At 34.9% G+C, this 139,757-nt stretch overlaps 23 protein-coding genes and 2 long non-coding RNA genes across 42 annotated transcripts in view; 15 read left to right on the top strand and 10 right to left on the bottom strand.

The window, feature by feature from the left end:
• Positions 1-291, top strand: part of Soat1_0 (sterol O-acyltransferase 1) — a 5,116-nt gene extending 4,825 nt beyond the window's left edge. Inside the window, exon 4 of the mRNA XM_011187128.3 lies at positions 1-291. This exon is cut by the window's left edge and continues 1,019 nt beyond it. Within this exon, the coding sequence (XP_011185430.1) occupies positions 1-36 (36 nt within the window). The 3' untranslated portion in view covers positions 37-291.
• Positions 292-1,250: 959 nt separating this feature from the next.
• LOC105213988 (WD and tetratricopeptide repeats protein 1) lies at positions 1,251-5,360 on the top strand. 4 transcript variants are annotated; one of them, XM_011187125.3, is made up of 4 exons: positions 1,251-1,407; positions 1,498-1,641; positions 1,712-2,594; positions 2,659-5,360. In XM_011187125.3, exons 3-4 carry the CDS (start codon positions 1,829-1,831, stop codon positions 3,942-3,944), a joined length of 2,052 nt encoding a protein of 683 aa, XP_011185427.2. In that variant the 5' UTR covers positions 1,251-1,407; positions 1,498-1,641; positions 1,712-1,828; the 3' UTR covers positions 3,945-5,360. The 4 variants fall into 4 exon arrangements, with proteins under 4 accessions (XP_011185427.2, XP_011185429.2, XP_011185428.2 ...); XM_011187127.3 differs by having other exon boundaries at positions 1,263-1,407; positions 1,473-1,641; XM_011187126.3 differs by having other exon boundaries at positions 1,353-1,641; positions 1,727-2,594.
• Positions 5,361-8,074: 2,714 nt separating this feature from the next.
• LOC105213987 (longitudinals lacking protein-like) lies at positions 8,075-19,580 on the bottom strand. 5 transcript variants are annotated; one of them, XM_011187122.3, is made up of 5 exons: positions 19,423-19,580; positions 19,135-19,350; positions 10,929-11,821; positions 8,504-8,590; positions 8,075-8,431 (listed from the first exon to the last, which is right to left on the bottom strand). In XM_011187122.3, exons 3-5 carry the CDS (start codon positions 11,028-11,030, stop codon positions 8,237-8,239), a joined length of 384 nt encoding a protein of 127 aa, XP_011185424.1. In that variant the 5' UTR covers positions 11,031-11,821; positions 19,135-19,350; positions 19,423-19,580; the 3' UTR covers positions 8,075-8,236. The 5 variants fall into 5 exon arrangements, with proteins under 5 accessions (XP_011185424.1, XP_011185423.1, XP_028897300.1 ...); XM_011187121.3 differs by having other exon boundaries at positions 19,416-19,573; XM_029041467.2 differs by having other exon boundaries at positions 19,135-19,560.
• A 452-nt stretch (positions 19,581-20,032) lies between these two features.
• On the top strand, positions 20,033-22,236 carry LOC105213986 (nitric oxide-associated protein 1). The gene is made up of 2 exons (XM_011187119.3): positions 20,033-20,683; positions 20,745-22,236. Exons 1-2 carry the CDS (start codon positions 20,167-20,169, stop codon positions 22,217-22,219), a joined length of 1,992 nt encoding a protein of 663 aa, XP_011185421.2. The 5' UTR covers positions 20,033-20,166; the 3' UTR covers positions 22,220-22,236.
• Positions 22,237-22,565: 329 nt separating this feature from the next.
• Positions 22,566-25,831, top strand: LOC105213985 (CTTNBP2 N-terminal-like protein). The gene is made up of 5 exons (XM_011187118.3): positions 22,566-22,761; positions 22,845-23,673; positions 23,740-23,926; positions 23,995-24,137; positions 24,574-25,831. The coding sequence occupies exons 2-5, from the start codon at positions 22,860-22,862 to the stop codon at positions 25,272-25,274; spliced, it is 1,845 nt and encodes a 614-aa protein (XP_011185420.2). The 5' UTR covers positions 22,566-22,761; positions 22,845-22,859; the 3' UTR covers positions 25,275-25,831.
• Positions 25,832-26,552: 721 nt separating this feature from the next.
• On the bottom strand, positions 26,553-29,614 carry Nup85_1 (nuclear pore complex protein Nup75). Its single transcript, XM_011187117.3, has 9 exons — positions 29,479-29,614; positions 28,699-29,412; positions 28,166-28,638; positions 27,959-28,071; positions 27,722-27,826; positions 27,536-27,663; positions 27,284-27,474; positions 27,061-27,217; positions 26,553-26,994 (listed from the first exon to the last, which is right to left on the bottom strand). The coding sequence occupies exons 1-9, from the start codon at positions 29,503-29,505 to the stop codon at positions 26,869-26,871; spliced, it is 2,034 nt and encodes a 677-aa protein (XP_011185419.2). The 5' UTR covers positions 29,506-29,614; the 3' UTR covers positions 26,553-26,868.
• Positions 29,615-29,993: 379 nt separating this feature from the next.
• LOC105213982 (uncharacterized) lies at positions 29,994-34,287 on the bottom strand. Of its 2 annotated transcripts, none has more exons than XM_054233931.1 (2): positions 34,154-34,287; positions 29,994-32,373 (listed from the first exon to the last, which is right to left on the bottom strand). In XM_054233931.1, exon 2 carries the CDS (start codon positions 32,356-32,358, stop codon positions 30,358-30,360), a length of 2,001 nt encoding a protein of 666 aa, XP_054089906.1. In that variant the 5' UTR covers positions 32,359-32,373; positions 34,154-34,287; the 3' UTR covers positions 29,994-30,357. The 2 variants fall into 2 exon arrangements, with proteins under 2 accessions (XP_054089906.1, XP_011185418.2); XM_011187116.3 differs by lacking the exon at positions 34,154-34,287 and having other exon boundaries at positions 30,505-30,672; positions 30,732-32,561.
• Positions 34,288-35,378: 1,091 nt separating this feature from the next.
• On the bottom strand, positions 35,379-41,884 carry LOC105213981 (thyrotroph embryonic factor). Of its 2 annotated transcripts, XM_011187114.3 has the most exons (3): positions 41,650-41,880; positions 41,408-41,595; positions 35,379-36,236 (listed from the first exon to the last, which is right to left on the bottom strand). In XM_011187114.3, exons 2-3 carry the CDS (start codon positions 41,433-41,435, stop codon positions 35,473-35,475), a joined length of 792 nt encoding a protein of 263 aa, XP_011185416.1. In that variant the 5' UTR covers positions 41,436-41,595; positions 41,650-41,880; the 3' UTR covers positions 35,379-35,472. The 2 variants fall into 2 exon arrangements, with proteins under 2 accessions (XP_011185416.1, XP_054089893.1); XM_054233918.1 differs by lacking the exon at positions 41,408-41,595 and having other exon boundaries at positions 41,650-41,884.
• A 2,657-nt stretch (positions 41,885-44,541) lies between these two features.
• Positions 44,542-45,963, top strand: LOC128922671 (uncharacterized). Its single transcript, XM_054233916.1, has 2 exons — positions 44,542-44,889; positions 44,951-45,963. Exons 1-2 carry the CDS (start codon positions 44,691-44,693, stop codon positions 45,616-45,618), a joined length of 867 nt encoding a protein of 288 aa, XP_054089891.1. The 5' UTR covers positions 44,542-44,690; the 3' UTR covers positions 45,619-45,963.
• Positions 45,964-48,727: 2,764 nt separating this feature from the next.
• Positions 48,728-51,009, top strand: LOC105213980 (myb-like protein X). The gene is made up of 2 exons (XM_011187111.3): positions 48,728-49,101; positions 49,169-51,009. Exons 1-2 carry the CDS (start codon positions 48,888-48,890, stop codon positions 50,785-50,787), a joined length of 1,833 nt encoding a protein of 610 aa, XP_011185413.3. The 5' UTR covers positions 48,728-48,887; the 3' UTR covers positions 50,788-51,009.
• A 5,296-nt stretch (positions 51,010-56,305) lies between these two features.
• On the top strand, positions 56,306-57,126 carry LOC105213979 (uncharacterized). The gene is made up of 2 exons (XM_011187110.3): positions 56,306-56,680; positions 56,750-57,126. Exons 1-2 carry the CDS (start codon positions 56,505-56,507, stop codon positions 56,985-56,987), a joined length of 414 nt encoding a protein of 137 aa, XP_011185412.1. The 5' UTR covers positions 56,306-56,504; the 3' UTR covers positions 56,988-57,126.
• Positions 56,996-62,201, bottom strand: LOC128922522 (uncharacterized). Its single transcript, XR_008471740.1, has 2 exons — positions 59,851-62,201; positions 56,996-59,783 (listed from the first exon to the last, which is right to left on the bottom strand). It is a non-coding gene; the product is annotated as an uncharacterized LOC128922522 (long non-coding RNA).
• A 3,232-nt stretch (positions 62,202-65,433) lies between these two features.
• LOC105214031 (uncharacterized) lies at positions 65,434-71,133 on the bottom strand. Its single transcript, XM_029041497.2, has 3 exons — positions 70,997-71,133; positions 66,966-69,497; positions 65,434-66,904 (listed from the first exon to the last, which is right to left on the bottom strand). Exons 1-3 carry the CDS (start codon positions 71,033-71,035, stop codon positions 65,768-65,770), a joined length of 3,708 nt encoding a protein of 1,235 aa, XP_028897330.2. The 5' UTR covers positions 71,036-71,133; the 3' UTR covers positions 65,434-65,767.
• Mfsd6_6 (major facilitator superfamily domain-containing protein 6) lies at positions 70,377-92,288 on the top strand. Of its 7 annotated transcripts, none has more exons than XM_011187105.3 (6): positions 70,377-70,563; positions 72,417-72,468; positions 89,185-89,715; positions 89,793-89,938; positions 90,002-90,166; positions 90,848-92,288. In XM_011187105.3, exons 3-6 carry the CDS (start codon positions 89,655-89,657, stop codon positions 92,123-92,125), a joined length of 1,650 nt encoding a protein of 549 aa, XP_011185407.2. In that variant the 5' UTR covers positions 70,377-70,563; positions 72,417-72,468; positions 89,185-89,654; the 3' UTR covers positions 92,126-92,288. The 7 variants fall into 7 exon arrangements, with proteins under 7 accessions (XP_011185407.2, XP_028897333.2, XP_028897332.2 ...); XM_029041500.2 differs by lacking the exon at positions 70,377-70,563 and adding an exon at positions 70,677-70,764; XM_029041499.2 differs by lacking the exon at positions 70,377-70,563 and adding an exon at positions 70,834-70,917.
• On the bottom strand, positions 72,593-82,073 carry LOC105213976 (transferrin). Its single transcript, XM_011187103.3, has 4 exons — positions 81,360-82,073; positions 74,644-75,011; positions 74,274-74,576; positions 72,593-74,209 (listed from the first exon to the last, which is right to left on the bottom strand). Exons 1-4 carry the CDS (start codon positions 81,463-81,465, stop codon positions 72,839-72,841), a joined length of 2,148 nt encoding a protein of 715 aa, XP_011185405.1. The 5' UTR covers positions 81,466-82,073; the 3' UTR covers positions 72,593-72,838.
• Positions 84,979-88,742, bottom strand: LOC128922895 (uncharacterized). The gene is made up of 3 exons (XR_008472089.1): positions 87,989-88,742; positions 86,466-87,951; positions 84,979-86,406 (listed from the first exon to the last, which is right to left on the bottom strand). It is a non-coding gene; the product is annotated as an uncharacterized LOC128922895 (long non-coding RNA).
• LOC105213975 (lysozyme P-like) lies at positions 92,233-93,979 on the bottom strand. 2 transcript variants are annotated; one of them, XR_008472088.1, is made up of 3 exons: positions 93,490-93,979; positions 93,343-93,427; positions 92,233-93,214 (listed from the first exon to the last, which is right to left on the bottom strand). XR_008472088.1 is itself a non-coding variant. In XM_011187102.3 (2 exons), exon 1 carries the CDS (start codon positions 93,926-93,928, stop codon positions 93,494-93,496), a length of 435 nt encoding a protein of 144 aa, XP_011185404.1. In that variant the 5' UTR covers positions 93,929-93,979; the 3' UTR covers positions 92,233-93,427; positions 93,490-93,493. The 2 variants fall into 2 exon arrangements, 1 of the variants encoding a protein (XP_011185404.1); XM_011187102.3 differs by having other exon boundaries at positions 92,233-93,427.
• Positions 93,980-94,574: 595 nt separating this feature from the next.
• Positions 94,575-95,034, top strand: LOC105213974 (lysozyme P). The gene has a single exon (XM_011187101.3). The coding sequence runs from the start codon at positions 94,586-94,588 to the stop codon at positions 95,018-95,020; it is 435 nt and encodes a 144-aa protein (XP_011185403.1). The 5' UTR covers positions 94,575-94,585; the 3' UTR covers positions 95,021-95,034.
• A 1,046-nt stretch (positions 95,035-96,080) lies between these two features.
• Positions 96,081-96,791, top strand: LOC105213973 (lysozyme P). Its single transcript, XM_011187100.3, has one exon. It carries the CDS (start codon positions 96,196-96,198, stop codon positions 96,670-96,672), a length of 477 nt encoding a protein of 158 aa, XP_011185402.2. The 5' UTR covers positions 96,081-96,195; the 3' UTR covers positions 96,673-96,791.
• Positions 96,792-96,863: 72 nt separating this feature from the next.
• On the top strand, positions 96,864-98,432 carry LOC105213972 (BLOC-1-related complex subunit 7). Of its 2 annotated transcripts, none has more exons than XM_011187099.3 (3): positions 96,864-96,989; positions 97,376-97,513; positions 97,582-98,432. In XM_011187099.3, the coding sequence occupies exons 2-3, from the start codon at positions 97,376-97,378 to the stop codon at positions 97,759-97,761; spliced, it is 318 nt and encodes a 105-aa protein (XP_011185401.1). In that variant the 5' UTR covers positions 96,864-96,989; the 3' UTR covers positions 97,762-98,432. The 2 variants fall into 2 exon arrangements, with proteins under 2 accessions (XP_011185401.1, XP_054091262.1); XM_054235287.1 differs by having other exon boundaries at positions 96,952-97,023.
• Positions 98,433-98,699: 267 nt separating this feature from the next.
• Positions 98,700-100,266, top strand: LOC105213971 (trypsin 3A1). Its single transcript, XM_011187098.3, has 2 exons — positions 98,700-98,748; positions 99,013-100,266. Exon 2 carries the CDS (start codon positions 99,269-99,271, stop codon positions 100,115-100,117), a length of 849 nt encoding a protein of 282 aa, XP_011185400.1. The 5' UTR covers positions 98,700-98,748; positions 99,013-99,268; the 3' UTR covers positions 100,118-100,266.
• A 265-nt stretch (positions 100,267-100,531) lies between these two features.
• Positions 100,532-101,445, bottom strand: LOC105213970 (farnesol dehydrogenase). The gene is made up of 2 exons (XM_011187097.3): positions 100,840-101,445; positions 100,532-100,769 (listed from the first exon to the last, which is right to left on the bottom strand). The coding sequence occupies exons 1-2, from the start codon at positions 101,410-101,412 to the stop codon at positions 100,590-100,592; spliced, it is 753 nt and encodes a 250-aa protein (XP_011185399.1). The 5' UTR covers positions 101,413-101,445; the 3' UTR covers positions 100,532-100,589.
• An 8,408-nt stretch (positions 101,446-109,853) lies between these two features.
• LOC105213969 (cuticle protein 16.8) lies at positions 109,854-111,107 on the top strand. The gene is made up of 3 exons (XM_011187095.3): positions 109,854-110,048; positions 110,191-110,580; positions 110,739-111,107. The coding sequence occupies exons 1-3, from the start codon at positions 110,034-110,036 to the stop codon at positions 110,928-110,930; spliced, it is 597 nt and encodes a 198-aa protein (XP_011185397.2). The 5' UTR covers positions 109,854-110,033; the 3' UTR covers positions 110,931-111,107.
• Positions 111,108-114,580: 3,473 nt separating this feature from the next.
• On the top strand, positions 114,581-115,656 carry LOC105213968 (farnesol dehydrogenase). The gene is made up of 3 exons (XM_011187094.3): positions 114,581-115,239; positions 115,299-115,436; positions 115,509-115,656. The coding sequence occupies exons 1-3, from the start codon at positions 114,670-114,672 to the stop codon at positions 115,548-115,550; spliced, it is 750 nt and encodes a 249-aa protein (XP_011185396.1). The 5' UTR covers positions 114,581-114,669; the 3' UTR covers positions 115,551-115,656.
• Positions 115,657-115,800: 144 nt separating this feature from the next.
• On the top strand, positions 115,801-121,521 carry LOC105213965 (uncharacterized). The gene is made up of 6 exons (XM_054232735.1): positions 115,801-116,067; positions 116,138-117,286; positions 117,355-117,492; positions 120,461-121,126; positions 121,196-121,333; positions 121,410-121,521. Exons 2-6 carry the CDS (start codon positions 116,717-116,719, stop codon positions 121,449-121,451), a joined length of 1,554 nt encoding a protein of 517 aa, XP_054088710.1. The 5' UTR covers positions 115,801-116,067; positions 116,138-116,716; the 3' UTR covers positions 121,452-121,521.
• The last annotated feature ends 18,236 nt before the right edge of the window (positions 121,522-139,757 follow it).

Below are 139,757 nucleotides of genomic sequence, written 5' to 3'. Positions count from 1 at the left end.
TTTGTGCCCACAGTGTGGACTTGCTACAACAAATAATCGTACGATAAGTCGAACACATTTTATGTATATTTATAGCTTTAGAGGTTATAGTGAAGCGTGAGTCTAGATTTTTAATTAATTATGCATAGATGTTTAAATATTTAAGCGTCCTTAAAAGTTGTCTTCGGCGAGTTGTTACGAACAGAAACTTCGTAGTGATTCCGATGTAATGTAACTAAGAATTGTAGTTATGTAAGAATTATTGTGTACAAAATTATGTTAATTTTAAGTAAACTAAATCTTAATAAAGATACATATATTTTCTAACAAAAAAATAGCGTTTTGACTGATATATAGTTATCTTCGGGTTTCCAAAAAGGAAAACTCGACATAATCTGAAACAATTGGCTTCAACGGAGGTAAAGGAGGCCTCCTTCTGGATACTATTATTATACTGACTGTTTAGAATCAACATATATCCTGCATGACAATGAACATCTCTTGACATGTTTAAAGTGACGTTATCATCTCTTTGATCCAACCCTGTCGAAACATATCGTTTATTGGAGCTCCTGTTAAACGACTACGAGGAGAATAGATTAGTGCTTGCCAGTTCAAGCAGGATAACCGTTACAACAACAATATCAACAACAGTACAGGGCTTTAACTATCCTCACTTCAGTATTTAGGAACCCTTGTCATGACCCCAATATTATTTTGTCATTTAAAATCCAATTTCCGAGCTTTGAGTAAGCGTCAATGTAACTCTTAGTTTGAACCATTCTCGTAGCACCTGACAGCCCTGAGCTTGAGATCCAGATCCACCGCTTATTGGTGATATTTTTGTCAAACGAGTATTTATATAAATTGTTTGTCCATCCTTGTCCAGCCCCATCTTTCTATTTGGATCCTTTATCCATATTATTTAAAATAGTCGCATCTTTTAGTCGTTGGTCTATCTCTTGACGCAAAAATGTTCCCGTAATTTCCTTTAAAACATTTATTAAACAAGCAATAGGAAACATATCTAGAAACAATCTAGAAATTATATTCGTTATAAACAATATGTTTTCAATACATATATCTAAAAAAAATAAACATATAATAGACACGAGTACTTTATTTTTTGATGTCGACTGTTGTGCAATATCGTATTGCATTAAACACAAGGTGCCACTGATTTCAATAATATTTTTTTCAATGAAACAATCAAATAAACTTAGAATAAAATTATAATATTGTAGATTCTTACAAAGACAAATATCAAAATTGTATTTTAAATATAAAAACGCACAGATATATATGAAATGTTTAAATTGTTACGATCACACCATGATTAATAGATTGTAAGTTCAGCTGGCAACTACAGCAATAACAATCAAAATAAAACAATAAGAACGTCGTAGAGCAGAATTATTTTGAGTAAAGGTAAATTAAATTACAACTTTTCAAATTATAGAAAAAAATATAAGGGAAAATGATTTATACAACAGTTGAAAAATATCAAAACGTTTCTAGTTGGTGTTTGTCTACAACAATTTGAATGAAAAGAAAGCTATTTGTGAATACGTCGAGTTTTTAAAAGTTCGCACAACGGAGGAACTTGTAATTTGTGTTTTCCGACAGAAAGTCAAAGAATACGCATTGATACAACAACAAAAGGTAAATGAATCTTGAAAGTGATAACCAACTGTTGGAGATAACAGTATGATTTAAAAATTATTTAATATAGGTATTTGATTATTAGTGTCAACAGCATAGTCAGTAAACAAAAACAAGGAAACAGCTGGTACTTACTTTGGACTGAACATTCTACAAAGGAGTGCAAAACAAGTGACATTTTCAAAATATGTTTGGTTCGCGCTGGTCGCGTTTCCCAAACGAAATGGACGATTTGAGACGCTCAAATGCCACAGCATTAATCCAGGAACGTCAATATGGGAATATAGATAGATATGTACAACGGCGTTTGCAAGTGTCATCAGCTTATATTGATCGACTCGAACAGGAGGCTGTGCTACGTGGTCATCAAGGATGTGTAAATTGTCTGGAGTGGAGTAGTAATGGGCGCATATTAGCCTCGGGTTCTGATGATTTTTGCGTAATGCTGTGGGATCCATTTCGCAAGCGTTGTCTGCGCAGCATAACAACCAAACATTGCGGCAACATATTCTCTGTAAAGTTTTTACCACGTCATAATGATGCACTCATTGCCACTGCTGCTGCGGATAGATCCATCTACGTGTTTGATATAAATCGTCCAAATGATGCTATACTTAGTTGTATTTGCCATGTGGGGCGTGTTAAACGTTTAGCCACAGCACCAGATTCGCCTTTTGTATTTTGGTCAGCCGGTGAGGAGGGTTCGATTTTGCAATTAGACACACGAGAACAACATCGTTGCAACACTGAAGGTAATCGTGTACGTTTGATAAATCTTGATACACATGTGAATACACATGCTGAGGCCAAATGTTTGGCAATAAATCCACGTCGTACAGAGCTTTTAGCAGTTGGTGCCAATGATCCATATGCGCGCATATATGATAGACGCATGCTGCATCTAGTTTCGTCGCTGGTTAATGGAGGCAGTCAATTTCTTGTGAACGGTGCAGGTGACAAAAAAAATATATATTTTTTTAAATACCAATTTCATAATAATATTATCTTCATTGACAGATGACGCAAATGGCGTAATACCTAAAGACTGTGTTACATACTATTGTCCCGGTCATATAAGTAAAGATAATACTAAACTTATTGAGCACGATTCACGTGCTATCACGTACCTTACCTTCAATTCGACCGGTACTGAGTTGCTGGTAAACATGGGTGGTGAACACATATATCTATACGACTTACTGAACGCGGAACAACCGGTGTTTTTAAGCTTACCCGAGTACAAACCGCCACCAATAACTACAGAAACCGACATAGAGATGGCTGGCATGCATCCAAATTATAACTCCTCTTCTCCGAATGACACTAATGGTGGCAGTCAAGGCATTGAAGAGCATAATATTGTAACACAAAGTGCAATTAGTCCCGTCGATGCGCCACAAACGAGTAATCGACGAAAATTGCCCGAATACATTGAACGTTATAAGAAGATGGGAAACGATTTTCTGGAAAACGAAAAATACTTACGTGCAGTTGAAAAATATTCGGAAGCAATTGAAATGGCGCCCAACTGTTCGGTGCTATATCTAAATCGGGCAACCGCATATATGCGACGCCTTTGGTTCGGTGATGTATATGCTGCATTGCGTGATTGCCATCAGGCCTTGCGTCTCGATCCTTCCTACATTAAGGCACACTTCCGCTTAGCACGCGCGCTGCTCGTACTCGGTCGACCGCAGGAGGCAGACGAGTGCCTTAAAGAGTTAATCGCGCGTTTTCCCAGCTATGCGAATAATCATGGTATCATGATGCTGCATAAAGATATCAAAGAAAATCGACAAATGACACAATCACAACAGCAGCAACAACAACAGCAACAGCATATCAGTGATCAACAACACTATAACTGTTTGGAACTATCCGATGCTGAATATCAATGGCGCAGCAAAGCCAAAGACTACAGCAAACGATTTGTGGGGCATTGCAATACAACAACGGACATCAAAGAAGCCAATTATTTCGGCAGTGACGGTGATTTTATTGTCGCCGGTTCGGATAATGAGAGTTTCTTTATTTGGGAGCGCAACACAGGCAAAATACGTGCAATCTACAAGGCGGACGTATCGATTGTGAATTGTGTGCAACCGCATCCGGAAATTTGTTTACTCGCGACGAGCGGCATTGATCACGACATCAAAATATGGTCACCAATTGCACCGTCCGCCGAGGAACGACCAAATTTGGTGGAATATGTTGACAAGACGGTTGAGGACAACCAGCAAAAGATGAAAATGGACCCGTTTAATATGAATTCAGGCATGAATGGTTTCTGCCTGAATGGATAATGAGTGATAAATATCAAAATATTAATTAACTTAGAGTTTGCAAATTTTAAGAGGTTAGCTCAACTAAATTGTTTGCAATGGAATTCAAATACCATGAATTAAAATAAATTTAGGAAATAAACTAAACAAAAATTTAATGAAACTGTTAGTCGTACACGTATGTAGGACAAGCGCATGTTTTGTGGACGACACTAAACAATTTAGCAGCAACTGCTTAGCATTCAAGTGCCAGAAGTTTTGGTGTGCAATTCATTGTTTTCGCATTACATTTCTTATACTTTTTGTTGTTGCTGAAACTTATTTTAATATTTATTAAGCTTTAAATTGCGCTAAAATGTTTAAATATTTTTTTATTTATGTTGTCTCCGTTTAATTCTTTATAATATTTATATTTTTTGTTTTTAATGCGGCAGCTATGTAATAAATTTGTCACTAATTTAGACAACGTCGTCCACAAATGTCAGAATCTTAATAATATCATATATATATATATACGGAATGATTTAGAAATATATTATTATACTTAAACAGGGATGGTACTTCTTCGTTGAATCGATAACGCTTGAACATGTAAACAAACTAAAATAAGTTTAAGTTATTATATTTCGTTTTAAATGAACGTATAAAGAATTTAAATACATTGTTACTTTTTTAAAATAAAATTACTCGAAAAAAATAGGAAAGGAAATGAATGTTAAATCTTAACAACTAAAATGTTATCGATTCGACGTAGTTTAAACCTTATGTGTATACATAGATCTTAAGAAGGGCCATCTAAAATTAAGCAACTAGCAGTAGAATTTCGCTAATCAAATTTGAAAAAACATAAGCATCAAAATACGATGAGCTGGAGCTAATTACTTTAGATATGCGTTATCGCATCAAATATGAAACAAATCAAAATTTTTGTAGAGCGCAAAGAAGTGGGTACAACCTGATGTAAAAAAAAAAAACAATTATAAACAAAAAAAGCAATAATAGAACTAACTATATGTAAGCTATAGCTTCAACTTCACAAAAACACTTGACAGCTTGACTTCAAACTTTCAATACAGTACGTCTCATGGAGGTAAAAACTAATAGGATTATGCTGTATGTTTGACAATTGAGTGAGTTGAATTTTTGTTGTTTCTTAAATGCACATTTGTTGGGAACACAATTTCATTGTTTCTTAAAATGGTCACCTTCCCTCTACCTTCTAATAACAATGCACGTTTTTGTATCCTAATCAGTTTGTATCAGCCTGAAGCGCTTCGTAAAATCTATTCCTCAGACTGCGTGTGTGTATATATTATATAAAGCGAGAGAATTTGCCTTTATACAAAAAAGAACACACTGTGTAATCCTTATTAAAACGAACTACCAATGTGAATAGTATTAGTTGTTTTCATTAAAAAGTTATTTTCGAACTAAAAATCGAATATGTGTTTCATTATTCTGAGATCTTAGCGTAAGTATAGACCTTTTATTCCGTAAGTGAGTTGTTGTTGTTGTAGCGGTATAAAAAAATTCCCCAAATAAAATTGAAGAATATGGCGGGTTTGACGAGTCTACGGCCGTTTAAAAACCCGGGTCCGTTACGGCAATGTAGAACCGACTGTCGTGGGTACTATTACGTAAGTTAGTCTTAACGAACCGAGTTTGTTATGAAAGTTATGCTGTTACAATTACAACAATAAAAACAAAGTTCAGAAGCTCGGTATCTCTCTATTAAGTTTTAAGGGGCTTTACCAGTGTGACACTTTAAAAAATCGATTTTATTATTATTATTTTTTTTACCTTTGAAATCGGCAAGATAGTTTTTAAATGAAAACGTTCTAAAGAGATACCGCTCGCAAGTAAAATCCTCTATAGTTGAAACTTTAAACCCGTTTTTTCGAAACGACATTTTTTAAAATTGAATTTGTTTTAAATTGAAAAATATATACATATCATAACTGAAGGAGGAATTACGAGGAATTGACCGATCGAATTCAAATTGAAATTGAGTGTTCTCGAATATATGTATTTACTGTACAAAGACTTTCGATCTTTTTGATTGGTTGAATTGTTAATTTGGCTTTAAAAACCCTCCATTTTTACCTAAAAAAAAAAACTTTTTTCAGTACTACGCCATTTTATTATTTTTTTTCAAAAATCGTAGGTTGTATATAGTATAGGAAATACCTTCAACTTTAATAACCTTTTTGTATTTTTCTTGTTTCTGCAACTCTTTCGGCCGGAATCAGGTCAGCAACTGGGAAACTTCGGTAATTTTTCCAATATTTTTTGTAAAAATTCATAAAATATAGCTGAAAATAGACCTTACAAAGTCCAAAAAACTCCCAAACATTCGATCGAGTACTTTCTTTAAAAGAAATTTACGAAAATCGCCTAATTTTACGTGGGTTACATGGTATAGGCACTTAAATAATTCAAAATGAAAACCAACAAATTTCTGGCGTTTTAATTTATTTGTGTCATTTAAAAACTATATTTCACATGTATGTATGTATATATTTCTTATATTTTTCCATACTATTATAATTATTTGCAAGTATTATATAAATTTAAAATTTTGTTTTCTATCGCGCGATTTTCTTTATATAATATATATATATATTATTTTATTATAAACTAAAAGTTAATAGCGATTATAATTATGTTTGCAATTCCCAACTGTGTTTCATGAACTGAAATAAATTCTTTAAAGTGGTAATCATCATTAGTGTGTATTTATAAAAATTAAAAAATAAAAATTAATAACAAAAAAATCGTAATATTTGAGTTTAATTGAAAAACTGCAATGTAATTTATGCTGAAACCAATTGAAACGCAAACATAAATCGCTGAACACAAATCAAATTTATCAATTAATTTTTAAATTAAATGAGCTATTATGTTACAAAAGCTTTGGGGCCATTTACTTGATATTGTGTGTGTGAATGTGTAACAATAAACTATTTTGGAAGCAAGTCGTATTAGATAGAGCGTCATACTATAGCACTTTCAATAAGCTGTGGTGAATTCGAAATTTAAAAAATATTAAATTAGATGCAATAAAAAATATTTGTTTACAACAATTACAGCCTTACAGCTGCTGAGTTATAATAAAAAGTGTATAATCAAGAATTTTAAACAACCACAAGTTTCTTTTTAACCACAAAATGTTTAATTTCATGTGACGATCAGTAGTAATAAGCGCTTATCGAAAGTGTTATAGGTTAAGCTGGTTGAGTTATGAAAAAAAAGCTTACCACAGTACAGAAAATCTGATTTTTTCATGATTTTTTTTCTATTTTTTTGTAAGTGAAAATTAAGAAAGCAAAGTTGAGAAAAATCCGATTTTTTCATGATTTCTTTATATTTTTGTTGTATGTAAAATTAAAGCAAAGCAGTGAAGCTGTCGAAAACTGTATAATTACTATTTTACTGCCATGAAAAATGGGGGGAAAAATGTAGCACACGCCGCTTGTCTGTTTGTATGTATTTATAGTATAAATGTACGAATAATTGCAACTCTAAATGGGTAGCTTAGTATATCTTAGTGCTAAACAGGAGGTACAATCCCATTCTTAGTGTTTTCAACCCGTTCATTCGCCTTTTTACAAATTGTCAAATTTTACTTTATTTATTTAGCATTCTACAGTATCGTTTATATAGTTATATATATATATATAATTGTTTTTATCATTAATAATATTATATACTACAAAATTCTTTATACGCTCCAACTAGTGGCAATTAAGTTGTTGTTGTTTTTTTATTATACGCATTAAAGTGTGAAAATTATATAATTTTAGTAATAGTATATAAATAAGTCAGTATGTGAAACAGCTTTGTGTAAAAAATTACATAAAAATGTTTAACAAAAAGCAATAATTATGGAAATTGATATATTATGTTGAGTTTCTTTATGTTTCAGTTTTCAGTTTAAAATTTAACTGTAGGCATTTTTTGCCAATCAATAAATATTAAAACGATCTTGAGAGAATGCAGTAGTAAACATTTGGGTTCCAATAAATTCTTTCAATTAAATATTTTGTTCCACTATTTATGGTTGTAATAAGTAGTAGCGTTTATTTTTATGCAGTTTTAGTAGTTTACTAAATTTTTATCAGTTAATTACAAATAATTTTACGCATTTAAAATAAGTTTAATTCTGCTTTTTTATTTACTTTTATTTAAAATTATAATCATTCCTTATTTTTAGTTGTAGGTGTATATTTTGTTTTTTTTTTTTTATTTGTATTTATTATATATAGTCGTATCTTTTCATATTTTTTTTATTATATTTTAATTATTTACCACCATCAACCTTCCCGTTTTATAGAACTGGGAGTTTCTGCCAGACCTTTCACTTTGAGGCGATCAGCAGTTTTCAAGAAGGCCGGCAATTGTTCTTGCGACACATTTACTTCGCCGGCATACATAAACTCCAATATAGCTTGCAGATGTATATATGAGACATCTTTTAAAATAATTATGGGATGTTTCGAGGGATTTTCCTGTTATAAAAAATGTTTAAATTAAATTTATTTATTTACTTTAATGAAAAAAATTGCAATTTTTTTACGTACCTCCAAAAGAGCTTTGAAATACGGGCTACATGCGGATAGCACCATTTTGTGCGCTTTGCAAGTTTGTCCTTCGCAGGCAAGGGTTACCTGAAATGATTATGCATGAATTATTGTAGAAAAAAGACATTACAATTTTAAAATACTAAAAATATATTTCTACACAAAAAGTGTCTAGCTGGTTGCTAGCTGTGAACCCATCATAAAATTCTTACGGTGCATCTCTTTCACCTTCTTTATGCACCCAGAGTAACCATTTGTATATAAATATTAAATATCTGTTATGTATGTATGTTTGTAACTGCAGACGATAATTTACACCTCTTTACTCATGTATATCATCAACAAAGCAGTCTTCTAGTTTTGAAAACCTTTAAAACAACAACAACAAAATCTATGTATAACTCATTAAATACTAAATGCAATTTAACAGCACAAGCAGCAATAACCGCTGATGGCGAAACTTCCAAGAAAGCAATGGATAATAAAGAAGCGAAAAGTGAAACTCATGGCTCAATGACACAACAAAATAGCCAAAGAGTTTTTTCGTTAAATCGAAAACAAATTACAGCCAAGGTAAGATTCTTGTAGCTTTACACTTTTTGTTTTTTATTCTCGCCGACATTCATATTTGACTAACCAATTTTAATGAAGATCACACTACTATATGAAAATGGTTTTAAAAGCAAGAACTAAGTTCCGGTAAGTTTTAAATCGTTTTCTAATCGTTTAATTCAATATTATAATGGAAGAAATTGGGTTTCGATAATTATTACTATTATAAGCCTTATTTCTGTGGCAAGTGGTCCAGGGATCTATATTTCTTAAAAACGTAGGTTTTCTCGTTTCATTTAAGCCCACGTGTCTATTTATAGACTGGATTAATATCTTTCCATAACCAGTACTTCAGCTGAAATAGGATTACTAAGCTGTCTTCAATCCATAATATAAAATTTGTTATTTCTTTTTTTATAGCTGGTTATCTGAGAAAACTAACGTAATAATGACCTATAAACCCAACATAACAACAAGGTTTTGTGGTTTTACCAAATAATAATTTCAGCTTTAAAGCGAAATTAAAAAAGTCAATAGCCGGGAACTTTATATCAGAAGGGTTGGCGCGACATATGTATTTCAAGAAGTTAGTTAACAAATATTGTTAGTTAAAGACAACCAGGCGACCATAAATCTGGATATGTCAGGGTTTCCCATAATTTGAAGAACTGAGTTAACCTCACTTTATATATTTTCATAATTGAACAGCTGGGAACTGAAGGATTGTTAGCAAATATAATTACTTAAACGTATTAATATTTATTCCGGCAACCTTAAATCAGTATATTTTGGGGTTTCGCATAATTCGAAGAACTGAGAACTTTGTAAATTTTTTTCAATGGTTAATAATTCAATAGCTGTGAAATGTATATTAAAGAAGTTTGTTGGCAAATAAGTTAGTTAGTTAAACGCATTAATAGTGAAAAGGGCTAAATCCGGATATTTCGGGGTTTCGCAGAATTCATAGAACTGACCTAAACTCACTTTATAATTTGTTTAAGCAAATAGACCGTTTTAGAAGCTACCAATTAGCTACTAAGATTTGTTATTGACTAAAAGGAACTACAGTGGAACTTCCAAAACTCGAACTTCTATAAGTCTATAAGATCTCCATAATTCGAACTTTTAAATTTGGCAATAGCGTTTAGAAATCAAATTTCATACAAATTTCCTTCCATAACTCAAATTTCTATAACTCGAAGTTCTCCATAACTTGAACTCTTGAATTAGCAATAGATGTCAAATTTCATACAAATTTCCTTCCATAAATCGAACTTTTCGACAAGTGCAAAATAAAAAATTTAAAATTTTACTATCGATGCAGATTTTTAAAAGAGTCTCTCTATATTGTAAGGAGGCGAACAAAACATATAAACAAAACACTAATGGATTGCATAAATCATATAACAAAGGCATGGGATACAGACGTCAAGAGCCAAACAACTGCAAAATACAACAAACCAAATTACAGAATTTATGTTTTAATGTATTTAAATAAAACTTTTTGCGAAGTAAATAACTAAAACTGTGGGTAAATCTATATTTTACAGCTTTTTGAAAAAATTTATGTTTTAATGAAAATTTCTATAACTCGAAGTTTTTTTGTGGATTATGGTGATTCGAGTTAGAGAAGTTCCACTGTATTTTTATTTTTTTTTTTTATTTTGTTAACTTTTCAAAAGAACTCTTACTACATATCTTCAAGCATTTAATTTTTAGCAATATTTTAAACAAATATTTCACTTTAAAATTCTATTAAAAATATAATTTGTGATTCTTTAAGTTACCGTAATTTAACAAAAAGAAAATAGCAAAATCTTGTGAAAACTACACACTCTTTACATTTTCAAATAATTGCAAACGTAATACTTACATCTGTAAAACTTTTCTCGTCCCTCAGGTGCCGGAACGAGGTCACCATATTCGTTTGGAAATCGTTCCATTTTAGGAAAAACTGTTGATCAGACGACATCATTAAAGCGGCTTTGTTTTTATTTACGAACGCAGACAGGAAAATTTATAATAATTATATCGTACAGCACAGCGCCCTTATGACGTTGCTCGGGGTCAGTTATAATAATCGGTGAATTTAAGTTGTAAGAGTTTCCAAAAGCGTTTATTTCTTTTTTTTTCAATTTATTGAAATTCTAATTGTTTTATTGCCAAAGCTGCAACTCTGCTTTGTGAAATATATAGTCCAATATGGGTCAAGAGACGACAACAAGAGTTATACAAAATCACACAGTGCCTTTACTCCAATACAAACAACTACTTCACACTCATGGGCGCTCCACAAAATCGCAATGCAAACTATTATACTGTGTATCGGAAGTTTTGTTGGTATTTTCAGTTGCTAGTCTTGTGCTGTTACTGTTGCTGATGCTGCTGCTGCTCCACCGTTTTCAGATTTAATTCGCGTTACACGTATTTAGTTGTTGGTTTTCGACAAATAGTGCTGTTGATCTTTTCAGAGTTTAAATATTATTATTTTTTTTTGTTTTTCGTTTCTTATTTTTCTTTCACTTTTGAGCGCGCAGAGAATTCGCAATAGTCGCACTCAAATACAAAATAATCAAATACGAAAACCAAATTGCTCTCACGTTGGCTTTTCTTTCGGACTATTGCTTGCATATGCTGGTGTACAGGGCACAGTTGTGATCAGATCTGCATGCCGTCGTATTGCGCGATCAGTAATTCAACTCACGAGAGCGTTTCCGCTACTTCTATTTGATTATTGTTGCTTTAATGTGGAAACGTTGGGAATTTCTGTAAATAATAAAAACAACAAATGTAAATTCACATATTTACACATGTATAAGTAATGATAAGTAAATTTCCCTTTGCTAAATGAAAATTTAAATTATAATACAAGGGTGTACAGCGAAGAGTTTTTAATTCATTGGAGAGAGCGCGGTGTAAATTTAGCGATTATTAACAAAGGGTTAAATGGCAGTAACTCTAAATGAAAAACACATTAAAACATTAAACAAAAAATAAAAAAAAACTAGAAAACAAAAATAAAAAAAAAACTAGAAAACAAAAATAAAAAAAAAACTAGAAAACAAAAATAAAAAAATTAAAATAAAATTAAAAAAAAAAATTTTAAATTAAATAAACAATTTTATTTAAAAAAAAATAGGAAATTAAAATTAAAAAAAAAAAAATTAAGTATAAAATAAATATACATATAAAAAGTGTGGAGAAACCGCAAAAATGTAATGGGTTTTAATCAGTAAATAAAATGTTTAGAGAAAATAGTAGAGAAGTTGCTACATAGCTGCATCGTAATGTATGTAAGAAATAAATTCCAAAACAAATACCCACATACGAAAATCAGTAAAATGCAAAAATTTTTCGCTCAAGGAAATCCACTTTTAGTTCAGGAAAAAGCTACATTCCGCACCACACTCAAAGTACTCATTTATAGTTAAAACTTCTGCTGTTTGTATCAGTGTGTGCTGTGCTCTTTTGACGCCAAATCTTCGGTGTAATAATAAATGCATATTTTTTTGCAAATAAAAAAATTTAAAAATTAAAAGCAAATAAAAAATGCATATTGCAAGCGCAGAACAACAATTAAATAGGTCGCCAATCAATTAGATTCTATAAGAAATTGAAAACACCATAGGGTAATCAGTACATACGGATGTGTATGTGAATGATGTGTTTATTAATTTTCGAGATCTTTCATGATTACACTAGTTGGAATACAGCAATGCACTTTGTGTCTCTACAACAACAACAGCAACTAATTTTTCCTAAAATATGTATTAGAAAGTTGGGTTAAGTTGTAAAGTACTCTGAAGTATTAGAACGGTTAAAAAATAGTATATTGAGCCAGGTAGGGCGGAAAACTGAATTTAATGAAAACAACTTGGATTTCCTAGCATAAGACATTGAGAAACCTTAGACAAATAAAATAAAAATTTTACTTTTTTCCAAAGATTTTCTAAAAATTCTTAAATATTATAAAGATTCAAAATAAAATAATTAAAAAAATTATATTTTTTATAAAAATTATATTATATAATTAAAAAGTACATATTTTTTATAATAATTATATTATATAATTAAAAAATATATATTTTTTTATAGAAATTATATTTTTTTAATACAAATAATATTTTTTTAATAAAAAAATTAAATTTTTCATTTAACGAAAAAGTATCATTTTAATAAAAAAAATGAAATTTTTCTTTTTAACAAAAAAATGTCAAACGCTCACATATGCAAATATATGTAATTATTGAAAATGCAATTGCGCTAACCCCATGCATACAAAAGCAAGTAATATAAAATGTTGCTTCATACCACAAGTGCGCGACTGGAAGCTCCCACAAAACTTTAAAGACACACATAAGCTAAGCACACGTGCATACACAAATATCACTTTGTTGGCGCTCTTTAAAAACATCCGTATACATATATTACCGATGTGGAAATACATATTTACATATATACACGGTATACAGTATATGTGCAGGTATGAAAGCATTAAAAGTAAAAGGAGAAAAATAGCAAAGTAAAATGAGCCAAACGTAGTATGCAATAAGCAGTGGTGGAGAGCAAGCAAACGACGACAACGTTACCAATCCAAGCGAAAAAATACCTTTCACTTTTCAAGGCAATTTCTGCGCTGTTAACTACTTAGCTGTCCCACTGCACAACGCTGCACTGCATCATCTGCGTACAGATCGTCAACCGACATATAACTAACTGGTGATTCAGCGCGTTGGTAGAGACCAAAACATTGCCTCATACCAATAACGACAAACAAACACATGTGCAATGTAGGTTTTTATTACATACATATGTATGTACATGCATATGAGTATACCCGACAGTAAATTTAGACAAACAGCTTATTATTGTGTTGAGAACTGAATAAAAAAAACTGTGACATTACAGTTATCTGAAGGCTGGTTTTCAATTTTTATACTGTATAGTGAAACTATCAGCTATCGGCCGTCATATTATTTAAACTGTTTAACTTTAAAAAATTTTACTATACTAAAATCATTTACGAAATCATTCTCATAGAACTAGTGTTTTGTACAAACACAGTTATGTTTTACCACATGGTTTCAACGCAAAGGGTTTGCCATACAAATTCAGCACCCTCCCACCGCTATAATTTATACTTTACCAGTTGCATTGATCACTGCTGTTACGCCTGCGCACAGTTTCAGCGTTTTAATACGTGTGAAATGTGCCAATGTGTAGCAATGAAGAAAAAATAAAACAATTCAAAAACTAGGAGAAAGAGAGTGTAAAAAGTTAAAAAGCGAGCTAAATTTAGCTATGTGTTACTTTTCCATGAGCGTTTTATTTCACATTTTATTGTGCAATCGTAGCAGTTGTGTGTGTGTGTGTTTTTTTTTTTTTTTTCATTTCATTATCGTTCATGTTGTCTGGCTGCTCAGTAGAAATTCATCCAATGAGTTGTGTAAAAGCGCTAAGGCAGCATAAATAATGAGTTACTGTGCAGTCAAGTCAGTTACTATGTTTGTGTGACCAAAAAATAACTTGGCGACTTTTTCTTAACTTTATAATTTCATGAAAAAAATATGCGGAAATTAATATGTAAATATTACAGCTGCTTGTGTATAAATTTAATTTATAAAATAAAAATAACTAGTTTTAGGTATTTGTTCACATTACATTTAACATTCAAATATGTAGAACTTTCATTCAAATCAAATAGAAAACAATGGCGTTGGTATAAAATATTTCCACGATAAATTCATAAATAATCTCATTGTCCACACCATTTATGAGAAGTTTTATTTTTAACGGTATTTAAAATTACTTTTATATCATTCAAATACTTAACTTGAATATTCTTTAAACATACCGACTATGAAATATTTCATTGCAGTTGGTTTATGTCTACAGAAAAATTAATAATACGCACTAGTTATAGTAAGAAGATACCATAAATGAATATAGAAAAGAAAATTTACAAAACGTTAACCACTATTACTAATTATATGTGGCAATTGGTAGAACGGGATTTTTTGAGAAAAGGTAACGAACGATCTTTTTCTCTAACCAATCTACATATTTTGCTCCCAACACAGAAAACGCATGCTAACTCACAACTATTGGATCTACAATACTTTCGTCTCAATGTGTATAAGCTGCTTTATATTAGTAATGTATTCACCGGCAGTTACTTGATTCGAGAGTTGTTTTCCGTCACTCACAGTTCTTTCGCAACTTTACTTTGACAACAACAGCACTTTAATGTTTTTGCTGCTAACACTTAATACTGTTGTTGTTGGTAAAAAGTTGCAACATTCAACCAAGCAGCGAAAAGCGAAGAATTCAACGAGTCGACATTAGAAAATAGCAAGAAACTTGTATATACTTTGGTTATTGCAAAAAGTTTAAAAAATTATTATGATTATTAATGATTCTTACAGCTGTGAATAACGTGTATAGTGGTTAGAAATATGTAAAATGTAGATGCAGAATAAAATAATGAAAAATTATTATTGAAAGACATAGACCCACATATTAACTGATATTGCCGATCTCTATTTGATCGAATGTACAATTTGGCATGACTTTTTATTTGGCGGGAACGATAGATTTATTCAGACATATATAATATACTGTTGTATTCTGCGAAACAAATACAAATTTGTTAATAAGGATTCATATCATTAAATATGAAATTCGTGCAACAGCTGGACAAATAATGTTGTAAGCCGCTTGACATTCAATGTGCTACTGATTAATATTCTGCGGAAACACTTTTAAAATTATTGATTAATTGACCCAAAGTAAGCATTTAGATTATCTAATTAGCGTACTTATTAATAAATTCAAATAAATTTAGAAACTTCAAAATTTCATATGACAGCTGGAACTGCATTTATGCATGGAATGTACGTGAATTAATATACATAGTAACCATCACAGCATTTTAAAAATTAACTACAGATTATCTTTGGACCTACAAACGAGCATAGACATTAACAATCAATACAATTTTGTCATACAACAAAAAAGAGGTATGCCATTAATCTAGTTAAGAGAAGATGAAAAATTCTTCTATTAATTAATGCCACAATTTATTATTTAGTACGCAAATCGATAAGGCAAATACGTGGTAGTAATACAAAAAAATAAAGAAAAAATATTGTGTAATAAATGCACTTCTTGTTTGCCGACATCTTTACAGGCCTGCCTGCATGCATTGCCTCTTGAGTTTACTATTGCACTTGCACAACCAATACCAGCCGTCAAATTTACCAAACCAAACAACGGCTTGAACATGGTCATCAGACGGCGAATAGCAATACGAACAAAAGTGCACACACACAGAAATACAAATAGTCACGGCAGCACAGTAGTTTAGTAGCAACAACTGAACAATAAAAACCCAACTTACATTTCTAGAAAAACCACTTTTTCATAGAAATTGTTTTTTAGGTCGCCTTGGACTCATTTTTCGTTTTTTCAACTACGCCACGCTCACTTCACTTCTTTGCTTATTGCTTCTTCGCAATTGTCTGGCTACTCTTTCTCTCTCAATTTCTTAGCAGCTCTTTGCTTTTACTTCAACAAATCCACTGCAGAGAACGTATAATATAGAGAAGGTTCATGGTGTGCCGATTGTCAAAGTGGTCCTCTTTTCGCAGGGGTACTCGCCAAGATGAGCGTGTTTCACCACAGAAAATTATTAGCGTGTTTCACCACAGGTTTAACATCAGCGCACTCGAAAATAGCAGAATTGAGCGGTTTCAGTGTTAAATGAGAAAAATTGTGTTAATTTGAATGTTAATAACTGTACGCTTACAGATTCGCTTATATACAGTGCGCAAACGACTCGCTATATAATTTCATTTACATTTAATATCAAAATACATACGTATATATGCAAAACTTTATGATTTATTCCAGAAAATGCTTTGAAGTATATAATGAAATAATTATTTTATATACTTATGTTAAAATATAATATAATTATATACTGCATACATATGAATATTTATTTTCTTTGGTTATTAAAAGTTTCGATAATATACCAAAAGAATAAAAGTTGGCGCATAATTTGTAATTATGTGTGCATGTAAACAAAATCGAAAGAACCATACGCATAATGTTTGTAAATTTGTTTACATGCATATGTGCGTAAATATGAGCCTCATGGTTTGTTGTAAAATCTTCGTTGCCACGGACAACGAATGGCCGCAAATTGTGATTTTTTGTTCTCAAGTCAAAGCAGTGTCGCACGTTCGAAGGGAAGGGGTCCAGGTCCCCAACTCATGTTATCGTTTGAATTTTTATGTCTTGATTCTTACAGAAATCAGTCGTAGTACATTGAAATATGGCATAATACATTGGTAGAATATTTAAATACATTTAATTATTTGTATTTGCTAATTGTAGGTCAATACTATACAATACATAATTAGCGCATTTATAATTAGGGAGGGATCACTTGAAACGCCTCTGTAAAGCTCGATGTGTCGAAGGTTTGATGGCCGCCTGCGCGACGTCAAAACGACACAACATTGCGTTGTTGGTAGAAAATCGGCTTGTCGTAAATATGTATGAATATGTATGAGCATGCAAACATATCGACATAAATTTTTGCGATCCTCAAATCAGAATTTTTGCTGAAAAATATTTTAAATCGACTCAAGGGCTATGTTGGCATTTTTGTACCTAGGTTTTTGCGATGTTGTAAATTTTCCTTCTGGAGGGAACATTAGAAAAATCTTCAATTTATGATTTTTGTCATCGTCGCGAAAAGCCGTTTGTAGACATGGCATGCGCAGGGAGGTGTGTATGGCGTTGTTTTTATGAATGAAGCAACTTTGCCAAGTGAATGTGCGCTTGCGTTCATGAATGAAAATGGTTTTGTTGTATGTACCACAAAATTTGGCTTCGTTGATTGGCTGCCATATTGACTTGTGATGCTGCTTATGCGTTTGAGGCGCTTGTTGTTTTTGTAGAAAATACTTTTGATTTTTTGTGATGGTGACAAACTTACGTGTACGCGTATGCGAATGTAAGTTTGTGTATGCATTACTTGTTCGTCAATGACATACAAACATATTTATGTAAATGCATATGTAACAATGTGTGCATATGACCTTCACTGATAAGTGATAACGAGACAATACGAATTTTGGAAGATGTCCATACATATGCATCTACATATGTATGTATGTACGTAAGCGCTTTTGTATATATCTAGGTATACACATGTATGTATATACAAGTCTCATATAATGAAATATGTAGTTAATTTTAGTATTGTAAGAAATGCATTTAATATAAAAATAAAAGCATTTTTTATGAAAGTAGGTATATTATTTTAAAACATTACATTCATATGTAGGTCCGCTTAAACATGCCGACAAATATGCCTCTGAAATCGCATAATTTATTTGAATTGAATAAATTTTGCAAGCAGTCATAAATAAATATCATATTAGCACATAAGATTGCATATAAATGTATCAATATATAAGCAAACGGGCTAACATTCCGATATAATAGAAATGTAAATCTCTGAGCATATTTTTCATTTAATGCTCAGCAATGTTAACGTGACGCTGTTAAAATTTCTCCTTCCGAGCTGGCTGAGGTGAAACACGCTCATCGTGTTTTGTTAGATTTTGACAATTCACACGCTGGTCCGCAATTGGACCTTCTCTATATTTAACGTTCTCTGTCCACTGTCGATCAACGATGACTTTACTCCATTTACACAAACACACGCATTTGAAGTCAAAACACACAAACATATTCACTTATATTAACGCGTGCACTGTCTCATTTTCCTGCTTACAAGAAACTTCTTTCGCAATTTCCTCACATTTCATCAGCGTGAACGTTTACAACTATCACCCACTAGTTTTTGATGCACTACATATACTTAATACCTATGAATTACAACTGCATAAACTTACGTATAATTTTAATTGCACAAAGCACACAGTATCTTTCTATTCACAATATTTTGCTTTCCTTTGTTACTCACTAAATTTCATGTATGCATACATGGTCATTTCGTCATTCATTCTTGCTTTCACCGCACCGCTGTTTCCTAAGCTTACCTCTTTTTCAATACTTTTTTATTAAGCACACGCTGCTCTGCTCCTTTCTCTAGTACCAGTAGCTGGCTTGCTTTTTCTTTCGTCTTTCACGGCGTTCAACATAGAAATGCACACCGCACAATTTCTTCTTCTTCCGTTACTTTTCTCCAAGATTTCGCTTCGGCTATCTATTTCTTTCTTTTCCTCTTTCACTTTCAACTTCTACTTTTTCGCTTCCTTTATTAAAAGAAAATTAATCTTTCAATTTTCAACTTATTATTTTTTATGCATTTATTTTTTACACGTTACGTTTTCCGTAGTGTACACGCAATTGTATTTGAAAAAATTCCGCTTGTTTTGCACTATTCGATGCAACCGATGAAAAACAATACTTCACTCAATCACCGCCTTTCAGTTTCAGCGAGAAAAACAAAATGAAAGTCGTTCTTCTTTCCTTTCGATTATTTACTTTACAGCGAGTTTACATTGAGAACAGTTCGACAGAGTTGCTAATCGGATTATCGTAAAATGTTGTGCAATAATACCATAAGTGACATTTGAATGTATAAAACCTATGTTTTTAGAATTAGAATACCAATTAAAACTAAGAATTAAAATACCTTTTATGTCATTATACATTAAATTATGTACTAAATATATTTACATGACAATTATATTAATAATTATTAAATATATTAGTATGCTTGAAAAGCTCTTTGTGTAATTGAATTTGCTATTTTCACAAGTTTAAGCTAATATTTCGTTTGATTAATATATTTTTTATATATTTGAAGTGTTTAATAATTTGAATTATAAAATTTTTAATTTTCATTATACTTTGAATAAAAATATTAAAACGAACAAACCCAATTAGCCAATAACTGTTCCCACATCTAATTTATTCCCTATACCAAAATCAAAAAGTCAACAGCTGTTTTGTGTTATGATTTTACTGCACCTATTTTCTTATTTGCACGTGAATTTATATATTTGTTGTTGTTTAAATCTTACTTGATAGTTCCCGCATTATGCTAATTAAGAATATATTTTAAAATGCTTTCGTTACGACGATCAATAAAATATACTTTACAAAGTTATATTAAGTACAATGTGCGGTTTTGTAGCAACAATTTTTGTCAACATACGGCTAACGTAAATGAAAATGATCATAATCTTTCCGTGCGTCAATCGGAATGGAAACTTGCACAAGAGCGGTATGCAAAGCATCCGCTAATTCTATATAGTAACAAACTAGAAGAGCAAATAGAATTTATGAGCCCTCAACAACTCCGCGCTTATAAACATAAAGAAGTCGTAAAGGAAAAACTTAAATTACGCTATTTACAAAACCAACCACAAACCATAAGTGAAACAAAACGAAGTGTTAATGGAAACGATGATAAAGAAAACAATTTCCCAATCAGTTGGATGGAAGATTATGAATTTTATGAGGGCAATGACAGCGGTACACACTCCCCTTTTGGTACAGCCGATAGTAGTATACAACCTTCAACCGTGCCTTGTAGTGGTTGTGGAGCGCATTTGCATTGTACCCGGACTAATTTGCCAGGCTAGTACATTTGTGTTGCTAAATATTAATATACGTAATTATAATATTACACTTTATCTAGGTTACATTCCGGCAGAGATATTTAAAGGTCGTTCGAATAAAGAGCTGCAAACAATAACATGTCAGCGCTGTCATTTTCTAAAGCATTATGATATCGCGTTAGATATTGAGATAAGTCCGGAATCATATGTCGAAACCATATCTCGGATTAGAGATGAATATGCTTTAGCAATAGTAATTGTGGATCTATTGGATTTCCCATGCTCCATATGGCCAGGTATAGGCGATGTGCTTGGTCACAAACGCCCAGTATTTGTAGTTGGCAATAAAGTGGACTTACTACCGCGAGATCACAATAATTACTTGGATCATGCTAAAAGTTGTTTGAAAGACCAAATGGTGCAGTGTGGATTCGACACGCTCAACATTAAACACATTAGCTTAATTTCTGCTAAAACGGGTTACGGAATTGAAGAACTCATAACGCAGCTTCATAAAATTTGGGGTTACAAGGGAAATGTTTATTTAGTTGGTTGCACGAATGTTGGAAAAAGTTCACTTTTCAATATACTTTTAAATTCTGATTACTGCCGACCGGAGGCAACAGATTTAGTGCGCAAAGCAACGACATGCCCTTGGCCAGGCACAACTCTACAAATGTTGAAGTTCCCTATACACCGGCCTTCCGATATAAGAATATATCAACGTTTCCGTCGTTTAACTTCTGAACGTTCACAGAAATACGCTGAGAATGCAATGCGCCGCCGAAAAGCACAAAAGACTGGTGACATTAACGCAGCTCGTCTTGTTGGTAAAATTGGCAGAACTTTTGTTAATAATGAAGAAACTGTGGACTCATTCGCCGTAACATCCGGTACACAACCAATAGTAACTTTGAATGAAAAGGATCCGCGATATCGTCAAGCGAAATGGTGTTATGACACACCGGGTGTAATGCATCCAGAACAGTTTACCGAGTTGCTTACAACGCAAGAATTGCAACAACTGACGCCACATGATATGATTACACCTAGAGCTATACGTCTGAAACCGGGTATGAGTCTCTTCCTAGCCGGGTTGGCTCGTTTGGATTTCATTGAATGTAAATATGTTGAAATTGACTGGGTAAAAGTAATTGTATACAGTTCGTTACACCTACCACTGGTGATTGCGCACACAGAGAAAGCTGAAGAAATGTATAACGAATACTTGGGAACGGAGATACTAGGATTACCGTACGGCGATGAGACACGTCTAGCACGTTGGCCAGGATTGAAAAGTTGCAATGAAGTTATACAACTTGTGGGCAAGTACGAGGACGCAATAAGCTCTGAAATAGTCTTATCGTCAGCTGGTTGGGTTGGACTGAGAGTACCTTATGCCAGTGATTGTACATTTAAAGCATGGACGCCAGAAGCGCGTGGAATTTATGTGCGTACACCACCATTGGTGCCATACGCAGAACGTTTAGTGGGTAAACGTATACGCAACTCCTTAGCATATAATCTAGGAAAACCATTTACATTTAAAAAATAAAAGAATCATACAAAACATGTCTTTGTTGTTTAAATTTGAATGTGCTGATTAACGAATCCCTCTATTGGCGACGATGCCAACATTGTAACTGTCTTGCATACTTATAGGCGTGTAAGGGTTAAAAAAATTATATGGTATTCTTTATATATATTTTTCGATTTATAAGATTTTATATATCCAATGTTTCTATATTTAATATAAATAATTTATTGATATTAAAAATTTATAAACTATATGTATTAAAAATCTGATTTATTTATATTAAACAGTGTAGTAAAATTTTTGATTTGATTACAACATTAGCTATGCAACCCTGTTATACGTTCTCTGCTTCAGCATTAAATTTGACATTTTAAAACTTCATTGGGTACATAAGGAGATAAAAATGACAACAAAGAAAATTGGAAGAATTGGAAAATTTTAAGAGAAATTTAAAGATTCGAAGTGTTTTTTATTAATTGTGCATAAATTAAATTGATTTGTGTTAGTTTATTATGGAACATTAGTTTCTATTTGAGAGGCTATCTTAAGTACTGTAAAACGTATGTAAAAAAATCTTTTAGTTGTTTAGCTCGTTCGGTACATAATCAAATTTATAATATAACTTGTATTTATATATGTGAAGTAATAAAGCGACGAAATGGAACAGAATTCTGCAGATCCATTCGCCTCAGAAAACAGTGGAACCGCACGCTTTGTGGAAAAACTAGTCGATAATGGCTTAGCGGGTAGCGGCGGTGCATGCAGCAGTAATAGTGCAAGCATAAACGCCACGCATGAATTTCAAACCATGAAACCGGGCTTAGGACAAAAGCCTGGCCAAATTACCGGAAGAACCGAAATACCGCATAGTGAACTTGTAAAGATGCTGTATTTTTTGGAAGGTGAACTACAGGCACGCGACGTTGTAATTGCTGCATTACGGAATGAGCGTGTCAAACAATATATAACGCAACTGCGTTCAAAACGTGTGCAACCAAATGATCCATACGCGGCCATTTTCCGTGATAAAATTGCGCTAGCCGGCAATATGATATCACGCGAATCCTCCACACAAGCGGCTCAAGCAGAAATGGAGGTGCGACAAATTATCGAACAACAAATGGAGCAACAATATCAAATGGTTAGCAAGCAACGCGCTACACATTTGCGTATGGTCAATATACTTACTGAATCTTTGGAGAACAATCAACGCATGTTACAGGAATTAGAAGAGGAAAAGCGTAAGCACGAACATGATACAGCGCAGGGTGATGACATTACCTACGGCTTAGAACTGGAGCGAACTAAACTGCGTCAGGAGTTGGAAGAAGAACGTGCGCAATTGAAAAAAATGGAAAAAGAAATGAAAAAGCTACAAGAAACTTTAGATTACGAACGCAATCGTCAAAAGCAAATTGTGCTATTACTCATAGCTGAACGTAAAAAGATACTTATGAAATACATTGAAGAGGGTTAGTTAGTAAAACTACTTTGAATTATTACAATAAAGTAATTTCATATATAATTTAAAATTTTAGGAAAGCGCTCCGAAGACTTGGCGCAAATACTAGCAGAGGAGAAGCAACGTTCCGACACCATTGCGGAGGGTCTCGAAGAGGAGAGTAAAAAGTCATTACGCATGGAAGAGGATATGGAAAAGCAAACTGCTGCATTCGAGAATGAGCGAAAAACTCTCAAATTAACCGCTGCTAAGGAAGAGACGCGGTAATTAGTTTGACAAAACAATCAAAACTATAAAATATATAAACTATAATAATAAATAAATATTACAGAGTTAAAGAGCTCGAACAAGAGGTAGCATTGCTACGTGCTGAGAATGAGGCTTTAAAGAAATCACAGCAGATTTTACAACAAAGTGTGGCGGCTGGTGTGAGCGGTACACTTGTTGGCGGTGCCAAAGCTAGAACACTTAGTGGTGAGCGTGCAAACTAAGCATACAAATTATAGCATATTTACATAATTTTAATTGAAGAATTATTTTTATTTCAAGCGGAAAAATTTTGCTAAACTCTTCTAACATTATTTATTAAAGTCAAACCAAGTTACCCTCTTCTAACCCAATTTATAAAGGTGACTTTATTTGTTAGTATTTTATCAATTAATAAAAAATCGCAGCATTTTTTTCACTAACAATTTTGAAGGTAACGCACTGACTTACAACTTTTATGTTCGCTCATCATCATTATTAACCAGATTATACTGTTGTTTGTTTTGTTAGTTATCAGTAAGTTTTGTTGCACCACATGCTTCATTTGCATCGATATTACGCTACTTATTTGTTGTGTTACGAGTATATTTGTATAACTAATGTGTAAGTTTGTAAACCCAAATTAAACAATTTCTATTTACAGATGATGCATGTGCCACACCCATGGTAAATATTGCGAAAATCGTGCAACCAACAGCGACTGTAACGAGTGTACCCGTTTCTGGTCCAACAACCGGCATTGCACGTGCGCCCGGACAGACATTGCGTAGCGGTGTAGGCAACGCCATGCCCGCTCTAGCCGTAGCACAATCGGTGGCAACTGCCATACCACTGCAAACAGTAGCATTAGCCAATACGGGCAATATAACCGGTGATAGCACAACAACTGTTGCTGCTGCCATATCAGCGGCAATTACCTCAACAGCAAGTAATCTAACAACCGGTACTGTAGTTGGTGCTGGTGGCTCAATTGTGGGTGCGGGTGCACCACCATCACCCTCGCCCGTGAAAATGCAGCCAACCGCAACTATACAGCGTGCACCCGGCGGTAAATATGCTGCATTAGCTGCTGCCGCGGCCGCATCGCACTCGCTGGATCAGGCAGCGACGGCGCCACATCCAGTGCCAATTGCAGTACCACCCGTTACAGTGCCACCGGCTGGCGCACGTGGTGCACCACCACCTATACCACCCAATAAACCCATTGTACCGCCAAAACGTGAACCATCGCTGTCGCGTTTAAGTTCGATTGCTGTGGCCAGTGCTGTCGCCGGCACAGTTGGTGTAAATGCAGCCAATTCAGTTGGTGTCGCAAACGCTACACCCAATACAAAATTAAATTAGATACGCTAAAACCTCCAACACAGTATATGTTTCCATATAAAAAAAAAAAAACTTAATAGGAACGTGAAAAATTACAAGATTTACATATAAAATCGATATGCAATTACAAAAAAACACTAATACACAATGCACATGTTTTATGCATGCGCGTACGCGTAAGTTGGCTTAGAAACTCATTTTTGCGTTACGTTGAAAATTAGTTTAAAATTTAAAATTTAAGAATTCACATTATACCTCGGTTCTTAGTTGAGCATAACCAGTACACATTACCATATGCTTGGTTTAAATGTTTAAAGCTTACAATTAGGATTTACGCTAAATATTCCGCAGCTTGTGAAATTCATGTAATTTTTTTAACATATTTGCTAAGTTGCTTATACAAGTCCGTATAAAAAAAGTTAATTCCTTTAACGATATATGCTTCCTGCAGCTATAATATTTGGTTAGTAATGTTCCTAGCTGGAATGTATTTTTTTTATTTAAACTCAAATAATCGCAAAATTATTTTGTTCAAGTAATTTTCGTAATAAATTATTTGCAAAGTTTTATCTATTTTATACCTATGATTCTGCTTTTATATAAAATATTTATACATTTAACAAAAACAAACAAATCTCTACACTGTAGTCCCTACTATACGCTAACATAAAAACAAAATCGAAACGTAATCATGGCCATATATACATAGTTGTATAATTAATAATCACTAAAACTTATATGCGTTACTAATAACAGTTATACAAAAAAAAAACTTCAAAATTCTAGTATTATATATAAACATACAAAATATAAATATTAATTTTGAGAAAGAAAAAAAAAACTGACAGAAAGTAGTACACGCTCGATTTGACGAGTGAAAAAGAAAACAAAACAAAAAAGCAAAAAATTAAAGGCAGCAAAAGAAATTGTTAATGAGGCAATGCGTCAGTCAATGCGCAAAAGTATTACATACATTCATTAGATTACACGTAATTACAAAGCAACTAAGGAAAATATGTGGCGTCACAAGCCAGCAAAAAATGGATTACGGTATTGCGAATTAAACGCAACTATTGTGTGGAAATTAAAATAAACATAATTATGTTAAGCTTAATAGGTGTGTAACGTTATATGCCTTTTTGTTGTAATTTCCTATAGTTTGCATACAAATATAAAGAGTGTTTTATGTAAATTGATTTTTTTTTAATGATAAGTAGTTCTACGCCCTTACTTTAAGTTTACTTGATTAAATGGTAGCATACTCGCCCGATATTAATTTAGTTTTGTATTAAGAATTTACAAAAGTTAAACAGTTGGAAAGTATATTGCCCAACAATTTGTCTGCTTATTTTGATATACAAGCGTATATGACTTGATAAGAATGCAATATTATACCACTTGACTTTATCCTACCTACATTTTTATGTATTTATAATTATTAAGACATATTTAACTGTAAACCTTACTATATACACGTATAGTAATGATGACAGCCGACTAAGAAACCACAATCAGAAACAACTTATTATTTTTAAATGTCTAAAAGCGGCGTGTAAACAATTTGTATTTAAGGTTTAAATTTTAAACAATAAATATTGAATGATAAATAGTGCATTCAACCCATAACGGTGTTTTCAATTATAATAGCGCGTGATAGATTGCGTGCACAGGCCAAACGTAGTAAATTTATGATTTCTTCAATATTCTCAATACGATAGTCCTTGAGTATGTTGATGGGTTCCTAAAAAAAAAAAAAAATATTGTTTTAAAATAATTTAAATTTTTCAATTTTCATACAACAACTTACATCCGGATACTTTTCCAGACGTTTCTTCTTTTTATCTATTAAAGGTACCAACTCGGTTTCCAAGTGGTGGAGTATGGCGCAAGTTTCTTTCGAGAGTATTTTTGGATCCTTCGATTCGAGTAGTGGTATGGAATCAATAAGTAGTGAAGGCCAAAAGCTGCAAATACATTTTAAAACGTGAAAAGTTGTAATAATACACATGAAAATCTCAAATTTTACTTACTATTCTGGCGTAATCTTTGACTCTAGCAGATTGACTAGCAACTCGGCTGCTGGCAAAAAATCTCTTTTGCGATAGAATTGATAGAAATCAAAATATTTCACTAAAAATACTAAACGTGGTGATATGAACATTTTTGCGTCAATATTTGCAATCACATCGGGGCAAAGCATATCACCGGTTTTGGAGTAGTGCTGTAAGCAAGGTTTGATACATAGTATAACAAAGTCAAAGTAATAAAAGCGAATTACATACGTTCAATAGAAAATCAGCAATCGATGTAACATAGAGTGTGTCTTTCGATCGTATAGCCCATTCCAAAGCGTTACCATAACGTTGCTCGTTAAGTGATTTCTTCGATTGAATTTTACAAATTTCTTGCTCTGTAAAAGAAATATTAAATTTATACAAATGAAAACAAAAATATAAGAAAAATGTTACCAGCTTCGAAAAATCGTTTCTTTTGTGCGATGCCGATGATTTTCAATGCTTGCCGCTCCGTGCGGAAAGGTATTTTCGTAAGCAGCAACGCCAAGGCGGCTTGACCTACATATACGAAAAATTGAAATAAAAATAAAATGAAATGTTAATAAAAATAAAATATTAATAAAAACAATATTTGCATTTTGAATATTACATACAAAAATGTAAATTGTCTAAATACGTTGTATAACATACCCTCTTGGCCACAGTGATCAAGATAGTCCATGCCTAATTGCCATAAAGCGTTGCGTGTCATTAGCGAACTTCCAAAGTCATACAGCAAAGAGTCACGCAATTTTATGCATTCACTAAATATAAAATATTTTAAAATTTAAAATTATTATATTTTATTTTATATCATTTTATATTATTATAATGCAATTTTATATGGTATATGCTTACTTGACTTGGTTTTCGCCCACTATCTGCAACTGTCCACAATTGTAGAGCAAGTCAGTGAGATGCGTAACGAACCACTGGTTATCAGCCATCAACTGTATGGCGTGTATGACTTGATGCATATCGTTTTCCATAAGGCTGAGTATAACACGATCTAATTGTTTCATTTGCAATTCATTACTGTTGTGCCCTTTGAGACGCGCCCAACGCGACAGCCATGTGTTGGCGGCATTACCCAATTCAAAATGCTTGCAAGCATTATTTGTATAGCATAGATAACCGGGAAAGAATTCATACCAATATTCGGTATCTTGTATCTGTGCATTCCACATTTGTGTATCACCTGTCACTAACTGTATTAATTCTTCTAGGTTTGGCTCAATGGCGAGAATATTTGCAGATATTTTACGTTCGGTGTCAGTGAGCCAATACTGCCATTGTGAACGGAATTTTTGTATTGAAGTGGCACCGTGCATCTACAACAAATAAAATTGGTATTATATTTATTTGCAGTTATTTATGCAAAGGGTACTTACATTATATGTGGGCATGGTTTTCAAGATTTGATCTGTCAGTTTAAAGTGTGCCGTTTCAGCTTGTGGATGAAGATGTAGCAAAGCACGTGCCACATCTACTTGCCCCTGCATTATGAGGCCTTTAAGTGCTGGCCAATAATCATCATTGTCACTTGCTTCTCGACCTAATAGTAGAAGATCAGTAGCCATACGTTCTGCAGCGGGAAAATGAAAACGTATCCAGTCGAGCAGTTGTGGTACTACCGCATTGGCTGGTGTTGGATCCAGAAATAATATTTCACTTAGATGCCACACACATTCAATGGAATAAAATATTGAAATGTATTGTTGATATTTAGCTTGTGCGTCGGCATCTTCTGCTTCTTCTGCACTGGCCATTGCATCTTGCAATTTTTCAAGACATGCTCGTATAATACTGCGATAAGTACGAGATATTTTGACATATTCTGCTTTTGAACCGCGCCTTTTAAGTTCTTGTAGCGCCACAAATGTGGAATTCGCTTCGGCCACAAGACTACGTAGTATGGGATCATCAAAGACAAACTCCGGTTGTAGCATATGTATCAATACCTCATCCTTACCAGCAAATTCAGTTGGAGCATCTCTCGTATTACTGGTAATTGGCCGAAATGCAGATAAGGCAATTTTACTGCCCGATACAAATTGAGCAGTAAGCGTGTTGGCATACCGACTGCACAATGGGTCGACTATAGCCTAATTATAACAGATGTGAAATTATTTTAAGTTACCGTATTGGAAATAGTATTCAAAATAACTTACAAATACGGCTGGCTGATCTTCCTGCATTTTTCCAGATATTTGTTTACTCTGTTATTTTTCTCGTTGCCGGACAAATGTAGACACATTTCGCGCCCGTACTTTTGACAGTTGAAAAATAAAAGAGTTACCATATTATGCGCAATATGAGACCGTGAAATGTCTTTATTAATTTAATAAGGGATTGCAATTGTTATGAATAATAGTAGAATCTAAATTATAATAAGCATAAAAAATTAAAATGCGGAAGAGTTATATATGCATTCATATTTTACGATACAGATTACTAAATCGGTTTAATTTTATAAGTAATGCATTTTTCTTTAGTCCGCCTTCGTTGACATATAAATCACAAATTTTTGAATGACCAATAAATAAATTATATTTTTTCAGCTCTAAATATTTAAAATACATACCATTCCACTACTCATATATAGCATATTCTGTTTTAAGTACTTTTACTATTAATAAATATAAGTGAAACAACTTTATATCAATGATTTATGTACAAAAATTGTTAATACATTTATTATACTTTTTGATTTCAATAAATATAGTCATCAAATCTACATCAGCTCTTATACGATATATGTATATATAAGAGATGTAGTAAAAAGAAATCCATTATTTTTCATTTACAGTTGAACTTTCCTAACTCAAATCAACATAATCTACAAAAAACTTTTAAGATAGAGAGACTTCCGAGCTTAGGAAGGTAATTTGACTTCTATTGCCAATTCAAGAGTTCTAGTTATGGTGAACTTTGAGTTATGGAAGTTCAATCGTTTTTGAAAGTTTTATTTAACATAAACCAAAACTGTTCGCATCTGAAAGAGGAAAAATTAACGGATTTCTTTCAACTTTACATATTACCTAAATGAATCACAACTTTTTGGTGTTGGAAGTATTTCTTGTATCATTAGATACATTTGAATGGAATTGTTTGGCGCAACCCATCGCAATTAGCCTCTTTGGAATTGAGGAGTATGGCGCGCCCATGAACCTAACTATTAAATCGTCATCATGATTTACAACCTTGACATCCATCGAATGATTGAGAATTAGTGCATTTAAGGTACGAATACCATCCTCACGCAAATCAGCAGATGCCTCATGATTTTGCATAATATCTGCCAGTCGACATAGCACTGCCTGAAAAGGAAAATGCTCCGTAGACCGGTCACAGTATGCCAATTGCTGTAGGCAGACATTTTGATAATTGCCATAATCGACATAAAATACTTTGAACACTTTACCAGAATCGTCAAAATTCATAATCTTAGCGCGATACCAAAGCCCATCTTCATATTGGGCACGAACCAAGTCATACAACATCGGTGGTTTAGTCAAATGCATACTTTGCGGTACATCATCGTCATTCCATATGAGAGGCTCCATTATATTTTCTGGGTCATTTATTTGCGCGTACAGATACTCAATTTGTCCAACATGGGTAACTGTAATATTTATCATAAGACCGGCAGTATAACGAGTCACTGGCGTATAATCATCAATTATAGTTCCCGCTGGTATACTATCCTTAGTCCATCCCTCTGGTTGCAATGGGGTGTGTTCTTGCCGACAATTGGCGCCCTTAAAACAAGCACCAATTCTCGGATCATAAAAACGGCAAAGACGTTTTTCATCTTTTGGATTGTAGCCTAAAACCGCTTTCATTGCGTTGGTTGTATTGAGCGGTTCTTCAGCCAACATTTCCATCTCATCTTTTGTCAAACCATTTCGAAGATCATTGCCTTCGGCAAATATTGGATTATTGTTTAAAGCACATAAAGGTATAGCTTCATCATTGTCATCGATGGTAAAATCTGCAGTGATTTTAAATGGATTCGTGTTTACTATTTTTTCAACACACTCTTTACTATTCGTTGTAGCATATGAAGATGACGTTGGTGAATTTGTTGATACCTCTTTAAAGAGTTCCAGGTCCAGGGTACACTCTCTATCCTGTTTAGATTTTATGATAAAGGTGCTGCTGTCGTATTCTAATTCCTGTAAACAGGTTTGTAACTCTTCATGTGGTACATTCTTTCGACCATTTATACCCGCAAATTTACATAAAATTGCTTGTGCCGGTATATTTTGTATTTCTTTTGGTAAACGATAGGTCACGTCTGAGTCGGTTATTGTGGATGTTTCACCAAAGTCCAGTAGTAAAATTTGTTGTTTGTTTTCGCTTGATTTTATACGTTTAGCTCGTAGTATGGTATTGTCAAGCACTATACCAAAAACTTCGTTTTGCGGTGGAATTCCAGTATATTGTTTGAGATGGATCATACTTTTTAAATTTGCAATTTGTTCAAATTCGGTAGATTCTGCATCACATATATAAAAAAGCAAATAATCCAAGTCTAGTATATAAGTGACAGAGGCTTTTACCAAACTGCCAACGGTATATTTAGAAATATCTTTTTTTGAACATTCCAAATAGGACAGGTCCAAGTCTGAATTGTCGTTTTCTTCAGCTGGTAGTATGGAAATATTGTTATAGTCGTAGCTAAGTTGTTTATTCCACTTTGTGGTACGTTGTTGTTCCTCGTTCATGTTCAGCTTTGCGTTGAAAGGTGTTTTCTGCTCACATAAATCCAACTCATCAAACAAAGTACGTGCCGATTTTTTATCCAGATCATTTATTAGTAAATGAAAATTAAATTTACGCGCAACATCAAGCATGTTTGAAAGAATTGTGAACAATTTGTCATAGGCCACCAAAGCGATTGTATTCCGTTCATCTAGCGCTTTCTTGTTTTTACTAATTTTTTCATACACTTTATCAATTTTAAGCAGATACTTAGTAATATTCTTCTGAACATGCTCCAACTCTTCAGTGTGCATTTCGTATAATTGTTGTAAATCCTCCAGCATTTTGCAAATCTTGCACTTGTTGAAAACCATTGTATAGAGAAGTAGAGAAACTCCAAAAACCCACCTCCAGAAACTACTTTTGACATTTAAGCCAAGATGGCCGCCTATGTTGAGCTAATTCATATTCCCCAAATAGGGTTTCACATAATCAAAAATTTGTGTATTATTGTTTATTACCATTCGAATTTTTGGTAGTATTATGTTATTATTTAGTATTACGAAATTAAATTATATTAATTCTGATAGTGATGAATACCCAACATAATTATTTGTAATGCGGTATGGTACGAAAAGTTGGCAGTAATTTAAATAGTATTTTAATTTAATTATTTTAAAGTATTTATAGACATAATTGGGAATGGAAAATACAATTTATACATAAGTAAATATGCATGTGTATATTTTTATTGTAAATACAAATCGATTTTATGCGCTTTCATCAATGAATAAACATGAGAGAGATCATGCAGTTATTAAAATAACACTTCTTATAATAATGATATAAATTTGTTACATTATCAATTTTATGTATTTGTCTATATTTATACCTAAGACAGACATATGGTTTTCATACTATTACATGTACTACAATAAAAGCTCTAGAAACCATGAACCAGCATAGTAACATGTAGTATATTGTATTAATTTTACATTCATCAGCTGATACAAATAAATTCAAGCAAATTGTAATTATGAATAACAGGCAAAATTTATCCTGACTTAGTTATAACTTCAAGCAATCTTAAAATATTATTGTTCAATATAATTATTACATATTACATATTATTACAAACATATTACATATTTTTCACATTTTTTTTCAAATTTTGTTTTTTGATATCAATTAATTTTGAATTTAATTTATTTTCTACATGTCAAAATGTCAAAAAACATATGATTGTGGCAGAAGAGCTTAAAGCTTTCGGTGTGTTCCATGCAATCCATTGTAGTACATTTCACAACACCACAAAATTTCAATGGTTTCTAGAACTCTATTGTAGTACGGAACACCATTTGCTTTCAAACAAAATTCGGAAAACCGGTGATACACATATGGTTTCTGAAGCATACTACAATGTACACTACATGTCTGTCTCAGGTATTAGACAATACATTAGACCTATATACGAAGTTAAGGTTTTTTTTTTCAAATTGTGTAAATATTTGTCCCTTTTAAACAGCTAACGCTAAATCATATAAATCAAAAAAATTTACACTATATTTACAAATGAGTACAATACATTATATATTACCTATATTAAATTAAATTCTGTTCATTGTGCCCTTTTCCATAAATAATACGGATGTACTGCCTTTTTATAACTTGTTCGTTTTATTCTTTTGCTACCCTATTCCAATAAAGCTTTAATTATGAAAAGCAAAAACAACAACTAGAGAAACTGTCAAATAACTTACATGGTTGCTCAATTCTTGCTACCAAATTTCTGTGGTGAATAATTATGCCACCACATTCGATAAAATGAAGCCCAAATAAATGCTTTCATTATTCTTAAACTTGGAAGTAAAAACGACTACTGTAATATTCAGTGTAAAGAGGAACCCTTTTTATATCGATAAAATAATGAATGCTTTCAAGTAATCTGTATTTTTTTTACAACTTTTCATTAAATTTCGCAAAAATTGTACAATGCAACCATTTTCCGGTAAAAGGTCGGCCATCTTGGACGCCCAAAGAAACCTACCCCCGAGGACTACTTGACAGTTCTCCATGAACGTCTCTCAGCTGTGGATTGTTTACGTTTTATCAGCTGATAGTTTCTCTACTTCTCTATACAATGTTGAAAACAACTCCCCGTGTCAACTAAATAAAATATTTGTAAACAAAAACAGATTGCACGTTTGTTTACAATTCGTTGCCACCTTTTTAAAATACTTTTTCTAAAATTTAGATAGTGATGACAATATAACTAATAATCATTCTGAAATAATTGATCAAAACATAAATTATCGTTCTTTAATGTAATTGTTACAAATTAAAACTTTTTTATTTTAATAAAGATTAAATTGGTCAGTATTTTGATTTCGATAATTTTGTGGAATTGTTGAAACAAGAAGGAAGATCATTATTGCGCTCAAATTTTGCAAATTTCTGATCTGCAGATCTTCTGTTTTTTGACAATTATTTATCGATTATTATTTTTAAAGGAGTCTCGAGTCAATTCACAAATCTAAAGTTCCGTTGGTACCAAATCACTTATACGATGGAACAGGAGCAAAAGAGATTATAGAGTGCAGACTGACTGTTTGACTATTAATATTATTTGTCGCCACCTACTTTATAAACTAAATCGTCTAACAGCTCCACCGATTTCTCCTACCTTCCAAAGTCGAGGAATAGCTCGATAAGCCTCGCGAAACTTGAATGGCCTTTCATGTCTTGGTCTGAATATGAAAGCAGTCTAAACTCCTACATAACCAGATTAGACTTGATATACCCAAAATATGTACTCTCTGCAAAAATCCCCCAAAATAACACGAACTCCCTCTTCGTATCCCTCGTGAAACCTACTCATCTTCCCTAGGGTCCAACCCCATTAAGACAGCGCATGTCAAATCATAACCGTAACTTAGCGATCCAAACAAGTTCAGATCGCCGAAGTGACTGCCTTTGACCAGATAAAAATCGGGTAATTTCCGGTATCGCAGAACCGGATGTCGTGGGAATGCCAACTTCGCACTGGATACTGTAATAGATTAAACTCCTACCTATCCAGACTGAATCCCGACATACACAATATATGTTCTGTATGCAAAGTCCGCGCATGACACAAGCCACATTCTCTCAGCCCTATCCCTTTCGTCCGTCCCTGTTTAAACAGCTAGTTTTCTGAGCATCTCGTTAGATGACTTCGATGACAACTGTCTTATGCTTCCCGTTTCAGGCATGTTTAGATAACCGTTACAACAACCACAACTATATGTTTACCTAGGTATGAATGGACAGGGTCCTTTCAAATTCCAACACATTTAATCCATTTGAAGGGAGGATAAATAGAACCTTTTAAAACGTATCTTTATTTTCTTTTAACAATAACATTTTAAGTTAATCTTAAATATTTTATTTACAAAGTGCTTAATAATTTACTTAAATATTTATAACGCTATTAGGCCCCGGTTACCAGTTCCCAAAACAGTGGCTGTTGCAGTCGTTGAGCCCGAACCAATGAGCCGTCGCATAGTTTGCAATTCATCGCGTAGTGCCATGACTTGTGCGCGTAAAATCGAGTTCTCTTGCTCGAGTAGAGCGGCTCGGAATGCAATACGATCTTCGCGTATTTTGCGGGCATCACGTGATTTTTTTGCTGCCTCATTGTTACGCTTACGTCTTTCATAGTACTTCTCGTCTTTTTGCTCGTCCGGTATGGGACGCTTTTCACCGCGTGAACGTCGATGCAGAAACGCTGGAAATACGCCCACTCTATTTAGTTCCATTAGCGGAAAGTCGGCAATGCTGAGCGCGTGATTTGTGGGAGAAATATATTCGAAAGCGGGTAAAGTTGGTTTACTCACTGCCAATGTAGCACCGTTAATGGGTAACATGCCAAGTGTAGGTAACGGTAATGGCAAGCTGGGATTGCTACACAGCGCTTGTGTTGTTGCTGTTGTGGGTATAAGAGCGAAGTCGTTGTCGATTGAGGTTGTTAAAGAAGCGGCCTGCATTTTCGCACTTTGTTCATTGTCATCGTATTTACTGCTATCTATATGGGTCTCAACATCGAGTGAGTCTGTGGAGTCAGCCATCGATAACGGTTCAATAATATCCAATAGCGGTGACTTGGGTGGAGTGGAGGCCGAAATTGCAGCGTTGATGTTGGTATCACTAATGTGCTTCGTCATGTTGTAATAACTTTGCGGATCTATTGTTGGAAAAAATAAGTTCTGTCTAAAAAATGTTGTCATAGAAGTAAAACTCAGTACAGTTCAGTTAGACGGATTAGAAATTATATAAAATTTACTTAAATGGACTTGGATCCTTAATTGGACGGAAATATGCTATCCGGAGACAGTTCGGTTTTTGGGGTAGAAGAAGTAGTCGGCTAATTTTCTCAAAAGCTTAGAAAAGCTCATCCAAAAAATGAAGATCGGCTGGATGAATGGAGATATTAGATCTTTCACTTCGCACTTATTTGAAATTAAGCATATTTGCATTAATAGTCTTCAGTGACCTTGCAAGGTTATCAAATTGGCTACTGTAGGCTAATTTTAAGGCTCGAGATTCTATTACGATTCTCCAGTGATGGTTTTAACTATTCAATGTTTATTTTATGGAAATAGGTAATAATCTCTAGACATCTTTTGAAAAGTCAACGTCGAATCTGGCGTACCGCGGATAGTTTCCAGCTACTATTAATACGAGGTGTGTTCAAAAAGCCAGTTCTTCTTCCAATCTTTGAAACACCTCTCAAAATCGATTTTTCGGATAGCCTTTGGTTCTTTCAGCTTTGTTATATATCTTTGTAAACGTCGTGCTAGGTAAAACAGGTAAGTAGGAACCGCTACTGACTGTTATTGCAGGGACTTCGACAAACTGTTTCTTGGAGGGTGTAATCAGAAAATGTGCAAACAATTGATCGCGGTCCGAAGAAATAAACTATTAGGTCTACAACTTTGCTTCGTCCGTTTTCCAATAGATGTCTCTAGGGTCACGCACTGGTCGACTAAATCGGTTTTCGGAACAAAATATTTGTAACCTTTTTTATAGAAAACAAGTAAGGAAGTATACTCTCGCAATTTATTTATTTAACTTTATTTACTTTATATAATACACAATTTGACCCACATATTCGTCATATATATTGTATAAAGTCCATTGAAAGTTGGAAACTATAATATTAGGTTAGAAGCACCGAGGTCCTCGTGTTCGATATATGGGGCCTTAAAAACCTATGGTCCGATTTCGGCGATTTTTAGAATGGGGCTGCCACACTATTAACATAGTATTTGTGCAAAGTTCTGCACCGATATCTTCACTAGTACTTATATATTGTAAAGTAAACGATTCAGATTGTCTTCAAAGTTCTGGTATATAGGAAGTAGGCGTGGTTGTGAAGCGATTTGGCCTATTTCACAACATATCATTGGGATGTAAGGAAACTATTACAAACCAAGTTTCATTGAAATCGGTCGAGTAGTTCCTGAGGTATGGTTTTTGACCCATAAGTGGGCGACGCCACGCCCATTTTCCATTTTGTAAAAAAATCTGAGTGCAGCTTTCATCTGCCATTTCTTATGTGAAATTTAGTGTTTCTGACGTTTTTCGTTAGTGAGTTAACCCACTTTTAGTAATTTTCAACCTAACCTTTGTATGGGAGGTGGGTGTGGTTATGATCCGATTTCTTTCATTTTTAGACTGTAATAGGAAGTGGCTGAAAAAACGATAGCTCTATTGGTTTGCAAGATATGTACAAAAAACTTAGTAGGGGGCGGGGCTACGCCCACTTCCCCAAGCTCTTCCATAGCTTTATTTATGGCTTAGTTATGGCACTTTATGTGTTTTCGGTTTTCGATTTTGTGGGCGTGGCAGTGGTCCGATTTTGCTGATTTTTGCCAAGTTTCATCAAGATATCTTAATTTTTACTCAAGTTACAGCTTGCACAGACGGACGGACAGACAGACATTCGGATTTGAACTCCACTCTTCACCCTGATCACTTTGGTATAAATAACCCTATATCTAAACCGTTTAGTTTTGGGTGTTTCGAACAACCGTTATATGAACAAAACTATAATACTCTCTTTAGCAACATTTGTTGCGAGAGTATAAAAAACCTTAAATTTACAAAAATCAATATCAATATTCTTCTTAGTGTGGGTTGATTTTCGATAGTCTATTACTATATTACGAAAATACTCTCACTGTGTAGTAAAAATTAGGTTCTTGAGTAGTTGAACTTTATACTAGAATGAAACAATTTTTGGGAATTATCGCTGACTGGCTTTTGTGAATTTATCACAAATATATCACTGACATATTTATTTTATAGCTTTGAAGCATCTGCCGTGCAAAAATTGGTTCCAAAGGTTCACATATGTAATTCACTATTAGCTTTTTATTAAAAAAAAATCGATCTTCAGAGTTTATATCTGACTCCGGGTAACTTTTTTATTTTTGAAAAATTAAACGCTAGAACTTAAAGTTCATAGCTGATTCGGAAGTAGCTGATTCTTCTATAATTTACAAAACATATAAAATTTGAAAATTTTCACGAATTTTTCACCTGTATTGGGTAGCATTAAACGATTACACGTGCGTAATAGATGGAATGTTGAAAATGATAAAGGATCAACTGTATTATTGAAACCGTTATGTTGTAGCGAAGTATTGCACATGCTCAACGATCAACGCGAAACTTTTATTTTTAAACTCAATGTTCGATTTCGGTATTTCTATAGGTAAGTCCTGCTCGTCCTGTTGAAGTTTTAATACTAAACAGTAACCGTTAGTTGCAATTAACTTGCAATATTTACTAACTCAGCGACGACTGAGTAGCGATTACAAGGAGCAGCGATATTTCTACTATCATTGCTATTGCTAGCTGACAAACGGGACATACATACATTCCATATACAGAGTGTCCTGTGAAGCGATTTAGCCTATAATTCAGTTCGTACATACATATGTATGTGTTTGAGCCAGCTATAAATCGCTCTCATTGTGGGGGTGGTGTTCTCGTACACATTTTCTACACATTCATACTTACAAATGCGGGTAGCCTGACTCGCCATAGTTTTGATTTACACACATATCTAGAACAGTAGTTTGTCTGTATGTTGCTTGGCTTTCAGAGTTCTGATTCAACCAATCACGCAATGTTGACGGTAATTACTCGTCGAAATGCATGACACTTTTCATGCTGAATGACACTTATTTGGTTGCACGGTTATAAGGACTTTATATATAACTGGTTATACGTCCATTTATACACCCACGAAACTTTGATCGTTTCAACTACACAATGGCATACAGTTATCAACAGTTGACAGAGGCGTCTATACAAATTTTTATTGGGGAATATATATATATATATATATAGTCGATTGTCCTAAACTTTTTTGTATAAATTCTGCTTTCTTTGAAGAAGCTTCAGCAACTATACGGAGGTGGTCCAGGAGTAAGGCAACAAGTTGTCTATATGCTTCCTAAGAAAGAAATTCAAATCCAAGCTTTATTGGTGAACTACTTTATTCCGCTATTATTTTCTTGAGCTCAATAAGTGCTGAATTGAAACACCAGAAAAGTATGGTACGAAGTAGCAACCGTAGTTGACTTCCCAATATATTGTAGTCCTCTAAGGATCCAACTCCAAGCTTTCTGGGGGTTAATACTCTCAATGGTTAAGATAATGAATTAAGTACAGGGAATTAAAAGGTCTGAAAATATTTCTTTACTTTACTATATACTATATATAACTAGTTCTAACTAGAATCTATGAATTCTTGATAACGAGGATCGAGTGGAACGATTGAGGTAATGATAATCTCACTTTTAAGATAAATGTTGAAGTTAAAAGACACTGAAGTAGCCGAAAGGACTCTAAAGATAAGTCATAATACCGGCCTATAATCAGGCTTTGACTTAGAATAATCGAGAGTCGCTAAATATATGATAAAATATTTGGGGGTCATAGGTCCAACGAATAACAAAGTCGAGCTGAATTTTACTTTAGGTGAGTTTGTCCTGTGTTTACACTGGTATACTGTAGGTCAGACGGTTGATATATTTATATCCCAAGAGTCAAATGCCGGAAGAATACTAAGATCGCTTGACTATTCTTTCGATTTTGGCCTTAAGATTATTTAATTAGTTGAAAAAGTGGCATCCTTGGCCCTTCCATTTGTTTCCAGTGGACAATAATACAAATTTCATATCAATTGACCTACGACATTTTACAAAGAGGCCTTTGTGCCCCTGCATTCATTGCGAACGCCCATGTTAGCCGCCTTATGTGTACCTATTGCGAAGGCATGCCTACAAAATATACAAGGCTTGCGTATATGTGACTTTGTGGTGCAACTAAAAGTCGAAAGAGTTTTGACTTTTCTCTTACATATGCCTATATCGTCCTTACAGTATATTAGCTAATTTTGTGGTGGCTTACCACCAATACTGTGGGGTTGTTTAAAATTTTATACCACCACCTTGATTCAAAAGCAAAGCAGTTAAATGACTAATCTCGTTAGAAATGCACAAATGCAGCAAAGTTTTCCAACTGGCTTGCGCACTCATACACATTATGTGGGTGTTATAACATGCTATTATGAATTCAGAGGGAGGTTTACATACAAACTCGAATGCACGTGTAAGCTTATATAAATCACTACCGATTTGGCCAATCAAAAAGAAGTTTGCTTTTATGTACGAGTTGTACTATATACTATATAAAGCGAGCTCCTAACTATAAATATGTTACCGTGGCGTGGCGAATAACATTCAAAGATAGCCATCAGCATAGGTAACGGTAAATCGATGACAGTTTCTGACTTTAATGTAGTACAGAAGTCATTTATAAGGTCTGAGCAGGGATTTTGTTTGCTGTTCAAATCTGACTTAGTAAATTATTTGTTATTGTTAATAGGTTAAGAAAAGCTTATAAAATAAAATATGTTGATTTATGATCCATTTCGAGAACTATTTTCAGCGTTTTTGTTCTTAAGCCTGACACTGACCAAAAGCGACGCTCAAAAGCTCGATTTTTTCTGTAAAGTTTTATAATATTTATGTGTCTCAAGCGGTCCGAGATATTTCTTTTAAGTAATGTAGCCGAGTTTGGAATCCTTGATTACACACAAATTCATGGATATTCGGTTTATATAGAATGAACTCCTTTTGGAATGTATATATAATACATATAGGCTTCATTAATCGAGTTTGAATGATCGCTTGGCAAACCAATCCTATCTTATTTTCCCGTTCGTAAATCACCTAATCAAATGAAAACTCTTCATTTTTTTTTTTTAATTTAATAGCTCTGTGTTATCCTCATATCTGAAGTATATCCCAACAACTTTTACTAGGTCTCCATACTCACCTTTGCAAAAATTATCTCCTCTAAACATAAGTAAACATATCTGTCGCTCCGATGCATCGAATAGTGGGGTCTACGTAACCGAAACGTCGTTCACAAATATATACATTTTTTATTACGTCTAATAATTGAAACATCAGTCGCCATTATAATGCTTTCTAAAGGACCGCCTAGTTAATTTGTTGCGTTTTCTAGAAACGAAAATGTCACCTTAGAAATTTTATAAAAATTAATATATTACTTACGCAATTATTTCTGTAGATTTGTATGTGTCTCCACTACACTCTTCCTGAGAATTTGTCACCTGTAACCTGTGCTAATGTTATCAGGAATTCGTGAGTGAAGCTCAAGTTACAACTCATGGTGAATCGACAACTCTGCGCTCGTCCTGTGAGCTTGTTGTTCGTTTGAATCCATTTACAACGCAATATTAAATAATCTTATAAGTAAATTTATTAGTTGTCTCGGAACTTAGTTGCGTGCAAAGTGATTATTTGTACGTTTAGTGGAATTATCAATAATATAGTTTGACCCTAAATTTTCACAAACAAATGTTCAAGGGGATTCTTATAATTTAGAAATATGTATGTATATACATTTATTCGTATAGGGTGCCTTTTTAAGAGGTAAAGCACTTCTTACAGGAAAGCTGTCAAACCAGCTGTCAAAGTGAACTGCTCTACAACGTTGCTTAAAACTCTATCGTTATAAACACGTTAATTGTAGAACTTGGAGCTCAAGCAATCCTATAAAGCATTTCCAGGCTGCCTCGCTTTCAGAAAAAAAGTATTGCAGGATTTGTCACATGCATGAAAATAACACCACTTTTATCGATAATTTTGATATCGTATCATTTCAAGAAATTAAGCGTTCAATTAGCCACCTTGGTCCTGTGAAACTATTTAGTTTGACTCTGTTAAACTATTTTTGTAAGAGTACTTTAAATCTACTTTAGTGGAGCTAAAATTACCTATTGGAGACCAATAACTAGTACAATGAGTTCGTCTATTTTGGAGGAAGTGATGTCATGCTGGACAGGTTTTTATGAAACATAGTGCGGCTAGACGATGATGTTCTCCATAAATATATATAAATATATAGTTCTTTACCTTTAAAAAAACACCCTTTACAGTATGAGTATATACATATGTATTTCTGTGCAAATGCAACTGAGTAAACATATTGCTTAGATTAAATGATTATATGCACTAAAATCAATGCCATAAATACTTTTGCTTATGTAAAAGATTAAATAATCTAATTTCAAAACAAGCTCTGTACCATTTTTTTCCACATTTCAATTGCAATATGTTTTACATTGAGGTTATGCCTACTGTAATGAGGTTATGTTTAACATAATGTCTTACGAGCCTACTATATACAATAAAAATAATTTATTCCATGTATTTCCAAAGTATTGGAAGGGTTCTAGGAGCTCGTTTCCCAAATAATATTTCCCGAACTGTAGCTTTAATGCTTCGGACAGCGTGATCTAACCCTTATATATCTATATTCTTAAGGTTATCTCAAAAGTAAAAAAGACTTCTTGTTATCGGAGCAGTTTAGAATATTCTCCGAATAGTTAAACCGCAAACACGTACTTTGAATGATAGCACTTGGCCATATATCTATCATATCCCGGTTCGTTCCGGTAACGTGGAGTCGAATTTCCTGGAAAAAAAATTACACAATTAGTGGATTAGATTAATACCGTGAAGCCTAGGGTCGTTATGATTAACTAACTCAAATCTTTATAAATTCTTTTAAAGTTTCGTTTTCGCGAGTGCAATTGCAATTATGAATCCACTGATTATTTTTTCAAAATCGGTGATTTTTTAAGGGAAGTTTAGCTGAGTTCATGAACGATCTACTTATAGCAGTTATTAAGTACATATATTAAAACTACTCATGACGGTTCATCTGTCCATCTGTCTTCATATATGTATATTGGGTTATGCGGGTTATTAGGATGTGTGTGATTGGATTGGAAACCGTTTAGCCGGTTATAGCTGAATCGATGATACCGCGCCATTCCTCTCTTTCCCTCGCAGTTCGGCGCCAGTTTGAGATTCCAAGTGTACCCAGGTGGTTCTCCACCTGGTTCCTCCAACAGAGTGGAGGCCTTCTCCTTCCCCGTCTTCCTCCGGCGGGTACTGCATCGATGGAACCCACATGGACAGATAAAAGTGTCAGGCCTTTGTGATGCCAGGTTAGTATTAATGTGTGGATTATTGCTTTGGAATGAAATTTTTCTAGAAGAGAGCAAGGTTTTAGGACAGCAAGCAGAGAATTGGCGTATCGAAAACGACATATGTAGTTGCTCTCTAAAAAGTATTCACGTTTCGAAAATTTATGTACAAATTCCAATTCATCTTGATTTTCGAACAAACCCCGTACTTAAGAATATATGCTAATCTGTTATGCTTCAAATATCCTTACGAAATTCTTCGAATACAACGTTTACTGTAATATGCACTACTGCCAATCGAAGGGTTAATATTTAACTGAAATCTGAGAATATCGATTGATAAGGTCTTTGAAATTGACACGTAATATAATCATAATAGCATAATGTTTCTATTAAATGTTTATATTTACAAATACTATTTTCTTTACTACGAAAGCAGCGTTTTGAATAATGAAATGAATTGTAAAGGGTGTTCCCTTAGAGGTATACAATAGTATTTCAAACAGAAAATGTTACTGACCATCACAACTGGGTCTTATGAAGACCATTCTTGCGTTCCATTTCAACCATACTTTGTCCCAGCATCGATCTTAGGCCTATGACCTTATATATATATATATATTTGGCGTAGGAACCGCTTTGAGCGATTATAGCCGAATCCACCAGAGCGCGCCACCCATTCCTCCTTTTTGCTTTTTGGCGCCAAGACCTATGACCTTATAACATTGATAAATCAACGAATGTTGGTACCCAGATCTCATAAATAGTGATCTAACATAACGTACATACATACATAATTTATTATATCCCTAAAGGATCACCCTATATATAAACATATTTATACACATGAATGGAAGAAAATTTTTGGGAAATGCCAATACGGATTGTGTTTATTTTTATTGATTATACCTGGAATTCGAGACACATATTCCTCGAGCTCCAGCTAAAGAAACCGGCAGTCAAGCTTGCTTTAAATACAGTCCGTTTCGAGAGCTGTTCGTAAAAGTATATAAACTTACTGAAGTTGTTAACTAATTACTAAAATAATAATTTTTATTCTTCTGAAATTACTGCTCCTAACATACCGGTATACTAAAAATGAAGATTCAAATCTCCTTAATTGCATTGTTAAGTGTGGCCACAGTTAGTGCGCTGAGTCTTGAGGGCTTCAAGTGTGGCGATCACGTTATATTGACTGGCGATCCTGCGGCGCCAATACGTACGGTACAAATCTGTGGTGTTAAAGACTATGCTGGGGTGACAAGCTATATTGACTATAAAACTGCGTCGGAGATAGGTACCATGATTTTGTTTTATTTTTTCAAATACGTTATTTATTTACCTAATTGTCATTCCAGGGCAACCTTCGGCGGTTCGGAATAGCTATGTAAAGAGTTTAAATCAAGCCAGGCCGTTATCTTCGTCTTCTTCATCTCAACTTAAATCGAACGAAAATCAACAACAGCAACTTGCTTCAGCAATCCGCCAATCGTTGCCAATATTAAAGCGATTTTATGAAACATCGAAGTATGCTTCCAGCAAGGACTCAAGCAGTTTAATAGAAAAATATCAATCGTTGCAAAATAAACTAAATGCAATTGCTGAGGAGGCGTCACAGACAAAGCGTTCCGTCGAAGAACTCGCCACTTTGGTGAAGAATATATTTGATATTTTGCTGGTACAAAATGTAAATACGAAAAAGGAGGGAAATGTTGAAATGAACCTGAATTTGGGACCCACACACGAAGATTTACTGAGAAAATTTCTGCAACTGCCTGCAATAGATGCGCACACAGAGCAACCCGTAAATGTTCACACGACAGTATCCACAAAAGTTTCTAATAAAAGTAATTCAGAAGAAAATAATACGGAAGAGCGTGATAGTACTGAGGAGACCACCGAGGATTATGATAGTTGGATTCGTTTGCATTTCGGACCAGCGACAACGCCACGAGCTGTAGCTACGAAAAAAGATTCCGACGAGTACTCTTACGATGGGAGTTCGGAAGAGCGTTTACAACAGTAATGCTGTGATTTTAGACTAAGTGTGCATTTGCAGCGAGCGCTAAGGAAAAGGAACCTAGAGTAGATTATACATATATTTATAACCTAAAATTATTGAAAATATCCGAAACATGTATGAATATGTTTTTCCAACGAAAGAGCCAACCAAAAAAAAAAATTTTAGTTTTCCATGAGTTTTAAAAATATTATACCAATCACTTCTAGTGCTAAGTAAGGATAATTAAATTATTTTTATTTAGTTTTAGATTACAACATTTTAAATCTGGCAGCTGCTATAGCGTCCTACTATACACTACTTACTAATACATTTAGTATTGTAATAAATATTGACTTATTTTTAGAAATACATACAAGAAATTAATAAAGAAATCTAAAAGAAATTTTAAAATTTTTTCTAAATTTTATTCTGTTTATTGAGTCATTTTTTTAAACTCTCTAAATGATTCTAATAAGCATAACTAAGAAGAGATTATGACAGGTACCGCAAAGTGACAAACGAACGTTTGACATGCTACGAAACGAAACGATCTGTCAAGCTTTCATAAGAATTGTAAACGAAGTCTTGGTTTTGAAACTATCGTAAACTCTATGTCTATCATTCTTTAACTTTGTAATTATATTTTCTCTTTCGCTTATGATGTTGCGTTTCGCAATCTTTGAATCTTCGGTTTCGTATTCTACTAAAGATTTTTATTCAAAATATGGGTTACTCTTGGACGAGATACTTGTTCCAGTAATCGTGATTGTTATACTCTCGCAACCTGTTGCACAGAGTATAATAGTTTTGTTCACATAACGGTTGTTTGTGTCACCAAGAAATATAAGAGTTAGATATGGGGTTATATATACATAAATGATCAGGATGACGAGTAGATTTGAAATCCGGATGTCTGTCCGTCCGTCTGTCCGTCTGTCAGTGCAAGCGATAACTTGAGTAAAAATTAAGATATCTTAATGAAACTTGGAACACATATTCCTTGGCACCCTGAGGAGGTTTCGAAAATGGGCAAAATCGGTCCACTGCCACGCCCACAAAATGGAGGAAACCGAAAACCTATACAGTGTCATAACTCAGCCATAAATAAAGCTATGAAAATGAAATTTGGAACATAGGATCCCATTAGGGAGGGGCACATTTGGATGTAATTTTTTTGGAAAAGTGGGCGTGACCCCGCCCCAAATAGGTTTTTTGTATATAACTCGCAAACCAATAAAGCTATATAAACCAAACTTTCTGCAGTCGTTTCTTTTAGTCATTTCCTTATACAGTCCAAAAAAGAAAGAAATCGGATAATAACCACGCCCACGTCCCATACAAAGGTTAGGTTGAAAATTACTAAAAGTGCGTTAACTCACTAACGAGAAACGTCAGAAACACCAAATTTTACATAAGAAATGGCAGAAGGAAGCTGCACTGAGATTTTTTTACAAAATGGAAAATGGGCGTGGCGTCGCCCACTTATGGGTCAAAAACCATATCTCAAGAACTATTCGACCGATTTCAATGAAATTCGGTATATAACACTTTCTTGACACCCTGATGACACGGGTGTGGGCGGGGAATATGGGCGAAATCGGTTCACAACTACGTCTACTTCCCATATAACTCAATTTTGAATTCCATCTGATTCGTTCACTTTATAACGTATTCATAAGGAACCAATGAAGCTAGCGGAATAAAACTTTACACAAATACTGTATTTGAGCTGTGACATCACTTGTGGAAAAATTGTCAAAATCGGGCCATGACTTTTCAAGGCCCCTGATATCGAACATGAAGAACTCAGTGCGTAAGGTTAATTTTTCACCGAAAGTATAGGTAAATCCCTCAGATATTTTAATGTAATTCATTCCCTCTGAATTTTTTTCGTATAACAGTTTCTCTCTATACCTGAAATGGTAAAAATCGGGTCATAACTTCCCCCAGATCCCATATACCTAATTATAAGTAATATTAAATTAAGTGAGCGTATAGTCTTCGATGCATTGTATCTCCATATACTATTTATGATGATTTTCGTTATTCTATTGAACTTAATACCAAATATATGGGTCGACTTGTGTTAACTTTATAAAATTACATCAATAAATTGCGAGAGTATAAAATGTTCGGTTACACCCGAACTTAGCCCTTCCTTACTTGTTTCTATATAATTTTATAGTTTTTAGTTAGTTGTGTATCTCAATTGTTTTTTCCAAATATAGAGTTATGTACCGAATAGATGGCGATATCTTTTAATTGTTGAAGTCAAGTTTTGTATGCGATAGATGACGCCATGACGCCGTGAATTTCAATAGTATTGAGTATACGAAAACAGTGAAATGTGATAAAAGGCGTTGCTGAAAATTATTATTATTAAATTAAATTATTAAGAAAGTGTAATGAATGTGCCTTTTTAATGATAACATGTAATAACTCAAGCATGGTTTGGGGTTTCGCCTCAGCTATTCTTTATACATACATAAGTTATGATTATTCGTTGCCATAAATTAAACACAAATATTATTTAAGAACAAAGGGACAAGCGGGCATACCTAAAATAACCGCATTTTTCGTACAAAAATGAAATTCCCCGCAATTGCAACTTTTGATTAATGTTCAATTCAATTTTCGTAGAATTGTTTATTTCGCATTTATAAATGAAAAATATATAATAAGACTATTGATAAGATTAGTAACATATGCATATATGAGTTATAGCTCTGTATTTGTGTTAATAATTTGAAAAAGCTGAAATTGGTTTCGGGAAGGTAGTGTATACTGTTCAAATATTATATAAATTTGGATTCCAAAAGACTTTTGAGCGTGTATTTAAGCATTATTTCTGCTTTGAGTTTGTAAAAACCGTGAAGTTGAGTTGAAAAACTGCATTTAAGCGCAGAAAATATCGTTCAAAACAAAATGATATCAAATGGATTTAAGCACTTTTTGACTTTTCGGCGCACATACACCACTACTTAAGTGTTATATTGGCAAAATTGTGTTTATTTTCGCTGAAAATATTAATAAATAAAATAAATTATGCATGTATGTGTGCCGTGTTATCAATGCTTGAACTTGGCATCAGTGGCGCATATCACTTGAGCTCGACTTAAGGAAACCGGCAGACTTACTTATGTTACACACAGTCGGTTGCGACAACTGCTCGCGAAAGTATCTACTCTAAAATTTGTTGCAATTTTTGTGAAGCAATTGAAAATTTCATATTTTTATAGTATATAATAATTAAATAATATCAATAAATAGTTGTTCGCAAGCCACAAAACGCAATGAAATTAAAAATCGCCTTAATCGCACTACTAAGTGTGAGCGCAATAAGTGCGCTCAGTCTTGAAGGATTCAAATGTCGCGAACACAACGTAATGACTGGCGATCTCATGCGTCCAGTGCGTACGGTACGTATTTGTGGAGTGGAGGATTATGTGGAGCCGCCAAGCTTTTTGGACTTTAAAAAGATTACAGAAATTGCAGATGAACTGCAAGGTAGGTTACAACCAAAAACACACATGAAAATATTCCGATTTAATTTTACGCTATCCAACTGTTGCAGCGCACAAGAATCACGCCACTAATTCATATGGCAACACTGGTTATTGGCCCAATCGCGACGCCTCACATTCAACGCCGCCCGCATACGCACGTTGGCCATTGCTGCCGCAAACGACGAACAACGATGGTGTACAGTTCTCAACTATCTACAGAGGATTAGCTGTGCAACCGCCAACTTATGAAGCAGCCGGAAATTACCCAACGAACTCACGTGACCTCACGGTAGTGGAGCGCTTGCTGCAAGAGAAATTGCGCTCGCTTACCGCGGATACAAGTGAGATGAAGAATTCGATGAATGATGTTGTTGCACACATGAAAACAATACTCACTACTTCGCTAATGCAAAAGGACAATCAGCCGCAGGATATAAATGTGAATGTGAATTTTAAACTGGATCCTGCTCTCGAAGTGTTATTAAGAGATTTCATGGCACTACTGAAGAGCGATGTGAATCGCGATGCAGAAAGTGCAGAGTCAAGCGCAACTGAGCGCATTGAGGACAACTCAGAGGGTGATGATAGTTCATTCTCAACAGTAAATGTAAATGACAATAGCGCCGAAGAGCAAGTCACCGAAGCAGCAGTTGATAGTGCAGAGCAAACGACCGAACCAGACAGCATGGAGGGATATAATTTTAATGGTTCAGAAGAAGATTTGGATGATTGGTTGCGTCTACATTTCGGACCGATTGTAAAAACGCCGACGTATGACGAGGATACCGATGACAGCGAGTCGAAGAACTCTGCAGAGAAATCAGAAGAAAGTTTTGAATCATGGTTCAATGCTGTCTATCGGAAACATACAACTGAAACACCAACGGATAAACAAACGCAAAATTCGCAAGAAAGTCAAGAGATGAATGTACAAAAGGAAAGTGTTGAAAATTCGCAAGAGAACGATAATCAATATGAATATACTGAATATATAGATGCAGATATGAACCCTGTGGTTTACAACGAAGAAACTACGATAAGCGAAGAAACTACTGAGAGCAGTGAAGAAGCCCTATTTGTGCCAACAACAATGAATTCATTACAATCAAGTGAAACAGTTGAACTATTCGAAAATGGCGATAAATATAACTATGCAACGGGAATTCCTGAAAAATTGGCAGCGCAACAAAAAAGGGAATGTATGGATAGGGCTTATCTAACCTACTGGAACGATTCAGAGCTGCTGAGAAAGAACTTACTTAAATGTCATTCATTAGAACAAGTTTCGCTTGGAATTGAGGAATCGAAAGAAAACGATGAAACGGACGCAGCCGTTACTGATTCGAATGAATCGAAGAGTAGTGAAGAAACTGAAACACCGATAAATGATTCGAATGAATCGAAGAGTAGTGCAGAAACTGAAACACCAATAAATGATTCGAATGAATCGAAGAGTAGTGCAGAAACTGAAACACCTATAAATGATTCGAATGAATCGAAGAGTAGTGCAGAAACTGAAGCAACAATTACTGAATCAAATGAATCGAAGAGTAGTGAAGAAACCGAAACACCTATAAATGAATTGGAGGATAGCAGTGAAATTGAATATTTTGACTATCCGAGTTACAGACTACACGACTGGAATAATTATAACGATCATATATTTGATAGAGCAATAATAAATTAAAAAATTATAATTGCTAATGTTTGTAACGTCGAAAAACGCCGATGATATGATGTAAGCAAAAATTATTGTTCTGTAAAATTTTCTGTTATATTGTTTTGTATGGCAAAATATGCTATTTCAAGCAATATTTATAATAGATTTACGAATAAATATGTATGTCGAAATAATACGAATGGAAATTAAAAAAATATTTGAAATAAATTGTTAAAAACAAACAAATAACCGTTTTTATAATCTCGCAACAAAAGTTGCTACGAGAGTATTATAGTTTTGTTCACATAACGGTTGTTTGTAACACCCAAAACTAAACGAGTTAGATAAAGGGTTATATATATCAAAGTGATCAGGGTGACGAGTAGATTTGAAATCCGGATGTCTGTCCGTCCGTCCGTCTGTCCGTCTGTCCGTCTGTGCAAGCTGTAACTTGAGTAAAAATTAAGATATCTTGACGAAACTTGTCACAAATATTCCTTGGCACCATAAGAAGATCAAGTTCGAAAATGGGCAGAATCGGACCATTGCCACGCCCACAAAATGGCGAAAACCAGAAACACATAAAGTGTCATAACTAAGCCATAAATGAAGATATAAAAGTAAAATTTGGAATAAAGGATCGCTCTAGGAGGGGGCATATTTGGATGTAATTTTTTTGGGGAAGTGGGCGTGGCCCCGCCCACAAATCCGTTATTTGTATTTAACTCGCAAACTAATAAAGATATATAAACCAAACTTTCTGCAGTCGGGTCTCTTACATACCCCACCACACACCATGAAAATAGTTGAAATCGGTAAATAACCACGCCTACCTCCCATACAAAGGTTAGGTTGAAAATTACTAAAAGTGGGTTAACTAACTAAGGAAAAACGTCAGAAACACTAAATTTTGCAGAAGAAATAGCAGAAGGGAGCTGTACTCAGATTCTTTTACAAAGTGGAAAATGGGCGTGGCATCGCCCACTTATGGGTCAAAAACCATATCTCAGGAACTACTCGACCGATTCGAATGAAATTCGGTATATAATATTTTCTTGACACCCTGATAACACGGACAAAAAATGGGCGAAATCGGTTTACAACCACTACTACTTTCCTTATAACTCAATTTTGAAATCCATCTTATTCCTTCACTTTATAATCTAAACATAAGGAACCAATGAAGATAACGGAATAAAACTTTACTCAATTGGCTTCATTTGTGAAAAAATTGTCGAAAACGGACCATAACTTTTCAAGGCCCCAGATATCGAACATGTTGAACTCAGCGCCTAAGGATAAACTTTAACCGAAAATATGGGTAAATCTCTCAAATATCTCAATTTAATTCAGAGAAAATTGTTTTCTTCTAAATTCTTCTAATAGTGATATTCGGGGCTTTGAAAAGCTATAGTCCGATTTCGACAATTTTTTCACAAGTGATGCCACAGATCATATACAGTATTTGTGTAAAGTTTTATTTTGCTATCTTCATTGGTTCCTTATGTATATATTATAAAGTGAAGGAATAAGATGGAATTCAAAATTGCGTTATATGGGAATCTGTCGTAGTTGTGAACCGATTTCATACATTATCCACACGTGTAATCAGGGTGTCAAGAAAATATTATATACCGAATTTTATTCGAATCGGTGGAGTAGTTCCTGAGATTTGGTGTTTGACCCATAAGTGGGCGATGCCATGCCCATGTTCCGTTTTGTAAAAAAATCTGAGTGCAGCGTCTTCCTGATTTCAACTATTTTTATGTTGTGTGGTGGGGTACGTAAGAGAATCGACTGCAGAAAGTTTGGTTTATATAACTTCATTGGATATATACAAATAACCGGGGCCACGCTCCCTTCCCCAAAAAAATTACATCCAAATATGACCTTTCTGGTGCGATCCTTTGTTCCAATTTTTACTTTTATAACTTTGTTTATGGCTTAGTTATGACACTTTGTGTGTTTTCGGTTTTCGCCATTTTGTGGGCGTGTCAGTGGTCCGATTTTTCCAAGTTTCTTTAAGATATCTCAATTTTTCCTCAAGTTATCCGTTGCACGGACGGACGGACAGACAGACATTCTGACTCGTCTCGTCATCCTGATCATTTTGATATATATAACCCTATATCTAACTCGTTTAGTTTTATGACTAACAAACAACCGTTATGTGAACAAAACTATAATACTCTCTTAGAAACTTTTATTGCGAGAGTATAAAAATAGATGCAAAAAATCTAGAAAGTGGGAGGATAAAGTAAGAGACGAAGCCCAGCTTTTATTGAGCTTTTTAGCAATTTTTTTATATACACGATTTATGAATTTTAAGCGTAGAAAAAGATAGTTTCCATACTTAAATGTTTTTTCTACCTCGAAGAGCATAAAGCATTTCGAAAGTGTTTGCTGCAAGAAAAGAGACTTAATAGACGACGTGACTTGTTTGGAATGATAACATTCGTGGTAGATATAGCATATTTTTACTAAATAATGCCCTAGAATCAGCTCCATGCTTTCACTATGAATTCGAGTCATCTGGGGGTTAAAATTATAATCAGTTAGGTTTTTTTGGTATTCCTCTGGTTGAGCTCGGAGTTTTGGCTAGGTCTATATTTTTCATTATCTATTTTTGTTTTTGCAAAATTCCAATTGATTTTATTATAGATTATCAAATCAATTCTATAACAAATTGAGTCATCAATAATTTTCAAAAAATCACAATTTTTCTAACAAATATAGAAATATTTTTTTAAATGGAACATGACGGTTTTGACACATCTAATATAAAGACATATGTACATATTTATAATGATTCCGTGCATTTTTCCAGCCTCAATACGTGTATTGACGTATCTTGTTTACAAATATGTCTATCGGAAAATCACACTGCGAAATACCTTAATGCGAAAGTTGTGATTAAAGGGTCACGAGATTTAATTTTTTTTTAGCATGATAAGAACGTCAGTTTTGATGTAACCGCACATACTTGCGAAAATTACATTGAAATTTCTACTTTTGGTAATTTTTTTTTACTGCGTATATAAATATATATATATGCATTTGCGAATTTTGCAAGTACGCCGACGACAGGGTATGACCTATTGATTACATTTGTAAAATTTTGTCGTAGATCCAAATATTACTGTATGTTTCAGCCTTCGCAGCTGTTTTACCAACCTACTCAAGCTATTTATGGACTGAGCCATTATGTTCAAGCTATTGGACTGAACCCAAAAATTACGGCATGACATACATATATGAGTTCGAAAAATTCGCGGTTTTTTCGAAAATTTGGTTTCTATAATTTTAGTTAATTCTTGCTGGCTTTTAGTAACCTACTTATGATAAGTTATTGAGTGGATCCATCCGTTTTCAAAAGAATATTAAAGTGAAGTTTAATTTACTAACCGGGGAATTATAAGGAGAAACAGTCAGCGCATTCGCGTCTTAGCTCCCACGTCACTGTTGATAGTCATAACTTCGAAGTCGTAGATAATTTTGTATATACCTGGGAACTAGCATCAACAACACCAACAATGTCAGCCTCGAAATCCAGCGCACTCTTGCCAACAGGTGCTACTTTGGACTGAGAAGGCAATTGAAAAGTAAAGTTCTCTCTCGACGGACCAAAATTAAACTCTGCAAGGCGCTTATCATTCCCTTCCTGCTTTATGATGCAGAAGTGTGGACGATGTCAACATCAGATGAGTCGACACTAGGACTTTTCGAGAGTAAAATTTTGCGCAAGATTTATGATCTTCAGAACATTGGCAACGGCGAATACCGCAAGCGATGGAAAGATGAGCTGTACGAGTTATACGACGACGGTTCCTACGCTTATATTGAAGCTTATAATAGTATGAACTTGGAGATAAAGAAACGGTGCTATTTGGTACCGGAATGATATATTAATAATATTTTTTATTTTTAAAGAGAAACCACATCAGATCCACCCTGTATACATACTTATAACTATGAACACGCATTCCTTCTTTATATAGGCTTCAAAACCATATTCATTCTATAAGAAAATATAAAAAATGGACGATAATGTGATGGGCTGTACCCACAAATAACAAAGAATAAGGCAAATTATATGATAATGCCGAAACAAGGCAAACCAACAATTACAAATGAGCAGGTAATAAATCCAATGAATGTAATTGTTATTGAAAGTGAAACAAGTGTATCAATATGTTATGGATATGTAAATATCATGTACATAAAAATATGTCTGTCCATAAATAAACACAGAAAAAAAGAGTGCTTTAATGTGATATTTGCTTGTCGGGGTTAATTTGCTGGTAGGTTGTTAATGACACCTCTAATTAGATGACATTAGCGCGTAAATAAATTGGTAACATGTGCTAACGGAAATCGACGGTAAGGTGCGGATGTTTGCTAAAACGCGTACTTTTCCATATACAATTAGGAATAAAATTAGTTGCACGAGAAAACAAAAAAAAAATGTAAGTAAGAAGGACCAAGTGTGGGTGCAACCGAATATAAGATACTCACGCAATTGGTCTCATATAAATTTGCCAAGATCAGACTATATTATTGACCAGAAAATAAGCTTATTTGATTAGCTTAAGACATCTCGAAAAATGTCCAATACTTTCGGTTTAAAGTCAGTCATCATAGACACTGAGCTCATCATAGTCGGTATATGGGGAACTTGATAAGTTATGATTCCATTCCGACTATATGTAGATAGATGTGTGGTGACACACCGTGAAAGCAATGTTTGTCCAAAATGATTAATCAACCGAAAGCCATAGACACTGAGCTCATCATAGTCGGTATCTGGGGACTTGAAAAGTTATGATTCCATTGCAACTATTTGTAGATGAGTGGTGACATACCTTGAAGACACTATTTGTGGAATAGTGCATTAAGTTTGGCACATATAGTTTTAGTAATTTGTGTGTCTTATTAGAGATTGGAGCCACGTTCATTATTCCAAAATGTTTAAGCAAACGAAAGCCTTCCCTGGTGTGATACACTGAACCTAATTAAGATTTGAAAGCTTGCGAATTAGTTATAGCACTTTTCGTTTAACATTATTTTGTGGGTGTGGTCGTAATACGATTCCATATGTAAAACCAATCTATTCAAAGCTAACAATTTTCGGTCTGATTGGATGGGCGGAAAAATGTATGGATAGACAGACAGACAATCATGCGTAAATCAAGTAATCTTGACAAACTGAAAATTTTTATATATGTATATAGTTGAACATCCATAACTCGAACTTCAATAATTCGAAGTTTTCCATAATTATAACTCTTGAATTGGCAATATAAGTCAAATTTCATACTAATTACCTTCCATAACTAAGAGGTCTCTCTAGCTTGAAGTTTTTTGTGGATTATGGTGATTCGAGTTTAGGGAAATTCAACTGTATAACCCTTCAGCTATATCTTTTGGTTTTAGTTGTTTCAAATAACCGTTTAAAAAAAAAACTATAGTTAATAACTTCTACAGTATGATTTTGTATATTTCCAATAAATCTTAATGCTTTTAGACAGTTATCATTTAGTTTTCAATTTTTGAAATAATTTTTTGTACAAATTTGTCAAACGAAATAATAAATTTTATTAGCTTGAATAGCAACAATTGCAAATAATTATTATATATTTTTTAAACATATTGCAAATAATATATTTTTACACACAAACATTTCTACAAATATATTTTTCCAAATTTATCAATAAAAACGTAATATTTTGCGTAAAAAAAAGTGTATGAAAATGCGTGGCAACATACGCGATTGTGAACCGACAACCTCCTGTCTGCGTCGTAATATTTATCATCTACACGTGCCGCTCTTCGTCTTCGACACGATACGACTGTTTCAGGATCATCCGAAATTTACGCCCGGCCTAAAGGAATATCACATTATCGATATGATCGAAAAGGAGTGCGTGGCTGGATTTCAGTATACTTACATAAAGATGATATAGTTCTATATTTTTTTATTTGCTTTCAGAGGTTATGCTAGCGGTGATGTTGAGGCACAAGTGAAAATGGCGCTAAAAGAGCTCTCCTCAACCGGCTTCGTACGTTACATAAACAACGGTTATAGAACATTGGGTCCATTTGCACGTCTGGCATTGGCGCGCACACCGCGTCAATTCAATATTGCTTGGGATCGACTTTGTGAGTTGCAGAAAATCAGCACCACCAGCTTGAGTTCATCGTTTAGCTCACGCAGTCACACGTGTTGAATGTGAAGGATTGATAGAGAGAGAGAGAGAGTGTGGAAAAGAGAGAGCGCCGTAGAGAGAACTATTTGAGCGTTAAATTTCGCAAAAAAAATAACAGCATATATATATTATATATTAAAAAATGGTCTTGCCAACAAAATATTTTGTTTTAACTTCGATTGGGGACTCGTAGAATGATCTTCTTTCTTACCAAGCACGATCGGATATATTTGGAGACACTGAAAACTCTACTCTACTTTTAAATAATTGGTTAAAAGGAGCTAACACCATCTGGAAAATCTGTACCTATATCTGCACCTAATTCTCCAGTATCAACATACTGCATTATATATATGTTGACCTATTGATCTCTTTAGCAACCAATAAGCAGTGAAAAACCGCTTATATTACGGGGATTCCCGCATTATATGGAGCGGAGGCGAAGCTAATTTCGGTTTTTTCAGATCAGATTAAGAAGGTATTGAGGAATGATGAACATTTGAGGTAGTCGATTGAAATAATCTGTGAGAAATATGCGAATCATTGAGTGTAAAAGATGAGAGATATCGAAAATCACGAAATTGTGGGCTGGTGGTAATAGAATCAAACTGTTTGACCTCCTCTGTGTAAAAAAAAAATTAAATGGGGATATTTTAGCTATATTGAGTTCATTTTATATAGTTCCAATAAACACTTATAAAGCGAGGAGCCTAACGAATTGTTGTGAATTATTCCGAAACTGATTGAAGCTCTAATCAAATAGAAGAAAGGGTGGTTAATGAAGGTACTTCTTATCTACTTTATTTAACAGTTTAATACAGTAGCTATGCATAGATAAGTTTCTTCGATATCCGCATTGAGTATGTAACTCAACTGTTCTATGGAGGGTTTCTTTTCGTGTACTAATAACTTTCGGTAATTGTCGCTAATGTAATAACAAATAATGTCTTTCATCGTTACTTAAATTGTTTACCTTGTTGTTGTTGTATGCTATTTGTTTTTGGTTTGTTGTATGTTAGCGTCCCTTTCAGATTTCTTAACGCGCATATTTCAGCTAGGCATACAAACCTATGTTTGTATAACGGTGATGATACCCTTGTAAGAGGGTCCGAAATGTCCACGTGTGTATTATATTTGTCTGTATGCATACATATGACGTTGTTTTGTTGTGTCCACTAATATAAGGGGTTTGCATTTTGAAGCCCATTATCTACAGCTCGCATCATTGTCAAATGGCTGACTTACATTTCGAAAGCTAACATTTGACAATATTTGTCGGTAGTCGATTTATAACAACAAAAACTCGATGCGTGCATATTAATTTTATATTCAATAGCTGACCGGTGTCGTCTTTGGCCCATCCTTTTGACACTTAACCCTGTTAACTATACAAATAATTATTTTTTTGGGTAATTACAATGCAAACATGTAAATATGGTTAAATCGACAGGTGAATTGGTTCTCAACAATTATCCTAATGCACTTACATATGCATTAATATATTGTTAAATGTGTTTTATAAGCGCTAATAGTCGCTTAAAGGGTTTAAGATAGTTTATGTGTGTAGTAATTTAAATTCTTGGAAGAAAATTAAATTTTACAATATAATACTTCACAAAATGTACCACAGCGTCATCTTGTGTGAGTTTTAGTTGCAAACAAACATCAAAGTTTTATTCCTTGAACCAGAAAATCACTTTTCGCTATCGAGAGTCGCCAACATTCATTATATACTACATTAAAAACAGTATTTTTTCACTCAAAAATTATAAAAAGTGAGAAGTAATGTACCACAGCGACATCTATGATAAGTTTTAGGTAACTATAAAGATCAGTTTCTCGAAAGAAAAACAGCGATTTACCGTTATTTTCCACAATATTACCATTTATGATCGAATTTATGATCGACATAGACAAACAGATCTAAAGGATCTCATCTGATAATTAACAAATCAATTCCTCCCCGTAACATTATCTATAACACAGTATTGAAGAACGTTTTATGTGGTCTCAAAATATTCGAATTTAACTACAGCGCCACCTAGCGTTAGGTAAAAAATAATTTCTCGACCTAAAAATCAATGGCTTTCCATACCTTCTCAGGGTAACTTGTATAGTGACATAATGTGGGTATAAAAGTTTGTCGGAAAACTTCATTTTTTAATTGATTATCTAGAAAAATTAAGTGATCTAAAAAATAAATAAACTAAAATATTGCATGTCATTATAGGACGTAAAAAAATCGAGGAAAAGTTTATGATTTTTTCAGAGGACCTGTGAATACTGCCAAAACTTCGAATTTTTCAATCCTAAGATAAATAATTTCAAAATTGAGGAATATATAAAAAATGGTCATGTATTTTGTAAGGAATTTTTATTTGTAAATACTATTTTTACGAAAATATTTGAATCATATCATTGAGTCAATTAAGAGCGCAATTACTGTTACCTTGATACAATATTGAATATTTATTTTACAAAATATGGTGACATTAATCAAACTGATAACCTTACGCAACATTATTTAATGCACTGAACTACCTTGATCCACTGTATATATTTGCACATATATCTTTCGTGAATACACAAAGCTCAGTTCCAAGTAACCTTTAAAGTTGAACTGCAATTACAAGAAACATACTTGATTCATTGATAATTCTATATGCTTGGAAATCATGCTTCGCGGTATCACAATCCTCACTCTCTCTCATTCACTCTTCCTATCTCCATTGCACCAAAGTCTACCCAAAAGAGCTCGAGAGTTCAATTACTCGTTGCATTCATGTAATTTCGCTAGTCACCTTTTAAATGCCAAAACTTAAACAAAAAATGCATTAGCCCCCGCAACATAACTGCATATTAGCGCATATAAAAAAAATGTCACCTGTTTCATATGCAAACTCACTCCAACGACCTGCCGCATCACTTAACCGTTCACCCTTCACCGTCGAACCTATAATTTATTACCGGTATTATGGTATATTACCTGTTTTTATGTATGCCAAGCGAGGTTACACGACTTAATTGTCAACATGCAACCCCTTTGTAGACCGTGCATTTTACCCGTGACATTTCTCTGCACTGTTTGTCGCTGGTGGGCGTGTTAATAGACACAATTTCACCCTGTGTGACACCTTTGCCACCGCAGAATAGTAAATGTCGGTGACAAGTTGAGCTGCTTGCTTAACTACCGTATGCGAGTAGATGCGACTGTTGTATGCGAGGAGTGTGGAAGGGGATGATTGCAGAGTAGATGTTTTCGTTTTACAGCCACAACAACACGCATGAGATTTTTCCCAGGTGTAATTTATTGCTTTTGTAATCACTGCAGAATAATCTATTACCACTATGGCATATTAGCGAGCGTCCCCGTACAGGCGAACGAGTGTGAATATTTAAGCATGTGTGGAGTATTCGATACATATGCATATTATTAGGGTAGTCGATAATTCGACGACGGAAATAGTTTTATATTATCGAAGAGCATGCTTAATGAGTGGTATATGTAGGCCAATAATAGTCAAAAATTTTACCAACCAAATTTCTACTTTTCTGACAAAAGAAACGTGCTTGCGAAATGTGTGATCTTATGTTCCAAACACAGCTGTTTCAAAAATTTCGAAACTTTATTTTAAGATTATGGAGTGGCGCTTCTGAGTCAATCCATTTTTATCACTTTATATGCTTCCGGAGTCATTTTTAAATGGAAAGTTACTATATTGATGCAATTGGTACAAAAAAATCATGCGACACCCAAACATCAAGCCTTTTTGTGTATCCAGGCTTCTGCAGATGGTTTAAAATGGTTTGGTGACTAACTCCCATCTCCTGGGCGATATTATGAGATGCCACATGCCGGTCTAACTCGATGTTTATCATGATTTGATCGGTATTTGTCGTCACAGGTCTTCCGCCGGCTGTCTTATCTATGATGTCGTTTTCACCCGCTCTGAATCGTCGAAACCATTCCTCCGCAGTTCGGGTTTGCCTTAACGAAAGAAAACTTTAAAATAGCGCGAATTTCGGTGTTAGTGAACTCCATGTTTACACGCCTATAACGAACTGTTGTACGAAATATCCAAACTAATCATGCATAACGTCGTTTTGTAGGTTATGTCAAGACCTTGCAAAGATTTGTAGTATTGCCAGATACGAGCTCTGTAGCGGTTTATACATAGCCGCAAAATCCAAAAGACAAAAAAGCGGAAGGGAAATATTTGTCAACCCAATATATAATTCTACGATGAATTTCTGTGGAGTATTTTTACAAAACGACACCTAATTTGACCTACATACATGAAACAAATAAAATATTTTACCTTACAAATTCAAGTTTAAATGCCTTAAAAGAGTTTTATTAAAAATTCGACGAAAATTATAATTTCTTACCCCAACTATGGATCTGGATGGATACTTGTAAACCAACATACTCTTTTGACTAAAAGTTGCATTTATTTTTGGAAATATGTATTATGAAGGTTCTGAAATTTTCAGAGGATCACCCTAACACTTGAAATTAATATATGTATATATATTCTTAATACGCGAATGTGCTGTGCCGATTCCTAAATGTCTACACAATTTACCAAGTCATGAATTACGCGTTTTCCAAATTACTTTTTATAATAATTTTGAGCAATATTCATACAAAACAACAACATAAATATAATATACGATGAACTATAACTTTATTAGACATACACACGCAAATGTCAAAATCCGAAATATTTGTATATTTATGTATTAATGAATGAAATAAATAACCACGAAGGCTCGGCGACGCGATTTGAGCTCGAAGCTGTTTGTAGTCTCAAATTTCGCCTTGTCTGTCCATCAACAATGTCTTATCACACACATTTTTTTCACTAATCGGTTCACCGTATTGAGTTGAGTGTGATGGTAGATAATGTTTGCGAAAACATTCGGACTTGTTCTATATATTCGTTAAATATTAAAATATTAATGAGATATGTTTGAAATTAATGAGAAGTGGATTGAAAGTGCGGCAAAAGCACTTCATGGTTCACAGAAGAAATAACTCTGTGATGGAGGGGCTCTTTCTTAAAAAAAGCATATTGTATGACTCGAAAAGTGGAAAAACCGCGCCTAATCATTATTTTTATTTTTTTATTCTTTTTGTTTTTGTTTTTTTTTTTATTCAGTTGTAATCTTTGAATCGTTTTGAGGGCTGATTTACTTAGCACTTTTTAATGAGTAAACATCTTCGTTAGAATCTTCGTTTCGTAATCAGTACATTAATTTGTTGTTGTTTACGTATTTGTTGTTAGAGAACTATAACAAATATGTATTCGTAATTTTTTTTAATTTAATTAAAAGCGGATGATGAATTTCAAAACAAATATGTATATGGATATTAAGGTGGTTCTACATTATATGAGATTATTTATAATCTAATTTACCAACCACAAATATGAATGATGTTTTCTAAAATTAATTACAATTTTATTCATAGAAAGACAAGAGGACTCAAGTGGTAGCGTGTTTCTATATGAAGAATAGATTTTTTATAGTCTCGCAACAAAGTTGCTACGAGATTTGTATATATCTCGCAAACCAATGAAGTTATATAAACCAAACTTTCTGCAGTCGGTTCTCTTACGTATCCTACCACACACCATGAAAATAGTTGAAATCGGATAATAACCACGCCCACCTCCCATACAAAGGTTAGGTTGAAAATTACTAAAAGTGGTTTAACTCACTAACGAAAAATGTCAGAAACACTAAATTTCACATAAGAAATGATAGATGTAAGCTGCACTCAGATTTTTTACAAAATGGAAAATGGGCGTGGAGTCGCCCACTTATGGGTCAAAAACCATATCTCAGGAACTACACCACCGATTTCAATCAAACTTGGTTTGTAATAGTTTCCTTACATCCCAATGATATGTTGTGAAAATAGGCCAAATCGCTTCACAACCACGCCTACTTCCTATATACCAGAACTTTGAAGACGATCTGATGGTTTACTTTACAATATATAAAGTAACAGAACTTTGCATAAATACTGCATTTATAGTGTAGCAGCCCCTTTCTAAAAATCGCAGAAATCTGACAATAGGTTTTCAAGGGCCCATATATTGAACATAAGGACCTCGGTGCTTCTAACCTAATATTAGGGTTCCAGCTTTTAACGGACTTTATACCATATATATGACGAATATGTTGGTCAAATTGTGTATTATATAATATTAATAAAATTAAATAAATAAATTGCGAGAGTATAAAATATTCGGTTGCACCCGAACTTAGCCTTTCCTTACATGTTTTTATTTATGATCAACAAATATATGGAAACTGGAGATGCATGGCTTGTTGTTGTTGTAACAAATTATTCCCTTAATAACATCGATATAAGGCCAGGATTGAGGAGGCTGGTGCCGATATAACATTCCTAGAACTAATCAATGAGAGATTTTTTGGAGCAAAAATTAAAATAATTTAAAATTTTTATGCTATTTCTGATTTTTTCTGATAAATTATGCATTAGGCGTTCTCAGCAAAAAAAAAAAAAATTGTGATGATCCCGAAACTAGGTTCAAACAAACTCCAAGATTTTGTCTTTTTATACTCTCGCAACCTGTTGCACAGAGTGTCATAGTTTTGTTCACATAACGGTTGTTTGTGTCACCAAGAAATATAAGAGTTAGATATGGGGTTATATATACATAAATGATCAGGATGACGAGTAGATTTGAAATCCGGATGTCTGTCCGTCCGTCTGTCCGTCTGTCCGTCTGTCCGTGCAAGCGATAACTTGAGTAAAAATTAAGATATCTTAATGAAACTTGGAACACATGTTCCTTGGCACCCTGAGGAGGTTGCTTTCGAAAATGGGCAAAATCGGTCCACTGCCACGCCCACAAAATGGAGGAAACCGAAAACCTATACAGTGTCATAACTAAGCCATAAATAAAGTTATGAAAATGAAATTTGGAACAATAGGATCCCATTAGGGAGGGGCACATTTGGATGTAATTTTTTTGGAAAAGTGGGCGTGACCCCGCCCTCAAATAAGTTTTTTTGTATATAACTCGCAAACCAATAAAGCTATATAAGCCAAACTTTCTGCAGTCGTTTCTTTTAGCCATTTCCTTATACAGTCCAAAAATGAAAGAAATCGGATAATAACCACGCCCCCCTCCCATACAAAAGTTAGGTTGAAAATTACGAAAAGTGGGTTAACTCCCTAACGAAAAACGCCAGAAACACCAAATTTTACATAAGAAATGGCAGAAGAAAGCTGCACTGAGATTTTTTTACAAAATGGAAAATGGGCGTGGCGTCGCCCACTTATGGGTCAAAAACCATATCTCAAGAACTATTCGACCGATTTCAATGAAATTCGGTATATAACACTTTCTTGACACCCTGATGACACGGGTGGAATATGGGCGAAATCGGTTCACAACTACGTCTACTTCCCATATAACCCAATTTTGAATTCCATCTGATTCGTTCACTTTATAATGTATTCATAAGGAACCAATGAAGCTAGCGGAATAAAACTTTACACAAATACTGTATTTGAGCTGTGACATCACTTGTGGAAAAATTGTCAAAATCGGACCATGACTTTTCAAGGCCCTGATATCAAACATGAAGAACTCAGTGCCTAAGGTTAATTTTTCACCGAAAATATAGGTAAATCCCTCAGATATTTTAATGTAATTCATTCCCTCTGAATTTTTTTCTTATAACAGTTTCTCTCTGTACCTGAAATGGTAAAAATCGGGACATAACTTCCCCCAGATCCTATATACCTAATTATAAGTAATATTAAATTAAGTGATCGTATAGTCTTCGATACATTGTATCTTGGTGGTGAAAACGAGTGAAATCGGTTTAGGAATTACCTCAGTCCCCATATACTATTTATGATGATTTTCGTTATTCTATTGAACTTTATGCCGAATATATGGGTCGAATTGTGTTGTCTTTATAAAATTACATCAATAAATTGCGAGAGTATAAAATGTTCGGTTACACCCGAACTTAGCCCTTCCTTACTTGTTTATATTACAGTGGCGTAGAGCAAAAAGAACACCATGCGATCATGGGACCATTTGAATAATAATTACTTTGAAATTATGCGAACTATTAGGACCCTTGTAAGGAAGGCAATTTTTCATAGACCCGCATAAAGCGACAGTTTAATTTAATCATATGGAAAAACACCTTAATCTGGTGGTCACCTGGTATATCCAGAGAAGTTGAAATCCCCACATTTTAAATTGGTTTGGTTTAAAAACCGAAGCTACAACATTGGTCTTTTTGGCACCAACTGGAAACACCAAGTGAAGCTGGAACCTGGTGCCAAAAAGCAAAAAGGAGGAACGAGTGGCGCGCTCTGGTGGATTCGGCTATAATCGCTTAAAGCGGTTTCTACGCCAAATATATATATATATATACAACATTGATCTGGGGTTTCAAGAGTGGGTCATGAAGAATGCTACAAATGAATTTACCTTTAACTTGTAAATTATGTCATATTTCGAGAGATTGATCCATGATGAAATCTATAGCAATAATTATCGTTAGATACATTTCATAGACGGAACGAAACAAATTCTTATGGACTTTGCATTTATATGGTCTTAAACTCTATACGATTATCAAATTAGCTGACTATCATTATAAATTCGTCTTTCCTTTTGAAACGACGAGGTTCTAAATACTTCAACAAGCGCTAAATCCTGAAAAAAAATTTGATTTTGAACTTTTTACGACATTCTCAAACTTTCTTGCTTTATTTATTTATATGTACTTTCTATTGCCTATTGTTTTAATAAGTGCACTTCTACGTAATTCTCTTCATCCAATACAATCAGATTATTTGCATTTTGTGAACTTTTGGCCACTGCTATATCCATAACACGTTGTTCATTTCCACTTCCGACCAGCGCATGCGTGCCCAGCTCGCGATCCAAGTAAAAGTCATATGTACGCACATGACCATTTGTGAGCGCAAACAGACGCCAACCATCACTAGACAACTGCAGTGATTGCACCAAATCCTGACGCAGCGCAGAACCACTCAATATGATTTGCTGATCGTAGACACGCAACTCAAACGGACGTTTCTGATTGCTGATCAACGCAATGCAAGCGGCTGTAGATGGACGCGTATCGTATGGCGTTTCGTAACCACTATCGGCTTTACCCAGCAGACGTCTCTCGTTGAGTATTATATTCTGTATGGCGCATGATTTACCAGTAATTGGATCGATATCAGGCGTTTGTGAGGTGTATACTTCTTTTTTGTGAGTATCATTATATGAGCTTCCGGTTTCCAAACGTTTCGCATCACTACTACGTGTAGTTTCCAATTTCTGCTGATTGCAATTAACAATCATCACCGAACCATTTGACAGTCCAACTGCGAGAAAATTCTCATTTGTCAACACCTGTAAAGTGGTGGAGAAGAGTAGACCGCTTTCGCTAATGTTTATTTTACGAAAACGTTCCGACTTCAAACTCTTCGAGCAACTCAGCACGAAATTGCGATTTGTACAAACGTAGATGCGTTCGCAGCCGGTATCGATGCCAGTAAAGCGTAAGCCCTGCAATTGTTGCCGCTGTTGCTGCGCTGACTGCGTACCATGCAGCTCGCGTAAGATTTCATCGCTATAGATCTCCTTTTGGAACAGTTGCTTGGTCAACTCAAATTGGGTTTGTGCGCGCCGCACACCACGCTCGAGATAGTCGCGTAAATCACAAATCGCGCTCTGTATTAATTTCACACGAGCCCAGGGGGAACTATATTCATAACGGGAGTTTAACATAGACGTTGCGTTGCGCTTACGTGTGCGTTGGCTATCAGCAGCTTTCGACGTAGCAAAATCGTAATGTTTTGCGCTCGTTTCCACTAGTGTCCAAATCGTTAGAATGCCGGTGTCGTTGAGTGCGGCGAACTTTAAAGAAATTAAAGGAACCGTTAAAACAATTTTTGTATTTTATATATGCACTTCTCACCTGTATGGATCTGTAGGTGCCTAACGCAGTTATTCGCTGTGGCGTTCGAAAGCTGCGTACATCAACCACCGCGCCAAGATCCTTAAGTCTATCAGACTGTTCTATACTCGCTGTCCAGTTAGGCACCACAGATTGCGTTGCGGGAAAGTGCGTCAGATATCCATCTAATTTCGAGCAGAAGGTGTAGGTTTCGCGCAGATCCCACATAGCAATGCTACCATCATGCAGGCCACACACCACAATATCCGCGCTATCGTAACAGATTTCAACACGACAAACTTCGCTCCATGTGGAGAGCAAACGAAACGGCTGCGTGCAATCGCTAGTGGACCAGACCATTAAAAGTTGGGAGAAATCACTGCGATAGACGTCTGCATCCGGTGGACTCGCATGTACTGTTATGATGAGATCATGTCTGGCACTTGCAAATACACGCACTACACGTAAAGCATTCAATAGATTCGTTTCGAGATGCACGTAACCAGCACTAATTTCCTGAAAACTCTGTTGGTTTTGCGAGAGTTGCGTTAGACGTTCTTCTTCTTTGGTGTCTTGCGATGAGCTCAACACTTTTGAGATGACTAATGATGAGCGCAACAGAAACGCATTTAATTTTTCAAAATCTAACGGTTTATGTAGACTGCTTAGCTGCGCGTTAACCACATGTTTGCTATTAGTTTGTCGAAGTACCGCTAGCCGTAGTAAACTGACATCATACTCATCAGCGCTGGAGCTATGTAACAAGTTGGCTTCGTCTAATGGGGCCTCGCCACAACAGTTTTGTATTGCCATCATGCCATGCATGCCTGTGGCAAATTTCTGCACCGTTTGCAGATCATATTGTTGTGGATGCTGCGTCCACATTGTACGCATCTCATAGCTCTCTGTTTGACTTTCGGTGGACATGCGGTTTTCATTGGTCTGTGTCGAGCACTGCGTGGTATTTAGCGTGCCATAAGTTTGCATGTAAACCTCATAGCTGATGGGTTTGAGCTCGAATAGTGAAAACGTTAAGGTGTCAAATTGTATTTTATTCATTAGCTCGATGCCGCGTTTTCCTAAGATGGGACGCGTATTGAAATCGGCATAACCGCCATAAGAGCATACAATGCCACCGAATTTGTCGACCTCCGCTTGTGTGTTATTCGAGTTAGCATAACTGCTGATGCCCGAATCCAGTTGATCTGTTGAAGCGACACTGTAAGTGGTATCCATGCTGTCAAAATGCCGGTCGTTGATTTGTGTGACCAGCTCGGCTAGTTTTGGATGTCTGCGAGAATTCATTTCATAATTTCCAGAGTCCAGTTTACGTTCAAGTTCCTTATCGCGTTGTATAACTGTTACCGGATATTGTGTTAATTCAGTTTCGTCCTCGCAATCGGTATCGTTAACCGGCACATCATCGGTATTTTTACTTGTTTCCTCCTGCGTAGTTGAAGAAACACTACTTTTACTACTATCTTCATCTTCACTGCAAACGCTATGCGGTGATGTATCGCTTTCAGTTTCCCCGGACGAGCCGTTTTGCGACGACGAGCCTGTCTCAAAGTCCGATTCATATGTTTCAAAGTCATCTGAGTAATTATCCGTTTCTGGTTCCTTTGTAGCATTACTGAGTTTTGCTTTAAGTGGGGTTTCTGCGTTGTGTCGCGTTACTGATGGTTCTCGAGACTTAGTTTTGGGCTTACTGCTCAAGGGCGCATCGAATTCTACTTCAAATGCTACAGGCTCTCTGACAACTGGCTTATGTTGGATCTCTTCATCTGTATCCAATTTTAAGTAGTCCGTCTCGTGTTGGCTGCCTGTGCTCACATCTCCTATTATCTTCTGTTCAATTCTGTGTTTCGCCGAGTCGGTACGTAATACGATGATATCTTCATCTTTCAAAGAATGCGTGCGTACACGCTTTGGCGGTTCATCAGCAGGAACCACAATTGCGGCAGTGTCTACATCAGTCGACTCTAAAGCTCCTTCTTTTATAGTTCTGGCGGGAATGTCGCTTGATTCTGCAATAATTTCTCTGCGACGCGGCGGTGGGGAGGCAACGGTGACGCTGTGATACGTATCTAAGACAGCATTAGGTTTGATTGCGGTGGACGGTTTCTTCTTCACAGCATCCGCGATATCGCGGCTTGGTTTGACGCGCATAGGCAGTTCACTAACGCCAGCTTTCCTTGTGGTTGCTGCTGCATTTCTCTTAATTGTTGGTGGTATAAGTTGGCTGTTCGGTGTTTTGGTTGTGTTGGCCACTCGGTTGGTGGCTACTGTTTTCTTTATAACGGAGTTTGTTGCTGGTTTTACAACATCGCGCGGAGTTCGGCTCTTGCTGAGCGAGACAGGCTCTGTTCGTCGCGTTTGTGTGTTACTTTTGAGTTTAAGTTTTTCGTCTTCTACTCGCTTGGTGACTGTGGTGGTGGACCCTATTGTCTTTTTAACTTGGGTACTTACTTTAGATGCACCGCTTACGGTTTTTGTGGGATTATTTAGTGTGGTTTTTGCTCTTGCTGTCGTAGCTGTCGTAGTTTTAGCAACCTGTTTGATGATATTTTAGAATACAATAGGAGGGTGGTTGAAGTCGGTGCTCTATTCTAAGGAAAATTAAGGAAATAGTGCAAAATTTTCGAAAAATTTGCTTAATTTAATGCAGTAGCTTTGGATATGTAGGGATCCATGTCCGACTTTATAGATATGCGTATGATATTGGTGCAATCAAGTAATAAGACAATCTTTGTACCATTTCTACGACAGCCGTTTCTGCGACTTTTCACCATTACTACCGGAACGGTCGCAGAATTTTATCCAGCTAAGTCCTTCAACTTGGCAGTATTTCTCAAAATTAAACAGTGCTTGGTTTAACTTCTTTCTACCGGGAGAGTTTAAGAAAATTAATGATTTTCTTTGAAATTCGTAATCACGACTCGTCGAGTAATAGAAGACCTTTCAGGACCTTTCGCCTTTTTTTTGCTGGATACCTTAATTGCCTTCCAGAGGACCTCGCGTGAAAGTTTATTGAAAGCGAAAAATTATTGCTCTGGGGTAAAGATTTCATTACCTACATGCCCAATAAAATGATTATCGGACGGGATTTCTCAAATAAACCTTAAGTCACGGTACAAATCAAATATTGTCTAAGTCCAACTTTTTAGTTTTGTACCAAAATGGTCCTTTCAGCAGTATTAAAATATGTGTTACTTTGAAATCCGTTACTCACTGAGAATACATCATACAACTGTATGATCAGTTTTCCTCGCTTAAGTCTTCATACGTGTACGTTACTAACGGAACCGGTTCTTTTCATTGTAGCGTGCAATGTCAAAAGAGCGCATGGATATTAGAGAGATTGTGTTTGATCATCGAGAAAAGGAAAATCAAGCAGACAGCTGCAATTGTATCTCAGCTCAGATATAAACACGTATCTGTTGGATACAGTTGTTCAGTTGGCGGTGACTGCATGTCGAATTGCGAATTGGAAATTGATAATATTGTGATTGTATGAATATTTACATTACACACACATATATCGATATACGAACAACACAGTACTACAAAGCCATTGACCTAAAATCACAGTGTCAAAATTCATAACAAACCAGAAAAGGTGGGTGAATAAAGCAAATATATATGTATGTATGTATACACATACATATAGTTAATGTGAAACAGATGTGCACCATACTAGATAAATTTCCGTGCTTACTTCTCATCGGCGTTCATTGTTTTAATTAAAAGTATAACAATTAAAAGGTCGATGAAGTGATGTTTTATGTGGTTTTTAATTGAAAAGCATGTGTGTCAATATGTAAGTATGTCATTATTATAGCGCAGTTGAATCGTGTACGCGTGATTCAAGTGAATATCGCAAATGAAATGACAGAAAACACGGTGCAGTGCAGTTGAAAATTGCTATTAATCGCAACAAAAGTGTATATTTATATACAAAATCAAAGACGAGGTGCGAAAATTATACTCAAAACTGGTTTTCTTATCGTGAGCTACACTTTATCGCCGTAAAAAAAATTAAACACGCTCACGTTTCTCGGCTGCGTCGCTTTCGCTTGTGGTTTCGACATTTGCTTTTTGGCGCTCTCGCTTATCACTTGCCGATTTGAAACTTTTATTCAATTAATTTAAAACTGTATTATTATAACTAAATCTTAAACGCGTTTTAAATTGTGTTTAATCAATGAATTTGTTGCGAAAAATGTGTCCTCTCATCATTTGGTTGCGTAGTTGTGGTCGTTATTGCGCTTGAAATTACAAACGCTTTTGTTATGGCAAATTGAATGACTGCTTAACAACCGTTGCGGTGTAGGTGTTTGGATTAGGGGCAGGTGCAGTGTTAAAGTGGTAATGAAATAAATGAATTAAATAGTAACAAGCATAAAAAATACAAAAAACATTAATTATTTTGAAAGTGACAGCGGTGAAACAGCTGTTTGCTGGAATGTCAAAAAAAGGAAATAAATAGAAGTAATAGATTGATATATAAAAATGGCACATAGATGGCGCTAATATTTCATAAACATTTAACAGCTGTTATTTTCAAAAGTTTTAAGGAGGATAAATTGATCATTCGTCAATATGAAATTTTTAGTGAGATCAACAAAAAAAATCTTGCTCATTTCAAGCAAGTAATATTGTCATCAATTCATACAAAACCTCTCCATTCTAAAATGGTTTGAAAAGTTCAAGTTGTAAGAAGATTTTGTTGAGTAGATTGGATGATGTCAACATCCGATGAGACGGCACTAGGAGTTTTCAAGAGAAAGGTTTTGCGGAAGATTTACGGTTCCTTAAACATTGGCAAGGGGATATATCGCAGACGATGGAACGATGAGCTGTATGAGTTATTCGACGACATTGACATAATTCAGCGAATAAAAAGACAGCGGCTACGCTGGTCAGGTCATGTTGTTCGAATGGACGAAAGCGCTCCAGCTTTGAAAGTGTTCGATCCAGTAACAGCAGGTGGTAGCCGAGGAAGAGAAAGACCCTTCACTCTTTTGGAAAGACTATAACTAAAGAAAAAGGTTTTAGACAAAGATTCGAGAAAAAATATACATAGTTCACTCAAATATTTTTCAAACGGCTCTTCAATTGTTTAAATCGTTCAAACATCACAGAAATGGCTGGAGGTACAAAAGAATGATTTTGTTTGAAGTTGATGCACTATTTTTCGGCACTTTATGGATCTGTAGATAAAGCTTTTAATTAATTATTAGTGAAGAAAGTGATTTAAAATCCTCTGCTACGCCGTTTTTTTTGTAGTTCTCCGAGGTTGTAACTGTTCCAAGATTTCGAGATCTCTTTTAGTTATAGGTTGATTCCTCGTACCTTTAGTATATATTTTAAGCTTTGCTGAATGACCCCATGTCATTAAAATTCCATTGACTGCTCGATACAACTATTGATTCAAATAATATTTTCTATAATATTTTTTTCTTTTTCCAGGGGAGCACCAACGGAAATACTGTGACATATATGATTCCAACGTGTAAATAAGGTAAAGTATAAATTTAAATATTTGGATAAAAAATACAAAAAAATTATTCAAAAACATATAATACTAAGGAGCCTAAAATATTATTTTTTATATCTCACATATCTGCTAGTATAAATATATAGGATTAAACGATTTTTATAGAAAATTTATTGGCATAAACAGACACCTGCAAGCGGTTAAAACATACTTAGATGGCTTTTGGTTTATAAAAAATACAAACGTAGAGTATAAAATAATATCACAAAATTGCATACATTTTAAATAGTACACTTAAAACGCGTCTCACAAATATCGTTAGAATATTAAATTAATGACTAAGTGTGAATGAAATGTTTAAAACTATATAAGTGCCTATATAAACTCCGACAATTCAGAGCCATATTCTTCTTACAACTAATAGTGTCGTTATTACTAGCAGAGTTAACGAGCTCTGTAACGTCTGACTCGCGTTCGGATCGACATAAACGTTTTGCACATATTTCTCGAATATATCCTCCATAATGCGTTTTGAATTATCCGCCTTCAAGTCGACTAAACCACGAAGTCCATCCGTCTTATCGTGAAACATGACATTATTACGTTTATCGAAAATGCCATACATGGTGAATGGACGCGTTTCGGGGCGATAGCTTTTGCCGAAGAGCTGATCGATGTCACGCAAAGAATTATAGATTTCATTGCTGCGCGTCAACGAGTTGTTATGTGTCATCAGATGACCACGTGTAGTCCAGTGCATGTAACAATACTCGAATTTCGAGTGACGTTCATTCGTACCGTAGGGACATAAAACGCGGAAGGACTTGTGACCGCTGTCACGCACCCATTTCGCTGTTATATTTCCCACTGTATAGTTTTTGTATATATCCGAGCTGAGGAAAGCCACTTCACCCCCTTCGGCTAGACAACGTAAAGCGCCCTCATCGCCACGATACGTATCCGGACAGGTGCGATGTGCATTCGGATGCCAAGTGCACGAGTCACGATGGAAATACGATTGTAGTGTGGTCATGCGTTGTGTCACATTTACAATAGTTTCCTGCACCGACAGATGTGTGGGTCCTTCGTATGAGGGTAAACAGGCTTTGGCGTCTTCAAGATCGGCAAATGATTTGAATTTCGAATCCTTATGCACCACAGCTATGACGGCATAACGGTCGTGCATATCCTGTGAGAATTCGTAAAGTATCGGCACAAGATTGTAGTCACGTTGTGCACGTATACGATTCTCGTGATCGACCAATACCACATCGGCTGCCTTATATTTTATATCATCCATACAAGAATCTAAGCTTTCGGAGCGTATACACTGGATATTCGGTTCGACGCCATACACTTGTGAGGCTTCCTGCAGCCATGAGCACTTAATATGTTGAATTATGGATGTAGTGCAGTAAACTATCGAGCGCGGCGGATTACATTCGGGGAAGCTATATGCGCTCTGAAAAGCTGGTGCCTGATCGAGATAGTCATCGATGGGTATGACATTATCCAAAGTCACGATCTCCACGTGATAATTCTCCAATAGGTTTAGTAAGGCATTCTGCCAGCTGTTCGGTTCATTGTGGTTCAAGCCGGCGACTAGATTTTGTATCTGCGCAGCGTGACTACGGCGCGCCGCTATGACAGGCCAGGGTTTTGCAACCCAAACGCACGGACGCTCTGTCGTGATGGGCTGCAGATGTCCATCGGCGCACAGGTAGCTGTACTCGCTTGGATTAGCCTGCGCTGGCAGACCGGTTAACTATAATTATGAATGTTAATATTATTAGTTGAAGTTTCTGTGAGCAAATATTTTCAAAACTTACGCCAAAGTGACTGCGCACATCATCTAGTCGCGCCCAAGCAACATTGCCAACACCATTTGTGAGACAATACAGTGCGCCGCGACGTCCCCAATGCTTGTCGCCAACATCGCAGCGATATGAATCGTAACAAAGCTGACATAGCGACGGGTAACGATCTTTCAGTAAACGATCCTGTTTCGGATCCGGCACCCAAGGTCCAGCCTTGCAGCTGGGTCCAAAATACTTAGCCGAAGCGCTAATGCGATCTTCTGTCAGTGAGATCTCTGGATTGCAGGATTTCGAAATCAATGTCGATTCGAAGTACTGTAAATTTATGCATACGAAGTCAATATATTTCTTTACAAATTCTCAAATTTCTTATAATACATACATTAGCTAACACCTCAGCCCAATGATTGCCCATACCATAACCGGGATGACACAGTTTTGCGCCACGCAAATCATGTACTGTATGTATGTTGGCTTCATTGTCGACCACCGCCACTATTTCATATTCGAAATTCGTTTCATGTGAGCGCATCTCACTTGTAACTAGTATTTCCACGCTAGCCCAACGCGCTGCTATTAGCTCTTCGGCCGAGAGTACGCCGAAATGTGCGGTACCTTTATGTATGCGCCGTATACAATCCAGCCGATCTACACCAATCACACATTCAATATTACTGGTGGATTCCAGGAGTGGGCAGAATTTCGGCGTTTTGCGATATGTGCCACGCGATTCGACAATGCAGACACGCACTGTGGATTAGATATTATGCTATTAAATATTCTTTTAAATTTCAAGTAAGCTCTGCAGACTAGGTTGAATGATGTGACGTTTGGTTTTGATAAAGATTAACACTTGAACATTCATGCTTTTTTCGAATACTTTATTTCCGTTTGATTTGAAAGTTTCGGGCATTAATCCAGTAATCTTACTCCATAAAACAGGCTCATTTATGGAGTTTTTATTTAAGTGAATACGCATGGGTTCGGATCGGTAACCCGTATCTATTCCGACTAGCCTCAATAGCTGCATTTCGATAAGTCCTCTGTACTTTAAATAGACGTTTTGATGCTATCTCGCCACTTGATCAAATCTACCATTACCACACCATATTAAAATCTTCTGAATCCATAGTCTGAGCAGTTGTTCTACTCTTTCCTAATGATTGTAGTCTCAACACGAGATGGAGAAAGGAATGTTCATAGAAACGAACTTGTCTTATATTCGAGCTTGAACTTAACAATAAAGGATTCCCCTTCGTCTTCAGGAATGCGGTAAAGTCATACAAAATCTATATCCTCTGGCCAACATACTATGCTGAAGTCCATTGCCTCATAATATGGAATGGTCTCAATAAACTGTGACAATGACAACGAGAGAATAATCGTCGACATGAGACGCTCAAGATGGGATCCTCTGTTTACAAATAGCCCATTTATAGCTTTATATTTCAAAGACCAAATGGGAAACTTTTTTTTGGGAAAAAACTATTAAGGGTTTAGTGCGCAATCGCTGAGGCAGTTATTGCATTATATTGGACAAATAATAAAAAACAAGACCGAATTGATTAACATAACCTCAAAAATTGGTGGTTTTCATTGTCTGTAATTCACCTGGTCATTAATTCTCAGATGGTTTACACTTTTTTAAGATTTCTTAAATGCATCAAAGATGTTTACAATTAAAATCCATTAAATTAAAACACATTTCTTAACAAATTCGCTACATAAAAGCTTGTGAAGGGCATCATTTTTTAATGAAAGACTACCATCAACAATTCTTAGACAATTGTGTGTTTTGAACATTACTTTTCGGTTATTTTTAAAAGCTTTTCAATAAACTGTTATCTTGCACTTACGCGCATTCGTTAATAAACTGTGGTTTTTTATATGCAAATTCATTGGATCTTTCAGTTTCAATTGAAGATCAACGTGATATTTCTACGAATTATATGGATTGACCTTGAATATTCGGAGAAGAAAAGAGCGTTAATATTACCGGTCATTAAACGAGTTGCCATGCAAAGTGCTCGATTACTGAAACTGACACAGATTGAGTCATGCTTACTCCACAGACGTTTCAATATTTCGCTGGAGTCCCCCTCCCATGTGTATATGTATATATGTATGTAATATGCATTACTGCACGTCAAAATTTGACTGCTTGTGTGAGTTTTCAACATTCAGCCATCCGCTCGTTAGCTCATTGCCACTATTAATTTGTTGTCTAGTCTATAATTATCAAGCAACAACTACATACATTTGAGGAATACACACAGATACTTACAGTAGAGTAAGTAAATATATCCATGTGGTCTATAAAACAAGAGCATGATGTTTAGTCTTCAATGTCGGTTCTCGCCGCCGGCGGATGCGTGCGACAAATTCAAGCAATTATGCAGTTTTCATACTTGACATATATGTATATATGTACATACATATGTATTGTATTTCCAGAAATTTACGCATTGTAACCGGTTCCATGCGTAATTGTAACCAATAGCGGTCAGTGCTAGGTACCTTCAGGCTCAGTCTCAGGGGAATCACAAGCTGTTTATAAAGGTAATTTTTCTTAATTCTTTTTGGGTTTTGTCTCTTCTCTAGTCTTTTTATTTTATTTTATTTGTTTGCATATGCAAAACATGCCGATGCATAAATATTTGAAATGTATCTTACTGTTTATTTGCTTACCTTTATTTGCTGATTTAATACAAGCTCTTCTTAATTTATGATGTTAAAAAGAACTGTGCATGTCATTTATGAGCTTGGTTGACTTTGACAAATAAGCAAATAATTCGGTTGTTTGTGATTTTTTTTTTGAAGTCTGTCACAAAGAAGTTGCTCATAAAATTAGATAAACATTTGGAGATGGTTTAAAACTTGTGGGACCCTTTATCTGCTGAATTAAATTGGTATAAATCATAATAGAAGGTCGTCAGAAATGTTAACGTTAGTTATATGTCAAATCGGCCGTCAAAGTGAAGAAGTGCTTTTGACATTAATGTTTAAAATAATTCGACAAATCGCCAAACAAACCCGATTCCAACGGAACGGCATTTAAAAATCGTGTAAATTGATTTCCAAAACTCACAATCTATCCAATATATACATTTCTACTGTGGAAACTTCTTTAGCGATGAGTTAAAAGTCGCGCTTAAGGGGGGTGTAATTGAGAAAAGTTCTGAAGAGACTCTCCAGACTCTCGTGTATACCGACAAATGTTAGCGTCTTGAGTAATCTACCCCTACTCTTGAGTAATCGCCGCCTAAAGGCTTTATACTTTTCCCAAAACAAAAGATAGAATCAACGTTTTCTTCAATAGCGAGATTCAATTGATCTCTCAGAAGATCTCTCGTTCTTCTTTAAAGTTTTCCCATAATATATACTGAGTTGTTGAAAACGAAAGTCTTTGTCATTAAGCAGTCAGCAAAGACCCTCCAAACTCTCGTGTATACCGACAAATGTTAGCGTCTTGAGTAATCTACGCCTACTCTTGAGTAATCGCCGCCTAAAGGCTTTATACTTTTCCCAAAATTTACAGCTAGAACCAACGTTTTTTTCAATAGCGAGATTCAATTGTAGATCTCTCGAGAGAATGTGACTCGGTTGAAAACGAAAGTCTTTGGATGCCATTAAGCAGTCAGCAGATAAAGGAAAACGGGAAAAAATATCGAAATTTTTAAAAATATTTTGCTCCGATGTTTATTGTATGAAGCGCGAAGAAATTAGTCTAGAATACACCAAAAAGTAAACAACGCGTGGAGTAGAACTCTGGATAAAAGATTTTACTGAAAAATCTCAGTACAACTCCTCGCTCAGGCATCTTACTTGTTCCACTTGACCTTCGGTGCCTGTTTTTTGTACCCAAAACTTCGAATATGTGTTTCAGGAAACGAGACAAATTCATGTGAAGTAGTCACAGGCCATGTTGACCGAGAAAAATGTATCGATGTATGAAAATTGTTGCTATAATTGACCGAAAGCAGCTTATTTTGAAGATGACAATAAAGATTTCTATTGAATAGCATGAGCATAATCTTTTTTAGCGAAGGTCCAAAGGTGTTGAAAATGTAGATAGAGAGTTCTTACTACTAAAACCATGAGATTGTTGTAAATGAAGCCATACAGTTTAAATAATTTCCGTTAAACACAGATCGTGCGTATATTAGTGAATCTTGAGGTTCAAAGTTTAAAAGCCTTGCATATATGTATGTACATTCATATGTATGTAAATATTCCGCGAAGTTTCTTGATTGATTATTTAGTAATTAAAAAACAAGTATTTTTCTTGCTAGAAAGTTGTTTTTATTTGAGAAAAATCGTTTATTTAGTTTAGTCTTGGGGTTATTGCATTTTTCAAAATTAAAAAAAAAAAATCTTCCATTAAAACAAAAAAACACATTTGGGTGTTTATTATTCTAATCACTGCAAGGAATACCTAGTTAGACAGCTCCTTTCATTAATTTAATTTCCAATTTAGACAGGTTTTAAACAAAGAAATTATAAATAATCATCATACATTTCATTTAGCGCATGAAAAAAGTAATTTAAATTAAAACCGGTGTATTTGTATTGTCATTAGTAATTAATTACTTGAAGTCTTGAAATACAAAAAATCGTAAAAATACATTTCAAACATTTTGAACATACATATAATAAGCATATAAACGTCTGTAATTATCTTAAAGTTTTTTTGTAATTTTTGTGGCTGCGAGCATCTGGACAATCGTCTTATTTGAAAGGCAGAGTGTTGAATAATCATTGAAAAAAAAGATAAAACATATTTATTTTGTTAAAAAAAAGTATAAGATTTTTTTTTTAAATTCTTTACTGCCACATTCAACTAATTTGAAACAAAAACAATTTTAGAATGTTGCCACGTTTTGTAAATTTCGAGTACAAGAAATTAAAAAAAAATTAAAAAATTCGACAAAATTCTATTAAACTAAAAATATTTAAGAAAGTTATTAGCTAAAAACTACTTTTGTGGAGAGTTGCCAGATGTAAACATTTTTTCATTTAATAAAGCTTAAAAGTTAACAATTTATTGCATTATGGGCAGCAAACTGAAGAGCGATTTGAAAACGTACAGTTGAAAATATTTCGAGATGCAGTTGCCACCTGTTTAAATGTGATTTGTAAAGGGAATTTTCTGAGACAATATTGTTATTTATTAAAAAAAACCATTACTTATCAATTCTTCCTTATTATTATAACAATAGATTGCTGACTATTTGTTGTTTCACGCTTCATATGATTTTATATTGAAAATATAACTTTTCTTATTTGAAAAACTCATTGACAGTAAATGAGGGTAGATCTGTGGCACCTATGAAATTATAAAATATTCTATTTATTTAATACAATAATTTATTAATTAAATTCCTTTCTAATAGTTATTTCCGAGTTTCATAAATTACTATTACATATAAAAAAGTAAAACAACAACACTAACAAACAAACAATTTGCTACAATTAATAGCTCAATAGAAAGGTAATACGTCATATTTCCTTTTAATCTGCATAAAATCTTACTGAAACGCTTTAAACACTTTTTAGTGACTTCGATCGGTTAAGTAACCTGACTAATTTCCAGTTTTGTCATTGGGTTATTTTTTGAATTCTTCAAACAAGTTTTATTGCTTTAAATTAGCGAACGCTAAAATTTATGAAATAATATTTTTTGTAGTATTTTTTTTTTAATCGATTGTTTTTGTATTTCATACAAAGCTTAGCTCAAAGTTAAGTAGACAAAAAGCTGGTTTAGTTTAGCACGACGACGTGACAATAATGAAGAGTGTTTAGTGAAGAGTGAAGCGTCATCTTTGCTAGATTTTCGGCTTATTTAGTTTAAATTTAGCTGCGCGGCAATATTTTAAGACAATTAGCAAATTATGCATTTAAATCATTCGAGTTTTTTTCTTGAGCTTTCTTGACAGCTATAATTAGCGCATGAAACTATTGTTTAAAATTTTTGTGTTTTTAGCAATTTAAAGTGGAAATAGAAGAGCGTGTCGAATCGAACAAAGATCTGTTATAAATCACTTAAACTGGTATAACCTATTAGAGATAGAATATTAAGCGGATATACCATTTATCTCATGTTAATTTCGACTGGAAAACTTCGATAGCAAATTTAAATTTTGTTTCACAAGAGAGCAGATTCTAAACCGAGTGGCGGTGTGGATAATCGAAAATTTATGATTATTAATTGTGTTTAATAATATGCTAAAACATTTATAGTTGCTCATACTATAATGGTTCTGCGTTTTTTAAAATAGTCATTGAGAATTTAAAAAAAAATGAGAAAAATAAAAAAGAAATTATAAAATTATTAAACAATAATTTTCCAAAAATTTGTTTAGCCATTATTTTTTGGAATATTAAGTTGTCATCATTTATTAAAAAAAAACAGAGTTGCCATAAGTTTTGTTGCAAAATCTTCATAAGTTAGCTGATCTTTCGAATTAAGTTTTAATTAAATGCTACTAATTGAATACCAAAACTGCTAATTGAACTATCAATTAAACTAATTGAACAAAAATTTCAACCAATTAAAGTTTTAATATCATTTAAATGTATTTAATTCGCAGGAAAAATAGGTTAACTAGAAGACCATCAATAATACTTGATATTAAGACCTCGGAATTTCATTTAATCCATGAATAATTAACGAAATAGGGTTGCCATATATTTCAGTTCGAGGAATTCACATTAGTTTGCTATTTTCATTGATTGAATTAAATAAAATTTTCATGAAATACTATTAAATGGCTTCTACTTTGACTAATCGAATCACAATTATGTTAATTGCACAAATAATTAGATCAGTTATAACTTATTTTTTTTTTTAATTGACTCAATTTATAGTACAAATATTTTAATTAGGACAAAAAATGTAGCAAACTTTGCAATTTCTTTTCTGAAATCATATTTTCTTGATTACTTGATCCATTTAAAGGGCTTTCGCTGTATGAAACGCGATAACACCAACATCATTTTTACTTCGTGGCAGAGCTTACTTTATAGCATTTAATTACATTTAAAGATTGTAATTATGAGCAATTGTAATGTAATTTTTCTTATTTACAACCGACTTACACTTTCCATCGTCAAACATCTCGGCGCTGGTTTCGGCATGAAGCACTGATAAGATTGCCAGTAGCAACAAAACAAATGAACGCCCCCCGATTGCGAACATCATCATCAACAACACAGAGCAGACAATTATACACTCGTATTAGTTAATAATATTTATTATTATTATTTCCAGAAATGATTTTAATCACCGCTATAGTTGTAATATAACTCGCTTTGTTTACTACGATGTGTGTGTGTGTTTTTTTGTAATTAAAATAGCATGGAAAGCCCTTATATTGCACAATATCGCACTTAATTTGTAAGCATTAATTGCTTTGCACTTTCGAAAGTCCCATAGGACGCCAATTTGTGGATGGTTGGTTCTTGAATAAAAACCAGATCTGTAACCGTTATCACTTGAAAAACGCCCACTTTGTAATTGTAACAGCCGTTGAATTACACAAGTTTATTCCGTTTAATTATTGACAGCTGTCGGGTTTTAAGCAGCTTCTTCTTTCCACTTGATTAAAGTCCGACTTCAACGCTGAGCTTTTGCATTCAACAACAAACTACTCGCTGCGATCGCCGCACAACAACTGAGCGTTTATTTTCGAAAATGTTTGTTTACATTTGAAATTTTGAAATCATTGCCGTAAAAGCGCACTTTGAAACGCGCTCGGGGAAACCGGTTTACGACGTACTCTCACGCTCAGCTCAGCTTTCATGAGCGCACTGACGATCTGAATGATCAAAAGCTGAGATTTGCTGAAGTGCAGATCAGTTGAGCTGCGTAACTTCTAGGCTGTTGTTTTTGTTGTTGCTGATAGCTGGTGATTTTTTTGTGCTCCCTTGTTTGAGTGACAAGTTCAATGCAGTTTGGTTTGGCATCAGCAGCAACTTGTGGTTCGGCTTTTAATGTAAAGTGCGGTTGGCAATGAGTAAAAAATGCAGCAGTTAAAGAAAAAAAAAAATTAAAAAGTCGAGTCGCTCCATATGACTGATCAGGTTTCCGTTAATGAATATCATCATTTTATGATTTTCGAAAAATAAAAGTCAAGTGTGTTACACTAGTAGTAATCAAATGTATTAATTTCGAAAGAGCGCAGGGAGAGTGGCTTGATAACTATGAGCTAAATATTACTAAGAATTAAGTAAATATTATTTTATTTTTAATATTTATATTAATTATTCAAATTTTTAATTTAAAATTCAAATGTGAAGTACTCATTAGCGGTGATCTGGTTTAAATAATTTTTCGAATACAAGCCTGAGAACTGAACTATTCTCGATTGTGTATTTTTTGTTATATACTTTGGAAAATCACTGAAATATTCTCTGGCATAACGGCTTTTTATCATTTCCTAATCAAGTCCTATATTTGACCTTGGTTGTGTCAATACACCTTTAGGATCTTCCAGAATTTATTTCTGGGATAGTTTACCTTTTAAATTAATTTTTAAATTTATGTTTATAATTAACACATTGAGATCGCAACGTTAGTGTTCGGAATACAATATATTGTTCATTTCAAAATTCTTCGAATATTTTTGATAGCAGCGTGACGAAATAGACGTACGTTTTTCTCTCACTTAACGCTTATATTACTTGAAAATAATAGTGTATATGCAGATGTAAAGATTGTGTGGATCTTTTCTCGTAGAATTCCGAATGAAATACTCTTCTTGAATAAAGTTCTAGGTTTGATACAACATTCCGAGCTTCTTCGAAATCGGGGATTTAATAATGTTTTAGCTAATTGAGTTCGTAATCGAGTTCGATTACCGAATATGTAGGATGATGATTTTCGTTCTAATTCTATATGTAAGGAAATGTTAATTTTTTTGGAAAAAACATTTATTAATTTGCCTGCTTGCTGTCTCCTTCAAAATAGTCTCCGTTCGATTATGCATTTATGGCAGCGCTTCTTCCAACTGTCGAAACAATTCGATTTTCGGTATATACTTTGGACTCTTTCAGCAATTTCAACTATGCTTGTAAAACGACGGCTCTTTGAGGTTCTCTTTACTTTTGGAAATAGGAAAACTCACAGGAGTTGTGTCATTTTGACGATTTGACTTTTTGAAAATTGGAAATTTAAAAATTCCCGTTATTTTTTTAACACATCTCGTATATCGATTAAAGTTTAGGTTTCGAAATATAAGCCGTATCTTGAGTTTTGTAAAATAATTTATTGATGATTGTGTTTTTCGTAAAATTAGTTGAATTAGGACATTTCTATCTGCATTTCGATTCGTTCAAATTTAAAGCATTCCCATACCCATAAACTAGTACTTATCTTGATGGCAGAAGAATGTTGGACATATATATATATATATATTTCAAACCGAATTGCATTAAGAAATATGTAGATCTTAAGTGGAAATACATTCATTGAAGTTCTGAAAAGAATGTTTTAAAATTAAAAAAAAAAATATATTTAAAAAAAAAATCTCTAAAATTCTGCACCTTTTTTAACAAGTGAATTGTTTTTATACATATAAGTATGTCTTCTGCGTGGTAAAGTCAAGAAATTTTCGAAATAAATTATAATTTTTTATAGTGTAAACATTTATTTGTGCATTGTATTTCATTACTTTAATCGCTTATAGGCTTCGACATGCTTTTACTCTCTTTCCAGCATTGATAACCCTTATCAATATTTTATTATATACCAAGAAATGTGTAAATATATAAATATATACTAGGCATTATAGTCAGACATATATGTTTGTATCGGTAGGTATATTAACTCATTTAACTTTACTTATTGTAAATTTATTTTTAGATAATACGAACGTGTGTACTATATACAAATATATGGTATTTTATTTACAAAGTGTCTGCTCTTTAAAATGTTGTTATAAATTTTTATTTTGTTTTTGTTTTATATGTCTACACATTGTAGCAGTGAGGTTATGCTCACACTTCAAAACGTAAGAAGCGATAAAAGTATTATAACTTCAAGTATTAAATATAAGTGGAAATGCATTCGATTGTTTGTAGTGAGACGAGCAACAATTGCGCGGGTGAGTTTACTTTCTGGCAGATATAATAATTTAAGCAAAGCAAACAGTTGGAATAATTGCCAGCTGGGGAAATGTGTGTAGATTGTGTACAGAGATTTCAAGAAATCAGTGAATTTTGTAATAATAAATAATAACAACAATAATATTGTTGCGAAAGCCATAAACACATTGTTAACACAATTTAATTTCGTTGTGAGAACTTAATTATAATTAATAATTATAATTGGTTATGGGATTATTAACGCGGCAAGTAGTCATGCACTAGTGAAGCAACAAGTACGAGACGAATGTGATTTTGTAATATCACTCAGTGGATTATTGCCAGTTGTAAGGGTGTTTTAAGGACAGCTAAAGCATATCTTAGCATAATTAAATCATATTCATTACGATTTTTTTCAATAGAAAAATAATTTATGTATTTAGTGAGGTGAAATTAAAGTGAAGTTGAAGTGATTCATGGATCGTTCAAAACTTTTTTAAAACAACTTGTCAAATTATAGAATTTTCGATTTTTATATTGTCCACCTTTCGGCAAGTAAAGTCCTAAACTCAGAGTGTATTTTTGACTTGAAACAAGTTTCTTATAAAAACCAACAATCGGTCGGAGACAATTTAAGGTTTGTAAGATTCTAAATTTGACGAATAAACTTAAGAAACACACGAGGAAAAGCATAGCCGATTATCTAGGAGAGAAGTGGAAGTGATTTTCAGTGAGAGAGTGTGCTGAATATCTGAAAGATATACATAGGTGCGTGAGGACTATACTCCAGTTGTCTTTTATTAAGAAGTTTGTTTGGAGTCTGAATATTATGTTTCCTATAACTTTGCTATTCAAATAACTTTAAGCTCTTTGTCTTTGTCTTACTTATTACAACTGAGCGAATTTCAAACTGCTCAGTCAATATTTATTCAGTCATTCATTATTTGTACCATAAAGGGTGTGGTATGCTTTATCAACCAAACTTTCTGGAATCGTTTCTTTTAGGTACTACCTTATAGAGTCCAAAAATAATACAGTCCAAAAATGGAGGATATCGGATCATAAACACGCCCACCTCCCACACAAAGGTTATGTTGAAAACTACTCAAAATGCTTAAATCCAGTAAGGGAAAACACAAGAAACCTTAAATTTCATTATAAAGAAGGTTTGGCTCCACCCAAATTGGTCTAAACTACTCGACCAATATCAATGAAACTTGGTTTGGAATATTTTCCTTATATCACAATGATATGTTGTGAAAATGGGCCAAATCGGTTCATAACCACGCCTACTTCCTATATACCAGAACTTTGAAGTCGACCTGAATATATATCGAACATGAGGACCTCGGTGTTTCTAACCTAATATTAGGGTTTCCGACTTTCAATGGACTTTATACCATATATATGACGAATATGTGGGTCAAATTGTGTATTATATAATACTAATAAAATTAAACAAATAAATTGCGAAAGTATAAAATGTTCGGTCACAACCAAACTTAGCCCTTTCTTACTTGTTTATTTTGATTTTTTGATTTTACGTTAAATTTCTATAAGTCTAAAGTAACACCCTTTGTTTGTAATCGTTTAAAGCAAATCATTTCGTACACTTTTATTGATTGATTGCAATAAATAAAAACTTGTTTACATATAAGTTTATATAATCGGTGAGTGCCAAAGTACTCAAAAGCTACGCTGAAACAGTAATTTTTTCTGAATTTCGTGGAAAATATTTAATTTAACGCTCAGCAACAAATATTTCAAAAGCACGATTCTTATGGTCATTAAGCACAGCTTATTTGTATTTGTGTAACACACTGCTTTTATTCAATTTCGGCTAAAACAGCTGGGGAGTTCCCTACAGGCACGGGGTATCCCCACATAAACAAGTAGTGATGAAATTTGCTGCTCTTACTGGTCTTTAGTATTGGGCACCTGTGTTGTAGTGACGTCATTCCATTATTCGCGCTCGCTGCTACGCACCAAACCAATTTGGCATACATTACGAGACTATTTTATATCTGCTTAGATATGTATATATGTACATATGTAGATATATCTGAAAAGAGGCAGTATTTAGTGTTTTCTCATCAGCATGCGAAGCAAAGCGTTAATTACAGTTCCGAGTAGTTGCTGTAGTAATTGATTGAAAAAATAGTTGTTGGGGAATTTCGACACTTTGTAGAATTTCAATTTTCTATGAATCATTTTATAAAAATAAAATAGTGGTGTAGGTAATTGGAATAGAAAACAAATGATATTTTGATTCGATTTAAAGTTTGTTTAACTATGTATTTCAAATATCACAGTCAAGGCGATTGATATGGTTGTTGTATGTTTGCTCTCTTTTAATTTTATGAGCCCTCACTCAGTTCATTGTTGCTTATTTGATCACTCCTGTCAGATAATAATGATAGGTCCCTTCTTCCGAAATTTGCTATCACATTCTCTGTCAAAGCTGGAACCGCCGGATGTCAGATCGTTCGTAAAATTTATCTTTATGATCTTTACTAACCCTTAGCGCATTCGCTGGAGATTATATTAGAAAACAAGTAAGGAAGGGCTAAGTTCCGATGTTGTGACCGAACATTTTATACTCTCGCAATTTATTGATTTAATTTTATTAATATTATATAATAGACAATTTGACCCACATATTCGTCATATATATTGTATAAAGTCCATTGAAAGTTGGAAACCCTAATATTAGGTTAGAAAAACCTATGATCTGATTTCGGCGAAAGGGCGAAAGGGGCTGCCACACTATAAATGCAGTATTTATGCAAAGTTCTGTTCCGATATCTTCACTAGTGCTTACTTTATATATTGTAACAGATTGTCTTCAAAGTTCTGGTATATAGGAAGTAGGCGTGATTGTAAACCGATTTGGCTTATTTTCACAACATATCATTTAGATGTAAGGAAAATATTACAAACCGAATTTCATTGAAATTGGTCGAGTAGTTTCGGAGATCTGGTTCTTGACCCAAAGTGGGCGGAACCACGCCCATTTAACATTTTGTATACCATTTTGAGTGCAGCTCTTCTGCACCATCTTTATAATGAAATTTAAGGACTATATAAGTAAATGCCCGAAAAAAACGACTCCTGAGAGTTTCGTTGATATGGCTTTAATAGTTTACGAGATAAATAAAAAAAATTTAGTAGGGAGCGGGGCCACGCCCACTTTCCCAAAAAAATTACATTCGAATAAGGCTCTTCCTAGAACAAACCTTTGTACCAAATTTTAATTTCATACCTTAATTTATGGCTTAGTTATAGCTCTTTATTTGTTTTCAGTTATCGCCATTTTGTGGGCGTGGCAGTGGTCCGATTCCACCGGACTTTACCTTCTTATGGTGCCAAGGAACACGTGTTCCCAGTTTCATTAAGATATCTCAATTTTTACTCAAGTTACAGCTTGCACGAACAGACAGACATCCGTATTTAAACTTTACTCGTCACTCTGATCACTTTGGTATATATAACCTTATATCTAACTCGTTTAGTTTTAGGACTTACAAACAACCGTTATGTGGGCAAAACTATTATACACTCTTTAGCAACTTTTGTTGCGAGAGTATAAAAACAGTTAGAGAGGTACCTCACGAATCCGACCTCTTACGACCAATTGATACGACGACACATTGATATAATAAAATATAGTTCCATATTCACATTTGAGCTTTTTTCAAGCGAAGAGTATCCCACAAGAAAAATGATGACGTCGCCTTGATTTTCAACCGACTTTCTCTTTCTTTTGCGGTAAAAGATTAGATAAAACACTCACATTGATTTCCATATCTTCGCTAGCAATAAAAGCGTTGTTCAGCTCTTTACCCTTACGGTCATCACTTTTCTGGATCTATTTTCGATTTTCTTTTGAAATAGGGAATGCTTATTAATGAACTATCCACTAAAGTAACTGGTTTCTTGGAACCGTTCACTCACACCGAACCATTGTTTAGCTCCTTACTGTCATCACTTATATGGACCTCCTTTCGGTGTTATTTTGAAGAATGGAATGCTTATTACCGAACTCTTCCTTAAAGTAATTGAATTTGTGGAACCGTTCATTCACACCGAACCGATTTATCACGGTCATCCCTTTTTTGGACCACGGTTCTTTTGAAGTAGGGAATGCTTATTAACGAACTATCCACTGAAGTAATTGGCGTTTTTTACCGTTCATCTGAGGACTGGGTAATGCCTTTAAATTTTCCGTTTCTGTTCACCTTGATCAAATAAACGCCAGAAAAAATTTGTCTTGTCAGTTGATTGTTTCAAAGTGCCTGATCTGGCAGTGTATATATACATGAAAGCGCTCAAATTTCCACTGTTTAAGGGAATGGATTACTCTATAGATAAATAGAGATAGAAACAATCTTTTCAGAACTTTTGATTTATATATATATTATTAGGATCTATTATTCTAGATACAAATATTCTCTTAAAATAAGACCTTTCTATTTCGAACAGTCATTTATTTTGGCTTGACAATCAAAAACGTGTCTCATAAAACATATTATTAGAATTGCACACCAATTATACATTTTTGTTTACTTTAAGCGATAAAGTTATCCTAATCATCTTGAAGTATTTCTTCGAGCCGTAAGAATACAATTTTATCACTCGTAAACGATGAGATATGATTAGATTTAAATTTATTATGTCGCGTATTCTATAAGACAATAAAACATTATAAAGTGCAGATAACACAGAAACTATAACGGTATTTGAAACACATATGTTTTTTTACTTAGCAACTAATTAAACGTGAATAAAATCTAATTTGTGACATTTTTATTTGTTTATTTATGCTTTTTTACTATTTCAGGTACTAAACTAACAACTCTCAGGCAACACTATTCTATGCCGAAGATAAATAATAATAATCAACGAGAGCGCCACGGTCTTTATGAATTGTTTTTACAATTACGATTATTGCTCGGTGTCCGTGTGAATGGACGAGAAGACGACGAAGCCGGCAAAGACTTATCAGCAAAATACTTCAATTAATGAGATTACGGAAAATTTGCAACTTTTTTTCGTTGTCGTTTCGAAACGATCGTCTGTGGCATTGTTTTGTAGACGATAAAAAGCCAAGTTAGATTTTGGGAAACGTTTCAACAGGTTCTAATTAGCGGCGCTAACAACTGGATATGCAGTTGGTTTTCGCGACCCCAGGTGAACACTTGGACTTGCCGATTTGTGCCAAACTGTGAAATTATAACGGCAATGTGCTGATTTGTTAAGATTTACGCTTGTTTAGTTCGTGGTTTTCAAAGCGGAAGAAGTATTTTAAAAATGGTGAAAGTGAACAGACATCTGCTGCCTATAAAGGCGCATTACTTTTTCTTCATGGCCGGTAATTGAAAACTATTTTTTTTTACTTTGAAATTGACTCAAACTTTGAAATTATATATCTTTTTTTATAAAATCCAGCAATGGGTCCTATACTACCGCAGCTGTCGGTGTATGGCAAGCAATTGGGCGTTTCACCAGATGTAATGGGCTATATAACGTCGGTACTGCCGATTATGTATGTGATAGCGAAACCTATTGTGGGCTATGTCGCCGACTATTTTTCGGTAATTTTGATTGTCATTAATTTAAAAACGTTTATAATTTAATTTACTGTTATTATTTTTTAGCATTTTCGTAAATTTATTTTCTCTTTACTCATTCTACTGATGACGCTCTCTTACGCTGCTTTCTACTTTGTGCCGCCGGCAGCACCGCATGCCATCGACTTGGATGTAACGGACGTTTGGAATGTCAGTTTTGCGGCGGTAGATTTGACGAACTGCTCCTCGGAGGTATGTACGATTAATTTTCTGGGTTTGAGGACTTCACTGGGGTTTCTTCTCTCTTAACACGGCTTATGTTTGGCAGCCGGTTAAAAACTCTAATTAAACATATTCAGAAATATCCGACCAACACGGTACGGAACATTCTGCTAAGATCCGAATTAGCTCCCTCAGATATGGTACTAAACTATGACATCCCAGTTTAGTACTTCGGTAAACGAGTCTTTTAAAAGCCTAAAGATAGTGCGTTGGAACTCCAAACCCTCAGTCAAGAATTGACAAGTTATTATGATTCCTCCGAACGCCCTCTTTCCTTTTATGATCAGAAAATTAACTCAATTTCGTTATAGTAGATGTAGTTGTTTCAGTTCCACGAATACTGACACACGAATCCGACGTAACTGAAATCCTGTAGGTAAAACCAGTGGATCCAAAACAAGATATTATGAGTTTTCTGAGTCTCACACTGCAGAAATTAGTTTTAAGTGGAAAATTGTCAGATTGTTCCGTATTAACCCTCAAATGTGGGTGCTTTATGATAAAGACAACTTTAGCTCCAAACTAAAAGCCTTGATCTTGAGCTCAAGATGCTAACTATTATTTTAAAGAATTTTATTTATTTGCACACACAGATGTTAGTAATTGTTATTGCAAATATTTACTAATTTCAATATTTTTCTATCACTTCAGATATTAACACCTGCCGCACTTTGTTCCGCATCACGTCCGGCGCGCTGCAGCATCGACTCCGCCAATTACACCGATTTCGTTGCATACTTTATGGCTACAGCAACAGCGGCTGCACAGCAGTTTAACTTATCGAGCAACGTGTGGGCACCAAGCAAGACTTATATGTGCCTAACTCAAGCGAATTACAACATTACCAGCGATTTCGCGGATACCAACAACATCACATGTCATTTCGCGCCAGAGTTGCAAACGGACTGCATTTATGGGAATTCCACCTTCTGGCTATTTGTGGTCTTCTTGTGTCTCGGCACCATTGGTTTCAATGTAGTCAACTCTATTTCGGATGCGATTTGCTTCGATATGCTTGGCGAATCGGAGGAGGGTAAATATGGCGCACAACGTGTTTGGGGTACAATCGGTTTTGGTGCGACAGCGCTGTTGGCCGGTATTGCGGTGAATCTTTGGACCACGGAGGCATTGAAGAGTTTCACACCCGCGGTGATTGTGATGCTGATCTTCAGCGGTTTCGACTTGCTGAGCGTCTCAAAGTTGAAACTACCGAAACTTTCGTCGTCTGAGTCCATATTCAAGGATGTCTGGAAATTGGTGAGCCATCCAGCTATTGCTATATTCCTTGTGTTCGCTACAATCGCCGGCATAATCGATTCATTCATCATTTACTTTATGTTCTGGCATGTCGAAGAGGTGGCTGCCGAAACGGGTTTTATGTCGCAGATTAAGTTAATTGAAGGCTGTGTTGTTGCCGCCGAGTGCCTTGCAGGTGAAGTGCCATTCTTTTTCTACAGTGGTAAAATTATCAAGAAACTTGGCTACGTACATTGTATGACGATGTGTTTCTTTTTCTACGCCTTGCGTCTCGCGCTTATCGCTTGGATACCAAATCCCTGGTACTTAGTTGGAGTGGAGTTGTTCTTCCAGGGCAGCACCTATGCGCTGTGCTACACTTGTATTGTCGCCTACGCGTCAGCTGTGGCGCCACCGGGTACTTCTGCTACCGTACAAGGTCTCATGGCTGGCATGGATGACGGTTTGGGCTTCTCCATTGGCTCGCTGGTGGGTGGTCTGGTCTTTAAACACTTCGGTGGTCGTCGCAGCTTCTTCTATTTCGCCATATTCGCATTTACGGCATGTGTGCTCCACATGTTGGTGCGGCCACGTTCCCGTAAGCGCCAATACCTACCGAAGAGTGGCTATCAAGTACCAAATGAGCAGGTAACACTCGGTGCTTTGGCTACAGAGCAAGAAATTAAGGCGTGATCAAGCATAAGACTGTGGAAATACATTACATTACTTTAGATTTGTTATTTGTGACATTTGATAATTTACAATTTTAATTGTATAGTTTATAGATATTTTTATTAATATGACAATCTTATGTTTAGTTGGATAGGGTAATAAAATAAAGTTGATTATTTGTAAATTTATATATACATTCGTAGATATGTAAGAATATATCTAGAAGATTTCGTATACGTGAATTTTATTAAAAAGTAATTTTTAAACGAGAAATGGATTATTTTTCATATTTGCAAATGATCAATTGAAGTTTGGTTAAAAACAATTTTGGAGTCCTTCTTTGCAGATTATATCCAGTAATTGATGGTGACCAAACATATTTTCAGTTCTCGTGTATTAGTAACTTCTTTGTAATGACAATTGAACCGATTCATTGATCCGACCCTATCGAAACTGGTTGCTGTTGTTGTTATAACGATTATTCCGGCTCTGGTTGAAGCGGAAAGCCTAAACATATTGTCATCGAGGTCATCTAACATGATATCCAGGAAACAAACCGTTTCAAACTGTTGACAGGGTCGGAGCATAGAGAGAGGGTTGTTAAAAGAGTCGGATTTGTTGGTCATGTAAAGATAAGGTTAGTATCATGCAGGGATTCGTTGCATGCAGGACATATAATCGATATTTCGACGTCTATTCTGGATAAGTAGGAGTAGCAGGTTAATACAATATTAGGAACGAAGTTGCCCAAGTGTCACTCTTGTTTCACGAAATAATGAGAGCTCGTCGTCTTCAATAGGCGGTGGTTTGACTCCAATGATGTCATTCACTATCAAGGGAATCAAGGAAGGAAGGAAATCCACTGTGAATAGAGTTTAAGGCACGTCTGATGCTGTCCGCGGCCGAAGTTTAGTCGGCGTATTGTTCGATGTCCTCATAGATTGCATGGACGATTTCAGCTCCTAGTAGAAATTACTTTGTGAACAGTTCTTCAAAAGGCATCCTTTGCCAAGTTGACACCACTGAGCTAAAAATCCTCTCCGTTCCCACCCATTGTGGACGAAGAGCTCAGGTTTTCTCTCAAAATTTTTTATTAACCTGAGCGATTTCCTATCAATAAAAACACTTTGTGTAGTTTATACAACAACAATTGCAATAAATTCTTGTGAATTAATTTGCAAATAACTTCTTCAAGATCAGATACATCGCTTACAGATGTTACCTACATTTTTACTTACATACGAAATCATGTTTCACTTCGCAAGCATATAGAGCATATAAGCTGTCACCCAAGTAGAGCCTTGACACTTCTACAACACAATTCTACAACGCTTATATATTAACTTTTAATCATGAATTTATTTTTGAATTCCAATCACTCTCACCACTTCAATAGCAATCATCAATTTTCGGTACATTCGCACCTCTGCCACAATTAGTATTCCATGTGTTCCAAGCTGTGAAACCCTGCGTACGTATAATTTGTCGTGCACACTTGACTGCGGCCGTTATATCATCCGTATACAGTGAACGACAGGGTACACGACAGGAGTTCGCACTGGGTCGGCCATCAGCAGGTTTACACCAATAACGATCGTTTATATGAAATATACCCCAATCTCGTGAACCATCCGGATTTGGTGGACCCACTTCGGCGGTGTTGAAATTGCTTTCGTACTGTGCGATGCACACCCAGTTGGGTATATTGGCACGTGGTATACCCTGTGCGGCCAGTTCGTGTGTCAGCGAACATTTATCGAATATGCGCGACTGTGCGCTGTGTAGCGCGATTGCCAGGAAAAGTGCGACGAGTTGAATTTTCATTGCGAAAAGTCAGTTTTTGGTGTTAAAATGTTATAGTTGGTGGGTAGGTTGACGGTATTTATAGTTATTTTGTGGATATATGCTTATAATGTAAAAGGGGCGTAAGTCGAGTTAGTAAAATATAATGAATAATGATTAGCTGTAAGCAATTTTTGCGCTTTTGTTGATTTTTTTGGTATTTTATGCTAGGATACTGTATAAAATAATATTACAAATAATAAACAACGGTTTTTCAAAGAAGTTTTTATGGTGTTTACTTTGAAATGTGTAATTTACCTATTTTGAGTTATGCTATTTATACTTTTAAGCTTTAATACTTTCCATACGAGTATGACCTACATATATTTGCAGCTTGCGTCCTCTTTAATACATATTTTACAATAAGTTGTTAAACAATAAAATATGTTAAACAATGATATTCAATTTTTTTCAAAATAAACATCGATATTTCTTAAATGTAGTATATAAATCCGATTTCATTGTGTCGTATTAAATAGTATTTTTCATTCAATACCCATTTTTGAAAAAAGTCTTATTTCATTTATGGCTATATTTTCGAAAAACATTTATACTCTCGAACATTCATAAAATTCTCTATAAATATGCCACGGAATTCTATTTTTAACACGAACAACCCGATTTTACACAACACAAGCCATGAGGATCCAACTTTCCTGCCTCATTTTATTCCACATTTTCTCTGGTATCGCTGCCAGGATATTCGATCGGTGCTCGTTGGCTCGTGAGCTGTCGCGTCTGGGTGTGCCGCGTGGCAATATACCCGCTTGGGTGTGTATTGCTCAGTTTGAGAGCACATTCAACACAGCGGCCATTGGACCATGGAATTCGGATGGCTCACGCGATTGGGGTCTCTTTCAAATAAACGATCGTTACTGGTGTGATCCACAAGATGGACGAGCTACGTCGAATGTTTGCCGCACACCTTGTCGTTCGCTAACTTGGGATGATATTGGCACGTCGCTGCGTTGTGCGCGACAGATACAAGGTGCACAGGGTTTTGGCGCTTGGACCGTGTGGAATGGACAGTGTCGTGGCGGACGCGCTTTACCGAATATTAATGATTGTTTTTAAATAAATTTCTTGTGTGACTTGGATTTCTTTGATTTGCCACAAAAGGCATTGAAAGGTTGGAACTATGTATGTAAATTTGGTTAAGCGCGACTGAGTGCAGGTTAAGAAGAGCAAAGCCCTAACCGCAGTCTTAAGCGCGACTGAGTGCAGGTTAAGAAGAGCAAAGCCCTAACCGCAGTCTAATAAAATATAGTATATATATATTTTTTTTTTAATTAGATTACACAAAAAAAAGCATCTCAGATTAATGGCCACTCGACAGCTTGTATTCAACGCTATATTTTGAAGAGCATCATCTCGCCCACGTGCCGCAGAATTAAAAGCAACCGTGTAATTTTGCCGCGTCGCGTGTTCTAGTTCCATTCAGTAAATCTTATGTAAATTAAGCAATTCATTTTTGATAAAAACTGACACTTGAACGCTACAAAGCTCTTGAAATCGTTAAGATTGAGACAAACGGTTGCTCAGTACAATGACCGTTCGTTGTTGAATCTGCGGCTATTAGCAGAAATTGAAAGTGTGCAGGTGCTGAGCGCCAACTACAGTTTACAAATGTACTATAAGTAGATTTCCAATTGAATTCACCACGATTTATATAAGTATCAATTAATTTTGTTAATTGGTTCTTGGTTTTGAAGAAGGTTTCAGTGAACCCTGTAGGAAAATATTAGCGTTTAGTTCTAAACATTTGAAAATAAAGTTTTATTGATATAGAGAGAGCTTAATCTGAAGCTTCTTGAAATTATAATATATATAGTATAAGTTTTTTTTATTTTTACAGTTACTTCTGAAGTAAGTGACTAAAAATGTGGTATTTCAACAAAATAGAAATTCAATCGAACCTGATCTATATTCCTTTATCTGTAAATTTATTCTAGTCAAAAAGCTTCAATATCATCAAAAGCTTTAAAAGCTTTGGTTTGTCCAAAGCTCTATACAAAAGTTTTCTAAAAATTAAAAGTTCTATAATTCCTACAAGGTACCTTTCACAACTTGAGTAAATCAAAGTTGGCGCGTGGCTGTCCAAGATATTAAAATTAATTTTTTTTACAATTAAAATTTCGAACGATCTCGACGCACTGGTCGTATATAAAAGTAAATGGCAGAAATATTAAAAAATCAGTTCAATTAAAAAGTTAGACAAGCTTAGATTCTATAAAACTGCCTTCTTAAGAATGAAGCTGCACCAAAAACCATTTCCAACAGTAATAACTTTAGCTTTTATACTTAACACTTTATTCACCGTTACACAAGCACGTATTTACAACAAATGCGCATTGGCACGTCGGCTCTATCGCATGGGCATGCCTTTTCACGAACTGGACGATTGGATGTGTCTGGTCGAGGGTGAGAGCTCCTTCAATACGAAAGCTATAAATCCATCGAATGTGGATGGTTCCGTCGACTGGGGTCTATTTCAAATCAACGACCGTTACTGGTGTAAACCGGCGGATGGACGTCCGTCTACCAATTCGTGTCGCCTACCTTGTCGTTTATTGTTGAGTGATGATATCCGTTTTTCGGTTGCTTGCGCAAAGTATATACGCCGTATTCAGGGCTTCAGCGCTTGGGTTGCATGGAATAATCGTTGTCAAGGCTATAAGCCGAGTGTGAGGCATTGCTTCGTGCATAGTGGACCGTATTTGAGTTGAAGTTGTAATGGATTGTGAATATTTTTAAATTATTATTATTAATACGTGCGTGTAACTTGTGTTTTGTTGTATTAATAATAAAATCAATAAAAAAATAATAAATTTAATTTAAAAAATTATTTGATTTTAATAAGTAAATAAATTTTTTAAAAGGTCTCGGAACACATTCATTCTTGTAATGACCAAAAATGATAAATAGATGGCGCTCTTCACAGTTGAATGGGAACAGCTGATAATTTGACGTATTGCAAAAGAAAAATTTTTGTTTACGAAATAAACAAAGTTTTGCAAATTTTATAAAATTGCTTGGAGTAAAAGTAAGCCAAACATGTTAAATATTGATAAATATTTGTGAGCGCTAGTTTTATGCATTTAAATAAAATGATTTGTAAAAAATAAAAATATTAGTGCGCACCATAAGCATATCCATATATAAATATCCATTATGTGATGTGAAAATATACATGTTAATAGTTATTATTATTACATTAATAGTATTAGTTAATAAGTTTTTTTATGTTTAGTTCTTAATTAATGTTTCAAAGTTCAAATACCTTGTAAAGATTCAATCTTGCTGTTTTTATAGTATAATTCTTGCAATTCACTTACCTGCAAAGAAAGAAAATTTGATACATATTAGAAAAAATAGTTAATTTTTATATAATAAATATAAACAATTGTTCAAATTAATTCTTATCTAAAGATGGCCTCAGCATCGAGCAGTTCAGCACGTCACCTCTTCAGCGATAGCAAAAAACGACTTTGCGATCGCGTTGGCGTCAATGTAAACAATTTGGGATCCGTAGCGCGTCAGATAGTGCGTGGTTCCAAGTCAAATGAGGTATACATGTTTATAAAACTGAATTTAAATAATTTTTAAAAGTATATTATAATTTTTTCATTTTACAGATTTTAGGACAGAGCATAAAAAACTTCACACAAGTGGACATTGTCTCCGACTACAGTAGTCAGAATTTACATAAAATGCAGCTGATATTACAGCATGTCGACTATCAACATGAAATCATGCTCGACAGTGTAAATCATATGGATTATCTGAAGGATCAAGTGTCGGCAATGGAGAGATGATTAGAAGAGAGTGGCTGTAGAAATTAAGCATGTGTACGTGAAGCTTTCTACGCCAATTTATTCAATTTCAGTTTATTTACATATTGATTTATTCCGAACTAACTTCGAAAAGTGTGATTTAGTTGTTGAAGTGAAGTGAAGTGATTGTTTATATATTTATGAAATCAGAATTTGGAAAAAAAATGAAATTAATGGAAGGAAACTGTGAATGAGAAGTGAACTACTTTAGAAAGTAAAATATATAAAAAATATTTAGCGCATTAGTTGCTTGCTTCAGCTTTAAAATGTTATAGCGATGAAATTAAATACCATTATGCACATGATTTAGCGCAGGAGAGCGATTTAAATCAGTAATATGACTATTTATGCTAGAATGTATTAGAATGCGATTTTACAATATTGTTTTAATTATTTAAGTTAGCTTTATTCTTATTTTTTGAAGCTTAGCATTTATTAAACAATTTATATTCTAGTCAATAAGTCATTTATAGGTTATTTTTTTTTAAATAAAAAGTTTTAAGTACATTTAAGGAATGCAAAATGAAATTTATTAGATGTATGTTTAAATTATACTATTATTTATTAGAATTAATTCTGTTAAGCTTTATACAATACACAGCTTTCTTCTCTTATATATGCATCATTTGAATAAATACGTTGATATCACTTAATGCAAAGGCTCTTGGCTTTACTATCAATATTCTTTACTGTTCATATTTATATCCATACATACATACATGAATAAGAGTATATATTATATGTGCTAAAATTTATTTTAGCTTTCCAACAACACTTTTTGAGTATTTATAAACAAAGTGAGTTACTTTATCAGCTGTAATACTTTTAGCTTGCTTTCGGTTACTGCCTGATAAGAGTCGAAGGTGGGAAACTAGAGCAATTAAATGTGAGATTATGACAAGATGATTATATTAAATGCAAAATACAGTTTACTTTTTACTTTAATAAGGCGCTGAGAGAACAATCGAAGTAAATATTCCCTTCCTAACACTATTTTCAAGGAAAAAAGGGGGATGTTTTGACAATGTTGACACATTTTTGTCCATAACTCAAAATTCTGAAGTCAATTATCATTAAATGATGTATAAATAATTGTTTGACTAACTTTAACAGTATCCGTGGTCGACGTCTTTGTTGTTGTTGCGAAAAAAAAATCATTTTGTAGTTCAGTATACGTTTAATTATTAAACTTTATGGATTTATCATACCTGACTCTATTTTATTGTATTGTAGGTTATGTACGCCTACATAATTATATGTTGTAAAGTTATCAAAAACTTTTTGGAGGTCAAAATCATGTAAACTACAAAAGTTCATTGTACTGGTCTTGTAACACGGAAGCGTGACGTAATAGAGTGTGTAGTTAAACAAAAACAACTTGGTCTAATCACAGAGATAAGCTATTTACACAGATGTTTTAGGATATACCCGGCGTATATAAAAGGAACGCGACAATTAGCCGGCGTTTGAGTCCAAAAAATAAACTAAAATGAAACACAACGCTTACAGATCCATAATAATAATACTGCTCTGCCAACTACTGAGCGTTGCTGCGCTATTCGACGCTAAGCACAACACAACCACAACACGGGAGCCTCCAAAGCAGTTAGAGAGTTCTGTGGGACGCATTGTGGGCGGCTTTGAGGCGCACATCCACCAAATTCCATACCAAGTGTCCATCCAGCAGGAAGGTGTGCACCGTTGCGGTGGCGCCATTTATAGCGCTACAATCATAGTGAGCGCTGCACACTGCTTCGAGTTATGGGATATGCCGGAGTTGTTTGCCGTGCGCGCCGGTTCGTCGGAACATGAACGCGGTGGCGTTTATCTGCCAGTGCGACGCATTTTCGTACACGCGCAATTTCAGCCAGCTAACGGTGTTGGCGATGATATAGCCGTAGTGGCGGTGACTTATCCACTACCCTTCAGCATAAATATTCAACCGATACCTTTGGCTTCCAGCGCCGATATGTCAGATGCATATCGTTCGGTATACTTCGTCAGCGGTTGGGGTTCTCTGGCGGAAGGTTCGCGTCTGAGGTCGCCACGCTTACGCTTTGTGACTGTAAAACAATTCGAGCAGCGCGCTTGCAAGGCAGCTTACAGCCGCACGGTGCATATAACCGAGGGTATGTTGTGTGCCGGTGCGCTGGGTGGTGGTCGCGATAGCTGTCAGGGCGATTCTGGTGGTCCTCTGGTTGGTTATGCGCATGGCCGCTTTGTTTTGGTGGGTGTGGTGTCATTCGGCATCGGTTGTGGACGACCAGGGCTTCCCGGCATTTATACACGGGTTGCAGAGTATAAAGACTGGATCGAGTTGGCGGCGAAGCAGATTTGATACGGATTATTAGAATTCAGTAGATCTAAGTTTTAATTTATTTTTATAATAAAGCCCAAATCAATTTGTATATAATTATAGTTATAATTATAGTTGTGTTAAACATCTAGATTTAAAAAATAAAACGCGCAGAGTTTAGTCTATTAGAAGATCTGAGAATGTTTGCTTTGATAAAAAGAACTATGATACGAGTGAAGCTTTAAAAAACAAAATCCACATGCATCGTCAATTGAGCTCAGAAATCGGTAAACAGACTCTCAAGCTTAATTCACGATCCATAAGCTAACGCTGAAGTTTGTAAAGTGTTCCCATGTTTTGACAGGGGTTTGCTGCTTGATCATCATATCGTTAAATAGAGCCTTTCTTCGACTAAGTACCTTCCTAATAACAATACAATGTACACAAAAAAACGAATTCTTTTGAACGACCCAATACTTTATTTCATACTTTTATTCTGTTATGAATTTGCAGCTTAAATCGTTTCACCGATTGGTTTGATGGTCAGCTCATGGATCTGCACATGTGGTGGGGTCTGTAAGCAATAGATTAAAGCATCAGCAATATCCTCCGATTTGAGATGTGGCATATTCGGTAAGGCTTCACGAGCTTCATCAATGTGAATCTCAGTATCCACTATGCCAGGACTGATGCTCTAAAAATTATATACATATACAATGAAAAAAAAGACATTCCTTACATTATTCAGTGCGTATTCAACTCACAGTGATTTTAACATTTGTTTCCTGATCCAAGAATTCCTGTCGATAGACTTCAGTCAAAGCGGTGACGGCGAACTTTGAGGATGGATAAACATTAACTGTCGTATTTGGAAACATCGGTACTCTATGACCACAGATGCTATTAATCAAAAATACATGACCATCAGCGCCGTGAGCCTTCATCGAGCGAAATGCCTCGCGTGTGCATATGACCACGCCTATAACATTAGTTTCCAACACATCACGTATATCTTGTAAATTGTCGGACTGCAGCAAAGTCGTTTTAGTGCGTCCAATGCCGGCATTATTGACCAATACGACAACGGGACCATACGAGCTCTCGATCTCTGCAAAGGATGCTACAACTTGTTGCTCATCCGTAACATCACACTGTATGGCATGTATACGCTCTCTTGCCTCGTCTTCAACTTCATTACGCAGCGCTTCAACACGTTCTTTGCGACGCGCCAAACCGACTGTTATCATACCGTTATTTGCGAGATATTTCACTATAGCGGCGCCAATACCGGAACTGGCACCAGTGACCACAGCGACACGATTCGACCAACGCTCCATTGTATTTGAATTGCCTGAGCGTAATTTTTTCTAGCTAACCCATGAGCTGTTAGCGCAAACAAATCGCGGAGAGTGGCAAGTCATCTTATCTATGCACTTACGGGGTGTGGTTGAAAATTTAATTTATATAATTCTAACTGTCGACAAATATTTGTGTGTACATACATACAGTGTCTGCCACAAAAATGTGTACGATTCTAAAATTCATACAAGTATTGTAGTTAGAAAAGTTGAGTGTTAAAAAATCGTTTCGCTAATATCAAAATAGCGGATATAGACTCAATAAAGATTATTTAGTTATTTATATGTAAAGTGATTTAGTTTTACCAAAGGTCATCAGTTTCGAGCAGTCGAACCGTTAAAGACTCTTCTTTTTTCAAACTGTTCCTTTTTCTAACCTGTAATATCTCCGCTTTTTTCTTTATCAACTTCGTTAGCGGAGAGCTTTCATACTATCCAAGGGGAGTAGGTTGAGTGACGTCACTAATGCGATTTACTTAATAAATTTGGGTTAAAGCTTTGGGGAAAATCCTCAAAATAGAATATTTATAATTAAAAATATGTCTAACATTCAAGGTAGTCCATAAGTTTTTAACCTATATTTAAGTCATAGAAAAAGAAGCGTTATTATTTATTTGGCCACCAGCGTAGCGATGTGTGTTTTGTATGTTTAACAGTGCTCCACCAATTATGTATATATGTACGTATTTAAGTTTTTAATGAAATCATGTAAAGGGTACTTTTAGAACTTTTAGAGCTTTCTCAGTGATAACAGTCGAAGGTAACACGCGTGTTTGACATTTATGCCATGTCACGTCATTGGAAATTGAGTGTCTAAATCACCTACTCGACCTTGACAGTTGCAAGTATGATAGTTGATACTTATCCAACCTGGATAGTTGCCTGTATTAGATAGGTTTGACATTTAGTAAATAGACAAACTTTGTCTAGACGAAGCGATCTGAATTCGATTATCATTATTAATTATAACAAATATCTCAAAATTTAATCTAAAGCTAGAAAATTGTTTGGAGAGCTAGTATTGAAAGTAGTGCGATTCTAATAAGATCCAATAAACTTAGACATAAACTTAGATTTTTATCAGCAACAAGTACTCTTTGCAAAAAAGACAAACACAATTTTAAACACAATTCATTCTCAAACGTCTTTGCCCAATATAGACCATAGAAATGCTGATAAGAACTGTAGGGCTTGTTCGATTACTATTCAGTACGAGAAGTCGGTAGCATCTGTTATTATAAATAGTCTCCTATTAATGAAATTATCAATGTATATACATTTTTTATATATGTATATATTATTTTTAGAATTGGTCTTAGGCTTCATTTCGACATTAATCGTTTTCAACTGGCCGGTCTTCACTTGACATAATTCCACGAAAGATAGCTTAAAGGAATAAAACCACAAGATCGAGGTGTCTGATTATATGATGTCTTCACGCATTGTAGGGCTTTTTTCCTAGTCTGGAAGAAATAATTTAGCACTTGATGCTAGATATTGTCGTCAAGAACCAACAAGTCGCGACTCATTTGTATGTAGAGCTAAGCATTAGCGGAAACGTTGGCATCATCTTCAGTTTTATGAATCTAAGGCTATTTAGAGAGCATATTCAGGAAAGTCCGCACTTTATATACGAAATTTCTCTTTCTTATATTTTGAATAATATAAACTGAAGTCAGAGAACATATAATATATATAATATATTGACGTTGACGTATATATATATGTATATATATTATACGTTCTCTGCTGAAGTACAGCAGTTCACTTTGACAGTTGGTTTGCTAGCTGTGCAATTACAATTAGACTTTTATACTTAAAAGAACACCCTATATAATTAAATATTCGAGTAGCGTTTACAAATAATATTTAATTTGATAATGATATTTCTACTTATTGATTTCCTAATTAATTATAGCAACATATGCATGTATATCGTATTCCTTTAACATTTCCAATGTGGACAGCACTGTGGGTAGGGCTTACTCAGATCCGCCGGTACGAAATTACAATTTTTGGGCGCATAAGCGTTGGGGCAGCTAAAGTATATTGTATAAAATCGATTATTTTAAAATAGCTCGACATATGAAATTCATTTTTAAATAACACTTACGCTTTAACTTCGAAATCATCATAGCTAGCGCCTTTGCAGACGATTTGACTGCATTTACCCGGCACCGACTTGATTTCGCCCTTCTTTAGAATCGAGCCATAAACATCACAGTTGGCTGGTGGGGTGATTAAATTATATAAATAAAGAGTATTAATATAAATTATTTTAATATTCTTCAAAGACACTACTGATCCCTTATATATTTACGTATACTATATTTTATTAATTCACACTTTTTATTATTTTTATGTAATCTTTTTACTCACCATCCACACTAATCAGCAGTAAATATAGTGAGAAAACAAATATACACACTTGTGGACGCGGCATTTTGTTTGATTTGCCGGCTGTAGACTCACTTAGCACTCAGCTTAATAGAATTTTAAATTAAATATGCGAAATGCATCCACAAACGGTACTTGACTTTGCACAACTAGACGACGCTTTGAATTGTCTTAGAGCTTTGCTGAAACGCTGCTCATCCGCAATGAGCGACCTTTTGGTGATTTTTATGAAATAAATTCTGGAAAAAAATCCCCTGTCTCTTCAGCAAACATTGCTGTTTGCTATTTATGAATATTTCTTGTTGATTTATGAGCGCTTAAAGACGCTTATTTTTAATGAATCTACTTACATACATATACATATGTATAAGTATTAAGGTGGAACTAATATATGGGAGTTTAATCTTACTTTTTAAACCTTATTCATAATATAGCTATAAATAATGAGATGGTATTCAAATGATAGAAATTTACTGTTGATCTAATTCGTTATGCTTTGCACCACCCTAATGTGTATGTATATGTGTACAGTTGAAAAAATCTGATAACATTTTTAACGCTTAGCAAGAATAAAATATCAATTCAATCACTTGGAAACATTTATAATATGTATTTATTTATATTTCCTATATGTTTAACGACGATTAAATACAGTAGCAGTAATTTGATTAATTTAAATATATGTATATAGCAATCTGTATTATCTATGAAAAATTATTGATTTTTAAGTTATTTACGACACACACACTATTACTGGTGTTGCATGAGCTATTGAGTACCTACTTAATCGCTGAATATTACAGCTAAAAGATTTATATAAATTACGGAGAGATTAGTTCCAAGAAATTATGCATCGATATTAGCAATTAAAAACTAAAACGATTCTAATTCTTGGTTGGTTCTACAGAAATACTCCCACAAATAGCTAGGGTCTCAGCTCCTCAGCTCCACCTCTAAAAATCGTTGCTGGTGTGAGAGCAGCTTTATATCAATCGTTCTCATACCGTGAAAAGACCAATGTAGCAAGAATGGGTAGACAAAAATGTAGTCAGAAGGAAAAAGGTTCAATACGAACTAAATCGAAGCTTCAATAGGCCTCAAGCCAGTACTACAATCTATCTCAAACGTTACATAGCGAAATATATAATAGTGTTTTACTACTCACAGTAGTCGTTTCCATCGAACGTCTTTAAGCTGAATGCTTACCTCAGCCTAAGTATGATTTTCGACAAAGTTTGTGATTCCAATCAAAAGCGATATCGAATCCTGTGCTACTGTGTTAGTTGAATCCTAGACTTTCTTCACTTTTTTTTTTTGAAATTTTCAGAAATTATTCTTTAAATATGTATCAATAAGACATAAAAAAGTTTGAATTAAATAAATAATTTTTTAAATGGAAAAAAATATTGAAAATAGACCATTCTTTACGAGACAAAACCCATGTAACCCCTTAATTGTCTCCAATCTGGACCTCAACTCATAGTTTATAGATGTTTTTATGTGTTGGAATCACCATAATATATTCTTATATATTAATAAAGTTGAGCAAATAATTTTAAATATTTATAATATGGATTTATTTATATGATATTTCCTATACGATTAACGACGATTAATGCAGTAGCAGTCATTAATTTAACTATATATAGAAATCTGTATTATTTATGAAAAATTAATAATTATTAAGTTACTTACGACACACAAACGACTTCTGATCAACAAATCAGCTTTGGATTTTACAGTTAAAAGTTTCACAAATTACGAGAAGCTTTCCTTTAAACCTAAGTTTAGACTTCCGAATATATATAGAGATCTCGATCTGTGCGTTAGTGTTCAGCTAATCTGAATTCTGCGGCCTGGTTAAAAAAGAAATGTTCGTCGAATGGCTGTAGATACTCCTAATCAAAAAAAGCTGTCAAATTCAACTACCAATCGGAGTTATCAATGGACGAGAGAAAGCACCAAATCTCTGTGGAATTGATTTGGCTTTTCAAGAGCTTTCGAATTAAGATCAAATTACGAAAGAAATTTGGGTTCTACTTTATTTACGTCAATGTTGGTACATCAAGAGAACTTAACACGTCTCTATAAATAGTTGCTGAAGTATTGAGATGCTTAAGCTAATCCAAAACCGTTTAAATTAAGATCATATATAATTAAGTAATTATTTTTATCGCGGCAATTATGTTGTTGTAAAACAATAAACCGATAACAGCACAATATTAACGACAATCTTAATACGCATTTATCGCCTTAAGTGTGAAAGGTGAACAACCTGTTGCTGATTGTAAAATTGTAAACACGTAAATATTTAAGATTACGTTACAATACCCTGCAATCTGCGCCAATTACCGTGGGATCAGCCTCCTAAATATCGCATACAAGGTTCTATCGAGCGTATTGTGTGAAAGACTAAAGCCCACCGTCAACAAACTGATTGGACCTTATCAGTGTGGCTTTAGACCTGGAAAATCGACAACTGACCAGATATTCACCATGCGCCAAATCTTGGAAAAGACCCGAGAAAAGAGGATCGACACACACCACCTTTTTGTCGATTTTAAAGCTGCTTTCGACAGCACGAAAAGGAGTTGCCTTTACGCCGCGATGTCTGAATTTGGTATCCCCGCAAAACTAATACGGCTGTGTAAATTGACGTTGAGCAACACCAAAAGCTCCGTCATGATTGGGAAGGACCTCTCCGAGCCGTTCGATACCAAACGAGGTTTCAGACAAGGTGACTCACTATCGTGCGACTTCTTTAACCTGATGCTGGAAAAAATTATAAGAGCTGCAGAGCTAAACCGAGAAGGTACAATCTTCTACAAGAGTGTACAGCTCCTGGCGTACGCCGATGATATTGATATCATCGGAAGCAACAACCGCGCCGTTTGTTCTGCTTTTTCCCGCATGGATAAGGAGGCGAAGCGAATGGGTCTGGAGGTGAATGAGGACAAGACGAAATATCTCCTGTCATCAAACAAACAGTCGGCGCATTCGCGTCTTGGCTCCCACGTCACTGTTGACAGTCATAACTTCGAGGTCGTAGATAATTTCGTATACCTGGGAACCAGCATCAACAACACGAACAATGTCAGCCTCGAAATCCAGCGCAGAATAACTCTTGCCAACAGGTGCTACTTTGGACTGAGTAGGCAATTGAACAGTAAAGTCCTCTCTCGACGAACCAAAATCAAGCTCTACAAGTCGCTTATCATTCCCGTCCTGTTTTACGGTGCGGAAGCTTGGACGATGTCAACATCAGATGAGACGACACTAGGAGTTTTCGAGAGGAAAATTTTGCGCAAGATTTATGGTCCTCAGAACATTGGCAACGGCGAATACCGCAGACGATGGAACGATGAGCTGTACGAGTTATACGACGACATTGACATAGTTCAGCGAATAAAAAGACAGCGGCTACGCTGGCTAGGTCATGTTGTCCGAATGGACGAAAACACTCCAGCCCTGAAAGTGTTCGATGCAGTACCCGCCGGAGGAAGCCGAGGAAGGGGAAGGCCTCCACTCCGTTGGAGGGACCAGGTGGAGAGCGACCTGGTTACACTTGGGATCTCCAACTGGCGCCGAACTGCGAAGGAGAGAGACAGGTGGCGCACTATCGTCGATTCGGCTATAACCGGCTAAACGGTTGCAACGCCAATCACATACATACGTTACAATACCCTGACCTCAGTATTGAATTACGCGTATCTAAATTGTACGGCTTCTCTAAAATGGACACTAATATTACAAGTGTTACAAAATTTTGATGCTAAAATCACAGATACGATTACATGACAGAATTACTGGTTTCTTTGTTGAAGAACACAAAGATCTTTGTACTCACTTATTTGTACGAAGAAGTAAAAATACACTAAAAATATACCAAAGTATTCTCGTGTCACAAAAAATGATCGCTGAGTTAAAATTTCAATTTTTGTGTGCATTCGTGCGAGTCCAGGTCGACGGACAAATTACCATGGAGTGAGTGTAAGAAGAGAACTCAACTGCAGACGACCTCGTTGTTCGCGAAAATCAAATTTCATAACGGATATTATTCACTTCTTATATCCAAAATCACTTGAATAATCTAAAGATAAGCTATTTATATACTTGATAATGGGTAACTGAACGATCAGGTATTTGGAATTAAGTGAGGTTAGGCAATCTGTTAGAAAATCTACGTAACAGTTTTATAAAATGGCCATATCGAATATCAAATCATTCTCTTAACTCATCTGGTCATTTTAGTGAACCCCAAAAAGCATAATTTCAGGTTCTGAAGAACTGAGGATGCCTTTTAAGATATTAAAATATTAAGAAGAAAAAAACTAGGTCTCTGTACATTCAAAAGACCAAATTGTGAAGAAAACTCTAAAATCGACTCATGGACTTCAAAAACTTAAATTTTCTTGCTCAGCAGTTTTAGCTCGATTTAACATAATTGTAAAACGAGCAAGGTCGTTTTCAATTAACTGGCCTCTGCTCGATTAAAACGCTTATTAAGATCGATTTACCCTACAAAATAAAATATATATTTATTTTTTAATTGAATTTTAATCGAAATGAAAATCCAATGCAACTCTGCGACAAAGACGTACGATATACGTTCATTGTCTGCGATGGGCTGAATTTTTTGATAAAAAAAAAGCTATGGTAGATGTCGCTGCTAAAAATATCAATCAGCTGATGTAACTTACCAACTTCTTATGAAAAGCAAAAACAAAAATGTAGTATAAAAGGCAAAAAAGGGTTTCTCAATAAACATTTTGATTGATTAATTAATTTAACTGTCTAAAAAGCTATTACTTTTGTTCAACAAAATCTTTGAGTATTTATCTACTAAAGAAATTGTTAGTTTATGACTGAAATTGGAGCTTTAATGCTTTAACAGCATAAGCATATTAAGGACTTTTAAGTGCTTTAACAGTTTTGGTGCATTCAATGCTATACTGTTTCAAGAACTTTGATACATTTCAGAGCTTTATTTAAGAGCGTTCCGTTTAGAGTTCGAATAAGTTTTAGTGCTTCAAAAGCTTTGGTACCTTAAGAGCTTTAAAGCCGTAATAGTTTTATTACTTGAAAAGCTTAATGACAGCGAATTTGTCTGTGTTTATGTGCTTTAAAGCTTAAAGGGCTTTAGTACAGTGGGTGCTGCTCTAAGATATTTAGTACTTTTGGAGTTTTAGTGCCTAAAAGCTTTCATGTTTTATGAGTCATTGGTATTCCTGTTTATCGAAGTCTTTGGTAGATGCAGTATTAGCAGAGTTCTTTACGGGTTAAGATCATCTTAATCTGATTTGTTTAAATTCTTAGAACAACCCAGAAAATACATTATAATTCCAATGATTATAACACATTATTTTTGTTTTTGAATTTTTTTAGTAATAAATTAAGTCTTCGCGAACACTCACCCAAAATGACTCACTCCATCTAAGTTATTGATTAAATAATTACATGTTTATTGTCATAAGTAAAATACACAATAAACTGAAGAATTTATTAAACGATTACGAGACGTAAATATATACATTTGTTGTACTAAAGAACGAAATATAACATTCGACATTTATTATCGCATTTTTTTAAAACGTAATCTACTAAAGTGTGAAATTAAAATTTTGAATGAACAAAACAAGTTCCGCAGCATCTTCGCATTGACTTAGAGCGCTGAGGTGAACCTGAAAACTCATGTACTCTCGAATAATATTTAGTTCGCCAAAGCTTCAATCAATCAATGCTAATATTGTACATACAAACAGCTTGGAAGCTTCTCAACGGTGCTTTACTAAGCTGTTGTGACGTTTGTTTGTCGAATACATACATATATTGTACAATATAGACAGACAGAAATACGTGATTAAAACATTCAAAAAGTAGTGAGTCTGCTTACAAAGCTACAAAATACCGGTTTTCCTAATATTAAAAAAAAATATTTTCGTTTTTACTTGTTTTGCTAGTAAGTTTTCGACGTTGTTATTAAGCTTAAGCGAGTGTTTATTAAGGCGAGTTTTTAGTAGCTTCCAACATTTGCAGACGTACACAACTTGCCAGCAAGCATTCGCGTTGTAAAAGTAAAAATTTTTCCGATTTTCGATTTCCGAGCTTGCATAAATAAATAAAAAACAAACGAAAACTTACGTGAACTTTAACTATTGTGTTCGTGAAAAAATTAATTACATCCAGTGTGCATCAATTTGAAAATGTGTATTAAACTGGTGAGGCATTTGTAACGTAATAACACACGAAATGATTGCAAACAAATATGAAATATAACTGCAATTCCACGCATGCGCACAACTACTAATTTGCATTCTCATTCATTTCATTTCGCAAACAACAAAAAACAACAACAAATAGGTCGTCATTGCTATCTCGCTCGCTTGCGCCAGCGCCGATGTCTCGCACATTCTACATCAAAACGGCTACACCACAACAACACCACAGCCAGGGCCACCCAATCCATATGTCTTCAGCTATCAGGCTGGCCGTGCGCCAGGTCATGTGGATCGTCAGCATACAGAGGTCTCTGACGGCTCAGGTGTGGTACGTGGCGCCTTCTCTTATGTAGATCCGAAGAATCAATTGCGTACCGTACAATATGTAGCCGATGAGCATGGTTTTCATCCGCAATTGAGTCACGAACAGGAAGACACGGAGGCGGTGAAACAGGCGAAGCGCAAGCATTTTGCGCTCTACAATCGCATTGCGCAAGAACATGCCGCTGAGGGTGTGAATGGCGCACCGAATGTGAGTAAATTTGTAAAATCGTGCCTAGTGTTGACATGCCGCAGTTTTATTTTTCTAAAATTTGCATGTCAACATTTTGCACGAATTGCAGTAGAATTTAATTTTCAATTAGTCGAGAATTTTTATTAATTTTCCTATTTTTTTTGTATGCAAATTAGGCTGCCTATGCCGCGGGACCGCGCAATACCGAGGCTGTCGCTTACGCCACACACAAGCATCTTAGCGAATTCGAGCGCATCGCGGCGGAACATGCGCGCATGCGCGCCGAACTCGAGGCACAGCGCTTGAACAATCCACAGGATGATGGCCAGTATCATGGCGAGGAGGAGCAGCAGTATCAACACTACTAGAGTGCGCCGTCTTCTTCAACTGTTGCACTTGAGTTCTACGTAGTTGAATTCTTTAGCAATTTTCTTATGTGATTTTTTGTGTACCCCCCACCCCCCACAGTCGCAGCTTCAATGTCTATATGTATTGTATATTTGTAATCCGTTTGGCTTGCCAATAAAAATGTTTAGTGCACCGCACCCAAGTGTTTGAATGCGCGCTCTAAAAAAAAACGAGTTTTAATAATTACAAATATTTGCTTAACAGTGTTTGTATAACGTATTAACGTAAAGCGATAAGTACTGCTAATTATATTTAATTACTTTCAATTGTGATTGTCAACTAACTTTAACTAACAATAATCATTATTTCGACTTAATACATCCAAGTGATGATAAAGAATTCTCATCGAGCAGGGATGAGTGGACAGACAGCGAGACTATAAAGAGCTCCCGGTATGAATAATGGTAGGAATGATATTGAGACTTGGTACGCAAAAATTGAAATGAACTATCAAAATGTGAAAGTAACGGTACACAAAGATTTCCGTTCAATTCATTTATGACGTCACCAACTAATGAAGTTTACTGTCAAACGTACTCCACTATAAGCAACGTTGCGAAACTGTCGTAGTATCTATTTTTTACATATATTTGGATGACCCCCCTACCAAGTTTTTTTTTACATATCTCGTAAGCTACTAAAGCTGTATCAACGAAACTCTCTATAGCCGTTTCAGAAATCGGATTATAACTACTCCCACCTCCCATACAAAGGTTATGTTAAAAATTACGAAAAATGCTTTAATTCATTTTAAAAACATTAGTAACCTTAAATTTTATTATAAAGATGGTCCAGAATAATATATATAGATGGTCCGAGCCGTTCGATACCAAACGAGGCTTCAGACAGGGTGACTCACTATCGTGCGACTTCTTCAATCTATTGCTGGAAAAAATAATACGAGCTGCTGAACTAAATAGAGAGGGTACAATCTTCTACAAGAGTGTACAGCTCCTGGCGTATGCCGATGATATTGATATCATCGGAAGCAACAACCGCGCCGTTTGTTCTGCGTTTTCCAGACTAGATAAAGAAGCGAAGCGTATGGGTCTGGTGGTGAATGAGGACAAGACGAAATATCTCCTGTCATCAAACAAACAGTCAGCGCATTCGCATCTTGGCTCCCACGTCACTGTTGACAGTCATAACTTTGAAGTTGTAGATAATTTCGTTTATCTGGGAACCAGCATTAACAACACCAACAATGTCAGCCTTGAAATCCAACGCAGAATCACTCTTGCCAACAGGTGCTACTTTGGACTGAGTAGGCAATTGAAAAGTAAAGTCCTCTCTCGACGAACCAAAATCAAACTCTATAAGTCGCTCATTATTCCCGTCCTGATGTATGGCGCTGAAGCGTGGACGATGACAACATCCGATGAGCCGACTCTTGGGGTTTTCGAGAGAAAGGTTTTGCGCAAGATTTATGGTCCTCTAAACATTGGCAACGGCGAATACCGCTGTACGATTTATACGACGACATTGACATAGTTCAGCGAATAAAAAGACAGCGGCTACGCTGGCTAGGTCATGTTGTACGGATGGAAGAAAACACTCCAGCTCTGAAAGTATTCGATGCAGTACCCGCTGGAGGAAGCCGCGGAAGAGGACGACCTCCACTCCGGTGGAAAGACCAAGTGCAAAGTGACCTTCACTTGGTGTTTCCAGTTGGCGCCAAAAAGCAAAAAGGAGGAATGAGTGGCGCGCTCTGGTGGATTCGGCTATAATCGCTTAAAGCGGTTCCTACGCCAAATATATATATATATATAACCTTAAATTTTATTATAAAGATGGTCCAGAAAGGCTTAAATGGGAGTGGCTCCGACCACTTATGGGTGAGAAACCAAATCTCCCAAACTACTCGACCAATTTCAATGAGATTCGGTTCATAATATTTTCCTGGCACCCCAATGATATATTATATAGTGGCCTATATCGGTTCACAACAACGCCTACTTCCCATATACAAAAACTTTGAAGACGATCTGAATCGTTTACTTTACAATATATAAAGAACGCGCTAGTAAAGATATCGGAACAGTACTTTGGACAAATATTGCATTTAGTTGAGAGTTGATAAGTTAGAGCAAGAACTTCTCTGTTAGCGAATATTGGGATATTCGCTCTGGAGAATTACGTGAGAAAGCAAAGCAAAAGGGGAGTAAAATGTAGAAATCGGCTCTCTCAATAAAAAAAAATAAAAAATAAATTGATCCTATACATATATATTAAAATATAATAGTAGAATAATTAGGCTAAAAGTGACATTACAGAGTCACATATAATTGATATCTTGCTCTCTTGTCTAAGTGAAAGATAGGTTACCAATCAAATCACGAGAAGCTGTGGCTGATATTTAGCGTATTGAAACTAGGGTTGAATAACATGTGATTAGTTTAACGGTAATGCTGATATCGGTTGAAAGGAAAATTAAGATTAGTTTGTTATTTATAAACAATAAGAGCATTACGAAAGTTATTTTATTTTTATTAATTTAATGAAATTTAATGAAATTCTTTACTTCTGTGAAAGTACATTCAATGTCATTATATATGGAACTCGATTTCTTTTGCATGGCCACCACGCTTGCAGAAGTCCAGACGCTGAATACAATTTTTGACGGTTTTTGGCCGATACTGCTGCAATTTAACATTCGATTTTCATACGTAGTTCATCAATCGTCGTTGGCTTGTTGACATAGACCATAGACTTGACGTAGCCCCACAGGAAACAGTCTAACGGCGTCAAATCGTACGACCAAAGAGGTCAATTGACTGGGCCATTGGTGAGATAACACCTTCACCAAACTTGGTTTTCAATAAATCAATTGTGACATACGCTATGTGGCTTGGGACGCCGTCCTGTTGGAACCACATATTGTCCAAGTCCATATTATTCAATTCGGGCCAAAAATATTCGGTTATCATTGAGCGGTAGCGATTCCTAATCACAGTAACGTGCAGGTCTTGATCATCAGGGAAGAAGTACGACCCAATGTTGCCGCCGGTTCATAACCCTTACCAAACCGCAATTTTTTGGGATGCATTGGTGATTCATGAAGCACGTGATTGCCAGCTGACTAATAACGCATTTTTTTGCTTATTGAAGAAGCAATTCATGACGACGGTGTAAAAATTTGGGTGTGACAACTTTTTGCTGACTACTTGCCTAATTTTAATAAAACTCGAAGCATAAAATTACCTATTACCTGTTTATGTAGAGGGAAATCGAACTACAACCACGCCTATTTCTCATATAACACAATTTTAAATTAACCGAATGTAAAAACTTTGATATACAAGTACTATAGTTTGACAGTAAAAATAAAAGAACTCATTGTGGATCGTTACTTTTACTGCAGCTTCCATATACTACTTTATGATGAATACAGCGGTAAACACGTGAGTTATCTTAATCCCTTTGCATCATATAACTTTATTTTGATTTACATATAATGCAATAATTATCACTTTTTTCTATATACTCGAATGAATGTGAGTATGTACTTATCAAATTTCTCTGATTAAATGAAATCACGGCCCATATCATATATACGTATAAATAAATTCGTACATATTTAAGAAAAAAATGATATAAAAGCCGTTCTCTGAACAGCAGAGTTGTGAGTTGTTGCCGAATATTTCCGCTGAAAGTAAGTCTGCAAAGAAATCATTTAATTTCAACCGTCTACGTTCGAGTATGGAACGTTGGCACAATCGTGTCGCCGTCGTCACCGGCGCCAGTGCGGGTATTGGTGCTGCCTGTGTCAAATATCTCGCGAATAATGGTATGATAGTTGTGGGTCTTGCGCGTCGTAAGGAGCGCATCGAAGCGCTGCGTGAGCAAGTGGAAGCGACGGCACGCGATCGTGTGCATGCCATTCAATGTGATCTGCGCGATCAGCAACAGATCATAGACGCATTCAAAGTAATCGTCGCCGAATATGGTCCCGTTGCGGTGCTCGTGAATAATGCCGGGACTGTGCGGGTCACAAATTTGGTAGATGATAATAATCAGCAGGATATACAGGATGTGATCGATACAAATATAGTGGGTGTGGTGAATTGTACAAGAGAATCTTTTCGTTCGATGAAAGCGCATGGTGGTGTTGGACATGTCTTTCTAATTAATAGCATCTCTGGACATTATGTACCGAATATACCGAATACTTCGTTCAATATTTATCCATCGACAAAGTATGCTGTGACCGCAATGACGGAAGTTTATCGACGGGAATTTCTTATGTTGGACACAAAAGTTAAAGTGACGGTGAGTTTTGAACAACTCAACTAATTACAATATGAAAAAGTTGTTAACTAAAATTACAGAGCATCAGTCCCGGTGCGGTTGACACTGAAATCATTGCATCCGAAATTAGAGAATTATTGGCCAACGCGCCATTTTTACAACCCGAAGATGTAGCCGATGCGCTAATTTATTGTCTGCAGACGCCGCCACATGTGCAGGTTTACATCTTTTGATAATATTTTGTACTTGTAATGTTAATAATATATAATATTTAATTTTAATATTCCTAGATACATGAGCTCACCATAAAGCCAATTGGAGAATTGCTTTAAAAGTTACAGGCTAACAAGTGTAGTACTTTTAATCAGAAAGCAATTCGTTACAAAGAAGCTTTGACTATAAACAAATACACAAAATTAAAGATTACATTAAAAAGTATTAATAATTGTCTCAATGAACTTTCTTATCACAGCTTATGTGTTTACAAAAATTTGCAAAAAAATCTCTTTTAAGTATATGTGAGTGGAGTGTAAATTTGTACTGTATAAATATCACGTATGATTTTATGGTGTACATATTGACATTATACAGATGAACGTCTTTATAGTGAACTTTCATATAATAAAACTATTTAACTCGCGTTCAGGTCCAGGTCAAGTAATCATTCGATAGTGACTTCCAAAATTTCGTTTCGGTCATCTGAGCATGATGAACTCTATAGCTTATAATTTACCGATCCAAATAGGTATAGATCGCCGAAATGAAAGTCCTTGGCCGGTTAAAATCCGGTTCAACTTTGGTACTGTCGTGAGAATCAGAAATATTGAACAAACTTCACTTCCTCCAGGGGTAAAGAGATAAATGAATTATCTGGTCGACCTTCCTAATCAAACTGTACCCTGCATCACTTTTCTTTTAGGTCCAACCCTGTAGAAAGAGCTCGTTTCTTGTACCTCCCTTAAGATGACTTCGATGACAATTGACTTATGCTTTCCGATCAATGAATATCGGTAAAGAGTTACTAACAGTACCATTTTGAAGTCATATGACTGCATCGGAGAAGTTTAAACTACATGTTACCGAAGAGGCTAAGCAAACGAGATGCTTTAAGAGAATTCAATCTGTAGTTGTAAAAAAAACATATCTGCAAAACTAGTATAATCAGGAAGTCTGGTTCCATTAGCTAAAAATAAGCCATTACCCTATATACCCTTCTAATAAAATGCTGTATGTGGCACTGCCTTCATATTCTATGCTATTGAGTACATAGCCTTCTAGCATTATCTGTATAGATTACATTTTCTATATACATATGTATTTGTATTTCAATGATTATTTGAAATCCGCAATAATGTACATCAATGTTGTATATGTATATGTATATACGAGAAAAAAATTAAAATTATATAAAAGCTGCATCAAATGCGCTGGGTTTTGAGTGTTTACTGGCTATTTTTGTCGAACGTCAGCTGAGAAGCCTTTAATCCTAAATTTAAGCATGGAACGTTGGAAGAATCGTGTTGCCGTCGTAACCGGCGCCAGTGCGGGTATTGGTGCTGCCTGTGTCAAATATCTCGCGAATAATGGTATGATAGTTGTGGGTCTTGCGCGTCGTAAGGAGTGCATCGAAGCGCTGCGTGATCAAGTGGAAGCGTCGGCACGCGATCGTCTGCACGGTCTTCAATGTGATCTGCGCGATCAGCAACAGATCATAGACGTATTCAAAGTGATCGTCTCCAAATACGGACCCATTGCGGTGCTAGTAAATAATGCTGGGGTTCTGCGAAACACTAATTTGGTGAACGATGATAATCAGCAGGATATACAGGATGTGATCGATACAAATATAGTGGGTGTGGTGAATTGTACAAGAGAAGCCTTTCGTTCGATGAAAGCGCACGGTGGTGTTGGACATGTCTTTCTAATTAATAGCATTTGTGGACATAATGTGCCGAAGGCACCCAATTTTTCATTAAATATCTATCCATGCACAAAGCATGCTGTGACCGCAATGACGGAAGTTTATCGACATGAATTTCATATGTTGGGTACAAAAGTCAAAGTGACGGTAGGTGTTGAAATTATCAACTAAAAAATAAAGAAACTAAATAAACTAGTTATTAACTAAAACTATAGAGCATCAGTCCTGGTACGGTGAACACTGAAATCATATTACCAAAAATGAAAGAAATATTGGCCGACGCGCCATTTTTACAACCCGAAGATGTAGCCGAAGCTCTTATTTATTGTCTGCAGACGCCACCACATGTGCAGGTTAGTGATTTTTATAGACTCAATGTGCTTGGTATGTTAATAATATAGTTATTTTCATTATCTTTCATATTCTCAGATACACGAGCTCACCATAAAGCCTGTTGGAGAATTCTATTAATATTACAGATAACAATTGTATTAATTTTGATACAATAAATTAACAAATTTGTAATGAACCTTGCTTTCTGTTATAATGACCAACATACAGCATTGCTGTTATAGTATATATGTATAATATACATAATTTCCTCGCTTATTGATCGCGGCAGATCTCATACTCATGAACATTTCGTTATAATATTCAACAGGAGGTGTGCTGTTTTGGTGCCAAATTCTGAAGTATCAGACAGTTTCAATTATACAATACAGCAAGGTTCCTCATAACCGGCCAACTACTGTCGCAGTGTTTTTGTCGTGCAATGGAAGTTATTCAGTTATGTATGAGGGCTGCTCGTAAGGAGTTACATGGGTTTTGTCGCGTTTGCATATTTTCGATATAATATATATAATAACTCCTGACAGGATAATTCAAAATGAAAAAAAAAAAACAAAAATAAGTGTTTTAGGTAAGACCATAAACTCGTGCTTGAACGAAGGAAAGAAGAAAAAAGTAAAAATTGGAATTTTGGCAGACGTTCCAAAAAAATAAAAATTTCGGTCAAATTTGCTTGACATTTTTTTTAAATATAATTGAAAAAAAAATAAATAAAATTCTTCGTTCAAGCACGAGTAAATTGTATCTCGAGCATTTGTGCAAAATTTCATCAAGATCGGTTGAGTAGTTTTCGAGAAAATTTGACAACCGACTTTGAAAACACGGTTCCAAGAAAAACATGTAAAGTTTTGAGTAACAATAATACCTGACTTGGAGCGCATACCTTCCAAAGGCTGTATCACCGAATTGAAGTTTTTTGTGTATAAAAATAGTTACAAATGTCGAAGTTACAAATGTCGATGAGCCTCAGCCGCTCTTTTCTTGGAATTAAAAAAGAAAAGCAAAATTTCCCGCAAATGTCGAGAATTCGGCTCAAAAAGTGACATTTTCAGTTGAGAATAAGTTTGGGATGCAAACAGATCTCTATAAATATTTTGTTGGGATAATAAATGTCCAACATCAATATAAAAAATTCGATTTAATCGACCAGTGCCATCTATTGGAAAACGGCGGAAGCAAAGTTGTAGACTTAATATTATTCGGATCGAAAAGGATAGGATAATATTCTTGAGATGTTGTAGAAATTAATAAGCTAAAAACAAAAAAACGATTTTTTGAACCCACGAAACCCATGTAACACCTTTAAAACTCTTGGCTAAAATCCAATTTTAATTTTTCTTCCTTTCATTAACATACCAAGCACATTCCAAGTACTAGTTTGAAGCCTTAGCTAACCACTTTGAGATCTAATCTATTTTTATACTCTTGCAACAAAAGTTGCTAAGAGAGTATTATAGTTTTGTTCACATAACGATTGTTTGTGTCACCAAGAAGTAATCAGGATGACGAGTGGGGTTGAAATCCGGATGTCCGTCCGTCCGTCTGTTCGTGCAATACTTAACTTGAGTAAAAATTGAGATATCTTAATGAAACTTGGAACACATGTTCCTTGGGACCTTGAGAGGGTTGCTTTCGAAAATGGGCAAAATCGGACCATTGCCACGCCCACATAATGGCGAAAACCAAAAACACATAAAGTATCATAACTAAGCCATAAATAAAGTTATAACAGTAAAATTTGGAATAAAGGATCGCATTAGGAAGGGGCATATTTGGATGTAATTTTTTTGGGAAAGTGAGCGTGGCCCCGTCCCAAATCGGTTATTTGTATATATCTCGCAAACCAATGAAGCTATATAAACCACACTTTCTGCAGACGAATCTCTTACGTACCCCACCACACACCATGAAAATAGTTGAAATCGGATAATAACCACGCCCACCTCCCATAGGTTAGGTTGAAAATTACTAAAAGTGAGTTAACTCACTATTGAAAACGTCAGAAACACTTAATTTTAGAGAAGAGATAGCAGAAGGACGCTGCACTTAGATTTTTATACAAAATGGAAAATGGGCGTGGCATCGCCCACTTATGGGTCAAAAACCATAGCTCAGGAAGTACTCGACAGATTTCAATGAAACTCGGTATATAATATTTTCTTGACACTCTGATGACACGTGTGGAAAATGGATTAAATCGGTTCACAACCTTCCCATATAACCCAATTTTGAATTCGATCTTCACTTTATAATATATACATCAGGAACCAATGAAGGTAGCGAAATAAAACTTTACGCAAATACTGTATATGATCTGTGGCATCACATGTGTAAAAGTTGTCGAAATCGGACTACAACTTTTCAAAGCCCCGGATATCGAATATGTTGAACTCAGCGCCTAAGGGTAAATTTAATGTAATTTAGATAATTTAATGTAATTCAGAGGAAATTGATTCCTTCTAATAGTGTTCTGTTCTAAAAATTATTAAAATTGGGTCATAACATCTCCTAGCTCCCATATACCTAATTATAGGTTTTTCGAAAATACGGTGGGCTTTATTCCATATATATGTATTGGTTGATATGTGAGATATCTTAGCAAATTTAGGTGAGCGTATCGTATTGGATATAGTGCACCTTGCTGGTGAAAATGAATGAAATCGGTTCAGGAATTACCTCAGTCCCCATATACCATATATGACGATTTTCGTTATTCTATTCTTAGCAATTCCTTACTTGTTCTTAATAAAATTGTTGCCCACACCACTGTCCAGGCTGATTAGAGGTGTAAATATTTACTGATTTTATTGTTGATAAAATCCTATAAAATTATTAAAAGTTTTGTACAATATACATACATACTTCATATATGGTATATTCATACAAAACTTCACTGATTACATGATTACATAGTTGTAAATGTTAACTAAGTAACTTACACCACCTAAGTATATGTTGAAATTGATATAAAAGCTGCACTTAGATGAGCAGGCGTTTGAGTTGTTGCCGGATATTTCAGTCGAACGCCAACAAACAAATCGTTTAATCCTATCCGGACTACACCAGAATATGGAACGTTGGCAGAATCGTGTTGCTGTCGTCACCGGCGCCAGTGCGGGTATTGGTGCTGCCTGTGTCAAATATCTCGCGAATAATGGTATGATCGTTGTCGGTCTGGCGCGTCGTAAGGAGCGCATCGAAGCGCTGCGTGATCAAGTGGAAGCGACGGCACGCGATCGTGTGCATGCCATGCAATGTGATATGCGCGTTCACCAACAGATCATAGACGCATTCAAAGTGATCGTCGCCGAATATGGTCCCGTTGCGGTGCTCGTGAATAATGCCGGCATTGTGCGGATTGCCAATTTGGTGGATGATAATAATCTGCAGGAGGTACAGGATGTGATCGATACAAATATAGTGGGTGTGGTGAATTGTACAAGAGAAGCTTTTCGTTCGATGAAAGCGCATGGTGGTGTTGGACATGTCTTTCTAATTAATAGCATCTTTGGACATTTTGTGGCGAATATACCGAATATTTCGATAAATATGTATGCATGTTCAAAGCATGCTATGACCGCAATGACGGAGGTTTATCGACAGGAATTTTATAAGTTGGGTACAAAAATCAAAGTAACTGTGAGTTCTGTGAACGTATAAGACTTATAGAAAAATATGGAATTAATTTAATGTTAACTAAATTTACAGAGCATCAGTCCGGGTGTAGTCGACACTGAAATCTTAACACCGAAAGTGAGGGAAATAATGAATAACACGCCACCTTTAAAATCCGAAGATATAGCCGATGCGCTAATTTATTGTCTGCAAACGCCGCCACATGTGCAGGTTTGTGATTTTTATAAACTCAATGTGCTTGGATTGTTAATAATATATTTACTTTATATATTTTCGATATTCCCAGATTCATGAAATGATCATAAAACATGTTGGAGAATTATTTTAATGTCATATGTGTAAACTATATTATTTTTGTTGCAATAAAACGCCAAATTGGTAGTAGTTGGTTGATTAAAGTGCTTTCAGTGTGTTAAACTTTAGTTGAAGTACCGACAATCATTCTTTTCGGTTAGTTAGCTGGCTTTATATGCTACTTTATTCAAGCAGTTAAATCAACATCATTGCTATTAAAATATTTTTGCTCAATTAAGGTCTGTCGTTTTGAAATCAAATTCAGTTACTTTGCGAGTAGACTGAAATTTTATGCAAGTATATACGAGTATAGGGTATTTTTTCAGAGTTACAGGACTTTCAGTTCAAATAAAATTTAAAAAAATAAATATAGAAACTTTCAATTTTATATTACGGCTTTCATGGTTCACAATTTTTTTTTCAAATAGGGTCACTCGGGAGAAAGAGTCCCATCAATATTGTTTTCTTTATAAACATGACAGATTTGACAGTTTGTGTGATTATTAACACTCTTCAGTGTTATTTTTGTTTCCCCAATTTGACAGTATGTTAGACAGGCGACGCTCTAGGAAATTTTACATTCTGAATATTTTTATAGAAGTTAGCGTTTTTTTTTTGAAAATCTGTAAGTATTCGAATAGAAACTTACACCAGTTATAAGTACTGTATTTATCAAGGGTTTCAATTAAAATTGTCGTACTTTAAATGGTTTAGATATTTAGAAATCTCAAAATTTGCTATAAAATATAAATAAATTTTTTAAAATAAAAATTAAGTTATAATAAATATTGATATATAATAATTTTGTACGTATCTTTCATATGTAGCTAGAACATACGATGATTATGGAGGTTAAATGTACGAAAATCGAAATTTTTAAAGAGATTTTTCATACGTAAATATAAGTGAAAGCTCTCAAGCATTGTATAAAAAGCTTTTTTCCATAAACTATTGTCCACTAATTAGATATATATAATACACGCATTTGACAATTACGATAGGAAATCTAGGTTAAATAAAAAAGATTAAATAAAGAAAGAAGAAAGAATTTAAATATAATAATTTTGTATGTAGCTTTCATAGTTAGGAGGATTATCGAGGTTAAATGTACAAAAATCGAAAATTTTTAAGAGTTTTTTCGTATATATGTATAAGTGAAAGCTCTCCAGCACTTTATAAAAAGCATTTTCCCACAAACTATTGTCAACTAATTGGATATAATACACGCATTTGACATTTACGATAACTTCGACGGATCTTTTCGAGCTTTTTTGGTGGAGATTAAAAAGAAACTAAACTAAAAACTAAAAAAAAAATTACAAAAAACATTTAATAATTATTTTAAGAATCATAATTATCGGTTTACCGCCAAAATTTCGTAAAAAGGACTTTTATATGAATGTAAAATTGGTCCAAATTAATATCATCTCTGCTTTTACGGTTTATTAAATGTATAATTTTCAGCTTTCCACGCCGGCATTAAGAGGAGAGAGAAAAAATAAACAAAAAAAAAAAAACACTTGTAATGAAATAATGGTGATGAAAGGATATTAAACGACAGCATACTTTTATTGTTGTTGTTGGCTTATTCTTTGAGCAGTTTAAAGTTTACGAGGCGAAAACTTTTGCGTTTCACCACTGCGTTTTGCCATTACCATCATTTATACTGAAGTTGAGTTGCCATTGTTGTTGTTATTGTTACTTTATTATGCGGTTGTTGTTAAACATACATATGTATGTATATATCGTATGTATATCGTATATTTAGTAATATTTTTTACAGCATTTAAATTGAGGTGAGTAAAACGATTTACCAAGAAGTTTGCGGCCAAGCAACTGCATTGCACTATTATCCTTTTGTATGCACATACACATTTTTTTTTTTACCAGCATACCGCTATACTGCCACAGTGTTGTTGTTGTTGTTGGTTTCTGTTGCGCATTCACAGTTCCGGTTAGAGCGGAATTGCGCTCCAATACGCCATAATAGCACGTAAAGTGTTGCGCATTGCCGCGTGCTGATGCCCAACAATTCCTCGCTTGCCCTTTTGCTATTCGTATGTACGAGTATTAACCTTTATCGCCATCGCATCGCTAGCGCGCGCCATATACGCATGCAATATTATATAATATGAGAGCAAAGTGCATAAAAAAGTTGCATGGCGTACATTTTTGTGGCAACCAGCAGCGTTTTTCAACCATATTGCTTCGATTTTTTTCGGTTTTTTCGATTGCAACAGCAACCACAGCAGCGCAAAGTTGCAAGTTGAAGGATTTAACTTATTTGCAGCATTACTTTTAAAGCAATTTTTATAATTTTTCTTTGTTGTTGTAGCATTATAAATTATTTTTTGAAGATTATTTATGAAATTTGGCGGCATGACTATTTATGTGAGTCGACAATGTTTATAACTTTTTGAGTAAAGTAAAAATGCAATAAATTTCTACTAATTGAGAAAGGTCAATCGAGTCAGAAAAAGAACGGAATTTTAACCATCCAAAAAAGCTCGTAACGATTTTTGAATTATACATCTGTTTTCAGAAACGAACTTACAGTTATTACATCTGTATACAGTTCTGTATTTTCATTTCTTTTGAAAGCTTTTAATCTCTCAAAAAAGCTCGAAACGATATCTATTTTCTTAAGCGAACTTAAGGTGAGTAATTTTGTAAAATTTTTTGTAAAATTAAATTAATGGTGCATTTGTTGTTTTTTTCTTGCTAAAAGCTTACGATAGGTGACGCTGGTGGAAGTTTCTATTGATTTTCAACCAAAATAGTTCGTTTAACGACGTTTCCATTTTCATATGAGAGCACTTAATTTTCCACAAAGAGCAATCATTTTGCTACAAATCTTACACCAAATTTCATAAAAAATTGAGAATATATATAATGTAGACGCTTCTCGTTTAAATGTGTCCGATTTATCATTTATTGAACCTCTGGATTATTTTTGTTGGAAGCAAATAGAGTTTTATCTAACAAAGTCCGCTGTTGTCTGTTTGTAATTTTAAGTAAATTTATACGTTCTTTATAACAAATATATTTAACGTATGCAGAATATGAGATATTATTACAGAAATCTATTTTAAAAGGCTTTTTTATCTTCTTTAGCTCTGATGCATGCTCAAGCTTGATACAATATACCTTTCAGGCTTCTTGCTGAATGAAATTTTGTATAATTTTGTATGAAGCTTTTAAATCTAAAACATGATTAATGAATTTTTAAAAGCTTATTCATATTTAAATGGAATTGTAAGCTCTTGAGCATTATGAAATGAATAAATTTCTATATAACAATGCTTTATAAAAAATATGAAAAATAAAAAAAAAACAATTAATTCTAAAGCTCTGAAGCATGCTAGAATAACTTTCAATCTTCTTATAGAACGAAATATTGGATAATTTTGTACATAAATCGAAATTTATCAAAAGCTTTTCAATATCCATAAAGAAATGAAAGCTCTTAAGCATAGTATAAAAAGCTCTTTCCTTAAACTATTGCCCACTAATTGGATATAACACACTCATTTAGCAGTACGGCAATTCACAATATCGCTGACTGATCTATAAAAGCTTTTTTGGTACTTAGAAGCTTCTAAAGATTTAAAGTACAATGAGCTTTTGTCGAAATTTATGATTACATGTGAGAAATGAGATTGCAATCCATTTATTTTAACTGTTTACAAGTAGCTAACAGAATATTATATAATATTTAGCTATTAATGAGATAGCTTTAAGCTTTTGAAAATCATACAAAACTTTAATTTCGTATGATGTTAGTTTATCTTTCTACAGTTATATCTACAACTGTCGCGATAAGTAAAATAGCAGCAGTCATGTTTTCTTCCATTCCATTCCATTTTTCCGTAATTTAGAAGAAAATTATAAAAACATATATTCACATATATATTCGTATAAAATAAAAATGCTTTTGCACTTATGATTGTCCGATTCTTATGCACCATTCTATATACAATCATTTTCAATACCGCATAATCGAATCACTTCTCATTCTCAGTGAAATCCCAAATTACAAAAGAATTCATAGACACATTGGCGCCATACACAATTTTTACTTATGTATGTATACATATATGTGAGCACACACTTGTAACTGCATTTATATGCACAGCACCTTAATAACCACGCCGACAACACCAAAATGCAATTTAAAGCTTTGTAGCAGCCACACAATTTCCACACAAGCTTGCCCGCAAGCTTTTGCAAGCCACTGCACCAAACTTCTTTCATCGCCGCTCGAAACTGGAAGAATTTCGAAAAATATATATTTATTGCTGTATAGTTGGTGCTATGCTTGCCTCTTTAGAGCGTTCTTCAGAGTTCTAAGCTCGCATTCACATTCCTACAATTGATAATTGAGTTGTTAGTGCGCATTGTTATTGTTGTTTGCCATTTGCCAGTCTTCACATTGGACGACGATCTATATAGTACTGGCTGGATTGCATCACTGGCCACTTGCAATTCAATTCACACCATTTCTATAAGCGTAGATATCACAAAATAATATTCACTTTGCACATCGAGAGTAATGCTGGTTATAGTGTGTTTGTTGTTGTATTATTGTAAACAACAATGCGAAAAGCACAATGAAATGACATATGTGGCTGCAATTGAAAGTCAGTTAAGTGTTTTGTTTTTTTGTTGTTGGTTTAAGAATCAGATTTCATAGTTCGGTAGCAATGTGCTTTGGAAAGTAATTTATTTGTCTGAGAGGACCATGTGGTATAAGCGGTGCTTTTCAGGAGGGACTAGCAAAGGTTGCGTCTGCGCTCTCCAATTTGTTAAAAAAAACTAAGAAAACAGATGATCGTCCTTAAATTCTATTTTCTAAAAATAAAATTTTTGAAAAAGCTTTCATGGTAGTCAAAGCTTTGAGGCATATCGGATATTTTAGACATTAGAAATGGAATCGCCCTTAAATTGTCTTTTATATAAAATAAAATTGGCTTAAAAGCTTTCATGCCATTAAGAGCTTTTAGGCATATCAAGAAAAAGCTTTTTATATTAATTTTTGTCAACTAAATTGATATTCACTCGAATTCACTCGACGATCAACCACTATAATTTCGATTTATCCTTCGAACTTTGTTGTAGTTTCATGACTGTTAAAGCTTTACAACGTTTTTTCGATAAATATCAATCAATTCTCTGAATGATATAAACTCGTTCCAACTACTCGATGGTCGTTTGACAGATTCATTCTAACTTTAATAACATATAGGTTTTAAGCTGATAATAATTTAATTTCAACTTTTTCTTAAATTTGCTGATATATAATATATAAATATTGAGCTTTTAAAGCTTTTAAATATTGAGTTTAAAAAGATTTCGTACGAAAAGTTTTGTTTATGAGTAGCGGGACACTTTACTAAAAGAAGAAGAAGATAACTACTTGACGGTCATCCGACAGATCCATTCTAGCTTTAATAACACGAAGCTTTTACTAAAATTTGCTGCTATATTTTATTTATATAATGAATCAAAGTTCAAAAAATCTTTCGTTGGGATACGTTTTTTTTTATGTTTTATAAAAAATCAGGATAGTTTGGACATTTAAAACTTGTTTAATAGTGTCTAAGTTGTGCGCTTTTTATTCAAAATTGAAATAACGATTAAAAATGAAGAATAAAAGTTTTGAAAAAAAAGAGAAAGCTTATCGAGAGATCTGTGCAAATTTTCGCAGTATTCGCTTAACAACTCTCTCTTCTTTAAACCTTCCGATTCTTTAAAGATTCGTTTCTAGTAAGGTTTTAAATTAGTTTAGTCATGAAATAGTTGGTCTAACTAGCAATACAAGACTTACCAATACATACACCCACCTATTTTATTAGTAAATACACAAGTAAAACCTACAAATAAGTGAAATTCCACTCACGCGTCTACGATGATTTATGGTAAGGCAAGCGTTGGCGTTGCATGTAGTAGGTAAGTACGAGTCGCTGCTAGTCAGGGAACGCGTGTTGGGGAATTCGTGCGAGCACTCTTGTAATTCAAGAAGCTTGCCCATACACTAATATTATATGTAGTATATGGTTGTAGGTATTTAGGTATATATTCTTGAGCTGACATAAAGCCTTACGTGCGAGCAAAATGAAAATGTTTCCTACACTATTGTTGCATGCAACAAGGTGTGAAATTTATAACATTTTGTTGTTGCTGCCAATTATAAGTATAACAGTAGTAGACAGCACATATGGATATCAGCAGATTTGGGAGATATTGGGTTTGTGTTCGAAGTTAAGTAAACTTTCCTAGTTTAATTTTTGTAATTTTATCGACTTCTCAAAGCATTTTTGTGTAAAATAACTGTTGTCCAGATCTTAATAATCCCTTCTGGATCTCCGAAAATAAGTTTTTATTGTATGAAAAGACACTATAACCCTGATTCCTCTTTAAATCGGATTTTTTTCTTACGGGTAAATATATAGAGAGTGAAGAAAATATCCAAACCCCCTAATTTTTAACGGAAATTTTCAGGTCTTAATCTCTCGATCGATTAATATCTCTTTAGGTTATTGGAATCGGTGTTGAAAGACCGCATGATTTAATCTTCTCGACTATGTCTGTGATGGTGTATTGAAGAGATGAGTTTTTGTCGGAAATTATAAGTATCTGGGACCTTGAAGAATATATGTTATATTAGGTTGCCAAATATCTTCATTTCGCCTTTTTGTCTTTTGAATTTTGTGGCTATGTATAAAGTGCTACAGAACTCGTATCTGCGAATACTATACATCTTTCAAAAGTCTTGCCATAATCTACAAAACGACGCTATGCATCATTAGTTTGGATATTGCATTCAACAGTTATAGATATACATGACATGGAGTTCACTAACGCCGAAATTTGAGCTATTTTAAAGTTTTCCTTTGTTAAAGGCAAATCCGCTAAAGAAACGTTCCGTGGGAATAATGGTGTTTTGGTCACTTCGCACTGCGGAGGGATGGTTTCGACGATTCATAGCGGGTGAAAACGACATCATGGATAAGCCAGGTGGCGGAAGACCTGTGACGACGAATACCGATCAAATCATGGAAAACATCGAGTTAGATCGGCAGGTGGTATCTGGTGACATCGCCCAGGAGATGGGAGTTAGTCACCAAACCATTTTGAACCATCTGCAGAAGGCCGGATACATTAAAAAGCTTCATGTTTGGGTGCCGCATGATTTGACGCAAAAAAAAACTTTATGGACCGAATCAAGGTTTGCGATATGCTGCTGAAACGGAAGGAACTCGACACATTTTTGAAGCGGATGGTGACTGGCGACGAAAAATGCATCACATACGAAAATATGAAGCGAAAACGGTAGTGGTCGAAGGCCGGTGAATTATCCCAAACAGTGGCCAAGCCGGAATTGACGGCCAGGAAGGTTTTGCTTTGTGTTTGGTAGGATTGGAAGGGAATGATCCACTATGAGCTGCTCCCATATGGCCAGACGCTTGAAGCTGGCGGAAATATATTTCCAGAAGTATCAAGAGAAAAAACAATAATATCATTTTCTCGATTTAATGGTGAAGAAATGTGGGAGTCCGAGAACCTCGCAGTGTGATTACGGTTTTTTATATAAAAGAAGATCACCGTTTATAGTTCTTGAATTTATCATCAAGCACTCTAAAGTCAAATATTATACATTTACAGTGGAACTTCCTTATAGTGAATTCGCAGGGGACCTGAAAATCGCTTCACTATATGGAGACTTCATTATATAGAAATTCATTTCAGCACTGCTTCATCAATATCCTCAAACTGGCAAGTTCGAAGCCTTTTGCGTTTTACGCTAATTGCCACATCTTCTACATTTTTCAAAATCATTTCCTTATTTTTTAGAATATTTGATAAAGTGCTGGGAAGTATTTCAAACTGATTAGCAATATCTTTTTTTCGTACCTTCCCTTATTTTACATTGTTAATAATTAATAACTTTTTTCAAGTGAAATGCTGCCTCGATGCGTCATTTTTACTTCAATTTCTTAACATAACTGAACTCCTACTACAATGTACATATGTATGTATTTTCATTTTGGGATTCCCCGTATTACATTTCTACATTTCGTTTATTTCTGAGAATACGCAGTTACAAATAATTGAGTGTAACCGAAAACATATTTGAAAAAATTCACTATACGGAGACAAAAACGTATGAAGCTTGATTTTCAAGCAGTAAAATTTGTTCATTATATAGAAAACTTCACTATATAGAAATTCATTATAAGGAGACAAAAATGCACCGAAAGTAGAACCAAAAAGCTGTGTCTTCAAAATGACTTCATTATAGGGAGAGCTTCATTGTAGGGAAGTTCACTATAAAGAAGTTCCACTGTATTAAATCGATTTATTCTTGGAAGCCCTCTATAATTCTTAGATTTTATCTTACATATATTCAATAATATTTCCAAATTTCCTACTTTCTTTCAACACTAAAACAATTTTCACCACATTCTCATCAATCTTTCAGTTTAATTCACTTTCTAACTCACTTTAAAGCCACAAATTCGACATTACATTACCAACTAATACCCAAAGGTGTGCCGTTGCAACTCTTGCAAATATTCCCTTTTTAATGTCAAGCGTCGACCGTGTGTATGTTTGTATGTATAGCGTAGTTTAAAATAATCCATATTAAACTTACAACTCCCAATGGATGTGCAATGTAATGTCGAAAAAGTTTGTCGATATTTGAACCATAAAATATCTCCATCATCAAAATTATGTCTCTTAGCCCCAAATGTATAATTTAATTTACTCACTGCCAAAACAGAGCAGCAACAACAACAACAACAACACACTAACAACAAGTGGCATAGTAAATACGAACAGAATTTATTGACGACGACAGGCGAGCGCAAAAGGTTGCTGTCAGTGGAATTGAGGTTACTCATACGTCCAGGTGGTCAACTACACATAGAATATGCAAAGATATGTGTATGTGTGGGCGTTTATAAGTGTGTGTTAACATAATTGTAAGTTTGCTAACGGTCATTTACCATACGGTTGCTTTCACTTTAAGTTCATTTACGATTTTCAGAGACCCGCCTGCGCAATACACCTGCATTCCTTCATCAAAAATCAATTAAAATAAGCCGATTATGTGGGAGATCGTGCAACCAGGGCAGTGTACGTTTGTTGTAAAATTCCTTAACTGTGTTAGTATGTGTGTTTTATATTGGTATGTAGCTAGTATGTAGCGCTGTAGTGAACCGTATTAACACTCGAAGTGTCAGCTTTTCAGAAAAGTGTTCGCTTAGCATGGATTCAAGAAATGTTTTTGCTGAATTTCGTACATTGAAATGGCATCTCATGCTGGTTATTGAAAGCTCGCATGCAAATTTTGGTATCACCATTAGTGACATTAGTAAGTATTTAAAGCATTTGGCACCCTTTATAGGTTTGCTGCTTTGATTTAATATTTTTGAATATACTTGAATATGGGTATTAAGTGTATAAATAAATAAATATAAATATTGTGTAGCGGCTAATTAGAGCTTATTCTAAAACGGACAATGAAACGGGTACTAGAGAAGAGAAGTTTTAATTAATTTCAAACAGGTCGTCGATCAAAAAGTTTAAGTAGGTTTAATGTAGGTTTTAGATTAAAACTAATTGGTTATTTTTATTTATAGGTGACAATAAGCATGAGCAGTAATAAGTTGCTATAGATGAAACGATAACAATTGCTAGTAGGACATAGTAGGCAAGTGAAAGTCAAAATATATACTTTAAAAATTGGAATTGTTCTATAAAATCGCAGTAATGCTTTACGATATATCATAGCGTAGTCAGTAGCCACGTGATATGATCTGTTCCTGAGGATCACCTTTGTTTTTTAATCCACTGATTGATCGAAAAAGAGAAGAAGAACTTATCTTTGAGTTGAAAAATTTCAAATTTGACTTTGCGCCTAAAACTATGTTTCCATCTTCTTACTATGAGCATCATACAAAGTAATTGAAACATAAAATTTCGCCAGACATGATACCGTGCGACTCTTCGCTATTTCCAAAAATTAAGAGAACCTAAAAGGGTCGTCGTTTTACAAGACGAGTTAATTTTTTTTTTCAAAAAACCCGTTATTTTTTGAACACACGAAGAATCAGTGTTACTATATAAAAGTCCATTAATCTTGTGATTAATTGAATATATTTTTTTTTACATATAGATGGTGATTCGTACTCAGTATGTAATTGATAGCTAAACCTATGTGGGTGGAGGCTGATCCTTAGCTTTCTTTATAACCCACAGAGTGAAGGTAAAAGAGATATTCGGAAGATTGTAGTTGAGAAATTTCGAAATTCACATTGCGCCTAAAACTATGCTCCCTCTTCTATCTAGCCGAACCATAGAACGTATAATAATAAGAAGGAGCAAATGTTAGCTGTGTCAATACGGTCTTTGACATTAGGGAACATCGAAAAATTTTCGAACACTATAAAGGAACACACCACTCGAAAAGGGAAGCAAGCAAATGTTTACCACTCGATAAGGGAACCATCAACCAAGTGTTACCACAATATAAAGGAAGAAGAGAACAGAAATGGCTCGCCCAGCTGATCTTGCTCATGTGCGTTAGAGAATATTAGAAAAGTATGTAATGTAATGAAAAGTAATTAAATTATGGGGAGAATATAAAAATAATTAAGGTAATAATAAATTAATTTTGAAATAAAATAAAAAAAAAAAATAAAAAGAATATTGTAAAATTTCGATTGGGATTTGAACTTCGGCAAAACATTTCATGTTGCAACATAATGTTCTCCTATACAAGCAGGACCACTGATTAGTTTACAAATGTATACGGCAGACCACAATCATATACAGCTCGACTTTACTCCACACATAAGTATGCCCAAAGAGATGTACACACACGGAAACATATAGAAATATTTTCTTCACAATTTATTCTAGCGATTACTTGCAAAAAATGAAACATTCTCGCAAACAACAACCAATGGTATGCACAAGCGCTTCCTGATTGGTCAATATTTTGCGATTGCGCTACATATGTATTCTAATTAGAACATTTATAAATGTTTCATGCTACTACAAAAACAATTTCATTCATTAGGAACGCGCGTCTTCCACAAAGCAAAGTGTGTGAATTCGTAACTCGACGCCACACTTCTTTTTCTGGGCGCCTGGTAAAGCAAAAATCGTTTCAGTATGATGATGATGCGAAATCTTCTATGGGGGTGACAAAATTTCAATTTTAGAACACTGAAGAGTCAACCAACCATTTACCCCCGCATATTCAAGCCACCCACAAGTTATTTCTTCACGACGATGCTAAAAATCAAGAGTTGAAGAATTTTCTAACGTTCACATCAGAAGTGAAAAGTGGCAACATAGCCCTTTCCAGACACAAATGATTCTTCAATCAATTCTGTGGAGGCTTGCAAATCAATGTTCAGATGAATGCATATCCCTTATCCTTTGTTTTAGATTTAGCCTATTTTAGCTGAAAGTCAGCGGCATGAAACGTAGGCAAAGCGAACATTGCATTACTGTAAAAGTAGCGTATGTCACAATTCAAGATCAAAACCCTGTGAAAGAAACAAATGTGACAACATAGTCGACATTGCCTCCAGATTGTCGATTTGAAACATTTTTGTCAATTCCTCGTCGACTCGCACAATTCGACATCAATATGTATGCGAGCACTTCTGTACGTTTGTAGTTGTCATGGGTAAGGGGAGCGGTTATTTCCTTATTTGCAACATTTTGCTACAACTCAACAACAACACAATTTAGCGTCACGCCGCCTTCGTGCAAAATTGCCGTTACACCTTCGACACAACACCATGGACAGAGGCGTTTCAACGGAGGGTTTTCTATAAATGCTAGATATCTATTTGTATTGCGAAATATTGATATATTAAGGGGTCATTTAATTAAGAATATATGAATTCAAAATAATTCTTAAATTTTGTTCAATTCTGTATAATTTAATCCAGTAATAAATATATCATTAGGAAATTAGGGGACCACTTTGCCGCGACCCCTCCTTACCGTCGATCATCCCACTTGCTTCTTTCAACTGTACTCTAGGAAAAGGCAAAAGTGACGACAAGCGTATGTGTATTGATTAATGTGTGCGTGAATCTGATTTGCGTTCATTGGCATAAACGTTTTGTTGAATTTTTGGCAGATGAGCAAATATTTTCATGAAATATTATAATTATTAAAATAAAGAAAATATGCTATTGAAATTACTATGTGAAGGTAGATCTGCAAAAAATCCTTTTAAAAAAAGATTATTAAAAAAGTTTCAGTATTACAGAATTCAAACGTAAATGCTCGGAACCGCATTTTGTTAACTCCTTCGCGCTTACAATCTGCGCTAATAGGAAATTGGAAATGCGCGCGCCTTAGTCAGCGTTTTGTTAAGATCACTTGCGTCTGTTTGTATCATTGTTCCCAGTTCACTGATGCTGTGGTGTACTTTTTTCTTTCGAAGTGGCGAGTTTTTATAATTTCGCACTCAAAAAGTTGCGAGTTAACATTTGCTCCTTCTTATTATTATACGTTCTTTGCCTTAACATCATTTCTAATAGTTCTATCTTACGAATCGCTTGCTCAATACTTGTCAATTAGGCGTAAAGTGTTTATCGTTTGATTTATATTAGTCCTTGAGGGAACCGAAAAAACAAACCTCAACCCTGTGATTAATTTTCCACGCCTACACAGTTGACCAAAAAGGGACCAGCTTTGATTTTAGAATAACTACTGTGGAATGGAGAGGCATCTTCTTGATGAATGCGGAAATTGTGTACGTTCAAGTCTTTAATTTTCGAGCAAAACATTGCTTCCTCACGGCTCTGTATCGCTTATAATGGTACGAAATGAAATGAAAAATGTACTAACCGCTCACTGTTCAAAAACTTCAAAGAAACACCAAACGGTCATTCTTCGCTCCACTTTGGTTTTTCGTGTTTTGAAAGAATATTTCGCACCACTCGTAAAGCTAGCAGCATTCTAATTTACTGCAGTTTTTATTTTCATTCCAAGTCATTAAAGCGTGAAGTGTTAAACATTCTTGTAACATCCACTTGGCAGCGCCTCAAATACCTGCAACAAGAGTGCAGTGCTTTTTGACTCAATTAGCTTGCTATCCTATGTTGGTTTGTTGCAACGTGTGATACAAAGCTGAAAACTGAAGTTAGACACGCAAGAAGCCATAAAGCTGCAGCACACTCACTCACTACGACTGAGAGACAAGCACAAAATAGTGAATATATAGAGTTTTGTCATAGATGCCCTGTAGGAAATTTTGCTAATGTTGAATTAGTTAGGGATTATTTTGCGAATTTCTGACGTCTGACGTCTTAGTTGTGAATTGATTTCAAAGTAAAACGCCAAGCGAGTAACTTTTAGCCACATTTAGACGAATGACTTTAGAGCTACAATGTGAACCCTGTAGGAAATATTATGAAAATATCTAGCACACTGGAGTTTGAAAGTTTTTAAATTTAAATTTTCTCGTTACTTTTGCTTCCAAAATTATTTATTACCAAATCTTGCATCATTCCCGTCACTCCTCCATATTTTTCCTACAGGCTCTCAACGCGGTTTTAAACATATTAGCTTACCGCGGTATTAGGCATCTATTATGCATATATAATATAGCAGCTACTAGTTGTACGTTGGAGTTTCTCAAATAAGTTTTACTAAATCGTTGTAGCTGAAGGGTCGCAAAGTTATGCTGCCACTGGTATTATGTTCAATTTACAATATGCATGGGTAACAAGAGTAACAGGAACGGGGCGTGTGTTGCCGAAGTTGTTGCTTAGCTAATTTGCGCTTAAATAACCACATTGTGGTCGCCGTTGTTGTGGCTTTGTGTGTAGTGTTTTCCGCAGCTGTTTTAGCAGTCGAAGTTTATTATAGTCGTACACGAGGAAGGGTAGACGAAAGCGGATTACAACAAAAAAAAATAAATTAATTTTATTTTTCAAATTAATTTGTTGAAAGCAAATGGAATACCATTTTAGTGCCGATTAATCATACGCACTGTAGAGCAACTATAAATTTTGAGTAACGAAGAAAACCCCAGTAAACCAAAAAATGTGCTGATAACGGATTTTAATCGAGTTGTCTAAATCACGTACTTTTGATAGAAATGGACCGAAACAGCGAAGAAATGGTGTTTTGAGGTCGAAAAACTAAAGCTCGCCCGGTTATTATAACATTTGTTGGATGGAGTATCATCTCTTCAAAATACATCCCGGAAATCAAAGTCGGAGATAAAGAGAGACAATTTTGATATTCTCCAGTCAGGACCCTGATATGTGACTTTGTCTATTATCCATTGTGGACTAGTTTAATAATGCCTAGTAATAGCTCACACTTGAGTTCGAAATTTGCCGTTGATGATCCATCCCGGATGTCAGGTCTTTTCATAAGACTCTCAATTTCAGTATCAGACTTGATTTCAGAGCTGAAATGGTTACCTTGATAGTTCGGATAATCTAAATTTGTCATCGAACAGTTTCTTAACCAAAATATCTCAGCAGCTGGATGAGCTTAAGTACATATTCTTTGGAGCAGAGTTGTGCTTGACGAAGAGCTACATATACTTCAGAGCTTAACCAAGATTAGTCGCATCGATAAAATAGAAGGGAAGGGAATTAAAAGGAATTTTATTCTTTCCTTGAGTAGTTATAATTTTTCTAAATTTTATATTCGTAACTTTGGCATTCCTCGGTGATTACTGGATATATTTGGCACAATATGGGGACCCGTTAGTAAAGCATCCTATCTTCATGGAACATTGGATCCATTGCAGCTTCTTCCCAATAACCAAAAACGCAGTATGGATATGGTTTTAGTATCAGTAAGGTTCTCAACTCTCTAACAACATCAAGGTCATATCAGAAACTGAAGGAAAAGCTTAGCACAGCACATTTGTAATACTATGACTCTAGGTTTACGAACATGAAACAGTATTTAGATCTTCTGGCTCCAGAGTAGTAGAGTAGTAGTAGTAGAGTGAAACTGGAAAAGATAGGTTCACAATCTTAGAGCCAACATGAGGATTTTCCATCAGCTCAAAAATGTTTTCTGTATTCAAGTTCCGACAGTCGTCATTATCCGATAATACAATGGAAAGAAATTTGGTTTCTTCCGAGAATTTTCACTAAAAGAACGCCTAACTGCCGGCAGTGCTAATATATGCGAAATATAAGCACTTCTTCCACAATTCCGACGACATTTGTTTCATGGGTTTTGTATACATATACATATGTATTTCTATTTGAGTGCATTTAGATATATCTAAATGTAATCGGATATTTACTTTACGGCTATTTGAGCCAATTCGCCCAACAGCCTAGCCTTTCCGCCTCATTTGGCATGCACAAAGGTCAAGGGTTTATGCAAAGGGCTCTCACAAAATACACATGTAATATATAATAAAAAAGCACTGAAGTGCTCATAAATTTTCCCCCATTTCATTTATGTCAAATCGAATAAATTTCATATTATGCCTACATACTTTTTTGCGAGCGCAATTTATGTATTTGCTTTTAGTTGTTTCCCGTTGGGCGAGCATATGTTAGGAAATTGTGTCTTAAAGATTAACGGTACACATATGTGAAGGTACATACAACTGTATAAATGTTGTAATGTAGAATTTTTGGTTGTTTGTATAACTGAAGTTTCACAGTTTCATGAAGCAATAAGTGTATTTCTATGGCTACGACACACTTCAATGTGGGTATTATTATGAAATGAAATCGCCATAAGTTTTCATTATGTTTGATTTAATTTGTCGCATTGATGGATTTATGAGAGTTAATGGTAAGTAGATGAACAATGATTACTCACATACTGACTAATCGAAAACAGATTGCTTGAAATCTTGCTGTATGACATTCCAGGCGAGGTTTCAAGTGAGTTCCTATTTATATAGATATCGAAGTGGTTCTATTGCCGTCGACAGAGAGTTAAATTGGCGGGCCAGGAAGGCACTTATGAAGCGTGAAGTTCGCTGTAAATGGTTCCTGGAAATGCAAAATTGTTGTGGACAGTTAAGTTTTATGCTTTTCAATATTTCTCTTAGATCTGGAGCTCGTTGTCCGTCGGTGTCAAGGTCAAAAGTTGTAGTGACTTATGAAGTTCTTAAAATAACTGAGTGTGCTCAAAGACCTCTTGAAACTCTATAGTTTTTGTTATAATCGGGGATAGGGACTCAAAAAGCTCTGAATGAGGAGAGGAGACCTTGAGTATATTTGGAGAGCTTGTGATTAGTCCGGCAGTTCTTATAATTTTTGCCGGGTAATTTAGAACCACAAGATCTTTCGAGATCTCTCTTTTAAGGTTCTTACATCTTCTTAAGTCCACAATCCGGCGGTCCTATTATCATCCGTTGTGAAGATGAAACCTCAGACTTCATGTCTGACATTTGGCTATAGAGCTTATTAGACATGGGATCTAAAAAACATTAGTTACTAAACCAGAGATGCAATCCTCGTACTTTCCGAAGTACCAGTACTTGGAGCTGTCAGCTTATTCAGTCCGATTCAGTATTCTCTGAATACACATATCGTATATGTCTATGATTTGATTCTGACCACAAAAATGCTCTGACTATAAGAAGGAGTAAGATGAGTTACCAAACCTCCAGCATTCTTATTTAAACCATTTTCGACAAGTATACCTACTTCAGCGTCTATTGAAACTATCTAAGAATACAAATTTTTGTAATACAAATTCAAGGTTCCAATTCTGCGATTATTCACTTTGAAAATCTCAATTTAAACTTTCGCCATGTGATTTATTCAAGAGAGAATGGTTAAAAATAAGGAAAAAAGCATAATAGCCAATTGCCTATTAAACTTGAATATTACAAATTCCAAATCCTTCAGCGGCCATTCATTATCAAAGTCACTAAAGCCACACACAGACACATAAAAATATTATAGGATTTTCAAGTACCAATTCGAATGAGTACAAGCACTCGAGGTCACAGCGCGATTGGTGGGAGGCCAACGAGTGATGTTAGGCTGACATGTACCAAGCTCATTAATCTTAATTCGACGCCGTAGCCTGGTGTGTACAGCAATCGATGGCAGACAAATGGACGTGTGCGATTTGCCGCTTAAAAATGCACAACAACAGAACTCAGCGAAAGACATTCGTTGCAGTTGAAGGCAGACAAAAACCGAGCAAAAAAATGGTTTGGCTAGGAAAGAGAGAGAGAGAGTCAAAAAACGAATAAAAATTGACTCAATGCAATTGAGACGACAAGGACAGCGAACAGCGTCGCACAAAAACAACTGAGCCACTCGTTTGCGAAACTACAAATTGTTATACATTTCGTGTCGCACACACATACACAAAGACATGCACTTCGTGCCACGCATGATTTGCTGAGCGCAAACCAAAGTTAAAAATCAAATACTCTGACATTTACGTTTTAGCAAACGAAGCACCGAGACACCACCACCACTACTGGTTGTGGCAGTCGACAGGACATTGCAATTAATGGGATTTCATTAGCGTGCACTTGCTCTTTAATTGATGCAACGGCGAATTGTGTGTGTGTGTGTCGAGCGAAGTGCAGTACCAGGCTACATACTATATATTACGGGTCAGCGTTTAGGTGATCAGTCTGCAGTCACCATACACACATATGTACTTATATTTGTTCATGAGTACTCGAAGTTGTTCTAAATGCTTGCACTGATAAGCTTATGCGGATTACAACTGGAGGGGAAGCGATGTTGAACATTTCACTACAACAGCTGGCACTAGTCTGGCATTAAGTCATGCACATATGTCTGTAGAGTGCAGATTTTGCTATCGACTGCATGCACTCGAACATTTCATTGAAATTCTTTGCTTTAATTGTTGGTAATGGCTCAGTGTATTTAGTAAATTGTACCGTGAAAGGAATTGAGTATGTGTAGTTTCCTTAGGTCAAAAGTCTGCTAATTGGTTTTTAGTTTTCATGTAAATGTATTTTATCTTGAGATTGTGGTACTTCGTCGTGGTAGCTTCACTTCAATCTGTACTTCCCTAAAACAGAACATAGCTATATTTAATAGATTTTTTTTGAAAAATGGGTAATATTCCGTGATACTGACATATTTCGATTCATCTTTGACTACTCTTTCCCATTCTTTGTTCTATACCTATTCCTTTTTCTTATACAGAAAAGTCCTACAAGCTTCAAGTCGTTTTGTCTTAGAAGGTTGAAGAAGTTTTTATGAAAATACTATACTATAGTATGTATACCTTACTGTACTATGCTATACCCATACTAACTACTATACATTGTCTAAGTCGTAATCTTCAAGGCTGTGATGCGAAAAAAACT

Source organism: Zeugodacus cucurbitae, chromosome 6 (genome assembly GCF_028554725.1).
Source record: "Zeugodacus cucurbitae isolate PBARC_wt_2022May chromosome 6, idZeuCucr1.2, whole genome shotgun sequence".
Classification (NCBI taxonomy): Eukaryota; Metazoa; Arthropoda; class Insecta; order Diptera; family Tephritidae; genus Zeugodacus; species Zeugodacus cucurbitae.
Note: the sequence above shows the minus strand (reverse complement) of the source record. Positions and strands in the feature narration are given on the sequence as shown.

Excerpts from the sequence above, each read along its gene's own strand:
- Mfsd6_6 (XM_011187105.3), top strand. The coding sequence starts at position 89,655 with ATGGTGAAAGTGAACAGACATCTGCTGCCTATAAAGGCGCATTACTTT. Across the intron at positions 89,716-89,792 it reads TTACTTTTTCTTCATGGCCG|CAATGGGTCCTATACTACCG; the intron begins GTAATTGAAAAC and ends TATAAAATCCAG. Across the intron at positions 90,167-90,847 it reads TGACGAACTGCTCCTCGGAG|ATATTAACACCTGCCGCACT; the intron begins GTATGTACGATT and ends CTATCACTTCAG.
- LOC105213965 (XM_054232735.1), top strand. The coding sequence starts at position 116,717 with ATGGAACGTTGGAAGAATCGTGTTGCCGTCGTAACCGGCGCCAGTGCG. Across the intron at positions 117,287-117,354 it reads GTACAAAAGTCAAAGTGACG|AGCATCAGTCCTGGTACGGT; the intron begins GTAGGTGTTGAA and ends CTAAAACTATAG. Across the intron at positions 121,127-121,195 it reads GTACAAAAATCAAAGTAACT|AGCATCAGTCCGGGTGTAGT; the intron begins GTGAGTTCTGTG and ends CTAAATTTACAG.
- Nup85_1 (XM_011187117.3), bottom strand. The coding sequence starts at position 29,505 with ATGCAGGAAGATCAGCCAGCCGTATTT. Across the intron at positions 29,413-29,478 it reads AAGATCAGCCAGCCGTATTT|GCTATAGTCGACCCATTGTG; the intron begins GTAAGTTATTTT and ends TGTTATAATTAG. Across the intron at positions 28,072-28,165 it reads GTGGGCGAAAACCAAGTCAA|TGAATGCATAAAATTGCGTG; the intron begins GTAAGCATATAC and ends TTTTATATTTAG.
- LOC105213975 (XM_011187102.3), bottom strand. The coding sequence starts at position 93,928 with ATGAAAATTCAACTCGTCGCACTTTTCCTGGCAATCGCGCTACACAGC.
- LOC105213980 (XM_011187111.3), top strand. The coding sequence starts at position 48,888 with ATGAAATTAAAAATCGCCTTAATCGCACTACTAAGTGTGAGCGCAATA. Across the intron at positions 49,102-49,168 it reads AATTGCAGATGAACTGCAAG|CGCACAAGAATCACGCCACT; the intron begins GTAGGTTACAAC and ends CAACTGTTGCAG.
- LOC105213979 (XM_011187110.3), top strand. The coding sequence starts at position 56,505 with ATGAAAATGCGTGGCAACATACGCGATTGTGAACCGACAACCTCCTGT. Across the intron at positions 56,681-56,749 it reads ATCGATATGATCGAAAAGGA|AGGTTATGCTAGCGGTGATG; the intron begins GTGCGTGGCTGG and ends ATTTGCTTTCAG.
- LOC105213968 (XM_011187094.3), top strand. The coding sequence starts at position 114,670 with ATGGAACGTTGGCACAATCGTGTCGCCGTCGTCACCGGCGCCAGTGCG. Across the intron at positions 115,240-115,298 it reads ACACAAAAGTTAAAGTGACG|AGCATCAGTCCCGGTGCGGT; the intron begins GTGAGTTTTGAA and ends CTAAAATTACAG. Across the intron at positions 115,437-115,508 it reads AGACGCCGCCACATGTGCAG|ATACATGAGCTCACCATAAA; the intron begins GTTTACATCTTT and ends TAATATTCCTAG.
- LOC105213985 (XM_011187118.3), top strand. The coding sequence starts at position 22,860 with ATGGAACAGAATTCTGCAGATCCATTCGCCTCAGAAAACAGTGGAACC. Across the intron at positions 23,927-23,994 it reads GCTGCTAAGGAAGAGACGCG|AGTTAAAGAGCTCGAACAAG; the intron begins GTAATTAGTTTG and ends TAAATATTACAG. Across the intron at positions 24,138-24,573 it reads CAAAGCTAGAACACTTAGTG|ATGATGCATGTGCCACACCC; the intron begins GTGAGCGTGCAA and ends TTCTATTTACAG.
- LOC105213976 (XM_011187103.3), bottom strand. The coding sequence starts at position 81,465 with ATGATGATGTTCGCAATCGGGGGGCGTTCATTTGTTTTGTTGCTACTG. Across the intron at positions 75,012-81,359 it reads GATGTTTGACGATGGAAAGT|TGCGTGTCTGCATTGTCGAA; the intron begins GTAAGTCGGTTG and ends TCTAATCCACAG. Across the intron at positions 74,577-74,643 it reads GGGCTGAGGTGTTAGCTAAT|TACTTCGAATCGACATTGAT; the intron begins GTATGTATTATA and ends ATAAATTTACAG.
- LOC105213971 (XM_011187098.3), top strand. The coding sequence starts at position 99,269 with ATGAAACACAACGCTTACAGATCCATAATAATAATACTGCTCTGCCAA.
- LOC105214031 (XM_029041497.2), bottom strand. The coding sequence starts at position 71,035 with ATGTCGAAACCACAAGCGAAAGCGACGCAGCCGAGAAAC. Across the intron at positions 69,498-70,996 it reads AAGCGACGCAGCCGAGAAAC|GTTGCTAAAACTACGACAGC; the intron begins GTGAGCGTGTTT and ends ATCATCAAACAG. Across the intron at positions 66,905-66,965 it reads GCACCTACAGATCCATACAG|TTCGCCGCACTCAACGACAC; the intron begins GTGAGAAGTGCA and ends ATTTCTTTAAAG.
- LOC105213987 (XM_011187122.3), bottom strand. The coding sequence starts at position 11,030 with ATGATGTCGTCTGATCAACAGTTTTTCCTAAAATGGAACGATTTCCAA. Across the intron at positions 8,591-10,928 it reads ACGAGAAAAGTTTTACAGAT|GTAACCCTTGCCTGCGAAGG; the intron begins GTAAGTATTACG and ends TAATCATTTCAG. Across the intron at positions 8,432-8,503 it reads ATTTCAAAGCTCTTTTGGAG|GAAAATCCCTCGAAACATCC; the intron begins GTACGTAAAAAA and ends TTTTTATAACAG.
- LOC105213981 (XM_011187114.3), bottom strand. The coding sequence starts at position 41,435 with ATGTTTAGAGGAGATAATTTTTGCAAAG. Across the intron at positions 36,237-41,407 it reads AGGAGATAATTTTTGCAAAG|ATCCGCAAAGTTATTACAAC; the intron begins GTGAGTATGGAG and ends TTCCAACAATAG.
- LOC105213973 (XM_011187100.3), top strand. The coding sequence starts at position 96,196 with ATGAAGCTGCACCAAAAACCATTTCCAACAGTAATAACTTTAGCTTTT.
- LOC105213972 (XM_011187099.3), top strand. The coding sequence starts at position 97,376 with ATGGCCTCAGCATCGAGCAGTTCAGCACGTCACCTCTTCAGCGATAGC. Across the intron at positions 97,514-97,581 it reads GTGGTTCCAAGTCAAATGAG|ATTTTAGGACAGAGCATAAA; the intron begins GTATACATGTTT and ends TTCATTTTACAG.
- LOC105213988 (XM_011187125.3), top strand. The coding sequence starts at position 1,829 with ATGTTTGGTTCGCGCTGGTCGCGTTTCCCAAACGAAATGGACGATTTG. Across the intron at positions 2,595-2,658 it reads ATTTCTTGTGAACGGTGCAG|ATGACGCAAATGGCGTAATA; the intron begins GTGACAAAAAAA and ends CTTCATTGACAG.
- LOC105213970 (XM_011187097.3), bottom strand. The coding sequence starts at position 101,412 with ATGGAGCGTTGGTCGAATCGTGTCGCTGTGGTCACTGGTGCCAGTTCC. Across the intron at positions 100,770-100,839 it reads AAACAAATGTTAAAATCACT|AGCATCAGTCCTGGCATAGT; the intron begins GTGAGTTGAATA and ends TATAATTTTTAG.
- LOC105213986 (XM_011187119.3), top strand. The coding sequence starts at position 20,167 with ATGCTTTCGTTACGACGATCAATAAAATATACTTTACAAAGTTATATT. Across the intron at positions 20,684-20,744 it reads TACCCGGACTAATTTGCCAG|GTTACATTCCGGCAGAGATA; the intron begins GCTAGTACATTT and ends CACTTTATCTAG.
- LOC128922671 (XM_054233916.1), top strand. The coding sequence starts at position 44,691 with ATGAAGATTCAAATCTCCTTAATTGCATTGTTAAGTGTGGCCACAGTT. Across the intron at positions 44,890-44,950 it reads TAAAACTGCGTCGGAGATAG|GGCAACCTTCGGCGGTTCGG; the intron begins GTACCATGATTT and ends TTGTCATTCCAG.
- LOC105213982 (XM_054233931.1), bottom strand. The coding sequence starts at position 32,358 with ATGCTGGAGGATTTACAACAATTATACGAAATGCACACTGAAGAGTTG.
- LOC105213969 (XM_011187095.3), top strand. Across the intron at positions 110,581-110,738 it reads GTGTGAATGGCGCACCGAAT|GCTGCCTATGCCGCGGGACC; the intron begins GTGAGTAAATTT and ends TATGCAAATTAG.
- LOC105213974 (XM_011187101.3), top strand. The coding sequence starts at position 94,586 with ATGAGGATCCAACTTTCCTGCCTCATTTTATTCCACATTTTCTCTGGT.